Source organism: Vipera berus (assembly GCF_964194415.1).
Source record: "Vipera berus genome assembly, chromosome: 9".
NCBI lineage: Eukaryota > Metazoa > Chordata > Lepidosauria > Squamata > Viperidae > Vipera > Vipera berus.
This window is the reverse complement of record NC_138212.1, coordinates 7,316,020-7,460,198: the sequence shown is the minus strand read 5'-3', so window position 1 is coordinate 7,460,198 and position 144,179 is coordinate 7,316,020. Positions and strand designations below refer to the sequence as shown.

Sequence of the window (144,179 nt, the reverse complement as noted above, 5' to 3'; positions counted from 1 at the left end):
AAACAAATGCCATTTATACTGTTATCTAAATATACATTCTGGAACTCGGACGCAAGATTAATTGGCATGATCTGATTTTATGAAATTTGGCTTGAATTCAAACACTGAACTGTATTGCAGCAGTGGTTTTTGCCAGATTGGTCAAGCTATTAAGGAAACTGTCAAGTATAATTTGAAACTATTAGGAAACCACGGGACACCATATCTGGATTGCAGAACTCCACATTGTCCCTAGATGGCAGCAAAGAAAGAGCTTCCTGTTTTTCTGGGTTGACACGAAGTGGTGGTTTAGATTTTTGCAGTTTAGATTTTTGCAGCTCAGACACGGTAACTTTAATTTGAAATAAAAAATAAACCAGACAAATGAGGAAATTAAACTCCCTTGTATTCTTCCAGGTGTTAGTGTGCCTAAAGAAAGAGATATTCTTTTCATTTATGGTGGTCTTTGAGATTGTTGTTGTCAGTCTTTAAGATTAGCAGAGGGCAGAGGTCTATTAAAACAATTTGCTGCAATTTTCCTAAGTCAGACATGTGGGGATAATGTAAAAAAACAGGAAAGAGATTGTCGTGCCCTCTTGGTAGGATTCTCATTGGTTGCTTTTAGTCAGAAAATTCTGGAATAAACAGCTCGCTATAATAAAGCAAGGATTCCTAACTTGATTACAACCGTAATAAAATTTATGTTTTTTTCTCCAAATTCAATTGTAAAAGCATGACATAATAAGTTCGGTTTGTACTGATGGCTCAAATGCAACCATCTGGCATTGCTCTAATGTGCTTCTGGTGCCCAGCATTTAAATTGCAAATGTTGTATAAGGTTTGCTTTGCTATCATAGCATCAGATCAGGTGCTTCATGCTTTGTGAACCCACACATTTGCTGTCCTTTCTCATATAGATGTCCACATTCTTCATACTTTGTGGCCATTGCAGTCTCTTGTTTTATGTCTGTGGGTGTTGGATCTCATTAGCCACAATCAGGACAGATTGCCAAGGAATAAGTCTCATTTTGAACTCAGTTTATTCTTAAGAAGAAAAAAAAAGTGATGGTCATAACAATTCTAATGAATATTTTAGCTTTCAAACGTAAACACTATATACAGGCTATTCAAAGCTTTTTGCTTGCTTTTTCCTGTAGTTTTGCATTTTGGCAGGAATGCCATCTAGATATTGGTCATGTAATGGCTACTAGCTTTTTTTTTTGGTTGTTGTTAGCTGCAAAGTCGTGTCAGACCCATCGTGACCCTATGGACAACGTTCCTCCAGGCCTTCCTGTCCTCTACCATCTTCTGGAGTCCATTGTTTTTTATTGGTATACAAATACATTAGAACATTGGATTGCTTTTTTAAAAATAATAATAATAATAATAATAATAATAATAATAATAATAATAATAATAATAATAATAATAATAATAATAATCATCATCATCATCATCATCATCATCATCATCATCATCATCTTATGCTGAAGTTTGTATGCACGGAAGTCATTCATTTCTATAATGAATCTCCCCCAGTGCAGGAGAAACTTAAAATAAAAAATTGGAAGGAATGAGTAAGCAAGCAAGACATAAAACAAACATCTAATTTAGATAAGCGGCTTTCTACAACATCAGAGCACAATTTATGGCCCCAGGGACAGCATGCGGGCCCTGAAAGCTGCTGTTTGTTCTGAATTGTCTGTAATGACAGCATGTCCATAAATAGCATCTCTTATTTCACTGTCACTTTCCAATAGTCATGTGCCATTCCACTAATCGCTAGGTTCAATCAAACTTGTTTAATGTTGTCTAAGACCAATTTAGGTCTTGCTTTGTTTTACAAGAACAAATACAGTCCAAGCATTGTTATTAAATATAAGAATGGAAGTAGATGCTATTTTCAAAGAGAAGTTCCCTCAGCAAACACGTCTTTTTAAACATCCTCATAATTGAGGCCTTTGAACTGTGGTGCTGGAGAAGACTCCTGTGAGTCCCTTGGACTGCAAGGCGATCAAACCGGTCAGTCCTAGAGGAGATCAACCCTGACTGCTCTTTAGAAGGCCTGATCCTGAAGCTAAAACTCAGATACTTTGGCCCCCTAATGAGAAGGAAGGACTCACTAGAGAAGAGCCTAATGCTGGGAAAGATTGAGGGCAAGAGAAGAAGGGGACGACAGAGAATGAGGTGGCTGGTTGGAGTCACTGAAGCTTAAATGGACTCCAGAAGATGGTAGAGGACAGGAAGGCCTGGAGGAACATTGTCCATAGGGTCGCGATGGGTCGGACACGACTTCGCAACTAACAACAACATAATTTCATTGGCTTTTGTCTCTTTAGAAGGCACCCAAAATTCCGGTGTCTCGCTGTAAAGACATATGTGACTTAAGCAGCTGCTTTCTAGCACTTTATTATATTTCATAGCATTATAGGCTTTAGGAGTAGTTTCTCTTTGTGTGTGTTTTAAATACACTGCTAATGTTCTTTTTCCTGGTTTTTTTTTTTTAAAAAAACCTACCTGGAACTTGTGGACTCCCAGGGAAAAAGTGGCAAACTGGGAAAAGCTTTATTAAAATTGGAGTCAACAACTACAGCGAATGAGTGGCTGATACATAAATCAGCTCTTCATAATTCCTCTCTGGAAAAAGAAAGTATTAGAGATCATCCACAGGAGCTTCAGACAGTTGCTCCTTCATTTTAATTAGGAGCATTTTTTTAAAAAAAATATTTATTTATTTTATTTTTCTATTTTTATTACATTTATATCCCACCCTTCTCCGAAGACTCAGGGCGGCTTACAAGCTTAGCAGTAGCCTTCATTCTATGTATATGCCTGCTTATTAGGGTTTTCACACACACACCCCAAGCGGCATTATTACAAAGTCAGCTTATTGCCCCCAACAATCTGGGTCCTCATTTTACCTACCTCGGAAGGATGGAAGGCTGAGTCAACCTTGAGCCTGGTGGGATGCGAACCTGCACTAATTGCAGGCAGCTGGTGTTACTTAAGGAGGCATCAGCCCACTGCTCCACCAAATATGACAAGTCTCAGTCCCTGTTCAAGTTTTGTATCCCTGTTTTGAAAGAATGGTACATGGAATATCGCCACTAGCAATACTAAGGCAATTTATAGTCCTATTCCACCATCCACTGGGCCATGTTTAGTGCTTGGTTGTAATTCTCTTATGTAGATTCTGGTTGTTATATTTCAGAGCTGCATCACTTTTTTTTTAAATTGGATCTTGATGGGCCCTTGTATACTTAGTACTGGGCAAAACGTTTGGATTACTCTACTTGCCTAAAATGCTATCCTTGGCAGTTCACAGAAATTATACATATATGGGTGACCATCACGGACCCTTTACACAACAGGTCAAACAGCAAGATGCTGGATGAGGCTGTCATGGTTCCGATAGATGAAACTCTCCAAAAGAACTTCGAGGCATTGTTTACCTTAAATAATCTTTTATTCGAGAAACAAAGTATTGGTACTGCATAGCTGAAGCAAAAAACTGAATTCCCCTCCCCTGGCACAAAGTAGCAAAGCACAATTCCCTCCTCCAATTAACAGTCATAAATCACATTCCCCAATTAGCTTGAAGTGAGGGCTTTCTTCCTATCTCTCCAGCCCACCAAATCTTTATCAACTCTGGACCTCATACCCTTGGGTTCCCACAGCTGACTTATTATTGTTATGATTAGCTGGACTCTCATCCACATTCCCCCTCCCAGCATCAACAACTCTAAAAGAGGAAAAATGGCTACATTTCCATCTGTTGTCAAAGCAAGAACATCCGATGTTAACAGCATTGAAATCGGCTTCCTCAGTGGCTGTTTAGATATGAACATTGCATAATGACTTGGTCTAATGTGATTTTCTAATAAAGATGAAATAAAAAATGAGGAGCGGAAAGCCGATTACAAGTGACAGGAATGACAGGATAACAGCCGTCCTTGAATATCTCTGAGCAGCTGCAAGATTCCCCTCACGATTGGCTTTTTGAGTCTGGAAAAAAATATATACAGAGAAATGATGCAAAAATGCAACTGACACATCTGATTAGGACATTAAAAATCTAGTTTAGCATGTCTTGAGGCCTTAGGCATTATGGGTAGTCCTCAGTCTAGGGCCACAATTGAGCCCAAAATTTCTATTGCTAAGCCAGGCAGTTGTTAAGTGAATTTCCCCCCATTATATGGCCTTTTGGCCATGGTTGTTTAGCAAAGCGCTGCAGTTGTGAAGTGACTCCTGCGGTTGTTAAGCAAATCTAGATTCCCCTATTGGAAGCTGGCTAGGACGATTGTAATACATGCTGATTGACAAGTGCCTGAATTTTGATCACGTGACCTTGGTCATAATGCAAAAGTTGCAAGGTTGAAAAATGATCGCAAGTCCTTTTTTTTTCAGGACCTAAACAAATGGTTGTAAGTTGAGAACTATCTGCATATTCTACCTACTTATACTGTAAGTAGAAAAGCAAAATATAAGTGGAATACTGATACTAATACCAATAGTAATAATAATATAATATTAACGGCATTTATACTGTGTAAAAGGTAAAGGTAAAGGTTCCCCTGCACATGCGTGCTAGTCGTTTCCAACTCTAGGGGCCGGTGCTCATCTCCGTTTCAAAGCCAAAAAGCCAGCGTTTCTCCGTGGTCATGTGGCCGGCATGACTAGATGCCAAAGGCGCATGGAATGCTGTTACCTTCCCACCGTCGTGGTCCCTATTTTTCTACTTGCATTTTTATGTGCTTTCGAACTGCAGGGTTGGCAGAAGCTGGGACGAGTAACAGGTGCTCACTCTGCTACGCGGCACTCGGGATTCGACCTGCCAAACTGCCGACCTTCTGATCGACAAGCTCAGTGTCCTAACCCACTAAGCCACCGTGTCCCTATATACTGTGTAACTAGGACCAAACTGTCTCAGAGGTGCTTTTTCAGGAAGCAACTGGACTTTCTTGTTTTCTTTGAAGATGTTTTGCTTCTCATCCAAGAAGCTTCTTCCGCTCTGACTGGATGATGGGGAATGGAAGGATTGATACACCTTGCAGCTGATCATTTGCATTCTTTTAGAGCAGGGACCTTCAAACTTGGCCCTTTTATGACTTGTGGACTTCAACTCCCAGAATTCCTCAGACAGCGTGCCTGGCTGAGGAATTCTGGGAGTTGAAGTCCACAAGTTTGAAGACCCCTGTTTTAGAGAGTCGTTGAGGCTACCTGGAGACTTATCGGTGTCATCAGGAGAATAAATCCTTCCACTCCCCACCATCCAGTCAGAGCTGAAGAAGCTTCTTGGATGAGAAGCGAAATATCTTCAAAGGAAAAAAAGAAAAACTAGAAAGTCCAGTGGCCCCTTGAAAAAACACCTTTGAGGCAACCCTGACCTGGATGACTGAGAATCTTCATAGACAACTGGGGCCAAACTACCAATTTTGATGCTTACCTACATTTTTCTCCCTAAAGATACAGATGTGACTATAGGTAGCTGTTGACCAGTAGAGACTATTCAAAGTTATAAAAGCATTGAAAAAAAGGTGACTTGTGGCCAGCCCTCACACTTACAGCATCCCACAGTCACATGATCAAAATCCAGGCCCTTGGCCATCAGCATGCATTTACATCCCAGGATCACGAGATCACTTTTTGTGACCTTGCCCGCTGACAACCCAAGTCAACGGGGGAAGCTGGATTTGCTTAATGACCGTGTGGTTCACTTAACAACTGCAATGATTTGCTTAACGACCTCAACAAAAAAAGGTAGCAAAATTGGATGCAGCTGACTTCACAACCATCTTGCTTAGCCATGGAAATGTTGGTTCCAGTTGTAGCCCTAAATCAAGGTCTACCTGTATTAATATTTAGTTGACTCAAGCAGTACAAAATGGGCATCTATAAAATAGTTGGCATTTTTTTTTAAAAAAAGTGGGCTGGGAGTTGTGATCTCCTACCCTAGCTTATCCTACGTTTCCTTTCAAAAGGGAAGAGGTGAGGAAGTTTGGGTGAGAAAGAGAGAGAAATGTGTGGGGGAAAAAACATCACACAGAATGAGGTGGGTTTGGTAAGTCTATGCCAGGGGTGTCAAACTCAATTTCATTGACGGCCGCATCAGCATTGCAGTTGCCCTCAGGGGGCCGGGTGGGTGTGGCCAGCGAGGGTGTGGCCTACTGGGTGGGCGTGGCTAGAGTGTGTATGGCCTACTGGGTGGGCGTGGCCAGCTCTACATTGTTCGCATCAAGGGTGCCTATCGGGGCCTGGGCAGGAGTGGGACAGATCTGAGGGTCTCTGGAAGAAGGAGGGTCTCTGGGCCAGGGCCAAGGCAGTGGGGGCAGTTCCCTCACTGTTTCCAGGATGGCTTCGCGGGCCGCATGAAACCACTTCGCGGGCCGGATCCGGCCCCCGGGCCTTGTGTTTGACATGTCTGGTCTATGCCAAAAGCAATAAAAGGGAAAGAATATAAAAAAGCTGACTTCATGTAGAACGTTGGTGAGAAGATGAGACCTAGGTTTCCAACCCTGTTGTTGTTCTGTTCAAGCTGGGGAATGCAGCCCACAAGTGTGACGTTTTGGTTTGCAGAGAGGGTTGGGCTAGAAGACCTCCAAGGTCCCTTCCAACTCTATTGTTCTTTATTCTGTATTCCCCACATTTATCCACTCTCCTATCAGACATATCAATCATTTTGCTGCTTTGGAAGCTAAATTAGATCCCATTATTCCCGTTGACTCTGCCAAGTAAACAGTGGAGGTCACAGGTACCTTTTATATAGATGTGATGCACATATCTTATCTCCAGTGGAAAAGACATCTATGAAGTGAAAATCATAAATTATCACAATGGAATTTCCCAAAGCAAGATTTAGCCTGCAATTAACAGAAACATCTAAGCTTCACCTGAGGATTCATCTTGCCACAACAGAGTGTTTCTGGAAAAATTGCTAATCTCCAATCATTGTATATGACTTGATTGTTTTTCACTTTTTTGATGGGAAGAACATAGCTCAATGCATCCCATTCTGACAGGGAGAAAATTTAGGGTGACTCATACATCTCTAGTTTCTATATTTCCAGGATCTTTAGAGAGTTGGGATTTTTGAATAGGAGCTATGCAAGTACTCTAGTGTTTAGGGCCCATAAACCCACATTGGGTTATTGGTGCCAGTTCATGCAGCCACATTCAACATTATTTCTCTATCCAGAGGTGTAAAGCTCTATAAGACCTCCAAGGTCCTTCCAACTCTGTTATTCCATTCCATTCCATTCCATTCCATTCCATTCCATTCCATTCCATTCCATTCCATTCCATTCCTATTCCTATTCCTATTCCTATTCCTATTCCTATTCCTATTCCTATTCCTATTCCCTATTCTATTCTAAGGGACGCGGTGGCTCAGTGGGTTAGGACGCTGAGCTTGTTGATCGGAAGGTCGGCAGTTTGGCGGGTCGAATCCCGAGTGCCGCGTAGCAGAGTGAGCGCCTGTTACTCGTCCCAGCTTCTGCCAACCTAGCAGTTCGAAAGCACGTAAAAATGCAAGTAGAAAAATAGGGACCACTACGGTGGGAAGGTAACAACGTTCCGTGCACCTTTGGCGTCTAGTCATGCCGGCCACATGACTACGGAGATGTCCTCGGACAAGCGCTGGCTCTTCGGCTTTGAAACGGAGATGAGCACCGGCCCCTAGAGTCGGAAACGACTAGCACGCATGTGCGGGGGAAACTTTACCTTTACTTTACCTTTATTCTATTCTATTCTATTCTATTCTATTCTATTCTATTCTATTCTATTCTATTCTATTCTATTCTATTCTATTCTATTCTATTCTATTCTATTCTATTCTATTCCTATTCCTATTCCTATTCCTATTCCTTATTCTATTCTATTCTATTCTATTCTATTCTATTCTATTCTATTCTATTCTATTCTATTCTATTCTATTCTATTCTATTCTATTCTATTCTATTCTATTCTATTCTATTCTATTCTATTCTATTCTATTCTGCATCTCATCTTCTAAAGAGGCAAGGAAGTGGTACAATTGAGCTTACTCCATGGCTTATCTTTCCATGGTAGCCAGCATGGCAATACTGAGGAATTAGTTTGATAAATGATAACCCATATCTTTCGGATTTTGATAAAACAAAGCATAAAAGTCCTGGAAAAAGAGGATCAACTGAATTAAAGACTGGATTGCAAAGGATCAGAGGTGATGCAGATTGATCACCAGGGACGTCGAGGAATAAAAATACTTCTATGCTGACATGGAGCCCATGTCATCTGTAGCAGACTACACAAGAACAAACACATACATTCTTAGGCTTACCAGTTTAGAGAAAACAAAGGCAGCTACGCCCAGGGGCAAGAAACAGCACAGCGTAGCAAAGATAGAGAAGCCCATGTAATCAGGTTCTTCAATTAGCCCAGCAGGCACAAAGACAACCGTCTGTGGTTTCTGAAGGACTGGAATGTGTTTGGATGCTGTCCTGTCTGGATCATCTACAGGTCGGTCCTTGGCTGGCACAACAGGAGATTTCTCACAGTCTACACAATCAGCTGATTCAGGAGGAGTTTTTGGAAGACCAGGCTGAATTTCCGAGTAATGGGGTGGACTTCGGGAGATAGGCACATCTTCTTGCATCCTCTGGTATTTTGGGGAGCTCATGGTTTTGGGTATAGCCCTTTCTAAAACTTCACTGGTTTTTTCCGCAAGATGCCCTTGGTCTTTCTTCCCAATTCTCTCCAGTCCTGATTTCTGGCCAACTGTATAATAACAACCAATCTTGTTTTGATTTGCTCTCTACCCTGTCATGGTTCCGACAGACGAAACTCTTCAAAAGAACTGTGAGGCACTGTTTACCTTAAAGGGTCTTTATTTTGAGTGGCATAACATCGGCACTGCGTAAATGAAACCAAAAACGGATTTTCCCTCCCCGAGCACATAGTATCCAAAGCACAATTCCCTCCTCTAACTGACAATCATCAATCACATTTCCCAATTAGCTTGGAGCGGGAACCTCCTCTCCATTTCTCCACCCCACCAATTCCTTATCAGCTCTGGTTACAATAACCTTGATTCTCACAGCTAGGTTTGGTGTCATGTCTAGCTGGATCTCAGTTCACATCCCCTCTCCCAGCATCATCTAATTCTAAAAGCAACAGATAAAAAGATGGCTACAATTCCATGTGTCGTCAATGCAAAAACTTAGGATGTTAGCAGCGTTGACATACCCCTTTGGTGCTTTTTCCTGGGAGTTGCCTTTGTGTTCTGATTCCAGCTGTGAACTGATGCTCTCTCTCTCCCCCACCCTGCTTTTTGCTGGAACATTTGTATTATAAAATGCAGGCATCTCTGCTTTGCTTCTCTTTTGAGAGCTATGACGTATGTTTCAGGCTTTGGATATAACAACGCCTATGTCATGCAGATGAAACTCTTCAAAAGAACTTTTGAGGCATTGTTTACCAATGTTTACCAAAAACTAAATTCCCCTCCCCTGGATACAAAGTAACAAGGCACAATTCTATCCTCCAATAAACAGTCATAAATCACATTCCCCAATTAGCTTGAAGCGTAACCTTTCTCCCCATCCTGCCAAAAAGTCTATGAACTCTGGGCCCACGGCTGAATTATTATTGTTATGACTAGCTAGACTCTCATCCACATTCCCCCTCCCAGCATCAACTAACTCTAAAAGCAATAGAGAAAAATGGCTGCATTTCCATCTGTTGTCAAAGCAAGAATATCCGATGTTAGCAGCGTTGACAGACTATTAGGTAGCCACTGGGAAAATGAAAAGGGGAAGGAAAGAAAAAATAGCAGTCAATAATAGAACAGAATAGAATTCTTTATTGGCCAATTGTGATTGGACACACACAAGGAATTTGTCTCCGGTGCATAAGCTCTGAGTTTACCTACAAACTATAAAGTGGTAAGTTATAGATCATAAAACATAGTTACAATCCTAAATCATGAGATATAAACAACAAGTGATAAATCATAAAATAAAAATAGGAACAGGTAGTAGGAAAGAGGAGAAGAGGAGAAAAGATGAGAAATGGGAAGATGAGAAGGATAATAGCAGTACAGCCTACTACATGGGTAAATATATTTAGACCTAAGATCAGACATGTCAAACTCGCGATGTCGGCAATGGGGTGGGTGTGGTTTCCTGATGATGCATCTGGCCCAGGGGCCAGCAGTTTGACACCCCTGCCTAAGATAGTGCTGTAGGAATTAGGCATTCAACAGAGTGATGGCATGTCTAGTTGTTGTCTAGTTTGTGTCTAGTTGTTTTGGCATGAAATGCCCTATAATGATTTTGAACAGTTTGTGTCCAGGATGTGAGGGGTCTCTAGATGATACTGAACATAGCTACTAGATCAGTGGTTGTTAAATGGGGTAGTTACTACCAAGGGGGTCATCTGGGCATATACTGGGGGTAAGAGACATTTTGTCATGGCTTGTTTGTGAGTCAAGGACGTAGTTTGGGACTGCCACTGCTGAGACACTTGCGTAAAACAACAGAAGGTTCCAATAACTAGTAGCTCAGGGTTGAAATGAGGGGCCCTTGGTGCTCTCCGAGCTTGGTTGTTTCTTGCAGACATTTCATTACTCAAACTAGGTAACACCATCAAGGCTAGTAAGGACTGGGGTTTGCTCTCAATTTATATTCTAATGGCTTGCCCTGTCAGTGTGGGTGGGGATGGTCTTAGAAGTTCCCAGCCAAACCAAAGAACCTTTAAGACCACCTTTACCAACACTGACAGGGCAAGCCACTAGATATAAACTGAGAGTAAATCCCACTTCTTACTAGCACTGATTATGTTACCTGTTTTGGGTAATGCAAGAAAACAACCAAGTTCAGAAAGCACCAAGGACCCTTTAACAGAGGGGTTTTTTTTAATGGGGGTCATGCTATTATTCAAGACCAGGAAAAAGAATAATTAGGTCCAGCAGCTTAAGAACTAGACTAAGATGTTTCCACCCCTGATTATTTTCCTAGGACTTAGACCTACTAGCACACTGTATTTGGCTGCTGAAAACAAACATGTACAGTATTTCATTTTTTTTTCCACTTAATGGCCGTTCGAAGTTACAACTGCACTGGAAAAAGTGACTTATGACCATTTTTTTATCCTTGCAACCATTGCAGCATCCCCATGGTCATGTGATCAAAATTTGCACAACTTGGCAACTGGTACATATTTATGATGCTTGCAGTGTCCCAGGATCTTGTGGTCACCTTTTGTGGCCTTCTGACAAGCAAAGTCAACAGGGAAACACTTAACAGACACTTAACTGTGTTGCTAATTTAACAACTGCAGTGATTCACTTAACAGCTGTGGCAAGAAAGGTTGTAAAATGGGGCAAAACTCACTTAACCATGTTCTCCCTTAGCAACAGACATTTTGGGCTAAATTGCAGTCGTAAATCGAGGACTTCCTGTATATCCTAGAAATTACAAAAACTGTACTGAGAACATTCCAAGAATCTCAGGTGTCTCTCTTTCTACCAGTAGGGAAATGATCAAAAATGGTCTGAAAGGGGTATAATTTTTCCAATACTACTACATCATGCTTGTAGCTAAAGAATATTGCAATAAGAAACATGTCAGAATAATTTACATTTGAGGTGAAAACTGGGTTTTGGAATTACAGTACTCTAACACAAAGCATGGAGTGTTTTTTTTCTTTTGTAAGCTGCACTTCCTACTCTGCTTATTGCCCAATTTCTATAAACTCTATAGACTTCTAGATTTTGCAAGCTTGGAATTTCCCGAACTCAAAAAGCAATCAGTCACAAAGCTTCCAGGAAAAGAGGCAGTGATTTCTCCAAACTGATATTTGCATATCTGATTTAAACTTCCATCTTTGAAGGGGGAAGCTAAAAAGTGCTCTTTTCCTTCAAACCCCAAGCACGACCTAAAAGCTTGTGGCTTGAATTGAGTGTCACTCAATTAAAAAATGTCCCACTGAAAGTAATACAACATAGCGAATGGCTACGTTTCCATCCGTTGCACTGGCTTGAATGTGGACTGAAAGAGGTTCTTGTCATCTATTTGCTCAATGGCATTTCATTTTCTGAACTATGTTCCCCAAGAAAGGTGATTCGGAGTCAGGGCATGATCCGTCCCTGGACGTAGCTGGCAACAAATTCTCAGCTGCCTGAAGGAGCCAGGAAGGGTTTGCATCCACGCCACCGAAGGCAGAACTCACATTAGAGACATCCTATCTGGTTCATCACCCTGCACAAGCTGAATAAATAAGATACGAGAGAGCAGAAAATGGCCAGCATTAAACCCTCATTAAGCAGCCACCCCCCTCTTTCTGTTTGCTTGATTTCAAATATGCCTGCCTCTTCGTGAAAGGGGCAGATTTGAAACCATCTCACAGAGTGCTAATTATTTCCATGCTGGATCACAGAATCTACTTTGAATATGAGACATAGATAGTTCATTGCAGATCTTTCAGTCGTTCTTTCCAGCCTGTAGCTGTCCCCTCAAATACAGTGCTATGTAGCTCAAACATATCTTTGACGTTCACAGAACCAAGAAGACGAAAACCTTTAGGTGCATGGGCACATAAATTTTGTGATACCATTCAAATAACATTGGAAGCCCTAGACGTGTTCTGATGTGTTGAGTCTGATGAAGTTTCTTCAGGGCTTAATGATAGTACCGATCTACTCAACTTAAAAAGACTGCAAGTACAGAGATGTACACGAATGTTAGTAGGATTCCAATCCCCAAGGCTATATGGGCAAAGGACCGTGCTAATACGGAGAGCCGCTGAGCAGCTGTTCGGTCACCAAGTTTGTTAGCTTGCCGAGTCTGCAGGGAAAAAAAAAGGGAACTTATGATGAAATCATACTGAATAATATTTCGCATACTGGACGTGTAATACTGAGTGTGCACCCAGAAGCTTTGGTTGTTTTGCCCACTGAAGAATTCTGTTGTCATGGGTGGCAAGCAACTTATCTGTAGGGACTGACAGAACAAAGTCCACAGTTCACATCATTTTAAAGCTTGCTTTGATAGATAAATAGCCAATATAAAAGTTTCTGGGAAATGATAAGGGTGAATAGAATCTGACGCAGTAGAGATCTAAACATGCATTTCTATAAAAGTTTGCTCTAGTTGTTAAAACTAAGCCTAGAAGAACCTTTGAACTCAATTCAAGCTCAGACCTTTCAGCCTTGGGTCCTCCAGATCCATCATCTAGAGCAGGGCTCTTCAAACCTGGCCCTTTTATGACTTGTGGACTTCAACTCCCAGAATTGGTCAGCCAGCATGCCTGGCTGAGGAATTCTGGGAGTTGAAGTCCACAAGTCATAAAAGGGCCACGTTTGAAGACCTCTGCTCTAGAGTGGTTTATCTCAACCTTAGCAACTCTAAGATGTGTGGACTTCAGTTCCCAGAATTCCTCAGCCAGCTGTGCATTTTTATTAAACGTTTCTTCTTAATGTAGAATACAAACAGAAATAAAGACAGTGGGGAAAAGGGGAAGGAAATGGGATAGATAGAGGAGATAAAGTGAGAGAAGAGGGGATTTTTTTAAAAAACAAAACAACAAAAAGCAGTGTCTTCTAACTTTTTTCGATGTAGAAAGTTGCTGAGCTTAAGAAACCCTGCTTGAGAGACCAGAGGAAGCCACTGAAACGTAGAACCTCCTCTAAAGTCTAACTACTCTTAAAACCACGGCTTTTTTTCTCATAGAACGCTCAGAACGGAGTTCCGGCACCTTTTTTGGATGGAACCTTGTAGGGTAGGCAAGGCAGCTTGTATGACACGTGTGAGTTCCGGCACCTTTTTCTTTTACAAAAAAAGCACTGCTTAAAACCATTGGATTTAAAATGAATGCCAGCTCAACCCCACTGTTTGATGAGCTGCTGTTTTCCACATAATAATTCTCATCAGGAGAAGGCTACCTGTAAATTCATATCAACCTTCCAAAATGAACATTAAGTTGAATTTTGGCTGTGGTTTATTGCAGTCTCTGAGATGCCCTTACTGAAGGAGATCTATAAACATTAGACATCTCTGCAGAACATTTTCCCTAGGACCCCAGTCCCAAGTTCTCCCTCCCTCCCTCCCTCCCTAGCATAAGTTGCCCTTGCTGTGGTCTAAGTTCAATCACAAAAGACAGTGAATGGTAGTCCTTCATTTCTTCCTTGTCTGTTAGCTTAATTTTTTTTTTATCTTGGATCCTATACACCAAAGCTTCTCCTTTGCAAGTAACATTGTGTTCTCCCCAGCCACTCTCTGTCCTCACCCCCAAATTACCCCCATGCTCACCTGTAATGAGAAAACCAAGGCAGTGATACCTAGGGGTAGAAAGCAGCAAAGCATGGTGAAGATGGAGTAGGCCATAAAATCAGGTTCGTTAGTTGGCTGGGATGAGGTGATGATTATAGCTTGCGGAGGTTGAACAAACAGACCTTGATTGGATCCTGCATCGGGGCATATATAAAAAGGTTGGTATGGGGGTGGCATGGCTGAAGGTGCTGTGTGATCCATGGAGTATGGTGGTCCAGCAGGATGGTTCAGAGCAGAAACTGAAAGGGGTTCCTTTCCTGAGTATGGTGGTGGATTCATAGCATCAGCTTTCGGGTTTCTTGGTTCTCCTTCTTCAGTCAACCAATCAATAACATTTACTCAGTCAAGGACCAGCGAAAGTCCTTCCTCAGTTCTCCATCCTTCAGCAACTCTGTTGTTGAAGGAAGACTTTTGCGTTTTCTCTTCCACCGTCCAATGTTTCTAGTGGAACCATTAGAATTTGCTCTGCTTCTTCAATAGAATTATCTTGCTGTGACTTCCAGTTCTAGGTGATAAAGCAGACAGAATGAAGAATTATACAATGATTAACCCAGCTAGATTAATACCAGGTGTGGCACCTAAGAAAGGGGGATGATCTTGCTCAACAGCTGTAATCTTATTTCTTCTGTGTGATATAGAGACTTGTTCCCATTTTTTTCCCATTGACCCTCTTGGCAGTTGTCTAAATCACTTCTCACCACAACATTCATCATTTCATACAGCTCATGATAGGGAGAAATAGCTGTCTAGCGGTTTGCTGGGCAGAAAGAACCTTTCAAAAGTCTCATCAAAATTGTTGGGCAAGCAAGTTTGTGAATTCTTCTCTTTTATCTTCTCCAGGTATAGCTTATCTTCTCCTTCGATGTTTCCCCTTTCCCATATATTGATCATCTCTATTTTTTTTGTTTTAGTGTCTTTGGGACATTGTTGGCTCCTGGTGATTGTCTAGGCTGGTTCCTGAAGTTTTCTTTGCAAAGCTTTTCCAAAGTGGTTTGCCATTGCTCGCTTCCTAGGGCTGGGAGACAGTGACTGGCCCAAAGTCATTTAGCTGCTTTCATGCCTAAGGCAGGACTAGAACTCATGCCTCTTGGTTTCTAGGCCGGTGTGTTTACCACTGTATCACATTGGTTCTTCATTTTCTCCTTTGCTCTCTCTGCTGTTGAGTTCAGATACAAAGCCATATCGCTCCTATAGTTATGGCTTATCAGTTGATTTTTATGGCTTAGTGAGACACGCATACCACCTGCAAAACTGTTTGAGATAACTGATCCATGAATGTACATTGTAACTTCATTAACAGGTAGATTTGCCTTTCATCATTCTCTTTAATGGATTCAGCAAGTGTCTCAAGCGTGTAGGCAAAGAGCAATGGGCAAAGGGCAGTTCTACCATAGCTCTTTGCAAATGAATACAGTTGGAAGGGACCTTGAAGTAGGTTATCTAGTCCAACCCCCTGCTCAAGCAGGAGAGCCTATACCCTTTCTGACAAGTGGCTGCCCAGTCTCTTCTTGAAAGCTTCCAGTGATGAAGCACTCACAACGTCTGAAGACAAGCTGTTCCATTAGTTGATTGTTCTCACTGTCAGAAAATGTCTCCTTATTTCTAGAGTGAATCTCTCCTTGGTCGGTTTCCATCCATAGTTCCTTGTCTGATCTTCAGGTGCTTTGGAAAATAGGTTGACCCCCTCCTCTTTGTGACAGCCCTCAAGTATTGGAACACTGCTATTATGTTACTCCTGGTCCTTCTCTTCACTAGACTAGCCATGCCCAGTTCTTGCAAGAAAGGACATATAGAAGAAACTACATGAAACAGAAAGTGTTTTGTGATTCCTTAGGAGCAAAGAAAAAAGAAATAGCAGGCATTCATTTACTGGAATTCATCTAATTCCCTAGGAAAGTGGAGTTCCTGCGAGCCATTTTCTTATGATGTGAAACTCCAGGCACAATATATCACTCGCTGCTTCGGCCACATGGCTTGTTTATAAAAGTCTTCTTGGAAGAAATATGGAAGCTATTGATATCCTGGTGGAACAATGCTTTGTTTCTGACTACTTGACTGTTTCAAGGTCACAACAGGCCTCATTAAATTAATCCACAGTTCCTCTTTTTCTATCTTTAGAAAGATTTAGAGATGAAAAGCAACTGTCAGAGTGAATTCCAACAAGGGGGAAGGCACGGCTCAAGTGGAGGCCTTTACTGTACTCAAGAATCCAAAACAATATGGGGATGGTGTGTCTCTGTTGCAAAGATCCTGTGATGTGGAACGGAAGAAAGTGTTTTTATGGTCACTTACAGTATAGGGCACAAACATGTGATATACGTTAGAAATAGTTCTCCACTGACGTCATAACGGATTTATCAATCTCCTTCGCTAAATGATATATGTATGTGCTTACTCAAAGTCCTTTGTCTTCTGTTTATTATTAATCTAGCCTATCCTAGCCAACGTGTTTCATTTGAATATGTTTCATATCATTTCAGTCTTTCTTAACAAGTGCATGGGTTTGTTGAAAGAAAAATCTTCATCAGGGTCCAGTCCAAGCCAGGAATAATCAAAATGGAGACTGCTTTAGAAAGAAGGTTGTAGTTTATTGGAGAGGAGAGCCAGACACAAAGATGGCTCTGGCAAAACTGACCACATGAAGTAGGGAGTGGTGGGTTTTTATACCTTTTTGAGCTTTTGTTTGGAGTTGTTCCTGTGGCATGAACTTTGATCTGAGTCTGAGTTTGCCTTTCTGGTATTCTGATGATCAAATCAAATCAAATCAAATCAAATCAAATCAACCTTTATTGTCAGAGTACAACATGTGTACAATGAGATTGGCTGATGGTGGGTTAATCCTATTATGTCCCAAAGGTCGTATCCTGCTTCCCTGGGGCTGTGGCTGATGAATGTTGGATTTTTTGGGGTGTGTGTGAGGGATTGTTGATTCAAGGGATCTTTCTTTCTAACCCCAGCTTCCTGACTCCAATTTTTCTGACAAGATTATCACATCTGCATTTCTGCAGACCTGGTTTCTGTTTGGGGCAGAGAGACGGAGAGGGGGTGGTGGTTTCTGCCTTTAAGATCCTTTGGGGAAATATATTCTGCCTTTGGGGAAATACATATTCTGCCTTTTTAATATTTCCCAAAATATTTCTTTCTCTGGATTCTTCCCACAGGTTAATACTTTCACTGTCGCTTCCAACTCTATGGCTCGATCATGCCATGCCAAGGTTTCTCAACCTTGGCAACTTTAAGATTTGCGGACCTCAACTCCCGGAATTCCCCAGCCAGCATGACCCATGCTGAGGGTTACTCATCACCAAAGAAGTGGCTGCAGCAATCTTTTAGAAGAAGTCAGCAATCTTTGCCGCTATTGCACTATTCGCCTCTCATCTTCGCCACTTTGCCACTATTCACCAATGTTGCAAGACAGTAATCTTTCAGAAAGCCCTCTGGAGGAGGATACTCACAAATAAAACCTTTGGTTAGGTTTGCTTTTTTCTAAGGACAACTCAAAATTTCAGTTCTGGGTTAATGTGATCAGACCATTTCATTTGGTTTCATTTTGAGTTTTGAGGACACAGGAGCAGAACTTGGGCCTCTACAACATGATTGTGAAAAAGGTGTATCATTTACCTCTTTTTAAAAAGGTAAAGGTTCCCCCGCATAGGCGTGCTAGTCGTTTCCGACTCTAGGGGCCAGTGCTCATCTCCGTTTCAAAGGCGAAGAGCCAGCGCTTGTCCAAGGACGTCTCCGTTGTCATGTGGCCGGCATGACTAGACGCCAAAGGCGCATGGAACACTGTTACCTTCCCACCGTAGTGGTCCCTATTTTTCTACTTGCATTTTTACGTGCTTTCGAACTGCTGGGTTGGCAGAAGCTGGGATGTGTAACAGGCGCTCACTCTGTTACGCGGCACTCGGGATTCGACCCACCAAACTGCCAACCATCTGGTCGACAAGCTCAGTGTCCTAACCCACTGAGCCAACACGTCCCTCTTTCTACTACCTGCTTAATAGCCAAGGAGCTGTTCGTAATTTGGCAAAATTTCTCCAGCCGTCTTTATATCTCCAAGTAGGGAAACAGCATAAATTCAGCTGAGTGATAGGTGATAGCAACAAACCTGAGTTTCTTCTATCTGTTGGCTGCTGCTTAGTAGTCATCTGGTTTTTTTGCAAGCCAGATATGGTAGCCCTAAAAGCAAGTGACTGGTACAAGCTGAGCTTTACGAATGGAGTGGGGATTTCAACTGGGTCACCTCACTAGATCCCATGAGTTGGTCTCATCTATTCAGCTTCTGTGTTCCAATCATAGGAACAGTGCCTGGCCTTGTCCATGAGTGGGACCTTGATCACTGGCCTTCATAGATGCTAGGATAAATAGAAAAATAATTGGCCGACTCATGGAAAGTTCATCTTGAAGAATGCAGCTTTATCCCTCCTCCGCATGTTAAAAAGGTAAAGGTTCCCCCGCACATGTGTGCTAGTCGTTTCCGACTCTAGGGGCCGGTGCTCATCTCCGTTTCAAAGCCGAAGAGCCAGCGCTTGTCCGAGGACATCTCCGTGGTCATGTGGCCGGCATGACTAGACACCAAAGGTGCACGGAGCGCTGTTACCTTCCCACCGTAGTGGTCCCTATTTTTCTACTTGCATTTTTACATGCTTTCGAACTGCTAGGTTGGCAGAAGCTGGGACGAGTAACAGGCGCTCACTCTGTTACGCGGCACTCGGGATTCGACCCGCCAAACTGCCGACCTTCTGATCGACAAGCTCAGCGTCCTAACCCACTGAGCCACCGCGTCCCTCCTCCGCATGTTAGAAATGTATAAATACAAACTGAATTGCATTGCAAAATCTAAACAAAGGTAACCTTTAGGGGGAATCTTTGCTAAGACCTCTGATTAATCCCATCTGTCCCTGATCCAAACAAAGTGAATGATCTGGAAAGAGCAATGATTTAGCAGCCTCCTTGTCCTATTTTTCACCCACCCCAGCTTATTTTTATTTTTATTTTAGGAGGAGCTTAAATCACAGAAAGGTTGAGAGGCAAATTAAACAACCTTAGAAAGAATTTCAACCACAGCTTCTCTATCCAAGTCTGGTGTCACGCTGTGGTTGTTTTAACTGATATCAGGAATCAGGAAAAACAAGAATTGTATGCCTACCCAATGGATAACAGGATCTGTCACCCCTTTGAGGTAGACCAGACCAGGAAATTGAAATTATAAATGCTAATATTTATTATAGCAGCAGAATCTTATAGATCTGAATGTGCCTCCCCTCTCTCTCCCTTTATATTCAAAAGAGGTAGGGAAGGTCTTGTCTGAGAAGCTTTCTCAAAGTGTCTCGGGCTCAAATTTCTTTTATCTGACTGTTGTCTTGCTTGAGAATGTTCCTCCTGTTCTTTTGGTCACCATGATGCAAAAAAGTTGTTGAGACTCTAAAAAGAGTGCAGAGAAGAGCAACAAAGATGATTAGGGTTCTGTAGGTTAAAACATGAAAAACGGTTGCTGGAATTGGGTATGTCTAGTTTAATGAAAGGAAGGACTAGGGGTGACATGATAGCAGTGTTCCAATATCTCAGGGGATGCCACAAAGAAGAGGGGGGTCAACCTATTCTCCAAAGCACCTGAAGGAAGGTCAAGAAGCAATGGATCTGGAATGGAAACTAATCAAGGAGACGGCCAGTCTAGAACTAAGGAGGAATTTCTTGACAGTGAGAACAATTAATCAGTGAAAGTTGTGGGTGCTCCAACAGTGGAAGTTTCAAGAAGAGATTGGATAACCATTTATCTGAAATGGTATAGGGTTTCCTGCTTGAGCAGAAGGTTGGACTAGAAGACCTCCAAGGTCCCTTCCAACTTATGTCCCATTACAGAATCTTACAAGTCTGATGTATTATGTGTTCTGCACCTCCTTGTAATTCAGTGAATTAGGGAGGTGTTTGACTCACTTGTGAATGTTATCTGGATTTTGCAACTTGGACAATATTTTGCCCCTTGTCCCCTTGGCAATGGAGCTTGCATATCTCTATCTCTGTCAAGCTCAACTTCCTTATGCTCTACATGTATTCAGCATTCCATTGTTACAGCTACAGTAATAGTAAGCTTACCAGATCTGTCAGGAAAGAGATGTAGCAAAATCTAGTGGCCATCTGGAATATTGCTGGCAGCTTCATGCTTGTTAAGCATATCAGTTGAGTCAGCCTATGTGCAAGATATCTTCCTCCCCTTCTTTTAATCTGCTGAATCCCAAATGGAGCATGAAAGCAGTGTTTCTCAGCCTTAGCAAATTTAAGATGTATGGACTTCCAGAATTCCCCAATCAGCCATGCTGGCTGGGGAATTCTGGGAATTGAAGTCCACAAATCTTAAAGTTCCCAAGGTTGAAAAATACTACACTAGAGCATCACTAAGTGGAAAGTGGCAGTACTGTTCAAACACACCAGCACGGGCAGAATTCATGAGCAGAGCAATAGCAAGTGATTCTTGAAAGCTAGGAAATTGCACAATGGAGTGCTGGCTTTCAGCCAAGGATGGAATAAATCTGTCCTAGAGAAATGTTAGCGAACATTTGCCATTCTCCTCCGTGGCGCCAGAGTCAGAAATAAAAGCTCCTTTCCTGACTCACAGATCACCTGTTCGAACTGCTAGACATCCCAAGGATCTGGCCTCAGTTTTATCTAGCTACCCTTTGCGTACTGTGAAGTACTCCCCACATTGCGACACCTTGTCTCCTTCCATGGGGGATATGAAAGTTAAATAATTTACATCATGTTGAGCTTTGTTTTCTCTTTCCCAGACCTCACCCTTCTTTTAGAGACTCATTCATGGATGCTTGGGGGCCTCTGAGGAGGCCATGCATTGGAACAGGAAATGGGAAGAGTTTTAGAAGTATTATTTTTAGCTGCTGAGTTATGGAATGGAACGGTGGAACGAGACCTTAGACGTTGCCTTATAAACAACACGGTTCTTAATGCCATCCAGGAAAAAAATGGCAATCTTGGTGGGAGAGAATACCAATAGCACTTATAGACTTGTATATCACTTCATGGTGTTTTAAAGCACTCTCTAAATGGTTTATAGAGTCAGCATATTGCCTCCAACCATCTGGGTTCTCATTTTACCAACCTTAGAAGGATGGAAGGCTGAGTCAATCTTGAACCAGTCAGGATCGAACTCCTGGCAGTGGGCAGAGGTAGCCTGCAGTACTGCATTCTAACCACTGTGCCACCATGGCTCAATTCAAGAAAAGTTTGTCTATGGAACTAATGTCATGCAAGGACATGTTTTCCATTCTTGGGACGGTGCTTTCTTTCTGTTCATTACTGACCTGATAGGACTGGGTTATGGTCTAAGGCAGAGGTCTCCAACTTTGGGCATTTTACAACTTGTGGACTTCAACTCCCAGAATTCCTCAGCCAGCCATTCTCAGCAGCCATGGTCTAAGGCATGGACCACCAATCCATCATTGCGGCCAAAGTGGGGAAAAGGAATACAAATGGAATGATAGAGCAGGGTAGCAAAAAGAGGGGATGAAGGGAGAAGACCCTCTCCATTTTGGATAAAGGCTCCATTCATTGGTGGATTTAAAGGTTTACAATTCGGGGGTAGATGATCTCTGCAGGAATAAAATGGGAACAGAGAATAAGGTTGCTTTTCTCTGCCCTAAAATCTATCTTGGCGATACTGTTGAAATTAAGAGCCCCTAGGAAGCTGGGATGAATCTGAATGGATTTTGCTTCATGAAACTATTATAGTTCTTTTATAGTCATTAAACTTCTAGCTTTGGGCAACATAGTGGGCATTTTCTAAAAGATAAGTTGTGTTAATGGTTTACGGTCATAAAATAAGGCCATTATCCCTTTTCCGTACATACAAGCAAAGTCCATGATAGCAGTGTATATTAGACAGTGAATTGTAATTACAGCTAATGCTAAAGTAATATGCGTATACAAGTCACCAAAGGATTATATTTAGAAAGCTGGCATTGCGTGGAAAAAACACATTGTTTTACTACAGATGCTGCATTGTCTAGAGTAGAGAATTGGTCTTGAGCATAATGAAGTTAACTCTGAGTGTTTTGAAGCTATTGTCTCCACTAGGATTTCCTTTTGAATAATTAGTGTTTTTTGGTGTGTTTTTTTTAAAAAAGAGGGAAATGCTGAATGTCTTTTCCCCCCCTGCATGCCAAAAAACAGTGAAGTCCTTAAAGGTTAATTTGACTCTGTATCTGGGGAATTCATTGACTATGAATGGTTGACAAACATGCCACGTACATGGTGTACAATCCAGTAGCACCACAATTATCCCTGACCTATCACTAATCACCCAATTTGACCCTTCACCCCAATGCGGTTGCCTCAGATTGAAGAAAGAGAAAAAATAAACAGAATGGAGGGAGGGTATAAGATTAAGCCCCAAACTGGAGGGCTTAGAGCTTCGAAGAATGTACATTACCCAATGGTTCCAGGTAATTTGTTTCCAGCTCTGAACTGAGATTCTGTGCAGAGTAATCAAGCATTATTTATTTATTTATTAAATTTTTATACCGCCCTTCTCCCGAAGGACTCAGGGCGGTGTACAGGGCAATAAATATCAAAGTGTAAATACAAAAGTTAAAAAGAGATTAAAAAGAATTAAATAAATTATGCCCAAGAATACAATACTAAAAATATGTTAAGAACTTATTTAAATCCAACCCCAAACCCATCAGACCAGGCCAGATTGTTCAAATAGAAAAGTTTTTAAATCACGCCGGAAGGAGCGCAGGTTGGGGGCCATCCGGAGCTCAACCGGAAGGTGGTTCCACAGGTCTGGCGCGCCCACAGAGAACGCCCTCACCCTGGGGGCCACCAATCGACATTCTTTGATCGAAGGCACCCTGAGGAGGCCCTCTCTGTGGGAGCGCACTGGACGGAGGGAGGTTGATGCCGGCAGCAGGTGCTGCCATAGGTAATCCGGACCCATGCCATGTAGGGCTTTGTAGGTCATAACCAGCACCTTGAATCTCACCCGGAGGGCAACCGGCAGCCAATGCAGCTCGCAGAGCAGAGGTGTAACATGGGAGTATCGGGAGACCCCCAACACAACTCGCGCGGCTGCATTCTGCACCAGTTGGAGCCTCCGGGTGGTCCTCAAGGGCAGCCCCATGTAGAGAGCGTTGCAGTAGTCCAAACGAGAGGTCACGAGCGCATGAGTGACTGTACGCAAGGCATCCCGGTCTAGATAGGGCCGCAACTGGTGCACCAGGCGAACCTGGGCGAAGGCCCCTCTAGTCACAGCTCCTATATGATCTTCTAAGGAGAGCCGTGAATCTAGAAGGACCCCCAAGTTGCGAGCCCTATCTACGGGGGGTAATAGCTCACCCCCCATAGAAAGAGATGGAATATTCTGAATATCCTGAGATGCCGACACGTACAGCCACTCAGTCTTGTCAGGGTTGAGTCGAAGCCTGTTCCTCCCCATCCAGACCCGAACCGCCTCCAGGCAGCGGGACATCACGTTGAGGGCATCACTGGGGTGGTTTGGGGTCGAAATAAAAAGCTGGGTATCATCAGCGTACTGATGATAACCAACTCCAAAACCACAAATGATCTCACCCAGAGGCTTCATGTAGATGTTGAACAGGAGAGGCGAGAGGACCGACCCCTGAGGAACTCCACAAACAAGGGGCCTCAAGGTCGACTTCTGCCCTCCTGCCAACACCGACTTATGTCGTTCAGGCTAATGATTAGCAAGCAGGCAGAAATTAAAACCTCTGGAGATGTCAACTCAAGAGTTTGAATAACCAACCAAGCAAAACCTGGCAGATGATCTTCAAGGATCTCTGCAGATTTAACTGACTTCTTGATGATTGATGGTTTGGGGGAGAAAAGAGATCCAGACTAATGTTGGGGGATCTGAAAGACAAGGCTTCTGGCTTCCAATGTGGTTATTGGACACCAAGTGTATTTTGTTTCTTGCGTCACTGAAATCCCTGTTACATTGTCCCTTTACATTGGGGTGTGGTTTCTGAGATGAGACAATAGGGAAAAATACAACAGGATGTTTCTGTCTCTGGACAAAGTCCATTGTGTGCTGGATGCTTTATTTATCTTTGTTGTCCTCTGTTCAATGTTTACCATCCACAGAGATGCAGATAATGGCTTTCCAACCTGACCTGGCTTTCATATCAGAGCAAGTGAGTAAGAGAGAGAGGGACACCCCCCCACACCCATCCACCTGGGAGGGATGAGTCAAGATCCTCGCCCCACAATAAACACTCATTGTTTTCCAAGTGGTTGGCTCTAGTCATTTGCAAGATTTCATAACGAATCATCCTACGTGTCTTCCAGTGAGTAGAACTGGGGTTGTTTCCCCCATCCTGTGTCACTCCTTGGCTCACTTGCATCAGCAGCATATCCTAGCAGACAATTCTTCATCTATAAAATAGACTGATTGTTTTACAAGGAGAGACAAGCGACTTTCTTAACTGAATGCTTGCTACGTGATTTAGCCTGAGTTGTAAAGGGCTCTGTTAGAAGATACGTATGCCTGCCAACAAGATGAATGACTCACTATAGATCAGCTTGGTTAGAGGCATATATTCTCAAGCCATGGTTCAGCAGGATAAGAAAACCCAGTTGAGGAGGAAAAAGTAAACATTGAATATTAAAAGTCACCTTAAGTTAAGGTGAGTAGTAGCCTCACCTTACGTTAAATCCCTATGTGTTCTGGAACATCTTTTGGAAACTGCAATGGAAGTGCAAGTTTATTCAGGGGCATCCATGTGAGTGCAGCCTCACTGCATGCATTGCTTACCACACATGTAAAAAAGGACTTACAATCCCACCAACCATGGTGAGAAACCAGTGAATCAATGAACACATCAGACTTCTCCCTTTTGAGGCAGGTTCAAATTCACATTCATAGTCATTATGTGAAAACCTAGCACCTTTGGAAATTTATAATGCTGGGAAAAGTACAGGTAGTCCTTGACTTACAACAGTTCATTTAGTGACCATTCAAAGTTACAACAGCACTGGAAAAAGTGGCTTAGGACCGTTTTTCACACTTACAACTGTCGCAGCATCTCCATGATCACGTGATCTAATTTCAGACACTTAGCAACTGATTTGTATTTATGATGGTTGCAGCATCCCAGGGTCATGCGATCCCCTTTTGCAACCTTCTGACAAGCAAAGTCAACAGGAAAAGACAGATTCACTTAGCAACCATGTTACTAACTTAAGAACTGCGATGATTCACTTAACAACCGTGGTAAGAAACATCATAAAATGGGGCAAAATTCACTTAACAAATGTCTTGCTTAGCAACAGAAATTTTGGGCTCATCTGTAGAAGGAAAGAGAAGAGAATCACTGGAGGTTTTTAAGAAAAGGCTGAACAGTCTGAAATGATATAGGGTCTCCTGCTTGAGGAGGGGGTTGGACTAGAAGACCTCCAAGATCCCCTCCGGCTCTAGTCTGATTAAACCAATCCATCAACCAAGGGAGTATGGGTGTACTGTTGCTAGACCTGAAACACCAGGCTGGGGGCAGATCCTTCCGGAGAAAATCTATGTAGTTGCTAAACAAATGATCAAATAAGCACATAATTTATCAATATATAAATAAAGTGAGAGGCAGTTGACAAATGTTTAAAACAGCAACTTTCAGTACTATCTTTTGGGATTGTTTTATAGGATTTGAAGGGTTTTTTTTGTGTGGAAATGGAAATAAATTTGCCTCTGACAACCTCCAATTCCAATTTCCATCCTTATTTCAGAAAAAAGAAAATAATAATCAAAGACTGGTTAATTTACCAAGTCTTGAGCCTTCAGTGTCTAGGGAAATGGCCTCATGATGGCTATGGCTTGATTTAGTACCGTGTATGACTCACTCAGGTAGTAAATCCTTGTTCAGACTAAGAGAGGGACAACTGAACCTCTTGCTGTGCTATAATTCAGCTGTTTGCAGGGACATCCAAGTGGAAGGGGATCAGATGGTAATTATGACTGTGTGCTGCCTTTTTTTAAAAAAAAAATGTACGGTATATGATGACTTTTGTTGCTGCTTAATGTATATCACACCTATGTGGCCTCTCTCCTCTGGTGGATCCCGTCATTCTCCATGGTTTATGGAAGAGTTAAGGGAGATGAAATGGGTTAAGCCAGGGGTGTCAAACTGGTGGCCCACGGGGAGGATGCATCACGCACAGGCCACGCCCACCCCGGTTCCACAAAGGCAAAAAAACACCGTGATACGTCACGATACGTCATGTGACGTGATCGAGTTTGACACCTGTGGGTTAAGCAATGCTTGAAGTATTGTTGGAAATCAATGAAGAATGAACTTAACTGAATACAGCTGCTATTGAGGCCTACATTGTGTTGGTAAGGATAGAGAAGCATCAGTACGTCTCTGCCATTACTGCATTTATTAATAGTCAACCAGCTAGGGTGATCCAAGCTCTCTTGGGTGTGTGTGTGTGGAAATGGGCGTACACCTATAAAGTCATTCATAGGAATATGCAGAGCATTGATGCCAGCCCTGGCACAGGTCCTGTGGAGATGCCTGAGCTGTAACCTTGCCGTGTTATCTGGGAGAAGTTTGAATCTATTGAGTGTTGAGGTTCTCATAATTATGAGGTTGGCCACCTGTTTATTTAGTCTATATCCTTCCTTGGTGGCAAAGGCCTCCTGGGAGGTGATGCCTGTTTGGGTTTTGGCAGTGGTAAATTCTTCTTTGAGAGAGGGGATGGTTCCTCTGTCCCTTAAAGAAGTATGTCTCCTCAAAAAGTAATCACAGGAACCTACTGAATTGGACAATTTTCATCCAGCACCCAACCTTTTCCTTTTAGAGATGGTTGTAGACAGTGGTGGGATTCAACCAGCTCGCACCACTTCAGCAGAACCGATAGCTCATTTTTTGTTGCCCAGGCCCAGAATGGACTTCTGGAAGTAGCATCCACACAGAGAATCAGTTGTTCACATATTTGAATCCCACCACTGGTTGTAGAAAAGGTGGCTGCAATGCAATTTGAGAGAATTTTGGATGAAGTGTGTTATCTGGATTGGTTGGTGCTGGATGGGGTGGCACTGCCCCAGATAGGCTGATGCGTAATCTGGAGGTCCTTCAGGAACTTCTGCTCAATGAGAAAGTGATAGATGTGTCTAGGAGGTCCTTTGTGCAACTTTGGACTGTGTGCCAGTTGTACCCATTCCTGGATTGGGAAGTCCAACTCTCAGACATTCATGCCCTGGTCACTTCCCACATGGATTATTGTAATGTGCTTTACATGGGGCTGCCTTTGAAGAGCATCCCGAAGCTTCAGTTGACCAAAAAAGCAGTGGCAATTGCAGTTATGCCCATACCTAGATCAATGATACTTTGTTAGCTGTGACGTCGTGTCTGACCCATCGCGACCCCATGGACAATGTTCCTCCAGGCTTCCTTCACTGATACTACATCTTGGCTAATTGGCTGCATTGGTTGCCAATTTGCTCCTGGGTCCAATTCAGTGATCTATAAATCCCTACATGGCATTGAGCTGCATTATTTATGAGACCACCTCTCCCCTATCACTTCTACCTGTCCTATCAGATCATCAGGAGGGGCAGGCTCCAGGTTCCATCAGCTAGGGAGTGTCATCTGACAAGACCAAGGAAGAGAACCTTTTCTGCCATGGTCCCCATACAGTGGAACCCTGAGATCAGATCAGTTCTGCCCTTGTTGGCCTTCCAGAAGGATCTGAAGACGTGGCTTTTCCATCTAGCCTGGGGATCTGGTAGTGATGGAGTGGAGCCTACAAAGATTGATTATACTGCAGTTTTGTGAAATGGTTTTAATGCTTTTTATTGTTTCAATGGTCTTTTATTGTTATGATTCTGGTTGTTTTGTACTTTAAAAACCACAACAAGTGTGTAAGCTACCTGTGAGATAGGCGGCTATATAAATTGAACAAACGTGTACACTGTCTTTATTAATGGAGATCCTGTATTAATATAAATCATAGAGAAAAGCTGTTGAGCTCTAGGGTGCAGTTACACCCCCCCCCAAAGATTATCAAAAACCTGTGCAAATGCATATGAGAAATAAATAAATGCACGAGTAACGAGTATACAACAGGCACACACCCATGACACAAATACAACCATGGAGAGACACACCTACCTATAGATATACAGATGTATAGACCTTCCTTTCCTTTATCCTTTCCCCCAACCCCTCCCCAGATTAATTTCCTTTTTCCTTTTCCTCCCCTGCAGTCACAGAGATACAGGACAAGGAGGAGGGGAGACAAAAAGGGAGGTCAAAGGGAGGAGGGGTCTCTTTATAAAATTCCCAAGGTCTAGGAGTCCTTTCAGATTGCTGGTGCCAAGAAAGAAGTCCAATTCTGAAGCCTAACCCCCACCCCCCCTGAGATGGGAGCAGAACGTTTTCTGATTTTCATTTTTGTTGCAGGTAAGATGCATAAGACCAGGGATTTTGAAGGAGGGGCAGGGAAGCAGTTCGGTAGGATCATGTCTAAAATCCAGCATCTCAGTGCTTGGGGAAAAAAATTGGTCTGAATCTATTTCGTTCTCAGATGATTAACCCAAGGCACCCTGTCCAGACCAGGTTCCTGGCAGATGTGTTTGAATTATAACTCCTGTGTTCCTCAAGCAACAAACTCCGGGTTGCCTGGAAAGGTGATGGGAGCTATTGTACAACCCGCCCCCCCACCTTCCCTCAAGGGGAAAGAAGACTGATGTAAAGACACAAGGAGGTTGTGGAGGGAAAACAGCAGCTGTGTGGAATATATCTGCAACTTTATCCATCAGCAGTACCATTTCTTCTGTGGTTCCACGTTTCTTATGCTGGCTGTCCTTAAGAGTTTGCTTGAAGGTTGTGGAGGGGGTTGATATATCTCCGAATCTTTGGCTCTTCTTCTCTGGATTCATCCATGATAGCTAGGGCATCCTGGGAAAATCAGATACTTCCAGCCAACTCAACTAATTACTGGAGTAAAATATAACTTTGGAGAACACAAACGTGGGCATCAGAATCTGCTGTATTCAGGAGAGTTCCCAACAGAAAGAAGCCATAGTTAATAGAGGGTATGCTACCTTTAAAGATGCAGTACCTGGATTTGGGGAAAAAAATCTTCTATTTCCTATTGCTTATCAGATCTGTTAGTGAGTCTGTTCCCCATTTTTTGTTTTCGCTTCCCTCCACTAAAGCTTATCGGTTCCAAAAGTGTCATTACTGTGGAATGCAATTTCTGTAGGAGACGTTTCCACATTAAGCCTATAATCTTATAGACATTCACCAAAGCTATTTTTTTATTGGCGTGTAGAGCATTTTGCAATACCTGATGAAATATATTTTGTTTGGTTTCAAAAAAGACACATGTAGGGGCAACCATACACAGAAAGGTTTCCATTTCCATTTCTCATATTTAAAAAATGGCTAATAATAATAGATTTAAAATATGGGTACTATACCTAGGTAAGAAAAACCCAATGATAATCTGGGTTGATTCTGTAATCCTAATTGTATGTATAATCTTAATTGCATCGATAGTATGTTTTTATATTTGTACTAAAACCTTAATTTTTTTTTCTTATACTTATGTAGGTTAGACTCAGGGAGCATAATGGGAAGGCTTTAATAGTAGCACTGAATGCAAATTTTATTGGTCAGTTGAATAATGATGATATCGATGGTCTTCTCGATTTATGCTGCCTTATCATTATATGATATTACAATTATTTTATTTTAAACCTCTCTGACCTTTCTCATTGTTATTCTCCTTTTTGTTTGTTTGATTGCATTCTGACTAGGGAAAATGACAAGGAAAAGATGGAAGAACTATCTAATATATAATGGTTGGTAACTATGAGCCCCAAATTTAGAAGTGTATAACACTCATGCAGTTCATCAGCTAAAGATTCCTAAACCTTCAATTCCTCAATTCTTTTCAAGCAACAGAAGACTTGCACTCACCATCAAATGTGACACAACAAAGGATTAAGGATTACTTAAGACTTCTTGACTTCATAGTTGTGGGGTCCTTGGCTCTTTCCAAACTTAGTTGAGCAACCAAGATCAGATAGCACCCAGAAACCCACAATACAATCCTGAGCTACAAATATTTGTGCCTATCGGTAACATCATAGTTGTAAATGTTATTGTTACCACAAAGGATTCCTTGGTTGTAAAAGTTTGTTTAGTACAGGTTGCAAAGTTAAACCAAGGCTTACAACCAGCTGCAAAACACCAGCTGCCTGCAATTAGTGCAGGTTCGAGTCCCACCAGGCTCAAGGTTGACTCAGCCTTCTATCCTTCCGAGGTAGGTAAAATGAGGACCCAGATTGTTGGGGGGCAATAAGCTGACTTTGTAATAATGCCGCTTGGGGGGGGGCGAAAGCCCTAATAAGCAGGCATATACATAGAATGAAGGCTACTGCTAAGCACATTTGATTTGTGCTTTAGATTGTAAGCCGCCCTGAGTCTTCAGAGAAGGGTGGGATATAAATGGGATTTTTTAAAAAACATACGTCATGCCTCCAGAATACCTGGCTCTCTGAAAGCTTCATATAGTCCTCAAGAGCAGTCGCTGAGGTGCATTTTTGAAAGTGACTGTGCAAAATTACTCCACACTGTGTAATTACCTGAACAGTTTTTCATTTAAGTCCAATTTCTGCTAGGTCCTGGCCTCTATCCATTTCTTTGCATGTCCCCACCTGCTTTATGGAGTGGAGATTCTAGAAGATTGCTTTACTGCCAGGTGTGGTCTTCAGTTGCAAACCTTTGGATATCTTTAGAAGAAAATATTGCCTGTGTTATTGAGATGGTTTTGCTCATTATTATCAGAAAAATATATAAGTTTTTTTATGGAAGTTTTTCACCGATGCAAATTTTTTCTCTCTCCCAAGGGGCTGTACAGGGTGCCAAGGAGTCTCTGGAAATTATTCCTATAAATGGAAATGTGGAATTGAATGCGCAGACATACTTTTTATGCAAAGGTAAGTACAGAAAAATGAAAAACTGTACACATACTGTATATAAAAGTGTCATCAGGATAGTATTTTACCTAGTGGGGGGCAGTGGATGGATTGGGGGAGCTCAATTTATGCATTGCAACCAAGATGCCCAATTCATCCTTTAACGTCTGTACATTAGTCAAATAAAGAGAGGGGAAAAAAAATCTCTGAATAAAACTTAGTCATATTGTCCTACTTAGACCAAGACTATCCAAGGCAAGACTTTTTCCAAGGCTGCCTCTTTCCTCCCCACCCCTCCCACCCGACTTCTAGGTTTAAAATATATTATTTGAATGGCAAATTATTAATGCAAATCTGTGGTTTTTCAAGTGTTGCTGGTTTCCTGCTCTCTTGTTTTCGATATTGGCCACATTGGCTGAAGCTGATATAGGTGGATATTGTACAGCACCAGGAGGCCAGCATTTGTCTAGCACAGATCTGAAGTTTAAAATTCCTATGGAAAGATGGCGAAAGGTACTTAGGATGTCACAATTCCTAGGTAGTTTCCAGTGACTTGGTCCTCTGCAGAGTTTCAAACTGGTGGGGTTTTTTGGAACTTGATTGCCAGGTGAAGATTATACCTACTGTATAATACTATGTTTGTCTAGACTTTCCCAGAAGTGTCCATACATTTACATGTCTATCCAAACATTGACTGTGGCCAACGTTGTTCAAAGTGATTTAGCAAAAGAGACAAAAGAGAATTATATTAAGTTTGTTTTTAGATAGTAACTTACCAAGACAGTAAATTACTTCCTCACCAAGCTGTAAAGAACTTGAGGTTAAAAAAAAAGGATCAAGTGCAATAAAAACAAAACTCTCAGAATTATTAGCTGATCTGAAGGCTAGAAGAGTTTAAGCCAGCAAAATCCAGATCTGATTCCTTGAGTCTCCAAACATCTCTAGGCGAATTGCCTTAGGATTACTTTCTTGTGTTGAGCGGCTTCTTGATTTCAACAATAGGTTTAACATCCTCTTTACAACAAAGCTTTTCCAAAATGATTTGGAAACTATATAGCAGCAGGCTGGCTAGTTCTTCCATAGGGATCCGAGAGCTGTAAAATAGATTGGGAAGTTAAAAAAATATCCCAAAAAAGGCAATGGCAAACTAAGACTATTAAGCTATATGGATATTTCCGCAAGATCTTTATGCCAAGCTAGTGACAGCATGTAGGTGAATTTGTCTGATCTCAGACACCCTAAATAAAGTTGAACTTATTAGTAGTTAGATAAGTGATTGCTAAAGAGTCCCAGGGTCTGTAGTCTAGACTGGGAAATTAAAAAAAAAAACTTTTCTGAATGAAGGCAAGGAAAGACAACTTCTATTTTATCCTGATAAAGCTACTTGAAGGAAGTTCTAGAAATTGACCTTGACTTAAACTTTTAGTTTACCAAAAGGTTAATCTGATATACAGTACATATATATGGATGGTTGGCTTCAAGTGAGATTCAACTAAGTGCCCTTTGATGCAGGTCCACAAAGCAAAAAAAACACCACATATCCTTTTTACTGTCATGTGGACATGTGGAATAATCTTTCTGCTCACTTTTAAGGCATTTCCACAAAGCAGAATAAAAATTTCAGTCTGAGCTGTTGGAGTAGAATAGAATGCCTCTCCACCTTGAAGCAAGGATTCCATGGCACAATGCTTTGCATAATCTCAATTATGTCCATCTGGCTATTTTTTTTTTGCTGCCACCCCATGCCCTCTTCCTCCTTTTATCATCCCAACAGAGTGATTCTTGAAACTGCTTTGGAAAGCAATTGCTTGTCGGGGGGGGGGGGGAACTGCCTTCCTTCTTTTTGTCTTCCTTCTGAGGTCTCCTCTACTTGTAGCACACTGCATATGTGCAGAAGCATCTTCTTTTGGAAGCACAGGGACAAGCTTCCATAGCTTTGAGGGAAGGCCAAGTACCTTCTTAAAGTGAAATGAAGCAATAGGGCTGTGACTTCCCATGCTATGTTAACTGTGCCTTTTGAAACGTTTCCACTTGCCAGTGAGAGGAGGCGGAGAAGCCGCTCTGACCTGGATTGATCCAAAGGGAAATGAAATTGAAGAGGATTCGGAGCCTTATCGGGTGAAGGTGATTGATGAATTGTCCAAGGGGCTGGAGATGACCCTCACTCGCCCAGATCAGGGTGGGATTTTCAAGTGTGATGGAGAATTTGATTCCGGAAAAACTGCTAGTCATCAAATTGAAATCCATGTGATTCGTAAGTAATATTTATTTGAGCATCTGGGAAGGGGTCTCAGTGGAATATAGAATCCACCTGTACAAAGAAACCCCAAATTGATCAGTAGCTAAGACCCAAAACGGGGCAGTGGATAAAATGGCAGAGAGCGCAAAGCTAAAAACAACAACAACAATAAAATGCAGCACAGTCCATTAATTGTGCTTTCAAAATCTACCTCACCTATGGACACCAGTCTCTTAACTTCTCTAGAGACCCAGAATGTATTAGGAGCATTTTTATTTTGATGCATTTCCAGAGCATGCCAAGGAAGAAAACCACACCAGATCTTGCAGATTCAAAATGCAAGGAGATTCAAGGAGAATTTTTAGCTCAACTTTTTCTGTATTTCTCTTTCTACAGCAAGTGTGGACCACCCTCAGTGTCCTCTTCCTAGCTGAATTGTTGGGATCTGCTGCCAACTTTTATTTATTTTCTCTGTTAGTCTATAGAAAAATCTATCACTTTCATAAAGTTATTAAGTTTTGTGTTATTTTCAAAAGTTATAGATTGCTCAGCAGTAAATATAGTTAGTGGGTTGTCCCAAAACCTCCTTCTTCATTCTGAATTCAGTTCGAAAGTTGTATTTAATTTCTTTCATTTTAAGAATTGTTTGAGTCAGGCAGTATATCAAACAAACAAAGGATTGAATATGTGCACATTTTATATTACTTATCTCATGACACTATTGGACCATAAGAAAGGCTGAGCGCCAAAGAATTGAGGTCTTTGAACTAGGGTGCTGGAGAAGACTCCTGCAAGTCCCTTGGACTGCAAGGCTTTCAAACCGGTCAGTCCTAGAGGAGATCAACCTTGATTGCTCTTTAGAAGGCCAGATCCTGAAATTGAAACTCAAATACTTTAGCCACCTAACGAGAAGGAAGGACTCATTGGAGAAGAGCCTAATGCTGGGAAAGATTGAGGGCAAGAGAAGAAGGGGATGACAGAGAATGAGGTGGCTGGATGGAGTCACTGAAGCAGTAGGCATGAGCTTAAAGGGACTCCAGAAGATGGTAGAGGACAGGAAGGCCTGGAGGAACGTTGTCCATGGGGGTCGCGATGGGTTGGACATGACTTTGCAACTAACAACAACCACAACATCTCATAACTGTAATACAATGAAATGAAATATATTGTTCTGGATTAGAGTGTTGTGCAAACACCAGGACATCTTTTTGGGGTAAAGTTGAAAATATGCAAGATGGCTGCTGCAATCACCTGACTGATGTACCCATCCTGACTTGTTTTTCCTAGTAAGAAAGAAAGACACTTCAATGGTTTCTTGTCTACTCAAGGTAGTTGAGTTTTTAATTTCTTATTTACTTCCAAATTTTCATTCACACTGTTCAGAAAAGATACTCACTGACATTTTGAACACTTCCCGAAGACTAGATACCACACAGAACATAAAAAACACTCTCCAAATAGGCTGCCAGTTCATAGTGTCGTAATGATCACTGTTTCATCTAGAAATGACAGACTACGTTAAGGTGAAGCACCCTTGTTTTTCCCACTGCCTTTTGTTTTCTGATCTCTGCTTTTGATCCGTAGAGAGACCTACGTTTGGGAACAATATGGATCTTGTGAAAGAAGTTCGTGAGGGCCAAGATGTAGAATTCAACTGCTTGGTCAAAGGGATACCACTACCAACTATTAGATGGATTTTTAGAAACCAGGACATCAGAAATATTAAGGAAAGTGAGTATGAGATTACTTATGGAGATCTCTATTTAACAGAAGGGACAACCTTTTTTTGTGGTGGGGGACAACAAGCAATATTTTTCAAGAGGTTAAAGACCATACTGAATTTGATCAAGGTAGAAAATGTCCAGGGCCATTCTATAGTATGTGAAAGCAGGATTGTCTACATTTTCCTCATATTTTGCAGGATGAATTTTGTCTCTTCTTCCTCCTCCTAATTTTAAAAAAAAACCTTTTAGCCAATTTTTATTTATTTCATTACTTACCGTATACTTCACTTCTCCCTATCCAGATCCTTTCAGCTGGAGTAGAGACTTTCACTGCATTACATGTTTGGCCCAGGCTGGAGATGTATATTTGGGTATCAACAATAAACTGATGTAGATCAGAAGATCTTCCCCAACATCTCCATGTAAATGCTAAATGAAAGGATTGAGAAAGGATTGAGCTTATGAACTACTGAAACTCTATTATTACAGGGTGTAATAACACAATTTCCTCCCATATATGGAAGACAATCAAAGTGGGGCAGTCTTGAGCTTTTTTTTTCTTCACCCTCTCCTGTCTATTCAGGTTAAATAGATGTTTGCATAATCATCTTGAATTCCTTTTTCAAAGCCACGTCTGTACTTCTCTATATTGAGAGCCTAACTGTGATAGACTGCGCACCTGAAGAAGCAGTGGAGGGAGCCTTGGCAGCACAGATCTTTCCCATGGAGGAGTCAGTGGATTCCATAGAAAAACAAACCATAGAAACTGCACAGTCCTGTGCTGGATAGGGGAAGGGGTTCAGGATAGCCACATCATAGAATCTCTCAGGATATATATGGTCAGTTAAAAAAACTTTAGTTTGGCAAGAGTCTGTCCATTAGGTCTAAGCGAATAAAGAACTGGACTCATCTGTATTTTGCTATATTGTCTCTTGGTTCGGGCCTGACATCAGCTTCTACCTCCTTACATATGCTGATTGAAGCTACCAGCTCAAGAAGGGATTGTGTGTCATTGCAAAATGGTGCCCCCAATACTTCTGAACATCACAGGTGATCCAGAAGAATGCCATGACCAGTAGCTTCACAAGCTTTAGTTGAGCAAGAAAGTAGGGTGGCACACACCCCATTCAAATTCTACCATAGGTCATTCACAAAGGTGAGCAATCCCACCCCATGCTTAAACCAGAAAACTGTCTGAAATGGATCCAGAAAGCACATATGTTACATACCTGTTGCGTATTTTGGGCCTCAAAATGAAGGAAACTTCTTGTTTCTAATTAGTTGGGGTTACATGAAGTTTGATGGGTTTCCACGTAGCCCCAAGACTGCCTGGTGGTACAAATAGAGACTAGAGACAAATTTAATTATCACAGCAATTTCTTTTGGGTTTACAGGGCAAATCTTTGTTGAAAATGGGAGGCTGCTGATACAGAACACCCAATTTTCAGATGCTGGTGTTTACATCTGTGAGGCAACCATTGAAGAACGCAATGAAGTAGCTTTTGCAAACTTCACACTCAACATTAAATGTAAGTTCTCATTTTCTGCCTCATGGCACTGTACCAAGTTAGGAGGTTCTGACTTTTCGTGTGTGTGTGTGTGTGTGTGTGTGTGTGTGTGTGGTTTTTTTGTGGGTTTTTTTTTTTGATGTCTTCAAATCAGTATTGACTTGTGGAGACTGCCTGGACTAATCCTTGCAGCCTTCTTGGCAAGGATTTAAAGAAGTGCTTTTTTTCTAGGGTTCAAAGAGATTGACTGGCTCAAGGTAACCAAGAGATCACAAGTCATAAAAGGGCCAAGTTTGAAGAGCCCTGCAGTAGACTCTTGACAGTATAATTAAAGCAGTATCTTTTCACGTAGAAAACAAAAATATCGGTTTCAACCACGTTCTATTAGATACATGCTGCGGTATGAATATGTGTGCTTAGAATTAGACTTGGATTCCAGCCTGATCTCAAACTGCAGCCTGCAATTTGAATTGACACAGAGAACTGGCCCACTGTAACTCTCACTCTGACAACACTTCCACTTGTTAGGAAACTTGCCAGCATCACCCGGCCCTCCTCATTCTTACAGGCCCAGCTCTTTGAAGATTGCTTACTAAAGAAAGATCTAAGATGGCGGCGCCTGGAATGGCTGCGGCTGCATTGGCTCTTGAAGGCAAATAGTTTTGGGAGGGATAGTAAGGGCTATAGGCCACATGATCAGAAAGATTTTAATGTGTTTGAGCAACATGGTGGAACTAAGGTAACATACGACATACGACCGACAATCTTTGTTGGCATGGCAAGTTTCTAGTTGTTTTGGAACTGTTGGTGAGACCGTTAAAAGTTGTTGGCACTGTTTGAATTTGTTCTACCAGCAGCAAGATCTGACTGCTGGCTCAGTGATGGATTGTATTGCAAATCAGGGCTGTTTCCAGAGGAGGCAGAGGAGGAGAGGACCTGGAGCTTATGGAGTGAAGGAACTGGATGAGGCTGTCGGCAGGCCCAGAGGAAGGGAGTGGGGCTTTTGGAGGAGTTGGTGGCAGCAGCAGCGTGCTCCAGGGGCGAAAAGAAGCAAGGCCTCTTTAAGGAAAAGGTGGAAGAGTCAGGATCAGAAAAAGGAAAGAAGGCGAGGTTGTCAGAATACAAGCGAATTTGAGGGCTAATCCACATGGAGCCCCATTTCCATCTGTCCTGTGTGCCATCGTTCACTCCCTAGAGACTAAAATGGACAATGTGAAATTTGAGCGGGCCACGAACAAGAAGTATATATCGGAGGTGGTGACCCTTTGAGAGCTGTATGCAACGAAATTTCATTTTGATGTATGCCGATTGGTGTACATTCAAAGTGACAATAAAGTTATCATCATCAATACTCTGAAGATTGCAGGCAGATTCTGAAAACCGCAGAGGTGAAAAGTTACACCTGCCTCTGACTTCCCCTACTTTTTAAAAATGGAAAACATGGGTTTTTTTAAAAAAAGGTAATATCTATAGATAATTACCGAAATTATACAGTTGATGCTCAGTAAAACACCCAGAAAAGATTCTGAGCAGAGTACAATACACTGTGTCATTTGCATGATAAGAAGAAGTGTAATTTTTTGAGCTCAATGTCAAAATCTCCACTATATCATTTATCAAGGTTAAAAAAAGACCCCCCCTCAAATAATAAAGATAGATCTTTGGTTTATGACTACTCCGTTCTTTGTACTCCAACCGATTTGCAGTACTTCTTGGTGTAAACTTTAGAAACCATGCTCTAATTGGCTTGCAAACCATAGTTTGTGGGCTAAGGCAATGTGTGAACCCAAGTATAAAATTTGTGATATATTTCAAAGTATATTTCTGTCCCCCCATTCAGTTGCTCCTATGATAGAGCTCCTTACAAGGGTACCTTTGGTCACCCAGAATGGGAATCCCATCCAAGTCAACTTCACCATCATGGCCAACCCCTCACCCTCTGTCTCCATTGCTTGGAAGGAGAAGATTTTTGAAGAGGATACCATCCAAAGGATAGTGCAGGACCAAAACAGTTATTTGTTCCTCTTTGAGGTGAGACATGACATTTGGTGAACTTGCCAAGGCTTGATTCTCCCTTATTTCGCCCTGCTAAATTCTTTGAATAGGGGAAGAAATGAAAACATTGGTTAATGTTCCTTTTTATGATTAGGTTGTTTCTTCCTCTTCCCATGACGACTTTTTCAAGACACTTTATTCCACCACTTCCAAAATTCTCTTCTCTTCTCTTCTCTTCTCTTCTCTTCTCTTCTCTTCTCTTCTCTTCTCTTCTCTTCTCTTCTCTTCTCTTCTCTTCTCTTCTCTTCTCTTCTCCTCTCCTCTCCTCTCCTCTCCTCTCCTCTCCTCTCCTCTCCTCTTCTCTTCCCCTCCCCCTCCCTCCCCTCCCCTCCCCTCCCCTCCCCTTTCCTTTCCTTTCCTTTCCTTTCCTTTCCTTTCCTTTCCTTTCCTTTCCTTTCCTTTCCTTTCCTTTCCTTTCCTTTCCTTTCCTTTCCTTTCCTTTCCTTTCCTTTCCTTTCCTTTCCTTTCCTTTCCTTTCCTTTCCTTTCCTTTCCTTTCCTTTCCTTTTCCTCCTTTTATCACTCTGTTTCTTTGGTCAGCACATCTAATTCTGTAGCCTTCTCTGTTTCCATTTTGCATTCCAAAATGGTTATTCTTTTGTTGCTCTAACTGGATTTGGAAAACCCGTGGTCTTGCCAGCCTGATGCTCTTGTTCGTTAATTATAATCCAATTTTCTCAATTAGCAGAGTTTTCCATATATATAATCAGCCCTTGCTGCCACCAGCGGCAGCTGCCTGTTGGCTGTCTGATCCTGTTGGCTAGATGCCAATGATCAAATCCCCCTTTTTTCAGCATTTGGTTGACCAACATGACCTGTAGCTCCGTACCACCCGGGCTTAAGTAAACAAGCAACAACAGTCAATTAATGTCTACTGAGAAGGTTGTATTCTATAAGGGTAAAACGAAAACTCAGCAGAAAGTCTCTCTAAAGAATCAGTGAACACAGAGTAGAGCATCTATAAGAGATGATGGTTAAAATGAGAAAGCAGTGATTGCTAGAGAACCAATTTTACCCTCACTCCAAGACACATGGCACCATTTGAAGCTTTGGTTCCTGGGAACTTGCTTCTTCTGCCTCTATCTCTTGGTAGGCAACACCTTAAAGGGCTGAGAAACTGAGATATTTGGAGGGTGTGGAACCAGATGTGAGATCTGACATGACAAGTGGCAAAGGACAGATTTAGTTCTGGCCTGCAATCCTAAAGAAGTTTGTTTTGGAAAGGTTTGACTTGTGGGCAGAAGGTTCCCTATCCCTGTTGTATGCAAAATCCTAAATTGGCTTCTCTGAATTTGGTGAAGACTTTTTCTAACAGCAGATTGGGTGGTTTTAAGAAGGGAGATTAATTTTTAAAATTTATTTTGGGATTAGGTTATACCAACATCACAGGAGGATACTTCAGAACTTCTCATAACTGCAGCTAATGAAGTAGGCACGACTAAGGAGAGTGTCCCTTTTGAAAAAGGTGAATGGTCAACATTTAATAACAGTCTTTAGTGCTTAGCAAACAGTGTGTTGTTTGGGTTCATATCTTTAAAAAACAGTCAATAATAATTAATTTCTGTAGTTCTATAATCAATATATTAATTAATGATATATTTCCTTGATCTTCTCTTCTTCCAGTGGTATTCTCCTTTTGTGAACATTAAACAAATCTATTCTTAATACTTTCAATACATACGAAGTTGGATATAAACATTTTTCTTGTGTTTGTACAAGTAACAATAATATCAGCATATAACATCTCTTCTGATCGGCTTATGTTTCAGTTGTATTTGTAAAAATCGTCTTATTAAGTCACTATATGTCCTGTTTTCAAGATTCTTATTTCAGCTTAATTTCCCCTCTGTATCCAAACCATTCTCATCAGCCATAATTTTCTCAAAGTTAATTACCTTTAAATATCCAAACTTTTCATTCACATACACTATCCCAATATTTTTGCATTTCATATATTATAAAAAAATACTACACTATTTGTATATCTTATCCCTCTTACTGTAGGGCTGCTTTATATCCATAATTTATCTATTCTTTTAACCATACTCAAACAACAAGCCGGCCTGGTCTGATGGGTTTGGGGTTTTAATATTGATTTTAATTATCTATTGCATTGGGCATAATTATTTAATTTTCTTTTAACTTTTGTACCTTGTATTTTTGATATACACCGGTGTACACTATACACCGCCCTGAGTCCTTCGGGAGAAGGGCGGTATATAAATCAAATAAATATAAATATATAAATATAAATATATATAGTACTCCATCTGGTATGTTGCACCAAATCTCTTGAGTCTAACTCTTCTTTTGCCAAGTAGTTTTCCACGTCAGTGTGTTCAGATTGCCAGGGGATTCTTCCTGTATTTTTGCGAATGTTGTTGGGAATAGGAAAGACAAGTTAAGTAGGATGTGTGGGTTTTTTGGTGCAAGGTTCATCACAAGTGTCTCTTTAGTGACAGTTTGAGAGTATGTCTCGTTTCAAGACCCACTTAAAAATAGGAGTCATTTAACAGGCTGTTTGCCATTTTTTCCTACTGCTTTTGCATGGATGCTGCTGTCATTTGAATTTACATGGTTTTTCCCCCTACATTTCCAACTCCCCCCCCCAGCACTTGGGCTATGTTTGAAGTATAGAGGATGACTGTTAGATGAGCTTCCGGTGGTGTTCTGTACCAGCCTGCTACCGGCCTTGCAGAAAAGGCAACCCCTTTATAAACGGCAAGAGGCTGGAATATGTCTGCCAAATTTATTACAAAAACAAACAAAACACATACCAAGATACAGGAGCTTTGAAACACTATCGGAACGGTTGCTTTCAGCAAACCAGCCCTCCCCAAACATTCCCTTTATAAAGAGTTCAGGGCGTGGCCTCTCTTTGCCTCCTTCCGAGAAGCCCCACAGCCTTCCTCTGCTTGCTCCTACTTGACTGCCTCCTGCGTCGGGCGTCCTTGAACAGGGCCAGCTGTGGGTCATCTTCATCCACACTGTCAGGCTCACACAGCTGGGTCTCCATGGTGACCAAGTGGGAGGGGCCTGCCTGAGGGCTATCATCAGCAAGATCTTCAACACCCCCCTCCTCCTCTGAGTCGTCGTCCGACCCAACTGCTGAACCCACAGGCTGACCCTGAATCACAACAGGTGGGGAATTATGTCACATCCTGGAGAATATTAATCAAAAACCCCTTTCTTCTAATTTCACTGTCACTGAATTAGCCAAAAAATTATGGGTGACCTATTGTGCATGTGGGGGGAATAACCCAAACTATATATTCAATAAAATCACTAACTTTTTTTAAAACAGGCTCTGTAAATCTTTAAATTTACACAGCAGAGATTGAAAGTTGAAAACTTTCTGAGTCAGTTAAGTAAACTGGTCTTTGTTTCATTTTTGGGGAAAGGAAGAAAAACTCAGAAAATTAGCAAACACACACTGTTATTTCCTCATTAAGCCTCACTTTATTTTATGTCTGCCCCTTAAAATGCATACAACTCAGTATAATTTAGCCAATGAAATTTTTTTTCCAGTGTTTTGAGTTTATGGGTTACAGAGTGCTAGTGGTACTTTTACTGTCCTCTAGCTAGTTTTGGAAGAAAATGTTTGATGCTTCAACCATCTTTCCCACCAATTGGTTTAAGCAGAAATACTTCTTTCCCCCCCCCCCCAGATGGAGGTTTGAGATGGGGCAGCATTTTGGCAATTGTGTTGGCAATTCTGGTGCTCCTGTTGCTGATCGAAGCCTGGTGTTACTACAAGCGCCGGTGTGGCTTGTTGATGTTCTGCAAAAAGAATATTCTCTGCAAAAGGTCTACAGCAGGAGCTGAGAACAATGAGTAAGTTGGTATGTAGGAGCCAAGGATGGGTGTTACAGGACATAAAGCCTAAAGGAAAAGTGCTAAGACAGGAATCCTAGTTTATGTCTCCTCTAAGGCGAGTTTTCTGAAACTCAGTTATGGAAGCTTCATTTGATTTGATTCCATCCCACTAGTTTGGTTCATACATAGATGGTTTTCTGTCATCCCGGTTGAGTTTGATGGTTCTTTTGGGGTGACCATTCACTTTTGTTAGCTCAGGTGTTGCAAGCCATTTTTATTTAACATCATACATGCCTTGCAAGGTTTTCTTGATTGCCACAGTGTTTAGGAATTCCTCAGCAACCACACGTGGAATATTTGTGTGAAGAATTAAATGTCCTGTAGGAAGAGTTCACAGGGTCTTTTTTAAAAAAATACCTTGCTCAGAAACTCATAGCGTTCGTTTCCTTGTTGACAGTAGAGAAATAATTCTGGGGGGATGTGGGTTAGATTCAAAAAACAGGGGTGAGGCAAGGGGTTAAGTGACCCTTCCTGAACAGTAATCAAATCCTGAAGGACTGGTTAAAAAAAAGGGAAATAAAGTTTTGGTTATGGATTCACTTGCCAATTATGTTCGTTGGGCCTTTGAAGTTTCAATTAATAGAACAATAAAGGACAGAATAGAATAATAACTTTAGTGTCACTTTGGATGTACACTAATCAGCATACATTACAATGAAATTTCATTGCGAACTAAGACCTCACTGCTGATCTCATTAACAATGAAAAGGTTGAAAAAAGAGATAATTCAAACCCTGAACTGCAACTGTATAACCTCCTAGATAGAAACTGGAAAAAAAGGAAGTTCAAAGAGATTTTTTTTTGTTTCTTTCCACAGGAAAATCATCTCAAAATCAGGAAAAAGCCCTGTGGTGAACATCTCTGGGTCAGAAGCCTGACTGGTCCATAGCAGTGAGATCAGATGATGAAATGTTGACTTTCTGCAGCAACGTTTGGATAAACTGGGCATGGAAAAAGGAGTTTCTCCTCTTTATTATACCTCCCACTATTCTTCTACTCTTATTATCACCTTTGATGGAGCTGTTGCTCTAAAATTAGTGGCAGGTAACATCAGTGGTGGGATTCAAATAGGTGAACAACTGGCTAAATCTGTGTGGATGCCGCTTCCAGAAGTCCATTCTGGGCTTGGGCAACAAAAAATGAGCTACCAGTTCTGCCAAAGTGTTGCGAACTGGCTGAATCCCACCACTGGGTAACATCCACGATGGGCTGAAATCCTGCACCCCCCCAATTTGGAGTTATCCTTTCTTCTACAGATAGGACCAAAATAGGTCATTACATCAATACAACATTATGTCAATAGATTACATCAGAACATTTTTGCTTTTCAACTACAATTTTTTTTAAAAAAAGTTTACCTTTAACATATAGAGAGGTTGTGATACTTTGTTACCCCACTATGTATTTATTGGTGTAGCCAAGCTTGTGGTCATATTTTTGTGTGCATATGGCGCTAACCCTTTATTGATGCAGCCTTTTTTTTACCAAATCAGAAATTTTGAATGGCATTGAAATAATCCATATCATCATAATGGAGCAAATGAAATAGTTGTTATTTCCAATGAAACATCACTATGGGTTGAGTTGGTGCTTAGTGAAATACCTGGGAATGTACATATATCCACTTTGACATGCAACAGGTTAGGGGCTGATACCAAAGAGCCTCTCAAAATAAGCGAAAGTTAAAACATTTTGCTAAGATAACATCAAACCAAGAAGAGATTCGGGCATTTGGTAGTAGAAAATACTAGTTAAGCTGTGACCATTGGGCCATCATTTCAGAGATATTTCCTTACCTAAACAGAGAAACAGAATGACCACAGGTAGGCAAGACAGCAGTGGGAGTGGAAGCAACTTTCTATTTCCTGCTGGCTTCCCCATTAACTTTTCTTGTGGGAAGCTGCAAGAAAGCATTGAAAATGACAGTCACTGTGGCAATGTGGTGGCATGGTGGCATAGCAACATTGAAGTGGCCACAACTTTGCCAAATTTCAATCCTACAAGAGACATGGATCCTGGATTTTGGATGCGTTCTTTAAATTAGCCCATTTGAGATACATTAATCCAAAAATTGTTGCCTTATGTTGCACCATTTTACCCAATCAAAGGTTACAGACAGACATGAGAGTTTTGCTGGTATATAGATTCCCCACAAAAGCATTCCCTGTAAGTTTATCCCAACCAACTGTTCTCAAATGGTCTGAGCCTCTATGGATTGCATGAGACACACAAGGTTTCTGGTGAAGACTCTTTGTATGCTGTCTTCTGTGTGAGAAAGAATGTTATCAAGATTGGATGTTTCTTTATGGGGACGATAATAACCCTCCATTGCTCCATTGTGACCTCCATAATGAGGGAGAACAATGCTGTGCTGTTCGTCACTGAGCTTCTTCTTAGGGTGTGGCCCATAATGACCCAATTACAATTCCTGTAATTTATTTGTCCATTTATTGATACTATATCTTTGCATCAATTTAAAAAAATGCTGTATTTTGCAACTAGCCAATGGTGATACTACATTTCTAGAGAACCTTGGATAAGTGTTCTTAATAAATCCTCTTCGCTGATTGGTTGCCTTTTGACAAACTCTTAATCTGGTCAGTCATTAAATCCAGGCAAATTTCTTGGCAAATGGTTCTGGCACCCCACAGTTAGATTACATGGATCAATAACCATCATTTTGAAAATGGACACTTTTTTTTTAGAAAGCAAGGAACATTCCATAAGACCCTTGCACTGAGATAATCCTGGCAAAGGTTCATTATCTCACTTACCCCTTCCCCACTCACTTAACAAATTTCTCATTTAGCAACATAAATTTGGGTTCAATAGTGGTCGTAAGTTGAGGACTTCCTGGGTTAGCAGCATGCTGTTTACAGTAGGTTGGGAAGGCCTTTCAGATCCAGGATGAGTCAGCAAGTTAGAAAATTTTTCTTGTGAGTCCCAGGACAATATGCTGAAGAAAAACTTATGGGAATGGAGACTACCAAGCTGCTAAGTGGTAAGCAAGCAAGTGGAGGTAGAAGGAAACTGCTTATGAAGATGAGCAATATCTATTAAACTCTGTATTGTTGTTGTTAGCTGCGAAGTCGTGTCCGACCCATCGCGACCCTATGGACAACATTCCTCCAGGCCTTCCTGTCCTCTACCATCTTCTGGAGTCCCTTTAAGCTCATGCCTACTGCTTCAGTGACTCCATCCAGCCGCCTCATTCTCTGTCGTCCCCTTTTTCTATTGCCCTCGATCTTTCCCAGCATTAGGCTCTTCTCCAGTGAGTCCTTCCTTCTCATTAGGTGGCCAAAGTATTTGAGTTTTAGCTTCAGGATCTGGCCTTCTAAAGAGCAGTCAGGGTTGATCTCCTCTAGGACTGACCGGTTTGATCGCCTTGCAGTCCAAGGGACTCGCAGGAGTCTTCTCCAGCACCAGAGTTCAAAGGCCTCAATTCTTTGGCGCTCAGCCTTTTTTATGGTCCAGCTTTCACTGCCATACATTGCAACTGGGAAGACCATAGCCTTGACTATACACACTTTTGTTGACAGGGTGATGTCTCTGCTTTTTAGTGTGCTGTCTAGATTTGCCATGGCTTTCCTCCCCAGGAGCAAGCGTCTTTTAATTTCTTGGCTGCAGTCCCCATCTGCAGTGATTTTGGAGCCCAGGAAAATAAAACTCTGTATTACACACACTTTATTTTTAAGAAACATTTCAAGGGAGCATAAATTCCAAGGTACAGTTGGGTAAGGATTTAATTGCCAATCTTGAAAAGAACAACATCACTAATACCGTGGCCTAGATAAATAAATCATGATAGGCCAATCTATGAACGGAGCAGTTTTTCCATGGGTGCTACTTGCATTCAGATAGTGCCATCTAGTGCAGAACATTGAGAGCATGAGAACAGCAGCCATGAGTCTTGAGTCTCTGCTGTGCTTTAACAGACTCACTTTTATGCTTGGCCCATGACCAGCACGTTCACTTCCAGCACACACACTTCCTGAGTGCAGAAATATATCATGGTGTCTTTCTCCCACTACAATCCATTGCAAATGCACCCTGTAGCATTTTTTTCAACTTTCATTTGAAGCTGCTGTTTTCCAACGCAACTCATCCAACGCAACTCATGAGGACCCAGATTGTTGGGGGCAATAAGCTGACTTTGTAATAATGCCACTTGGGGGCCCCCCCGAAAGCCCTAATAAGCAGGCATATACATAGAATGAAGGCTATTGCTAAGCACATTTGTTTGTGCTTCTTAGATTGTAAGCCGCCCTGAGTCTTCGGAGAAGGGCGGGATATAAATGGGATTAAAATAAAAAATAAAATTAAAAAAATCTCCAGCCCTCCAGAATGGATGATCTCGAGCACTTTCTCCATTCTAATAGAAGCCCCAATTCTGATTGGCTGCAGTGCCTGGCACAGCCCCCCCCTCCTCTCTAGCAGCTGGTTATTGGCCTGGACAGCTTTTCAACCTGTCTTATAAACTTGCAATTGATCTAAGGATGGCCCGTTCAACCTATGAGCTTTCCTCCCCCTGGGTTTTTCCCCCCACCTCCTCTAGAAGCTGATTTTCAACCTTTTAAGACCCTTTTTTTTCTTTCCGCTAGGCTGCTCCCTTTGCTTTCCCACCTCCTGCCTCAGAAAACCCTCCTTTCCCTTTATTCTTTTAAACTGCAACGAAAGGCTACTGCTCCTTTGTTTCTGCGAAGCTGGGCTGTCCTTGCCAAAAGATCTCCATGGATTTAAAAGGAATGTAGGAACAAGAGAACAAGCTGTTCTCTGTCGCTTTGATTATTGTAGCATCAGAACTATGCAGGTACCATAAGGAGAAAAAACCAAAATAGAAAGGGCCTGGGCTAGTGTCAAAGGAGATGATGCAGGAAGGGATCTCTCTCTCTCTCTCTCTCTCTCTCTCTCTCTCTCTCTCTCTCTCTCTCTCTCTCTCTCTCTCTCTCTCTCTCTCTCTCTGATGAGAGGGCAAGAAGCATGAGAACAATCCATCTGGACTGAAATGATCTAGTTCACTCTGAGCACCAGCCTGAAACCCTGGCAAACCTGCTGCAATGCAAACCACAAGTCCAGAATTTAGCTTAAGAAACAGTTGGGAACTGGATGGGAGAGATAATAATAATAATAATAATAATAATAATAATAATAATAATAATAATAATAATAATAATAATAATAATAATAATAATAATAATAATAATAATAATAATAATAATAATAATAATAATAAAAATAAAGTTGGAAGGGACCTTGGAGGTCATCTAGTCCAACCCCCTGCTCAGGCAGGAAACCTTATACCATTTCAGGCAAATGGCTGTCCAGTCTCTTCTTAAAAACCTCCAGTGTTGGAGCATTCACCACCTCTGGAGGCAGGTTGTTCCACTGGTTAATTGTTCTCACTGTCAGGAAATTTCTCCTTGGTTCCAGGTTGCTTCTCTCCTTGACTAGTTTCCATCCGTTGCTTCTTGTCCTGCCTTCAGGCGCTTTGGAGAATAGCTTGACTCCCTCTTCTTTGTGGCAACCCCTGAGATATTGGAACACTGCTATCATGTCACCCCTCACTCTTCTCTTCGTTAAACTGAGAGTGGCTGAGAATACAAGGTGGAATTGCCTTTAGACAACCTGGGGCATTTCTAATACTGGGGGTTATCTATTGTACGAAAAAGAATACATGATGAAACATGGGGGGGGGGAAGGAAGAAAAAGAAGGGAGGGACTTCATGGGGATATTCCTGATTTGATTTGATTTTTTAAGCGCAGTCTTAATCTGAGAACCTTTTCTGATCTCAAGGCCTGGCCAAATGGCTGCTTTAACATTCAATGGTTTTCATGAGAAGGAGATAATCAGGTTCATTTTAAGCCATGTCAGAACATGGGGGGAAAAAAAACCAAAAACCTTGGGCACTGGTGGCATTTTGCTAATTATGACAATGGAATTTATGAGCTCCTTGGAAATTAGAAAATGTGTGTGTAGGAATGCCAGACTATTGTACAAATCAGGAAAGAATAAACTCATGCTTCAGATTTACACAAGCCATTTTTTTTGGGGGGGGGGGGACAAGACAGCCAGTGAAATGCTTTTAATTTTATATCTTTTAAAAAAGAAACAAGGAAAGCCCCCCAATAAACTCGGAGTAAAATGCGGAAGTCACATATATGCAGTACATCCTGGCAGCAGAAGCAGTAAATCCTTTCAAGAGGGCTTCTGGCTATTTCAGGTCAACTGTGTCCCTTTGATTCTGAGGTGTTTTTTTTTTGTTAATGATCACTCCAACGTTTGTTTTGTCAGGACTCCAAAGAAGTTTGGGTTGGAAGAACAGCTGCAAGCGCTGTTCCATGGAGAAGAGGCAACAGGATGTTCTAGGGTGGAAGATGGATTGACTATAGATGGTCATAAAGAATGGACACAAGGTAGAACAGGATGCATTTTAGGCAAGCAGCATAAATTTGCAAGGTGCACCCCTTGTGCTATTATGGTGTCAGAGCTGGTTGCTTTAAGAGAAACCAGGAGTTGTCCTAAAGAGGCAAAACAGGGTTTTAGAGTAGATTGGTAGTGGTGCCTTCTCTGTCACTGCACCAACCATCTCCAGCCTACAGCTTCTCCATCAGGGCCCCAAACCAACCAGCAGAGGCAGTTTTAAGGCTCTTTCCAAAGGCCTGAAAAATGGGACAAGATCTCATCCCCAGCATCAAAATGTTCCCAAGGGCTGGAAATTCCTTGGCTGGTGCCAACACAGCAGGCACTTCTGCTAAAACAAGTGGGGCAGGCCAGTCTCATTGGAGCAAGACAGTTCCCTGATATCCTGGACTCATATCAGTAGAGTTGAGCTGGACTCTGGTAACTATGTGGACACTCCAGGTACAATGTTCTAATACTATGTGACTTTGTTCTTTTAGAAATTTTAGAACCCCAGTCATGTTCATGCTGATCTGAGCATCTGTGATATGGAGTCTTAAATGTCCGTAGAACTCCACCTTGAAAGAAGCCCTTCCTATCTAGAGAATAGCCAATCAGAAAAGGCAAGGTTGGTTCAGGGTCCAAGAACACTGCTTTTGCCTGGGAGAAATGCCAGGCTACAGTGAGAATGGTAAGATCTTGGTGATTTCTTATTGCACATATTTTAGAAGCAGAATCCAGTATTATGTGTGCAACAGCACATAAATCAAGCTTCTAACTTCTTCCTCCCATATGAAGATATAATGGTCAGATATAATATCAGCTATTTAGTTGCCAATAACCGTCCTTGACTTATTCCATTATCGCTCTTAAATGTTCCCCAGATATACAAACATTTGATTTGGGGAAAAACATGCAGATGTAAACATACGACAGAACTTCCCTCTGCTTTCCTGTCCTATTTGCTAAATCTTTATTTCCAGAAAAGAACATCTGAAATTCCATTTTACTGGTGAGTTAGTCCACCTTTATTTTATTGTGCTTTGCAACCAGAAAATTTAGTGTCCCACTAAATTGTAACAATAATATGACTGGGAGGGCAAAGGTGAATTTGAGTTGTAGATACGTATGTTCTCAATGTTTTCTTTTAGCTAACTTTATTGGATGGGATGGATTAGATAACATCAGGGTATTCAATACTGCCATACACTATAAAATAGTTCATTTGTAGAAAATAATTTGAGAGTGTTTTAGAGCAGATCTAGCGAATAATTCTCAGGCTATGTTGCAGTTGAACTTTTCTAAATCTTCTCTACCTTGTCCAGCAGAGATGGGAAACCTCTAAATCAGTGTGCCTCAACCTTAATAACATTAAAACATGTGGACTTCAATTCCCAAGATTCCCTAGCCTGCCATGCTGGAGAATTCTGGTGGTTGAAGTCCACATGTCTTAAAGTTGCCAAGGTTGAGAATCACTGCTTTAGACCTTGATATATTGGATACCAACTCTCATTATCCCTGACTACTGGCCATAGTAGGGACGTGGTGGCTCAGTGGGTTAGGACGCTGAGCTTGTCGATCAGAAGGTCGGCAGTTTGGTGGGTCGAATCCTGAGTGCCATGTAACAGAGTGAGCGCCTGTTACTTATCCCAGCTTCTGCCAACCTCGCAGTTCGAAAGCACGTAAAAATGCAAGTAGAAAAATAGGGACCACTACTGTATGGTGGGAAGGTAACAGCGTTCCATGCACCTTTGGTGTCTAGTCATGCTGGCCACATGACCATGGAGATGTCCTTGGACAAGTGCTGGCTCTTTGGCTTTGAAACGGAGATGAGCACCGGCCCCTAGAGTCAGAAACTACTAGCACGCATGTGCGGGGGAACCTTTACCTTTACCTTTACCTTACTGACCATAATCAAAAGAGCTTCTGATTGCCAATGCAGTATACCGTACATGCAAAATTTATTTTTTCTTTCACTAAAAATGGGAGTAGGGACAAATGGCAAGATTCCTTGATTTTTGTAGATCAGGAATTCCAGTTGAGCTCATGGATGATTGAAATATGAAGCATTGGTTGAGTTCATAAATCACATTAAGCTGTAATATGATTTCTTTGCTTGGAAGCTGGAACAGTTTCAGAACTCAACTTTGATCATTTGTAAATCATGAAGTAGGGGCTAACTAAGTAGTTAAGTTCATTTTTGTTTTCTTTATAGTGTTTTCTTGAGACACTGTCACATTGAGATATTTTTGGGCCAGGATACTAGCAACGCAGGCAGGTTGTATATCACCCCAGCAAGGGTGAAGTGTTGCTATGCACATATTATAAACCACTAGAAATGGTTCTAATTCTAAGAGCTGTGAAGAATAACATGATATTAAAAGGAACCCAGGGTTGCTTTTCCTCAACTAACCTTTTACGGAAAGCCTGCAGAATTCTTTCCATTTGCATTAGTGAATTGCTCGGTTTACAGCATTCCTTGCAAATATTATTAATACATTGTACAGACCAGTACTAAGTTAATTTCTTTTCCGGACTTATGGAATACATGTGCTTGCTTAATGGCTTTTCTTGTGAAGGTTCCAACAGAATTGCTGCTGTAGCAGGCCACACTTTGTTAAATTGGCTTTCCTTTTTAGCTAAACCTCTGGGTTGAACAAAGTCAGCCTATCAGTGTATTCATTGTGAATGATGAAGGCAAATGCCAACCATCTATTTTTCTTTTCATAGAATTGGGAACTGCATGATCTGATAATGAGGTGTTTCCTTTGGCTACTGTTCTTTCAAGGTACGAAAACAGGTTTGATTTGCCTCATATGGATTAAAATACACCACACTTCATTGCCTTCTGGATCTATGGTGAAACAGAGGGTCTAGAATTTAAGTTGTTAGGGTTAGAGTTAGGATTAGGGTAAATGACATGGAACCAGCTGGGTAGATGATTTTTTTTTCATGTTTGCTCAGAATCTGAAGTATCCTGAACATCTTGAAACTGGGATACTTGAAAATCACCTTGCTATTACAGACTGGGACAGTAGCTCCTGTCTTTGCCAGGACCCATTGATCCCATTATTCATAGATGGTGATAATGTATCAGCCCCTTTATGTAGACCAAACATCAGTTCGATATGAAGGCTGAAAGTACATTTATTAATACTGGCTGTAATAACAGAATCTTGCAAGTCTGATTCTGCCTTCTCCTGCTACCCCTTCATCTTCATGTTTTATTAGGGTGCTATCCAGAGCTTTTTTTCTCATAGAACGCTCAGAACGGAGTTCCGGCACCTTTTTTGGATGGAACTTTGTAGGGTAGGCAAGGCGGGTTGTATGACATGTGTGAGTTCCGGCACCTTTTTCTTTTACAAAAAAAGCACTGGTGCTATCTATTGTTTTGGTAATAGATCCTGCCTTATTTCTGTCACGGTAACCTTCCTTATCATCTACAATAGTGCTTGCATTCTGGAATGCTCCTCACTTTGAACTTCCTGAAGACACCATGACTGATCTTTAAGGTGTTTTTTTTTGAACACTTGGATTTAACTGAGGCCTTTGAGGATGTACATAGTATGTATTGGTTTCTGCATCATTACCAAAAAGCTGACTGTGATCTCTCCTGTCTTTCTCCATTGTAGCCTTTGGATGTTATGAATACCCGCTGAGGATAAGTCCCAATTCCTTGGTGGCCTGGACAGGGTCCTGTGTCTTAATTCCATGTCAGATTGATGAAATATTAAATTCTAAGAAAATTGTTGCCACCTCTGTGGTTTGGTTTTTTCAGCCTATTTTGAATATGACCTTATTTGACTATGTTGGTAGTGTCTTATACAATAATTCCAGAATCCCAAATGAGCATGCAAACCTACCAAGTCTTGATTTTCAGGGGCGAGTGAGGTTTGCTGGGGATTTAACAAAGGGAAATTGCAGCTTGATGATTACTCAGCTCCAGAAAAAAGACCATGGCACATATGGGATAAAAGTGACTGCATCTATGGAAAATCAAGCTAATCCACAGATACTTTATACTTCAGCTACCCTGGAGGTTTCTGGTAAGAACTTTGCAGAATGCTTTTCATTTCTTCTCTGACTTATATAGATATTGCTCCTCAATTTGGATATAATCATCATCTTGAAGTCTTATTTGCAAGGTTCCCATTGTAGGGTTTTCCATTCAGAAATGATGTTGAGTTGCTATTTCCAAGCAGAGAAAGGGCATATACTCATAGAAAGAGAAATGCATTGGTCTACATCTAGCTGCAGACTGGCAGAAGGATGTGACTTATGGAGAGTCAAGTTGTTGATTTTCAAGAGATTTCTTTTTGTCTAGGAGCACTTGAAGTCAACGAAGTTAAGAAAATCCTAAAATGCCTTGTTGCACTGGCTTTGAGTCTTTCCAACACTTTCAACCTGATTACATTATCCTGTCACATCTGACTGAGATGATATAGGACCTCCTGCTTGAGCAGGGGGATGGACTAGAAGACCCACGAGGTCCCTTCCTGTTCTATTCTATTCTATTCTATTCTATTCTATTCTATTCTGTTCTGTTCTGTTCTGTTCTGTTCTGTTCTGTTCTGTTCTGTTCTGTTCTGTTCTGTTCTGTTCTGCTCTGCTCTGCTCTGTTCTGCTCTGCTCTACTCTACTCTACTCTGCTCTACTCTACTCTACTCTACTCTACTCTACTCTACTCTACTCTACTCTACTCCTATTCTATTCTATTCTATTCTACTCTACTCTACTCTACTCTACTCTACTCTACTCTACTCTACTCTACTCTGTTCTGTTCTACTCTACTCTACTCTACTCTACTCTACTCTTCTCTACTCTACTCTACTCTACTCTATTCTATTCTATTCTATTCTATTCTATTCTATTCTATTCTATTCTATTCTATTCTATTCTATTCTATTCTATTCTATTCTATTCTATTCTAATAAACAGGCCATTTGGCATTTTTCCTATATACCACTATTCCAGAGTTTTTCTTCCTATTTTTATCCCTGTTATTTTCTGGATACAGATTTGTTTCCAAGTCCCAAATTGGAAATCTTGAAATGCCAGGAAAGGTGGGCACTACAAGTGGTTTGTTCTGTGCCTTCCCATTGCCCAGAAGATCCAATAACAATGAATTTCAGAGGTCTAGAGAAGTATTCATTGACTGCAGAAAATATGATGATGAATGATGGAGTACTGCAGAAGGTGGTCGCCATTCAACCACCTGCGAGACTTAAGAAGAAAGCAGTAACCTGCCATTTGAGCAACAAGGACATGTCACAGAAATCATCCATCTCTCTGGAGCTAGAGATGAAAAGTGAGTGTGAAGTTGGGAAGAAATGAGCAAACTTGGGTGGGTTTTTCTGACAGGAGTACACAATTCACGTCTCATCTCACCAAGCTTGAGATGAGGTTATGAATACGGCCATGAAGTTATTTTTTTCCCCTAACAGCTGAGATACCATTTGACATGGTCTCCTTTCAGGGACATTAAAAAGTTACAGAAAATATACAGTGTATATTTTTGGAAATATACACTATGATCTGAAATATGATCACTGTTTTATTTTCTGTACAAAATCTCTCACTCTGATCTGTTGGTGATTTTTTTTTCCAGATTGTCCCAATGATGTCCAGGTTTTTGTTGTGAATGATCTGCCCATAAAAGACGGAGATATTGTCACTTTGAACTGCTCTGTGGGTGGTAATATCCCTAGTATTATCTGGTTCAACTGGTGGAAGACTGATCCCCATGTAGCTAATTATAAATACAGCGGTTTAAACCTATTGACCTTCCCTGCAAGTTTTGGACCAGTGACATCTTACAAATGCGAAGCGTGCAATATTTATGGCTGCACTTCATCTCCACTGCTCACTGTGGATATCTTCTGTGAGTATTTGTCAATTAGTTAATTAGTGGAAAGCCCTGAAACATCAGTTACTGCTAAATATATAGAATGCTCAGAAGATGAAGAGCTTATAAGAGGGAGATTGTAGGTATCTCTCAATCAATGTGGGTTAAGTGGCACCCGAGCACAATGGGATTTTCCTCAATTTACTTAGATAGCAGAAAATCACAACATAGCATGAATTAAACAATGAAAGTCTGTTGTCCTCCCTGGAGGGATTCACCTCACTCCTGTACTCTCTCTCTGTGTATGTGTGCTTTTGAGTCATTGTTGACTCATCGTAACCCTTGCACTTTTCTTGACAAAATGTCAGAAGTGTCTTGCCGTTACCTTCATCCTAGGGCTAAGAGAGAGTAACTGGCCTAAGTCACCCAGCTGGCTTTCTACTAAATACAGAACTCACATTCTTCTGGTTTCTAGTCCAATGCCTTAATTGCTATACTAAACTGGCTCTTATTTGCCAGGTATTTCAACCACAGTCTTAGTCTTCTTAAAGCTTCACAGTCTTATTGCTACCTACAGAGGATTTGCACAGCCCCCACATGGAACCATCTTATCTACAGAAACTATCAGTTACAGCCAGTGATATACTGATCAATCTTTAACAACCAGTTCTGTCAGCTCCATTGCTACCATTGTACCATGTTGCCAGCCACTACATAGCTGATCACTGTACTAGGTGTCATGGCTCAGCTCTGTTCTCTTTCTGGCTTGCAAAATTCAGAAAATTTGACAGTTGGTTCTACAAGCCAGTATGAGCCAGGTCCAAACTGTCATTGGTTACAACACGAAGGCAAATATTTTTGCAATTGGTGATGCTAATCTTATGCCTTTTTTTTATCTTGTTGCAGTTGCTCCCAGGAAAGTCAATATTCGGAAAAATCCAGGAGGTCAGATTGATGAAGGCATGAATGTTGTGTTGCATTGTGAAGTGGGTGAAGCAAATCCCACAAATCTCACTTATACGTGGTATAAAGATGGGGAAATGATTTTACTGGATTCTCCCCATGCATACTTGAACCTTATAAACATAGATCCAGCACAATCTGGCAGCTACTGGTGTGAAGCCAGTAACAGTGTGGGCAAGACACTTTCTCCAACAATCACACTTCACGTTATCTGTGAGTAAAAGCATGAGATAGTATGGCAATGGATTTATTATAATACCTGTTCCTGTTAATAACCACCAGTGATGGATGTTTGGATAGCTTTAGGAACTGGAGGTAAACTTTCCCTTTCTTGGCCACTAACACAGTATGTCATGGTTCCAACAGATGAAACTCTTCAAAGAACTTCGAGGCATTGTTTGCCTTAAAGAATCTTTATTCAAGTAGTATAGCATCGGCATGTACATGGTCGAAACCAAAATCTGAATTCCCCTCCCTTGAACACATAGTATCAAAGCACAATTCCCTCCTCTAATTAACAGTCATAAATCACATTCTCCAATTAGTTTGAAATGCAGACTTTCCCTCCAGTTCTGCAACCCACCATTTCTTATCATCTCTTATTTCAAACAACCTTGAATCACACACTACTATGATATTGTTATGTCTAACTAATTCCCATACACATTCTTCCTCCCCCCACCCAGTATCATCTAATTCTAACTCTAAGAGTAATACACAAGTAAAGGAAAATGGCTGCATCTCCATATGTTGTCAAAGCAAGAACAACCGATGTTAGCAGCGTTGACACAGTAATCACAACTTGTTGATTAAAAATTGGCAGCTGGTAAATGGAAGTAACGTTTATCACAAATAAAATGCTTGCATATTCAAATGTATACATGTTGTGATTTGAAAAACCTTTTTCAGTTTGTGATATTTAAGGGCAGTGAAAGCCATGCAAAGAGAAGTTTCAGCACCGGTGCATTGTAGCACCATGAGACAATACTAACATTGGCCCTGTCAGAAGCAATAAGCATGGAACAACATTAGATTGTATCCAGTTTGAGAAATATTTATCTTCTAGAGTTGGGATACATTAATTATGCCATGAAGTTGTTTCTGATTCCTAGCAACTACGCAGATATTCCCCATAAGATATTTCACATCTCATGAATTTTGCTAAAATCTCAGGTTGTTTTTTTTAAAAAAATAAAATTAGGACACTTCATGTTTTCAAAAGTTGCCTGTTCCTATTGTACATCATTTACATGGAGCACATAAATATTTGTAAATCATAGTGGTTTCCCTATTTCAGGTTTCCAATGTGATGAAAATCCGATAAACATCGTTCCCAATTCCCTGGTTGCCTGGGAAAAATCCTGCGTGGTGATTCCCTGCCACGTCAATCAAATGCTCAGTTCTGGAACAGTCAATGCCACAGCCATAGTGTGGAATTTTAAGCCTTTTGGAAACAATTTCTGGAGCGATGGGAAAACTATCCTGTTGTACAACAGTTCTCAAACCTCTGGAACCATCACAACTGTATCTGATCATGCTTTATCGAGCCGGACATGGTTTGTTGGAAATTTAACAAACAGAGATTGCAGCTTGCTGATCACTTCAGTGCGAACACTTGACAGCGGCACGTATAAAGTAAAGGTGACAGTTTCAGCTGACAAATACCCATGGCAATTCAAGCGGTTCCTTACTGCTACACTGAACGTTACCGGTAAGAAATGTTCAGTATGAATATCTCCTGATAGAAAGCCTTGTTTTCTATGTCTGTGTGTTTCTTCCACAAGAAGCATCTTCTAGTTTCTAATTTGTAGCTTCTAGTATACAAATTAATGCAAGATTAAGGCTAGGTGGTGTGTCCTCACTAAGCTTTTATACATCTTGGTTCCCATCAGGCTTTCTATCTCTCGTTGACTTTTTTTAAAAAAAAAAATATCTCCCTTCTCTTTTGTCTACACTTTGGATCATTTTCAGAGCTTCAGGTCACAGGAAGGAGAACAGAAACAGATTTCAATTTATCACAGAACCGTAGGTGCATTCACACCAACAGCTTGGTCATTGACAAAGCTCATACTGCAGCATGGAAAAACATGCTTAAAGTAGTTATTTTAGGACTTAGTATATGGTCATTTTGTCCGTTTGTAAGTCAATCTAATGGGCAAACACAGGAAAAGAATGAATTCACTAACCATGTAGCGAATAAAATAATCAGCTGGGTTTTATAACATGTGTAAACAGATGGTTGAATTAATTCATTTTTCTGGGTTTGAACAATCTATTTTTATTGATTTTACTGGGCTTATAGGCTGCTCCAGTCATCGACAACTCTGTGTGACATATATCCCAACACCCATACATTGGTTTAAAAACAGTACAATAAAAAGAAAGCAAATCAATGACACTATGCAAGCCACATACAACCCCAGGGACAATATTATAACAAACAATTAAAAGAGCTTTCATTATCAGAACAAAGTCATGGCATTTCAGCCATTATTGTACTGTATCACCAGCTAACACAAATGGTTAGCTAAGCTACATAAATGAAACATATAAATAGAATTACCAGTTCTTTAAGAGGCCTGGGTTAAGGATATTGAACAAACCCCATAACTGAAGGGGCTGTTCGTTTTTAGGAAGAGGCTGCACAGCCACCTCTCATGAATGGTTTTATTGAGTTCCCTGTCTATTGTGAAGGAGTAGACCAGATGATCTCTGTGGTCCCTTTCAACCCTACAAATTCATGGTTTACATCACAGAATCCAATCTTCTGCTCCACAGAACTTCTCCAACAGCCCCTGTTTCAGTGTGATTGGCTGGGGAATTTGGGGAGTTGAAGTCCACCAGTCTTAAAGTTGCCAAGATTGAGAAACACTGCTCTGTTTGAATAGATACAGAAAAGGAACATCCATCATGCTGTTTAGTGATAGGTACCATTATTGATCACTGCAGATGGGGACTGTAGCCAAGAAATTAAAAGATGCTTGCTCCTGGGGAGGAAAGCCATGGCAAATCTAGACAGCACACTAAAAAGCAGAGACATCACCCTGCCAACAAAAGTGTGTATAGTCAAGGCCATGGTTTTCCCAGTTGCAATGTATGGCTGTGAAAGTTGGACCATAAGAAAGGCTGAGCGCCAAAGAATTGAGGCCTTTGAACTATGGTGCTGGAGAAGACTCCTGTGAGTCCCTTGGACTGCAAGGGGATCAAACCGGTGAGCCCTAGAGGAGATCAAGCCTGACTGCTCTTTAGAAGCCCAGATCCTGAAGTTGAAACTCAAATACTTTGGCCACCTAATGAGAAGGAAGGACTCACTGGAGAAGAGCCTAATGCTGGGAAAGGTTGAGGGTAAGAGAAGAAGGGGACGACAGAGAATGAGGTGGCTGGATGGAGTCACTGAAGCAGTAGGTGTGAGCTTAAATGGACTCCAGAAGATGGTAGAGGACAGGAAGGCCTGGAGGAACATTGTCCATGGGGTCACGATGGGTCGGACACGACTTCACAGCTAACAACAAGAACAACACAATTATTGAATAGCTTAAGAGGTTTTTTTCTAATCTGGAATACTGGAGATAATATAACTCACAACTTGGCAATAATAGTTTCATTGTTTGGAGATGAGTCTTATAACCTCCCTCTGTGTCTTCTCTTCTTCAGATTCAGATTTCAGCATAGTTTGTGCTCAGTCTAAGAGTGCTATTGATTTTACTTTCTCCTTTTCAGAGTCACCTCCGGAGCCCATCCTAGAAACTACTCCTGTGAACATCCAGGAGAAGAAAATGACCCGAGTGATATGTTCAGTACCTTATCATTGCCCTCGTAAAATAGTAAACTTGACTTTGACTGGTTTAGAAGAAGAACACTTCCCACCTCAAACAACACTTGGAAATGGAGTGATTCAGACTGTGTTGAGTTTTGAACCAACATGGGAGGACAATGGGAAAATGCTGAGCTGTTTGTTCAAGTCAGGAGCACAAGTGTTATCTCAAAGCTCTGTGAAGTTGGATGTGACGTGTAAGTGTACAGTGGAGAAGGAAACTGCCCTTATGAATATAGTGCTATCAGGACAGGTTTTGAGACTAGAAGCTTAGGAATCCACTCACTCTTCTCAGAATGAGTAGAAGGCTTCCAAACATAGCATAGTTAGTTCTGAAATGAATGCAGTCACATGCTTTACAGTGTGAAGAAGAGACAATCAATGTAACTATGAAGGCCATAGTTTTGAACTATGTAACTGACTGATAGGGATGCGGTGGCTCAGTGGTTTAGGACGCTGAGCTTGTCGATCAGAAGGTCGGCAGTTTGGCAGGTCGAATCCCGAGTGCCACGTAACAGAGTGAGTGCCTGTTACTCGTCCCAGCTTCTGTCAACCTAGCAGTTCGAAAGCACGTAAAAATGCAAGTAGAAAAATAGGGACCACTCCGGTGGGAAGGTAACAGCATTCTGTGCGCCTTTGGCATCTAGTCATGTCGGCCACATGACCACGGAGACGTCCTCGGACAAACGCTGGCTCTTCAACTTTGAAACGGAGATGAGCACCAGCCCCTAGAGTTGGAAACGACTAGCACGCATGTGCGGGGGAACCTTTACCTTTATCTAACTGACTGATCTGGGGGACTGAGAAAGCTCTGCTCAATATGAGTAAAATTCTATGGTTTTAATGAACTTAGGAAAGTAGTAAAGTCTCATTTAAGTTGAGTTGGCTCCAGTTGACTTAATGGACATATTCAAGCCATTTTCTAGGCAGCACTATGAAAATAGTTTGTTACTCCATCTAGCATAGAGGGTTTTGGGGTGGGGTGGGGTGGTGATGGTTCTCAGTCTAGTGCACAATCCTGATATTTCAATATGATCTCAAATCAAACTTCTAAACGGGCCTGACATAGCTTAATTTTTCAAGATCTGCTAAGATCAGCTAGGCACTACTCTCTACTAGGACTTCAATGAGTTTACATGAAAGTGAAAGCTATGAAGTTCTGGGAATATATCTTGTGAACCTCAGTGATACTGACATCTCTGTGCATGTATAAAAGAGTCCACATGTGTGCTATTCTGGATGTTCTGTTGCAATTTAGTTCCTTCAAAAAGGGGAAATAGCATGGAAAGTGAGATAGATAGATTTCAACATAGTTATCTTTTCCCATAATTTCAACATAATTCTCTTTTCCAGAGAAAAGAGTCTGATTGCTCAGATTTGTGCTTTGCACTGGGCCATTCTTTTGGTAGATGTAGGTCATAGGAGCTACGGTGAAGAAGGGAATATGGATTAAAGGGAGGAATTAGATCAGAGTTTCTCAATCTGAACAACTGTGAAATAGCTGATCTTCAACAAGTATGCTGGGAAACTCTCAGAGTTAAGATCCACATATTTTAAATATGTGGCTTTAATCAGGGTTTTTTTTCCCCAGCTAGTTTACTTTCGCCAGGCAATGCATATGGCCCTATACATACACTTTCCTTATAATATTTACTCCTGTCTATTTCCTTCACCAAGAGACATATTGATTTGATTTTCCAGATGCTCCCAAGGAGGTCCAGCTTGCTATTTTAAATGATCTGCCCATTAAGGAAGGAGATACCATCATGATGAACTGCTCTTTTGGCAGTAGTAAGCCCAATGATAATTGGTACAACTGGTTTAAGTCAGATCCCTCTATGATTGAATATAAATATAGTGGGCCAAATTTATTGACCTTCCCTGCAACACCTGGACCTTACAACACTTCTTATGAATGTGAAGTATGCAACAGGATTGGCTGCACTTCATCTCCAGTAGTCACACTGGAGGTTTTCTGTGAGTAATACGAATTCATTTACAGGTTTGAAATCTTGACTCACCAAAAGAAGGAAATATAATAATGGTCCCCAGAAGACGTGGGGTTTTGTGGGGAGGAGAGCTAAACCACAATGCCTACTTAGAGTCAGGAAGTGGGATGGGAGGTGGCCTGAAATTTGGTGTTCTTTATAGCAGAGTTTTCAGGCTTAAAGAGGTGTGAACTTGAATTCTGGGAACTGAAGTCCATAATCTTCAAGTGGCCAAGGTTGAGAAACACTGATCTGTGGGGATTCCTTCCTATGGAAATGGCCTCCTATGAAACAGGAGGGATGACACACATCCCCCTCATTCTCATGGATTTTCCAGAGACTCTTTTAAGGTTCACCGATGTAATTTTACTGTATTATAACAATTTGAATTCCTATTTTGTACCATCGGACTTTTCTGCAGTAGAATTAACACGGGTTATAAGGTGGCATCATTTTCCTGTGCTCGGTCCTAGATGAAATTATGGAAGGGGCAGGTCCCCTCCACGTGAATCTTTTTCTTTATTCTGTCTTCTATTTAGTTGCTCCCAAGGAGGTTAAAATTGTGCAAAGGCCAGAAGGGCGGATCCATGAATTTGCCTCTGTTTATCTGAAATGTGAAGTGGAAATAGCAAAGCCCACGGATCTGACTTTCAAATGGTATAAAAATGAAGAACTGCTGGATTTTACAGCCCATGTCCTGACCATCTTAAAAACAAATCCTAACCATTCAGGCATCTATCACTGTGAAGCTGAAAACAGCGTGGGCAGCTCACGCTCCCCAGCTATGACGCTGAGTGTACTTTGTGAGTAATCTTTGCTCATACATCTAGTTGCTATGCTTGAGACATCTTCAGTCATTAATCCATTCCATCTCTCTTTAAAACATACCTTTTATATTTTTCTTCTGGAAAAAGTGAACATTTGCAATGATATTGCATAATAATAATAATAATAATAATAATAATAATAATAATAATAATAATAATAATAATAATAATAATAATAATAATAATAAAAGTTGGAAGGGACCTTGGAGGTCATCTAGTCCAACCCCCTGCTCAGGCAGGAAACCCTATACCAGGGGTGTCAAACTCAATTTCATTGAGGGCCGCATCAGCATTGCGGTTGCCCTCAGGGGGCCAGGCGGGCGTGGCCAGGGTGGGCGTGGCCTGCTGGGTGGGCGTGGCTAGAGTGTGTATGGCCTACTGGGTGGGCGTGGTCAGCTCTACATTGTTTGCATCAAGGGTGCCTATGGGGGCCTGGGCAGGAGTGGGAAGGATCTGAGGGTCTCTGGCAGAAGGAGGGTCTCTGGGCCAGGGCCAAGGCAGTGGGGGCCGTTCCCTCACTGTTTCCAGGATGGCTTTGCAGGCCACATGAAACCACTTCGCGGGCCGGATCCGGCCCCTGGGCCTTGTGTTTGACATGTCTGCCCTATACCATTTCAGACAAATGGCTGTCCAGTCTCTTCTTAAAAACTTCCAGTGTTGGAGCATTCATTGCTTCTGGAGGCAGGTTGTTCCACTGGTTAATTGTTCTAACTGCAAGGAAGTTATTTTTCCCTAAAATATGCATTCTCCTCATAATCTAGATCCTTTTCTGGAGCTGCCCTGAAAAATGCCTCTGGATATAAGTGTTATTTTAGGGGGCCACTGGGAATAGCTTTAATTTAGCTGATGCCTTTTTCAAATGCCTCCCTTTAATTCCTGTTAAGGGACGCGGTGGCTCAGTGGGTTAGGACGCTGAGCTTGTCGATCAGAAGGTCGGCAGTTTGGCGGGTCGAATCCCGAGTGCCGCGTAGCAGAGTGAGCGCCTGTTACTCGTCCCAGCTTCTGCCCACCTAGCAGTTCGAAAGCACGTAAAAATGCAAGTAGAAAAATAGGGACCACTACGGTGGGAAGGTAACAGCGTTCCGTGCGCCTTTGGCGTCTAGTCATGCCGGCCACATGACCACGGAGACGTCCTCGGACAAGCGCTGGCTCTTCGGCTTTGAAACGGAGATGAGCACCGGCCCCTAGAGTCGGAAACGACTAGCACGCATGTGCGGGGGAACCTTTACCTTTTACCTTAATTCCTGATCTTGTTGTAATAACTGATAACCTGTTACTCTTTAAGCTTGTAAAATCTTACTGACGTTTATCTTATTTGCTCACAAGGTAGCATTTACTTCTCTTTCCCCCCCATTATACTTGAAGCTTCAAAGCATTAAACTTTGAGGAACAGAAGAATGGATAAAGACTGACGTGGAGGATGAAGGGGCCCCATTGGAAGGCTTGGACAAAGTGAAATGGAGAAGAGAAGAAAAGAAACAGAATTCATACCATATTTTTTTTTAGAATTTGGATTTATTTCACTTTACTTCCTGTGTTCATTTTAACTGTTACTTGAATATGTTTGTAAAGAAAGAAGACTACAATTTTTTTAATAAAAAGGGCATTCTTAGAATCAGCGTTGGTGTGCTCCTTATGGTGCTAAAAACTAATAACTGGGTTCTTATTTGATGCAAAAGGTTTACATCAAAAAATGTACAGTATTACAGGGTTCCTCAAATTCTTCAGCTCGTCAACCCCGACATGAAGTTTCAGTTTCTTGATTCCCAAACATTTACTGAAATAATTTAATAAATACTACTTGAATAGTATTACAAATAACAACCATATGAACAATAATCAATATAACTGAAGGCTGATCTTAGTGATGTTGGACCATCCAACCCTGGGTAATGCTGTCTCACTAACAGCCATTTCATCTTTAGGACTAGGAGCTGGTGTGGAATTCTACAGAGATAATAATACTATACAGTGCTTTTTTGTAAAAGAAAAAGATGCCGGAACTCACACATGTCATACAACCCACCTTGCCTACCCTACAAGGTTCCATCCAAAAAAGGTGCCGGAACTCCGTTCTGAGCGTTCTATGAGAAAAAAAGCCCTGATACTATAACATCTGCCTATCCTATGTCCGTGGGAAGGACTTGATAGGTGGATAAAAACCCTGAAACCTTTCCAAGGACAGTGCAGCAGCTGTGGAGAAGAAGCAGATGGTTCCCATAACAAAGTGAAATTGTTTACATGGACTACGTGAGAGAGTGGAGGTTTGGCTGGAGAAATTATTGTTTAACGCTATGAACTGGTATCTGGGAACCTCAGAGTTAGTTTTGCTTCAACATTACCATGTAATGTATTCAATAAACAGTAAGATTTTCAGAAACAGGATGAACCTGGAGTTTTATCTGGTTCCTCGAGTTGGACGTTGACATTCTGGCTGGCTATGCGATGAGACATAATAATAAGGGGACTCAAAGGAAGACAAGAAAAGAACAAGAAAAAAGTGCAAGGAAAAGAAAACGAAAGAAATACAGAAATGACTTCCAAACTTTCTTTCATCAGATAATTATAATCTTATTTGTCCCTTTATTTATCAACTGCATGTAGAATCCCATATATTTACTGATCCCCTTTTGATCCTTAACTATTTATCAAACTATTTATCAAACCCACTAGGCCTTGGAGGCTGACAGTGAAAACTTTGGGGAACCTGAATCTAGTCACAGCCTTTCCCCAGCCTGGTCGCTGTTTGTCACAAGGTCTGATCATTTGTCACAATCTAGTTAAGCTATTTGAAAATCTAATCCAACCCAACCCAGCTCAGAAAACTTGCAACTGCAACTGCAGTTGCCAAAGAACAATTTTCCGAAGAGACATTAATCATGCAGTTAATTCAAAGGATCAAACATCAGGTCAGAATGTTTGAACTGCTCCCTTTTTGCAATTTCAGTATTTTCTATCTAAAATAGATATGGGAAGTGGGTACATTTAAATGGAAGAAAACTATTTGTTCACTGAACAGTTAAATCTAACAGTTTATTTCTACATCCACATGAAAAGAAGAACTGCTTCTGAACATCATTTATAGGTCGATAGGTTTATTTTTGTGTTGAAGCAGTTGGATTTTTTTTTGCTACTAACAGCTAGCACAGAAAGTGTTTTTTTTTCTTCCAAATTCCTCATTTTTATTGGTAAATGTGAGCTTTTACAGAAAGCTAAACATGGGTGTAAGGGCCTTTAGGATTATCTTATATTGCTTCTCCGATGGAATGAGAAACGTGTTGACTGAAGCTGGGGAAGAACTCCTTTTTAATATACTTATTATAAATAAAACCTCTATAGATCAGGTTGAAGCAGTCAAGACATGAAGACTGTGTGTATCTTCAGAGGTAAACATACTGTGTTCTGCACAAAAGAAATGCACTGACAAGAAGAACCTATAGGGTACTTTTGTCTGTTGATGTGGTAGAAATTGTGCATCTTGGAATGACGATCCGTAATTCATCCAGAGTCGCCTTATCAGGGAGGTGGGTGGCATAACAATTTAATAAATAATAATAAATAATAATTATGTCAATTACTGGATTATCAGTTTTTTTTAAAAAAACAAACAAACAGGAGTTCCCCCTTTCTTCTATTTTAGAGCTGAATCTGCAATGTTCTTTTCTTTCATTTTCTAATTCGTAATCCAGTACTGTTGGATTTTTTTTAACATTATCCTTTTTTTTTGTTGTTGTCCCTTTGAGTCAGAGTTGGCTCATGGACTATTTCCTGTAGTTTTCTGAGCAAGATTTTTCGGGAGGGTTTTTTTTTTTTTGCCAGTGTCTCTTTTTTTTTTTGCCAGTCCAAGGTCACCCAACTGGCTTTTGTTCCTACGGTCAGACTAGAACTCATGGACTAGAAGTGGCCTGGAGCCCATATTGCCTACAACTATTATAACAAACTGGCGCTTTTTTGGGAGACAGCATCCTGACAATGGACTGTTGAATTTCAATCGCGTCATCCTGTGTTTCAGGAATATGGAAATGTAACCGAATCATAAAACTGAAGGTCATGTGAAGATCATTGAAACTAGCACTCTGTTAGTGGTTGAGCATCGTAGAGAGAGGGTCTTCCAGCTTCTCTTTGAAGACCTCTAGCAAAAGGAGAACTCATCATCTCGTGTGGCAGTCTATGGGGGCAGCCAGATATCCTTAGCTGGCCCGGTCTCTCTTAGGTTTACTCAAAGAAGAATGCTGTTCCCTGATGCTCTGCCCACCTTTTAAATTTCTGGCAACCACTAAACAGGGTGACTAAGTGCTCTTAAACTGCTTGAGTTAACCAAGATGTAGCCGATGAAGCCAAGCTTGACCTTAGCGGATGCAACCAAATCGTGTGTCACCCAAGAAAGGCAAGAAGGAAGTAACAGTAACAGATGTGCAGAGCTTGGTGACACAAGCTGTTTGACCACCACAGAGAAGGGATTGCCGTGGTTCTTTTGTCTTGTGCTGCACTACTGGGAGAATGAGGAGCTAATACTTCAGAAGCAAGTCCAGAACCTCAATCTTGCAAGATCCGGTATGATCTACAAGGCAAGTAATGATCTGTGGATAGGCTTGCCTATTTTATTTTCTAACTTCAATTTAGGGCCATGGGGGAAAAAAATCAGCCTGATAGACACAAATATCACCTCGACTTTTGATTGATGGGATTGCTAGCAAATAGCTTCCAAAAAGAAACAGCTAAGAAATTGAGAACTAAACTGTAACAGAATCACCCACTGAGTGAAAAACCATTCTTATTTCCATAAACATCATTTTTTATATATATAATCCAGTGTTGCAAACTTTAATAATGACCTATCGTGTCAGTTAGTGGTGCCTACAATCTGTTCTCTGCTCTCTTTCCCTAGGCTTAAATTCACAATGAGGTGTTTCTTATGGCTGCTGTTCCTTCCAGGTAATTGTTATAAATTTGTGTAGAGCAAGTGTGTGTGTGTGTGTGTGTCTGTGTGGGAGGGGGGAGGGTCAGTATGTTTTGTCAAGGGAAGAGAAGGGAATCTGGTTTACATTAGATTATAATGGCAGAGAGTTGTCTTGTGAAGCCCTTAGGGATAATTCAAGGTTCAGAACTGAAATCTTTGGAAAGCCAAATTGCCTAGTGGATGGGTAGAAACAAAGCTATCGCTTCTTACCCTGTGATATAACATTCAACATATTTACCAGTTGCATTTTCCAGCTCTGTTTTATTACTCCACTAAGATACTCTTTGCAAAAGATTTTGCTTCTCTGAGTTTTTTTTTAGAACAGAACAGAATAACAGAGTTGGAAGGGAACTTTGAGGTCATCTAGTCCAACCCCCTGCTCAAGCAGGAAACCCTATACCATTCCAGACAAAGGGTTGTCCAATCTCTTCTTAAAAACCTCTAATGTTGGAGTACTCAAAGCTCCTGGAGGCAAGTCGTTCCACTGATTAATTGTTCTCACTCTCAGAAAATTTCTCCTTAGTTCTAGGTTGCTTCTCTCCTTGACTAGTTTCCATCCGTTGCTTCCTATCCTGCCTTCAGGTGTTTTGGAGAATAGATTGACTCCCTCTTCTTTGTGGCAGCCCCTGAGATATTTGAACACTGCTACCAAGTCACCCTAGACTTTCTTTTATTTTCAGCCTCTTCTATAACTAGGAAAGTTGGTGTAGATTTTTAACTTTCTGGGGTTAATTCGTTGCATTCAGATGCTTTGTGGGCAGGAACAATAAATTCAATTTGTTCCATAGGGCTATTTTGTGATATTTTCATAATTTAATTACCGTATTTTCCGGCGTATAAGATGACTTTTTAACCCATGAAAATCACCTCAAAGGTTGGGGGGTCGTCTTATACGCCCAGTCGTCTTATACGCCGGAAAATCAGTGGGTGGCGTCTGGTGGGAGCCGGCAGGGAAGTGCGCGCGTGTGCAGGACTGCCCTGCCGGCTGCTGCCCGACGCTCTTCCCTCTTGAGGCAGCATCGCTCCCCGGCTCCTAAGGAGTCCTCGGGGATGCTGCCTCAAGAGGGAAGAGCGTCGGACGGGAGCCAGCAGGGAAGTCCTGCACACGCGCGCGCACGCAGGACTTCCCTGCCGCCTCCCGTCCGACGCTTTTCCCTCTTGAGGCAGCAGCTGCCTCAAGAGGGAAGAGCGTCAGACGGGAGCCGGCAGGGAAGTCCTGCTCCCGTCCGACGCTGCGCTTCCGCTGGGCAGTGCTGGCCGAGACGAGCCAGCAGGCAGCCGCCGTGAGCGCGGCACTGAGGGGCAGCGGCAGGATGGCCCAGCGCCTGCAGGACGGCCAGCAGCCCCACACGCAGCAGCAGCCGCCGGCTCAGCAACAGGTCTGAGCGCAGGAGCCGCACCGCCAGGCTGCCCAGGAAAAGCAGCCACACCGAGAGGCTGCACGCCCAGTCCAGCTCCATGAGGGGCAGGGCAGGAAGCCGGCCGGGAAGAGGGACTGGGAGCCCGGGCCGAGTGCGCCTCGGCCGACGGTGAGAGGGAAGTGGCACATGAAAAAGAGGCTGCGGGTGGAGCTGCCCCGCCCTGCGCCGAATGGGAGAAGTTCAAGGCCTGGGGGGGGAAGCAGGAGGGGCGCCGGCCGTGGCGGGGTGGCGGCTGCCCTCTGGCGCTGCCTGCCGCCCGGGAAACGCTGCGCCTCGGGGCCCGGCAGAAGTGCGGGAGAAGCGGGAGGGCCGGCGGGGCCAGTCGGGCCTTCGCCTCCTCTGCGACGGACAGGGAGGGCAGGGCATGTAAGTATTTTCCGGCGTATAAGACAAAAAACCTTGAAAAACTTCTTAAAAGTAGGGGGTTGTCTTATACGCCGGGTCGTCTTATACGCCGGAAAATACGGTATAGGATTTTAGGTTGTTGAGATTTTTTTCTTCTTTTCCTAGATAAATAAACAGTCATGAAATTCAGGCAGCTTCTGGACCATGGACAGAAATTTAATAATTTTCAAAATCTTTCTAGCATAGTGTAGGCAAAAACAGTCTCTTTGAGAATGTTATTTATATATCATATGCTTTTGCAACCTTATCCCCTATTCTATTCTATTCTATTCTATTCTATTCTATTCTATTCTATTCTATTCTATTCTATTCTATTCTATTCTATTCTATTCTATTCTATTCTATTCTATTCTATTCTATTCTATTCTATTCCATTCCATTCCATTCCATTCCATTCCATATAAAGATTCTATTCTATTCTATTCTATTCTATTCTATTCTATTCTATTCTATTCTATTCTATTCTATTCTATTCTATTCTATTCTATTCTATTCTATTCTATTCTATTCTATTCTATTCTATTCTATTCTATTCTATTCTATTCTATTTCCTTATTCCTTATTCTCTCTTCTCTTCTCTTCTCTTCTCTTCTCTTCTCTTCTCTTCTCTTCTCTTCTCTTCTCTTCTCTTCTCTTCGTATTCCTTATTCCTTATTCCTTATTCTCTCTTCTCTTCTCTTCTCTTCTCTTCTCTTCTCTTCTCTTCTCTTCTCTTCTCTTCTCTTCTCTTCTCTTCTCTTCTCTTCTCTTCTCTTCTACTCTACTCTACTCTACTCTACTCTACTCTACTCTACTCTACTCTACTCTACTCTATTCTTCTAAATTGATGAGCTTTGGGGTTGTTGCATTTTTCTTTTTGTAATGCAACTCCCATTGAGATTATCAATAGTTTCTTGAAAACTCTTTCCAACTTTGTGATGAAGGAACAGTGACAAGGATGGAAATCCAAGGCCTCCTTGGAGGAACCAAGTATGACCTGATTTTTGCATTTCTTTATGATAGTGTCACATTTTCTCCACTTCCAAACAGTGAGTAGAATCTGGGATGAGGTGGAGTGTTTTCACTGTAGACATAAGGAAACACTACTGACTTGTTACTCTCTCAGTGCGTTTTGTTTTGAGAGGTAAGGAGATAGACCTCCTAACCAAATATTATTTGATTCTCTTTTCAGGTTCTCTAGGTGATCCATTATCTTTGACACCCAAAACCTTAAGTGCTTGGGAGGGATCTTGTGTACTTATTTCATGCAACTTCGAAGAGGAGCATGACAGTCGACCTATCAACCAAGTGTCCTTTGCTTGGTATTTTGAGCCTTCATTTAATGATACCGTAAAAGAATACAGTGGAAAGCTCTTATACAACAGCAACCAGACTACAATTGCAGTCAGTTCTGAGTTTCGTAATCGAGTGAAATTCGTGGGAAATTTAGGAAGGAAAAACTGCAGTTTGAAAATTTCCCAGCTCCGCCCAAGTGACACAGGTGCTTATGGGATCAGATTTTATTGGAAACCTGGAAAATTTCTCACTCAAGAAAAATGGTTTGCTCAAGTTGATATTACTGTTCATGGTAAGTCCTTTTGAGAAAATCGTCTCTTCCCCCTCTTTCTCCATATCTTTATCCATACAAAAACCTTCCTTTTCAAAACACCACCAGAAAACCTTGGACTTGGAACTTCCAATATATAAATGATTGCGGGTTGTTAATTAAGACATAACTTTCAAAGGTTGCAATAAGAAAATAGTGCTTTCCATCTATGGATACTTCACGTACTCAGGTCTCCTAATTCAGCAGAAGGATGTGCTCAATAGATTGGTCATATTTTCTCAAGTGGAGATGAAAGATTGTTCAGAAAAATACCTTCCTCCTTACCGTGACTGCTTGACTGATGCACAATTATAATATTTTGGCTTATTGTCCTTCCATCTTTCCAATCAAGAGGTGCTCAGCCTGAGCCTTACTACCACTGTGTGTCCTTCCCCAAAATGCTTTGGATGCAGAATCCAAAACCCCTTTAGATATTGCTGCTGAATTGTAATTTTTTTTGTCTGTGTTTTATTACACTGAAAAAAGTCTCTTTGCATCTCGTAGTTTCCTAACTTCTACTTTTTCTGTCTTTTTTATTTTACAATGAAATTCAATTAAAAATGTTACAGGTGGCATGTTGTTGTTAAAGGTTAAAGGCTAAATATAATTAGCTTATATTTACATGTTACATAAAATTACATATTACATAAAATTGCATATTCATAATATTGCCATATTGTACAGGTAGTCCTCAGCTTACGACCACAATTAAGCTCGAAAAATATCCTTTGCTAAGTGAGGCAGTTCTGAAGTGAGTTTTGCCCCGTTTTACAATCTTTCTTGTGACCATTGTTAAGTGAATTACGACAGTTGTTCAGTTGTTAAGTGAATCTGGCTTCCCAATTGACTTTGCTTGTCAGACACTTGCAAAACGTGACACTGCAACCGTCATAAATATGAGTCAGTTGCCAAGCGTCAGAATTTGGATCACATGACCCTGAGGATGCTGCAAATATCGTAAGTTTGAGAAAAGGGTCATGTGACTTTTTTCAGTGCTGTTGTAACTCTGGTCACTAAACGAATGGTTGTAAGTCGAGGACTTTTTATTTATTTATTTATTTTCGATTTTTTTTTTAAAAAAAATAATTTTCTATTATTACATTGGATTAGTGCTTGCTAAATATCATGTTGTGTGGGTTAATTTGTTTGCTTAATAATACAGGTTACGTTCTTAGTCTCTACCCCTTTTTTTCCAATGAATTATAATGTTTAATGGGGTAGCTGGGGAGGGAGTAAATTAAATATATATTAAATGTAAAAGGGTTGTTTGGGATTTTCTTTCTCCACTCCAGAGTTCAATCTCAGTACGTGATAAAATACTGGTTTAAACATGGTAGATTTCTAAATTAATAAATGTTCTCTTGAAAGAGCAATTCAACTTTATTCAACACCTACGTAAAATATTTTCTCTCTTCTGTTCTCTGATTTCAGAATCCCCTTCGGGACTGATAGAAACGGTGTCCCCAGAAATGCAAGAATACAGAGAGTATAAAGTGGCATGTTCAATACCTTATAGTTGCTTAGATGAGCCCATAACATTATCTATTCAAGGATTAGAAGATCATTATGTGTGGTCCCCAGACGTGATCCCTAAAATCCAAACAGTACAGACTGAACTAGCTTTCACGGCCAGTTGGAAGGACCATGACAAACAGTTGACATGCTTGCTAAAAACCCCTGATGGGAGAGAAATAACGAAACCATTTGCAAATCTGAAGGTGAAATGTGAGTGCACAATGGGATAAAAACTGATGCAGGGTCAAGTGTAATGCAGGGGTCAAAATAGTCAAGGTGGTGGACACGATGGGCTGATCAAACCTTTGCCCATTTTTAAATGCTTGATGTGTTGACCACACCCTGAGGACATCCATGGAAATGACAACATATGGAAAGAACATTTTGTCTAATATGAACTCTGTTTGAAGGATTTGGGCCAACAATTCAAGTTGTTTGCTTTGGTACACAGGAGAATCTCCATGTGTAAATGGAATACCTTTAATAATCATGACCTTCAAAAAAATCCTGTCTCTGTTTTCTAGAATTTCAGGAGAAGGGCTATAGATTCCATACAGTGGTTGTGTATATACACACACACATCACAACCAATTATGTAAAAAACTAGGAACTGCATTCAGAAAACTAGCAAGCTAGTTTGTTTGGTTTTAATCTCAGTTAGTTATAGTTTGGGCAGGAGAGAGACCTGCTCTGTTGATAAAATGTATTCTAAGTCAGACATATTGTGTGAATCCAGAAAAACGGGTTTAATACAATATCTAAGTTAAGTATGGTGTTTATACCAAACTAATGGCTGTTGAGAAGCCTAAATTGCATGGCTTGATAATCTGATGCTTCATATAATAGTTTCATTTTTTCTGTGGGAGACAATATTCTAAATTAGGTACATGCCTAAAAACATTTTGCAGGCTGAAAGGGAAAGAAGATTACGTATTTTTGCTGAGTAAAAAGTATTATTTTTTAAAAAATTCTTTAATGCCCACTCATCCTTGACTCTGGGAATCTCTATGAAATCGAAATGAGTTGTCTCTATGAGGTAACTATAATTCTAGAAAATTTAATCTTAATCATGCCCATCAGTTTCTCCATCCCTTTTGCTTTGTATTATTTTAATTCTGAGCCTTGTTTGTTTTAGATGGTCCCAAAGGAGTTAAAGTGAATGCTGATCCTGGAGACACAGTCCGAGAAGGAGACAAGCTCACTCTGGAATGTATAGTTAACAGCAGTAATCCGGCTGTTTATTCTTATTGGTGGTTTAAGAATGAAGTACCTTGGAATGATCAGCAGTTCAGCTTCAGAAGGGAGTTTGATAGTTTAAAAGAAACAGATTCTGGCAGTTACCATTGTCAAGCTTCTAATGAGATTCAAAGTGTCTCCTCTGAAAGACTGATGGTCGACGTCCAGTGTGAGTTTATTAATTGGTTCTGCTGACCACCAATCCTCTCTTAAGGCCTCTTCACTGTCCAGTTCCTCTGAAGATATTTTCATCTGCCAATAAGTCAACCCTTGAATTTTTAATTAAAATGCCATGAAAAATGTGTTACCTAGAGATAAGCTGACTTTAGAAATGTTCGTATGTTCTATTTTCACAAGTGGTTTATCTGTGGACAATCCATGGATTATCCATTTTTCATGGTACTTTGGGTGAAAATGTGAGGGCCAGCTTATCCTCGGATGGGCTTGAATGTAAGTAGATACAGAATATATGGGCACTTTAAAACATAATAATAATAATAATAATAATAATAATAATAATAATAATAATAATAATAATAATAATAATAATAATAATAATAATAATAATAATAATAATTTGGAAGGGACCTTGTAGGTCATCTAGTCCAACCCCCTGCTAAGGCAGGAAACCCTATACCATTTCAGACAAATGGCTGTCCAGTCTCTTCTTAAAAACCTCCAGTGTTGGAGCATTCACCACTTCTGGAGGCAGGTTGTTCCACTGGTTAGTTGTTCTAACTGTCAGGAAGTTTCTCCTTAGTTCTAGGTTGCTTCTCTCCTTGACTAGTTTCTATCCGTTGCTTCTTGTCCTGCTCTCAGGTGCTTTGGAGAATAGCTTGGCTCCCTCTTCTTTGTGGTAGCCCCTGAGATATTGGAACACTGCTATCATGTCACCCCTCACCCTTCTCTTCATTAAGCTACACATACCCAATTCCAGCAACCGTTCCCTATATGTTTTAGCCTCCAGTCCCCCAATCATCTTTGTTGCTCTTCTCTGTACCCTTTCTAGAGTCTCAACATCTTTTTTGCATCGTGGTGACCAAAACTGGATGCAGTATTCTAGGTGTGGCCTTACCAAGGCATTGTAAAGTGGTATTAAGACTTCACGTGATCTTGATTCTATCCCTCTGTTAATGCAGCCCAGCACTGTGTTGGCTTTTTTGGCAGCTGCAGCACATGGCTGGCTCATATTTAAGTGATTGTCCACTAGGACTGTATATACTTGTGCACATGCCTATCTGCAGATAAACCAAACACAATTTTTCAGTGCCTTTTGGCACCTAAAAGTCTCAGCTTATTTGGAAATATATATAATACGTTCCTGCATTTTATTCATCCATGACAGAAAAGGAAATGTGGATATGGTTGAATATTTGTCCCTTGTAGGTTTTAAATTTAAATAACTATTCATCTTCCCATAACGATCTGTAAATGGAATCCCTTTTGTATAGTAACAATGATTCCCGAGTAAAATTGCATTGTAAAATGACAAAGTGTTATAAACCTGCTACTTTTTTTTCTCTTTTCTTTTTGAAAAGTATCATTTAATTAAACATTAAAAGCATTAGAAGTAAGATTTCTTTAGTATTGTACAAAAGAGTAAATATTTTTATTTTAAAAAATCTATATATAGTGAGGAAAGAGAGAGGAAAAAAAGTGTATACGTACCTTCATAAATAAATAAATAAAATATTTAAAAATGAAACAAAACTCTTTAAAAATACCAACCCCCCAACAATTAAACAAAACTGAAAACACAATCTTCCAAAAGAAGAAATAAATCTAAACAACCCTCCCCCCAATAATTCTATAGATAAATGTAGAAAAGTCAATTTAAAGAAGGAAAGAATGAGATTGCAGAGTTTGAAATTGTTTAGTGGAATGATATTATTTCTGTAAATCGTAGCATTTTGAACACCTCTCTTTTACAGATTGGGAAGCCCAAGAGAGGTCTTAATAAAAAAGGGGATCTATTTAACTGTCAGGGTTCAAACTTTTAAAGGATAAAATCAACATCTTGAATAAAGTCCAGAACAATACAGGTAGTCCTTGACTTACAACCATTTACAGCATCCTGCAGTCATGTGACTACAATTTACAATGTTAGAAGAGCCGTGGTGGTGCAGTGATTAGAATGCAGTATTGCAAGCAAACTCTGCCCACTGCCAGCAGTTCGATTCTCACCAGCTCAAGGTTGACTCAGCCTTCCATCCTTCCGAGATCAGTGAAATGACGACCCAGATTGTTGAGGGGCAATATTGTGACTCTGTAAACCAGTTAGAGAGGCTGTAAAGCACTGTGAAGTGGTTCATGAATCTGCTATTGCTACTGGTATTTTTCTGGAAACCAACTTTCCGTGTTTCTGGCAAAAAATGCTGATAGCAAACAATGGTTTTGCTTAACAGTCATGAGGTTTGCTTAATGACTACCTCAAAAGAGGGGGGGAGGGTGTTTGTGTGTGTGTATCATATGATGACACAACAAAAATTGCAGGCTCAATTACAATACACAGCTGACCCCATCCCAAATGGTTGGGTTCAGAGCCACAGAGGGCTGAAAATTAAAAACAAAATGAAACAAAACAAAAACCCAGGTGTGACTAGATTAATCAAGCGGGCTGGGCTTTTGACTGAATTTAAATTTAAATATTAAAGTGGATATATTCATGAGCTCAAAACTGTTCTCCTTTTTGTTATCGTCTTCTTGTCCACATCAGATTAATTTATTCCCTTCCCCCTTCAGGAAAAAGAAATTGCCAAATATTTGAGTTACAAAAAAACCTGAGATCAATCTTGTTTTCAATCCCTCAGATCCACCAAAAGTCAACATTATAATGCCACACTCACACATCCAAGAAAAGGACTATGTGATTTTGAGCTGTTCAGCCACTGGCAATCCTTCTATCAGTGCTTATGAATGGTACAAAAGCAGCAAACCTGGTATTATCGCGGCTAAAAAGGATCTGCGATTTGAGCCAATTCAACCCATGGATTCTGATACCTATCACTGTGTGGCCCGCAACAGGATTGGCCAATCAAATGCATCTGTCACACTGAATGTTCATTGTAAGTAGAAACAGATCCTGGCACTGGAAGCTGTTTGTTTGTGTGTGTGTGTGTGTGTGTGTGTGAGTGTGTATGTGTGTAAATTTTTTGGATTGCTAACAAAGAATTAAAGGGAGACTGATATGCATTCCAAACTTATTTGTTCTCATCAGTCAGCCATACCCTTCTGAGATTTGTTAGCAATCCAAAAAAAAATTTACACAAATATGAGCTGTCACTACTGTGACCACTGCCTGTGGATGGCCTTGGGTTAGGCTGAAACAGAAAATAAGATTTGTCCCATGTTTGGGACTTAAGCAAGTGCATTCTAAATACTTAACAAATATATACATAATATATATAACCTTGCTAGGCCCCAAACATGGGACAAATCTTATTTCTTATTTCAGCCTAACCCAAGGCCATCCACAGGCAGTAGCCACAGCAGTGACAGCTCATGTTTGTGTAAATTTTTTGGCTTGCTAACAAAGAATAAAGGGATACAGATATGATCATTTTGAAATTATTTGTTCTCATCAGTCAGCCATACCCTTCTGGGATTCGAACCTGGGCTGACTGCATCTTAAGCAGTTGTTTTAACCCCTAGGCCACAGGCTCTCTGATGGCTGACTGATGAGAACAAATAAGTTCAAGATATATATATATATATATATATATATATATATATATATATATATATATATATATATATATATATATATATATATATATATATATATATATATATATATATATATATATATATATATATATATATATATATATATTCTTTGTTAGTAATTTACACAAATATATGAACTGTCCAGTGTGACTACAGCCTGTTCGATGGCCTAGCAAGGTAATCTAAGAGTTAACATATGACACATATTTCTCCCCTTGCAAAAAGGCTAACAAAGCGAGAGAGAACCTGTGGCTCAAGAAGTAAAAACACTGCCTAACGTGCAAGCAGCCCAGGTTCGAATCTCAGTAGGGTATGACTGACTGATGAGGACTAATGAGTCCGAAATGCATATCAGCCTCCCTAAATTCTTTGTTAGTAATTTACACACACACACACATACACACACACACACACACACACACACACACACACACACACACACACACACACATATATATATATATATATATATATATATATATATATATATATATATATATATATATATATATATATATATATATATATATATATATATATATATATATATATATATATATACACACACACACATGCTTCACTCGCATAAGCATGAAACCAAAGACACCAGCCTGAAGATGACAAGTGGGACCTCGTCGAAACGTTGCCAAGACACCCTCAATCCTACACGGGAAAAGACCCAAATATGCCAAGATCTACATATATATATATGGATCAGCAGGGGATATTTTCCATTGTCTGGTCCCCAATCTGTAACAGCTTAAAGCAACCCTTTCTTTTTGTAAGGTGGTATTGCTGGGGATATTGAGAAAAGACAAAGTTATTTTAAACCACAAAGCTGCTACATTCACAGTCATGTGTGTTCTGTGTTCTCCAAAGAACCACTTGGAGAGTAAGTGCTCCACAGCCCTGGTTGTATATCTCTTCTCCTCCAGTAATGCACTTCAGAGCAGCAGAATTCAACTCCATATAATGTCCTTTAGAGGCCATTATATGGAAGGGTAAAATACAGATTTCCAGTTGTTGCAGTTGAATTGATGGAAAAATTTTCATTCTAAAATTATCAAAGTTATGGAACTCTTTAATACTAATATCCTGAAGATGAAACTCACAGCTTTTGTTCCCTGAAATGATAAAATTTGTCTTCCCTCCCTACCATGACAACAACAACAACAAAAATAACAGTTTGAAGTAGCTCTAATTATGAACTGGCCAGTCTATGAAATCTACGTCTGGAGCTGCTGTTTATATGTACTTTTTATTTGGGATCAAATTGGGATTGACATTTTCATACAATTTGCAGCTCTTCAATATTTTGTGGACTGTAGCCCATTGCACACTGCGCCATCTCAACAAAGAAGTGAATCGGGATTGCTGTACTTCTGCTACCAACCTGCCTCGGGTGCAGTGCTTCTGCTAATTAAAAGTGGGGTACAACTTTGCAGAGACACTTCAGAGGACTCTGAGTCATCTCTGCAAGTCATCACAAACAACCTCTTTCAAAAGCTGGCGAGCTCTAGAGTTTGCCTACTGCATCAGAAACCTATTGATTTTGTTTTGCAGATTGCCCCAAGGATGTCCAACTTTTTCATTTAAATCATTTGCCCATAAAGGAAGGAGACCAAGTCATTTTGAACTGCTCTGTGGGCAGTAGTTACCCCAGCAACAACTGGTACAAATTTTTTGAGTCAGGTGTTAACACACTCGTAAACCGGGACTCAACATGGACGTTCTTCGCAAAACCGGCACCACTCACTTCTTACAGATGCGAAGCATGTAATAGTATTGGCTGCACTTCCTCTCCATCCATCACTTTGGATATCCTCTGTAAGTAAGAATAATTATATGATGAGCTGGAAACCTTTAAGCAGCTAAACTGTTCCCAGGGAAATCCACACGAGCATTGGCCATTCAAGTCTTGGATACAGCAAGTATAAGAAATTGAACTTGGAATAAATTATTTTAGGAAATTCAGGTTATAAACCTTTCAGTTTAGACTGAAAGAGCACACTTTTGGTTGGGTTCATAGCCATACTACATCTTTGGGCAGTACACCAGAGGGCTGAACTCTAAAAAATAATAATAAATGGGTGTGACTAGATCAGGGGCCTTCAAACTTGGCCCTTTTATGACTTGTGGACTTCAACTCCCAGAATTCCTCAGCCAGGCACGCTGGCTGAGGGATTCTGGGAACTGAAGTCCACAAGTCATAAAAGGGCCAGGTTTGAAGACCCCTGGACTAGATTAATGAAGCTGCCTGGGCCATGACATCTCCCATCAACCTTTGACTGAATTTAAATTTAAATATTAAAATGGATATATTCATGTGCTCAAAACCTTTCTCCTTTTTGGACTATTAGAATTAGAATTTCAACTGCTATGGGAGGGGATATAGCAGAAGACCCTGCTATGGGCTTCCTGGCTTTATTTTATTATGAGTTAGTTAGAATTAGATCCTGCCTTACTTCTAGGAGCTAAAGGCACACTCCCACCTCTATTTTTCACCACAATAAAAACCTTGGGAGATAAGACTGAGTACTGAGTGAGAGTGATTGCCCAAAGTCACTCAATTAGCATCCATAGCTGAAGATGTACTTGAACATGCATCTCTTCATCCTAGTTCAATATTTCAACCACAACCTCAGATCAACAAAGCTCTGGGCATAATCAAATCATTGTGGGGCATTACCCCTTATGGTTTGTGCAAGCACACAAACTGAGTAGAGAAATGTTTTAGGTTGGTTTGGGGGGGTATTTCAAAATTTGAGAAGGATTTAATTAAAAAGTATTATAGCTTTGGGTTCAGAAAGGAAAGTGGGTGCTATTCGTTGAGTTGTTCAGTGTAGCTAACATATGCCTTGGATGCTGGTCACTCTGGGCAGTTGTTCATGGTCAAGAGCAATAGGATATCACTCTCTGTGCTTGCATTTCTCCCTTTTCCCCTACAGATGGACCCAAAGATGTCAAACTCAATCGAGAACCATCGGGGTTGGTCTTGGAAGGTAATTCTGTTCAACTAATTTGTAGTGTGAGAATGGCCAACCCCCAGCAACTCAGCTACACCTGGTATAAAAATGGGCAACTGCTGCCACTGAACTCTACAGAAAATGTTCTACTCGTCCAGAATGCCCGTTCAGTGGATTCCGGCATCTACCATTGTGTATCAAAAAACATCATAACAAATGCAAAGTCTCCAACTATTAGGCTGGAAGTGAATTGTGAGTACAGATTCAGTGTATAGTCATGATATTCTTGCTGTGCTCAATGGGTTTTATCTTCTAGGTGAAGTCATTGTTGACTCAAGCTTGATTCTTGGCTACTGCTTTAGGAACAAGGTCATCTTGGTGACTTTGGGCCAATCCCTCTTTTTCAGACTTAGGAAAGAGTTTCAAGAGAAACTACTTCTGAAATTTTGTTAAGAAAACTGCAGGACTTGTCCAGACACTTGGCAGGAGTCAACAACAACAAAACAGAAAACCTACCATAGTGGTCATTGAGCTCTTTTTTCTCCTTTGAAAAATGAAAGCTGTACTTCTCAGAACATGGGGCAGTCTGCTATATTGGGTATGACTTATGTGGCATCTAGTAGAATTTACTGCTGTTGGATGTGATCTTGACCCAATAAGTGATTTTAAAAATGGACAAGATGTATTCAATGGATCTGTTATGTTTGTTGTCTCTTTACTCCCTTCTCAGACTTACACCTGAGATGTAAGCAATAGTGAGAGATCACTTGCTTCTAAGTTCCTCATATGCTTCTAGGTGATTGCTCTATGAAAAAGAATCATGGACTTGACAAAACAATGTTTTGCATGCAACTTTGAGAATTGAGAATTGTGGACTTTGACTCCCAGAATTCCACAACTAACATAACCACTAGTGATAATTCTAAGAGTTGAATTATCAGGAATTTACCAAGGTTGAGAAATAATGGCCATGGAAGCCTATTTCCCCAGGATTCTTCTTGTGTCCTTAAAATTTCCTTTGTCTTGCAGTGATGCTGAGAATCAAATATACAAATGCTGAATTAAATTGAGTGAGTCTTTCTTCTCTGACAGATGGGCCCCGTAATGTTCATCTAACTCTAGATCAGAAAGATGTTACTGAAGGAATGGATATCTATTTGAGATGTGATAATGATGCTTACCCAACGGCGTTTACTTACAAGTGGTACTGGAAAGGAGAAGAAATCTTGATGGAGGATTCAAAAATCCTAGTACTCAGAAAAATTAAGGTTGCACAGTCAGGAGACTATCTTTGCAAAGCATTCAACTCTATCTCAAATGAGGAATCACAACTCATCACCATTAGTGTATCCTGTGAGTATTTCCCTTGAAAAATATTGTTACAGTTCTTAGCTGACCATCCTTTATTATGAAATTCTTGGCAATGGAAAGACAACTAGTCGAACAGAACCAGGCAACTTCTGTTTTGCAAGTATTTTGGAAAATACCTCCAAAATATTTGCATTGGCTTGGACATTCATGGGAATAAAAATCAGGCTGGCTGATCCTAAAGTACATTTTTTTTTTGCATGAGCAACTCATGACTGAAGAATTCTTTATGATGTTTAGTGTGTTTTCAGGAAGGATTTATGTTTTCATACTTGGATTTAGGTGATAAAGCTTGGAAGAAAGCTATAGATTATTTCTTAAAAAGCAAAACAAAAATGAAAACATAAAAAACAAAACTGAATGAAAACCCAGATGTCCCTGTGCAATTCTGTTCATAGATTTTACAAACTGTATTTCTTTCCTTCACTCGCTCTCTCATATTTTTACTAACATTCCCTAATATATGGATTTTCATTTAAACCAGCTTCCATAGTATGATCTATTACTAGTATATATTTTTGAGTACAACTTTCCCAAATATATCCAACTTTCTTTGTGCAGCTTCCCTCAATATATAATTTTGTCTCAATTATATACATTTATTCATATGTGTTTGTGCATGCACATGCGTGAATTTTTAAGCCAAGAGGAGTTGAGAGAACATTGCACATTAAATACCATTAATTTTATGTCTGGTTGAATTGAGAAAATAAGATTTAAGCTTTAAGCCTTTCTTTTTACTATTATCCTTATTTAGAATTGAGTCTGTACAAAGTTATTTCCAGAGTAAAAGCAAATAAACGGCAGTAGTTGAATGTTATTCTACCATTTACCACTTCGGGTCTGCAAGCTACATGAATACAAATATGATGGGGCATTGATTAGCCTAGGTTTGATAAGCAAATAAGGTCATGGACTCAAGTTTACATAAAATCAAATCAAGATCCTGCTAATCTTTATCATTTTTCATTTGTATTGTGCAGATAGCACAGCTACAGTGATGAAACAAAGCTTGATTAGCCTTGGCGTGGTTCTTGCCCTTATTATCTTACTGGGGTTGCTGCTTTATGGCTGCAAGAAATGGTAAGGAAGAGTCAATGGCCTGCAGGCAATGGTCTATAACAGTGTTTTTCAACCTTTTTTGGGCAAAGGCACACTTGTTTCATGAAAAAAATCACGAGGCACTCCACCATTAGAAAATGTTAAAAAATTTAACTCTGTGCCTATATTGACTATATATAAAGTAATTCTCTTGAATAGGAATCAAATAAACACAAAGAAAGTATTTTATAATTACTTTTCAATTTTTCCCACGGCACACCAGGCAACATCTCACGGCACACTAGTGTGCCGCGGAACAGTGGTTGAAAAACACTGGTCTATAATAGTTGATATGACACCAATCCAGCTAATAGGGTAGGGTAGGGTGCCCTGCAGATATGGAGGATGGTGGGGAAGCTCACTTTTTCCGAGGCAGACTTTTGCTTGGTAATATTTTACAAGATTCCTTGCTCCATAAGTGGCTGATGGGGGACACTTCAAAACAAAACCATATGATGAGAAATGAGGTACCATCGGAATCATATCAAACCTTGATTGCAGTCTTTAGGCCAGAGAGATTAAGATCAAATTGAATCAAATCCAGCCATCCAAATGTTCTGGTCAGTCAATGTGTATCCTTAAAAGGACAACGTACTAGTGGTGTTCAGCATGACACTGGGGTACCATGGTCTATATTTGGTGTTTTGCCATTTCTGCAAGAACCACTACAGTTATGAAGTACCAAACCCTCATTTTTGGTAGGACTGGGCCCATCCCACAGGAACAGCAGCATGCTCACAGTGGAATCACAGCATCCATCCCGTGAAACATGCCCTGGAGATGACCTAATTCTGTTTCTCCTCTTGCAGGAAGAAAACAACACGTTCAGACATTGGAAGTACACAGAGGCCAGGCTCATTTTTTGTGAGGAAGGTTAAGACTCATTTTCAATTGTTTTCTATGACACAGTAGAGGTGGAGAGGACATTAAGGAGGATTTGTAGGCCTTTTAGCCCCCTTCCAGTTCTAATACCCTAAATGTTCCTCCTTCTTTTAAATCCAGTGATTGTGTTATTAGCCTATAATACTTCTGGAGGAGGAGGAGGAGGGAGGGAGGGAGGAAGGGAGGGAGGGAAGGAGAGAGAGGGGGGGAACTGGCACTGCTCCTAAACTGGTACTGTTTTGAGGATGTAATGAAGGGAATTGGGGATTTTTCTTATCTAATTTATCTCATAGAGTTCGTGTAGAATTGAAATGTGAGAAAAGATATTAATATACCATTTTGAGCTTTCCAAAGGATCAAAGGGTGACATCATTGCAACAAATAGGTCATAAATGGATACCATTTGGCCAGCATCCAGATTTTCATTTTCTGACAAGCTGCACTGATCAAATTCTTCCTCTTTACTGCAGCTATGAAAATTGGAGGCTCAGTATTATTTCTGGTAAAGTCTTCCCTGACTGGAATATCAAGATTTTTTTTTCTCCCCTTAGGCCAAGCGAGAAGTACCACCGAATAACAACTGCAGACTAAATGAAGGTAGAAGAGGCAGCCTGCAAGACTGCCAGAATGAGGAGCAAGATGGCTCCATTTCATATGCAAGACTCCAGTTCTCCCACAGTGGGTTAAAGGACTCTACTATTTACTCCAGGTAGGATAGTGACGTGAGAAGAGATCTAAGAAATCGTGATGGATACACTGCTGGCTTCAGTTTTTAGGAGGCTCTTGACCTGTTCTGCCCCTTCTCTAACTCTGCCTATTGCTTCCTCTTCACCATGGTTCCCACAGTCCATCTATTTGCCATTCTCTTTGGCTCTCCAGCATCTTCTGGGAGACAGAGAAGTTGAACAAGTTGAGCTTCTGCTTGCTCACTTGGAGAGAGAATGTGAAGAGCCTTATAGCAGGGAGAGGAAAGAGTAGCCATAGGACCAGGAGCTTACAGGGACTGACAATGGACCCCCAATTGATACCACAAGTCTTAACAACTCTTGGTGTTAAATCTGGTTCAATGCAGAGGTCAAGATAAAGTCCTTTAGATTAGGGATCTGCAGATCTTAGAAGAGGCTTCAGTGACGGCTGAAGTGAAGGCTGAAGTACAACTTATCTCCAAAGTACTTTATCAAATGCCCAATACTGAGTAGTGTGTGTTTCCCTTTGTTTAATGGAAGTCATATCTGAGCATTTGCAGATCAAAGTGGTCAACTGAGGCTCACCTTGCAGAGGTGGGGTGACTTAACTTCCACAGGATGCTACATTATATTAGTTTGAAGATGATCAGTTGTGATTCATGCAAGCCTACATCAAACCTCCACGAGGCTGACTAGATGTACAAAACAGCAAATGATTGGCTCCTTGGCTGCTGAAATTCTGTACAGGAGGTCTACCTTTGAAACCATGGCCTTATTTTTCAGTGTATTTGCTCCAAAGCCACTTTAGTTCCAGTCTACAAAGAAGGATAGCAAAGTTCTTGTGGATCCTAAGTAAAAAAGGGAAACATATGTGCTGGTATACAAAACATGCAAAGCAGAAGTCAACTAGAGACACAAATTTGTCTCCTATTAAGAAATCATAGGAGCTTTTCTCTCTCTCTCCCCCCCCCATATTTTATTCTAGTATGTATGTATGTATATATGTAAGGATGTATGTATTTAAAAAGTTATTTTGAAGAGAAGAAACAAATGATAGCAAGGCAACTGCTGCAACACAAACCCAGGTCATCAAATAATCTCACACAGTTAATGTCTTTTTGATTACAGCGTCATGCTTCCAAATGTGGGACTAAATTCCTCAGAGAACAACGTGATCTACAGTGTAGTAAAGAAACCTGCATTGCACCCCAAGGTACATGTCCTGTTTGAGGCGGATCCCTGTGGTTTATGGACAGGGGGCATTCTTGATCCTGTAGCTCAGGTGTTGCTGAGACTGCAGATCTCAGAAAGCTCAACCAGCACATATGGAAGGAATCTTATTCTTTCTTGTTTCATTCCATGGAATGATAGAACGGTTTGAATAGATCATGCAGATGAATAGAGATAGGTCTCCTACGAAGTGATTTTAGTGGTAATACTCAATATTATAGTCTACTGATTTTCTATTCAAAGATCAGGGCCAGATATACAGGAGTCACCAGTTGTGACCCTCACCAGATTTCTTTAGCTACGATTTCTATCACCATCAGGCAATCTGTCAGGAGGCATACTGGCTTGAGATGAGGACATTTGAAATCCAGTTTATGAGAAAGTCATGGTCTTTTGATTCAGCTTCTTCTTTTTAGATTTTTTTTTGTACAATTCATGAGAAGTGATTACCCTTGAAATAGTAATTTATTTCTCTTAAAAAGACAAACATGCGCTTCCCTTTTCTGGGCTGAGTTTATTCACTATAATATGTAGTCCCAAGGGTGTTTGCTGTTAGTACCCTTCTCTCTTGGGCCTGCCAGCTTTTATTTTGATAAAGTCCCTGTACCTTTTTTTTAGCAACATGTAAAGCAGAAATTGAATCATAAACAAGGATGGACAGTTCGGTCTAATTTCCCATTTTTCCACCATGAAATCTTTTTTAGGCTGTTCCTGCATGAGCTTGTAGATTTGTTTGAAAAATGTAAGGTCTGCAAAGATCTTTATTTGCATTGCCATGCACATTTTCCATATGTTTTTGTGCACACTGACTTTATGGACTTTTTGCAAGCAATTTTCCTTTAATTTTAAAGGTGACATGCACATTTTAAAGTGATGACACAGATGATAGAGCTTTGTAAATCTCTGCTTATAACGAGAGTATGGGACTTTTTTCAGTTGAAGTGTAGCTTTCGTGCAGTTTAGGAAGCGAGTCCACCTAAACAGGCTTCAGAAAAACGAAAAGCTGTATGATAGAAAACAGTAGTGTCGGCAGCATTCATTCCCTTCATCAATAAAATAAGCCGACAAACACCCCATCACACAAAGAAGAATGGAAAAGGGTTGTTCACTAAGAATAATCAAGAAAAATATAAGGACATTTGAAAAACCACAAGGCATATGTTGATAGAAGTACTTGGACTTCAAATTGGTTTTGATTAGGTGACATCTGAAAGCTGAATTTCACTTGATCCATTAGGTCAGGTAAAAAAAATGTGATCTGCATTGACAGGTAATGGCTCTCCAGAATTGCAGAGTGGAGTCATTCTCAGATCATTTGAACTTGTCCACATTTAAGTATACCATTCACCCAAATCTAATATCCTTTACCTAAACAAGTTCCTTCTCCTCCTGTTTTAGAATGACACCAAGATGGATTATGAGAATGTGATGAACAAAGAAGAAGAGGAATTGCACTATTCTTCCTTGGTGAACTTGGCGTCACGGTCCCATCCCATCAATGTAGACTTAGAAACAGATTCTCAATCAGAAGACAGTATCCAGTATGCAGCTCTGAGGCACTGATCTAGTCAAGTCTGCAGAGATCAGGACTCTCCAACTGGGGAAGGGATTAGAATTGGGCGCGTCTACAGCTTTCTTTTTACAACCAAGAATAACAGACTTCTGCAGGTAAAAGAAGGAAGTTAAAGTAGAATAAGGGCTAATAAAGCCAGCATTTATGTTTATATTGCTGTATGTTCAAGTCAACAACAGGAGGTATATGGCTGGTATAATGGTCAACTTTTTATTTTCATGACTGATAAAGCTTGCTCTTCTCTTTCTGATATTCAATTTACCCCTTAGAAACTATTATAGAACAGCTCAAGGTTGCTGATATAGTTGGTTCTTTCAATTCTGAGAAATAGGACCTTTTCAAGCTAGAGATCTTCCTCACTAGACAACCCTAATTTACAACTTAGGCCATCAAATGGTCGTGTGTTGTATCTTCTGCCATGGCACACATAAAACAACCATGTCAGATCTATTACCAATCCGTTCTTCAAAATAAATTAAACAATAATCCTAGATACCGTTTTCCTTCTGTCCTTCTCAGAGTACAGTTAGTTTTGTTCAGCCAGGTACATTAAATCCAGCAATCTCAGCTTGATTAGTAGCTTTGTTTTTGTGTATGTGGCTTAATGTGTTAGGCAAACCGAGCCCATTTGGTTAGTGCAGGCGTCTTCAAACTTGGCCCTTTCATGACTTGTGGACTTCAACTCCCAGAATTCCTCAGCCATACAAAGTCATACAAGCCGGTGTGTCTCACTCAACAGCTATCTTGCTTAGCAAAAGAGCTTCTTCTTCTTCTTCTTTTTTTTTTGAAGGACAATGTGTTTGTTTTTATTGCTACCCGAAGCCTTTCTCTGTGAGACTGGCAAACACAGTACCTTCCACAGAGACCGTGAAGAGAGCTTTAAAATCAAGGAGGTCCTTTCAAGAAGGCTATTCCAAGAAGCAGTGCATTTAGAATTAAAACAGAAGATCTTTTAAAGTCTTTTTTGTTTGTTTGTCCCTGTCTCAAAAGTTGTAATTTACACAAACATCATCGCAAGGCAAGGACTACCTGTATCTGTGATGAAGCCATTCCAAAATGTATGATGGTACATCTACTATACTTCATTATAGATTAGGGACAAGCTTATTCTGGGTTGTCCTCCAATGTTCAGATGTTTTGTTGTTCTTCCAGGGAGGCTGTGGGTATAATTACTCATAAAATTCATTTCTGAGTAATAGCAGAATGTGTTTCCCACGACTAAAGGCTCCCTTGCATAAAAATCACTAGACATTTGCCACTTGACATTTAAAACAGACGAAGAATATGCTGGGCTGGAGATCTTCTTGCTGGGTACGGAATTTTTTAAGAAAAAGAATAGTCCACATTACCCATGTGCAGTGCTTTTTTTTGTAAAACAAAAAGGTGCCGGAACTCACACACATCATACAACCCGCCTTGCCTACCCTACAAGGTTCCATCCAAAAAAGGTGCCGGAACTCCGTTCTGAGCGTTCTATGAGAAAAAAAGCCCTGCCCATGTGTAATTCTATAATACAGAGAGCCCAAGTCGGTTTGGAAAGCTGCTCACCCTTCGGCCAATTTATTAAGTACCACAGAAAATTATAATTTGAAGAAGGAAGATAGAGTTGGTAGTTGTTTCCTTGTCAAATGCTAGGCATGCAAATGGGATTAATTTGTAAGTCATTCTTACACCCGCTCCCTGGGAAAGCAGGCGTCCTATTCATCAACAGGTTTTAGTGGCACTTAAAGATGCCAGCCCTCAGCAAATCAACAAACACCATTGGAGGAAGGAGCTGCGGTGAGGAGAGTGAACCATGCCCACCACTTAGAGGAAAGGCAAACAACAGCTGGAGCCAGGGGAGGTCCAACAGCAATTTGGTCAATATTCTTCATTCATTGGCTAGATAACTGTCAGAGAAGTCATTATGGACCCCATTTACTCTCTAACCAATCCTGACCTTTTGGACATTTTATCAGATAACACCACCCTGTTTGCTTTTGTGCCACGCAACTGTGCAACAGCTTGATCTGTTATGGAAGTCTGGCTGATTGACGAGGCTGTTTGTGTTGACAGAATAGAGTCCACACAGTTAAATGTAGTGTAGCAAAGTGCTTAGCTATCTGGGGAAGACACGCCTTAGGGCTGGATGCTTCCAGAAGATGCTGACTCTGATGCCTTCAGAAACTCCAAAGCTTTGTGTACTGTACCAAAAGGAAGAACTTTCCCAGTACCCCACCCCACCCCAAAAAACCCACCACCACCCACAACAGTTTCTTGCATTGCGATGGAAATCAATAGATAGTATTAGTGACTCTTTGGTATAATAAATAGAGGGTTGGGTTTTGGTCCCAGTACGTGGATCATGCATGTAATTAAAATGGCTGCTTCTCCAAGAGTGAAGGAAGCTGGTGATGGGTTTGGAAGACTGCTTTCTTGACTTGTTGCATTGTTATGTAGACCTACAACTCAAGGACTTGGCAGGGGCCCTTGGACACTCTTTCCCAGTCTTCTGAGTGTCTATAGAAGACACTTCTGTTGGAATAGTTGGCCAAGCCTGAATGTACTGCCACCATCGCTGCCTGCAAATCATAAATGGTGATTCTCCAAATCTATTTTGTTTTTTTGTTGTTTTTTTCCTGAAGAAACCAACAACGTATACAGGTAGTCCTTGACTTACACCAGTTCATTTAGTGACTGTTCAAAGTTACAACAGCCCAGAAGCAAGTGATGTATGACCATTTTTCACACTTAAGACCTTTGCAGCATTCCCCATGATCGTGTGATCAGGATTCTGATGCTTGGCAAACGGTTCATATTTATGACCGTCGCCGTGTCCTAAAGTCGTGTGATCCCCTTTTGTGACCTTCTGACAAGTGGGGAAGCCGGATCCACTGAACAGATCCACGAGTTACTAACTGATCAACTGCAGCGCTTCACTTAGCAGCCGAGGCAAGAAAAGTGGTAAAATGGGGGTAAAATTCCCTTAACGAATGTCTCGTTTAACAACAAAAATGTTATGCTCAATTGTGGTCGTAAGTCGAGGACTACCTTTATCTATCTGGCTCACCATCTTCTCAGTTAGGAAGTAAATCTTTGAGATAAATACTACACACACACAACCCAAGACAACCCTCTCAAAAGCTCCCCAGATCACTTCACTTTTGAAAAGAAGAGTTTCTCTCTTTGATAGTGCTTACTTGACAACTAGAACTGATGTGCTATCATCAGGGGTGTGTTACATTAAAGAGACAATTTTGTCCTTCCTGATTGACTCAATTTAGAGAATAAACTTTCCACCCGGTCATCAGAGCATGTTTCCTTCCTGAAGAACTCAATCTATTTTCACCCTCAGGCCAAAATATTATAATACGACATGCAACTTAAATTATGTGTATATATATATGTGTGTCTATGAGTGTACGTATATGAATGTGTGTGTGTGTGATACTTAAAAAAAAGGCATTGGTTAGTACCCAATGGTAATTTACAGAGGCTGGATACGTAATGAATGTATACACATCTATACAGAGGATGAATATATCCGAATCTATTGTATATCATCAATATCTATATTTAACATCAATATCTCTTCCTGCGTCTGTCTCTTTCCCTCAAAGATTCCAGGTCACATAGAAACAGGTTATCCTTTTTTAAACTTGGCTGATTGATATAGATGAGCATTTTTAATATGGTTAATGCAATGTGCTGATAAGAAAACAACATAAAGCCAACAGGGATTGATTAAAGTGTAAGCTTTTTCCACGGGGTGTCGGTGATTTTTTTTTTAAAGTTCAAGTATTGGCCACAATGATGTGTGATGGCTTGTCCCCTTTTCACACATGGCTCAATGTGCATAAAGAGATGTGCAGCTTGCATTTCATACTTCTGGTGTGCCATTATTGCCTTTTTTAACCCTCTCCCTTTTGACAAGAATTAGTCCTTGGGTAACAACTATAATTGGAGTCTGCCCTTTACGATTGTAAGCGATCATGGTCATAAAATGGGTCGGTCATATGACTGACCCAATTTTACCTTTTTTTTTGGGTGACACCCAGTAAGTGAACACTGTGGTTATAAGGGCGAATACCACGGCCATTCAGCAAACCCATTTTTCGCTCTGGCACAGTTTTGCCAAAAATAAAAAAATGCTAGAGTCTTTGTGTTTTTTTTTAAAATCATTGTAAAATGCTGTCAACTAACTGGGACATGGCGAATGCACCTAAAGCGTGGTCACATGATCAGTGTGTGTGTGTGGATCCTGTCAGAATTGGATCCGGGTCATAAGTCCCCCTTTTTCAGTTAAGTTGTAACTTCTCCCTCTAACTATTGTTGCCTGCATATGGTGTGATCCAGTGGTGGGATTCAAATACGTGACCAACCGGTTCTCTGCGTGGATGCTGCTTCCGGAAGTCCATTCTGGGTCTGGGCAACAAAAAATTAGTTACTGGTTCTGCCGAAGTGGTGCGAACTGGCTGAATCCCACACCACCGCTGTGATCTTAAATCATAAGATATAATGGGAAAAAAAACCATTAAAGTTTAAGGTTTTGGATATTAGAAAATTCCAGTATCAGATGACTTATTCCACATTTCCAGACTTGCAGGCCTGCAGCAGTGGCCCAGCTTCTAGGGATTCGGACCCCTTTCTTCATCACTTGTTCCATCTTCCTGTACCTCAGATTAGCCCAGGCATAAGTCCAGTGGGCCATGAGAAACTTCGTATGACTTTCCGGGATTTATGGCTTTATTGCCCTGGCTCATAGTCACTTTCACTGAGCAATTTCTCACGGTCCATTTCACCAAAGGCCTGCCCTGCTCCATGCTTCTTGCATCTGCTCTCTCTCTCTCTCAGTCACTCACTCTCTGTCACACACCCAACTATTTAACAGCTAAACCTGGGACATTCTCGGCACTGCTTCTGCTGTTTGAAAATAGACGGGAGCAATAAGCGGACAAGCCGGCTTTGCTCCTTCCTGCGCACTGAGTCTGATGCAATGGCAATTTGGGAGATCACGTCTTTGGTGGTCTATGGGGCAACCATCCTCTTGGGATTGCCCTCCAATATCCTGGCCCTTTACATCTTCTATTGCCGTGCCAGGGTTCGCTTGACGCCCAACCTCATCTACATGATCAACCTTTGCCTCTCTGACTTGGTCTTCATTCTTTTCTTACCTCTCAAGATGCTGGAAAAAGGAAAGATGGACTGGACGATTCCAGGCTTCCTGTGTCCTCTTTACAATTTGATTCATTTTGGCACAATTTACACCAGTGCCGGTTTCCTAACGGCTGTGAGTGCGGGTCGATTTTTGGGAGCTGTTTATCCCATCCATTATAAAGTTTACAAAAAGCCTTGCTATTCCTGCCTGGTTTCTGTGGGGATCTGGACCTTGGTGGGATTCCACGGCATTCTCCTCTTTGCTCTTGAGACCTCCAGGGACACCAACTCCAGCCTTTTCGCTGGTAACAGCTCTTCCTGCTACCACAACTTCACTGAAGACCAATTGGCTTTATTGGCCCCTGTGCGGCTGGAACTCTCTGTGGTCTTGTTCTTTCTCCCCTTGCTAATCACAGCTTTTTGCTACGCTGGATGTATCCGTGTCCTGGTTGGGTCGCATCTCCATCTGAGGAAGAAACGCCGCGCAATACGGGTAGCCGTGGCCACTTTGTCTGTTTTTGTCCTCTGTTTTGGCCCTTATAACGTATCCCATGTTGTAGGCTTCATCTATGGGGAGGATGTTTGGTGGCGCACCGTGGCTCTGCTTCCAAGTGCATGCAACGCTTTTCTGGATCCCCTCATCTTCTACTTCCTCTCCTCTGCCATGGACGATGGGATTGTTCAAGTTTGGCGCTCGCTGAGAGCGAAATATAGCTCCATCCGGATGAAGATTGTCTTGGCTCATGGAAAATCAAAGACCCAACAGGGAGACAGTGGTATTGCCTGAATTCTTCATTTCCCACAGTATCCTGTAATCCTGTAGTCTCCAATTTATGGGATTAGACCATCATACTTTAACCATTCAGAAAGGGAGTTGGTCTTTTCAGCATCCATGATGAAGAACAAATGTGAGCTGTGCTGTATGTTTGCAGCATATACATAGCCTGTCTGACCAAATAATAATAAGCTCAAGAATTTATACAGGTGAGGGACCAGCTAAAGAAATGTCATCTTAGTTCTGCACCTTTTTAATATATATTTTGGGGTCATTTTACATGGCACTGAGAAGACAGCAGTGGAATTCAATGGCTCAGAGTGTGGGGTCTGCCCCCCACACAAGTGGAAGCTGATGTTGCAAAGCATTCGATGAGATTAACAGCAGAAATTGTGGAGAAGTGAGAACATTCTAGTTGTAATCTGTTCACATTTTTGCAATTAGATTGGAAAGGAGAACTGGACAATAGAAACGGTGTAAACGATCCAGAAGAATTACAACTTCTGAGATCTTTTATTCTCTCTGGAAAACAGACTGCAGAAATCGAACTCACCACTGGGGTGTAGGCATGCATTTCTCAAGGGCTAAGGTGTTCGCAATCCTGAAGGAGATCAAATGTATGTTATCTCTGCCCCGCAGGGCAAAAAACAACAACTGTTTATTTAAAATACATTGAGGAAAAAAAAACTGACAGAGGATCCTTAACACTTATATTTTAGTAAGATGACTTATGACAATGTCCTTTTGGAGTAGGGAAGTTGCGTCTTGTATGTTCTTTTTGTACCTTGGAAATAATATTCGAGGTTCTTCCGTACAGCAAGTGGCTGTTAACGGCAAAAAGAACAGTGGAATAGATGGAAGCTTTCTTTCTCCCTCTTAAACGCCCTCTTCCTAATATTTGGTGCTGGAGGCAACCCTCGCTTTCTGCATAGCTGGATTTATGTATAGGAAAACCAGGGAGATGCTTCAACTCATTTTTTTCTCTCAGTTTAACCTGTCTTAGAATTATGCGGACAATAATTAGAAGGAGGAAACTCTGGGCCCTTCATCTTGAATTCCTGAATGGAAGGAGAGACGGGCAACTAAACTAAATAATAAAAGAATAGCAGGGAGCAGTCAGTGCACTCACACACTGAGAAGAGCTTTCACAGAGAAATGTTTTTTTTTTCCTTTTTGAAAATGGAAGGAAAGGCCAGCTTGCTGTTAATGAGCGAGGTTGCAAAAAGAATTGGAATGAGGTCCAGGGGAGCTAAAGGTTTCCCCACTTATAGCTTCAGTACCACAGGAGAGAGGAAACCGGGTGCCTTCTACTCCCTGATCTGAAAACTGGTTCCACTCTCAAACTGCTCTTGTATTATGAGTTATCCTGAGGTAATATGGGCGGTCTATAAATTTGATAGATAGATAGATAGATAGATAGATAGATAGATAGATAGATAGATAGATAGATAAACATGGATGATAGATGATAGATAGTTCATGGATAGAAAGATGATAGATGATAGACAGATAGAGAAACATAGATGATAGATAGATAGATAGATAGATAGATAGATAGATAGATAGATAGATAGATGATAGAGACATAGATGATATATAGACATAGATGATAGATGGATGATAGATAGATGATAGATAGATGATAGAGACATAGATGATAGATAGATAGATATAGATAGATAGATAGATAGATGGATGATAGATGATAGATACATAGATGATATATAGAGACATAGATGATATATGGATGATAGATACATAAATGATATATAGAGACATAGATGATAGATAAAAAAGAGAGAGAGACATAGATATAGATAAACAAAAGATGGATGATATATATATATATATATATATATATATATATATATATATATATATATATATATATATATATATATATATATATATATATATATATATATATATATATAGAGAGAGAGAGAGAGAGAGAGAGAGAGAGAGAGAGATGTTCCCTGCCCCCCCCATCATTGATCATCCATCATTCATTCATCTTGTGTTTCTCAAGATCATACATTGTAGAATGATCATGGCCTTCTCCTGCATGGCACACCTTCAGTCTTTTGAATAACATGCCCATATCAGCCTACAGTAATTTTCCCCCAAGGATAAATATATAGATTGTCCTTGACTATCCATTCATATAGCGACCATTCAAAGTTACAACAGCACTGAAAAAAAAATAGTATTCATACTTACAACTGTTGTACCATCCCCATGGTCATATCATCAAAATGGGGGGGGGGGTGTTTGGCAACTGGTATATATTTATGACTGTTGCAATAGCAATAGCACTTAGACTTACATACCACTTCATACCACTTCTGAAACGAACAAGGAGTGTATATCGGAAGTGGTGGCCCTTTGAGAGCTGTATGCAACGAAATTTCATTTTGGTGTATACACCGATTGGTGTATATTCAAAGTGACAATAAAGTTGTTGTTATTGTTGTGTTGTTATTATTATTATTATTAGTAGTAGTAGTACTCTGTAAGTGTTTTACAGAGTCAGATTATTGTCCCAACAATCTGGATCCTCATTTTATTGGCCTCGGAAGGATGGAAGGCTGTATCAACCTTGAGCCAGTCAGGATCGAACTGCTGGCTGTGGGCAAAGCCAGCCTGCAATATTGCATTGTAATGGCTCTCGCAGCCCAAGCTCATGTGATTGCCATTTGCAACCTTCCCTGCTAGCTTCTGACAAGGAAACTCAATGGGAGGGGAAAGGATTTGCTTAACGACCACATATTTCACTTAATGACCGCATGTTTCGCTTAACAATTGCGGCAAAAAAGGTCATAAAATTGGGTGTGACTCACTTAACAAACCCTTTGCTTAATCATGGAAATTCTAGTCCTAACAGGGGATTACCTGCATGTAAAACAGATTTTTTTTTTCCCCCCGGACTAGAAAGATTTCTCAAAGTTTTGTTTTCTTGGCCTGTTCTAGTGCAGGGCACTGGTGTGGCTTCACACTTTTATTTAAAACAAATATTTTAGACTTCTTCTTTTGAGTGACAATTTATTTAAATCTGCTGCGACTGTTTCAGTAAGGTAGATGCTTCTATATTTATAATGAAGATCCGTGTCACGGTGTTAGTCCAGATACCCATGAAAGTAAAGGAACTGTAAGGGCCAGTTTGGTTTATTTCACAAAGACCTTCGCTTTATGAATAAGTGCATTTGGGACCAAGGCTAAAATACCTACATACTATATGATTTATGAACTATATGATTTCTTAATGTTACGTTGAAACTTAACATTAAGAAAACCAAGATCATGGCATCTGGCCCTCTCAATTCCTGGCAAATAGATGGGGAAGAAATGGAGGTAGTGACAGATTTTATTTTCCTGGGCTCCAAGATCACCGCAGATGGGGACTGTAGCCAAGAAATTAAAAGACGCTTGCTCCTAGGGAGGAAAGCCATGGCAAATCTAGACAGCACACTAAAAAGCAGAGACATCACCCTGTCAACAAAAGTGCGTATAGTCAAGGCTATGGTCTTCCCAGTTGCAATGTATGGCAGTGAAAGTTGGACCATAAGAAAGGCTGAGCGCCAAAGAATTGAAGCCTTTGAACTATGGTGCTGGAGAAGACTCCTGCGAGTCCCTTGGACCGCAAGGCGATCAAACCGGTCAGTCCTAGAGGAGATCAATCCTGACTGCTCTTTAGAAGGCCAGATCCTGAAGCTAAAACTCAAGTACTTTGGCCACCTAATGAGAAGGAAGGACTCACTGGAGAAGAGCCTAATGCTGGGAAAGATCGAGGGCAATAGAAGAAGGGGACGACAGAGAATGAGGTGGCTGGATGGAGTCACTGAAGCAGTAGGCGTGAGCTTAAATGGACTCCAGAAGATGGTAGAGGACAGGAAGGCCTGGAGGAATGTTGTCCATAGGGTCGCGATGGGTCGGACACGACTTCGCAGCTAACAACAACAACAACAATATGATTTATGTATTTATTAAGAGGGTTGCTTTACAAAAGTCAACATTGAGTAATCTCTTGCCAAGCTCATTTGTTGATTTCATGGACATATTTCTTGGTAACAACATGGAAGCGGTTTGTCATTGTTTCTCTGGGTGTTTTTTTTTCTTCTAAAATTTCTCAATACAGTCTTATTCTCTTCAACTTGAGATATCCTAGCAGCTACCCATACAAGCAGTGGTGGGATTCAGCCAGTTCACATCAGTTCGGCAGAACTGGTAGCTATTTTTTTTTGTTGCCCAGGCCCAGAATGGACTTCTGGAAGTGGCATCCACACAGAGAACTGGTTGTTCACCTATTTGAATCCCACCACTGCATCCAAGTATTAAGCAAATTTCACTCTGCTGATGTAAAGCGTGAAAGATCAAGTCTACATATGAAGGTCCAATTAAACATGGGATTTATTGCGAATCACACTTATGCATAAGAATCAGGAGATTAAACTAGAAAACTAGAAGCAGTGACCATCAATAAATCTTCAGATCAAGCCTAAACTTTTCCCTATTTTTCAGAGGTTTGTTTTTTTTTTAAAAAAAGACAATATTTTAAAAGCTAAGCAGAGTCAGATCTGCTGAATATTTGGATGAGATTTTGCCCCACTTCAATTTTAGGTATCGATTAGAACAGGCATGTCAAACTTGCGACGTCACGTGATGTCGCGCGATGTATCGTGACTTTTTCCCCATTGCTGGCGAGGTTTTAGTATGATGCATCCGGCCCGCGGGCCGGCAGTTTGACATGCCTGGATTAGAAGATTACAATAAAAGTACTTCATGACAATAAGTAATACAGTGAAACAACAGAAGGAAACTTGTATCCTTTTACAATTCAGCTCTTTCTATTAGATAATGATGATGATGATGATGATGATGGTGATAACAATAACAATAATAATAATAATAATAATATCCTGCGATGATATCTGTAATACCATCAAACATCCACATCTGCCTATCCCAGGTCCTTGGTAAGGACTCAATAGGCAGACAAATATGTGATGATCTATTATTATTATTATTATTATTATTATTATTATTATTATTATTATTATTATTATTATTATTATTATTTGCACAGTCAGCCAGATGTTCAGACTGGATTTGGCATTTTTGTCTACCTGTTGAGTCCTTACCGAGGACCTGGGATAGGCAGATGTAGATGTTTGATGGTATTACAGATATCGTTGCAGGATTAGTTCCTAGTAAGGCCGCCTTTTGCAATTGATTGATGGTGAATTATTATTATTATTATTATTATTATTATTATTATTATTATTATTATTAGTAGTAGTAGTAGTAGTAGTAGTAGTAGTAGTAGTATTGTTATTTTTAACTCCCATCATGACCATTAACCATGCGGCTGGTGTGAATTGGAATTCAACAATGTACGGCATTTCTTGGGATACCCTTCCCTTACAATTGGAGCAATAGCAACTTCATCATGTTCCAGTGACTTTCCTGAGAAATATAATTACTTTACTTGGTTACAACTACTTCCTCATTTGGTCAAAATCTAAACTTGTATGAATAGAGATGCCTATTTCTATTTCTCAACTCTGTCTGATAGTAATTCATACTTATGCACATATTTGTTTAGGGGTGGGTGGAAGAAGTATTGGATTGTTTTTTTTAAAGAAAATATTTAATTTACTATATGAAATATGTGGCTTCTTTCTCTTTCTTTTCTTTCTTTCTTTTTTCTTTCTATTTCCTTCCTTCCTTCCTTCCTTCTTTCTTTCTTTCTTTCTTTCTTTCTTTCTTTCTTTCTTTCTTTCTTTCTTTCTTTCTTTCTTTCTTTCTTTCTTTCTTTCTTTCTTTCTTCTTCTTTCTCATCAAATTCCATGGTTTCTTTAAAAGTTCGCAGCTCTATTCTGATTGAGTGATTGAGTTTTAATCTGTTCATTACCCCAAGTTTAACAGTCTCCTTCAATTCTCTGGAAGCTACCCCCCCTGAGTATTATATGAATACAGGGTCAGCAATATCAGGCTGGGTGGAATAGTAATTTGTCATTCACTGTATATAGTCAGATAGTGTTAAAAAGGCCAAAAAAGTAATTCTTTCCTCTGAGTTATGTAGATTGCACTAAGACCACTTTAATTTTCAAGGGAGTTCTAAATTTTTGGCATTTTGTATTTGCCTTACTTTAAACATTGCTCCTTTATATCAGGAACCCCACTATGATAGATTGAGAAATTACAGGAACAGGTTTCACACACAAAAAAACAAAAACAAAACACGTGTTTCCTTTTTGGGATATCTTCCCCATCTTTTGCAGAATATGAGCCACTAAATGCAGTTTCACAATGTTTTATTTGGGTTTCTGAACAGACATAATGAGACCATGGGGACAAGTTTTAGATAGATATCAAAACTCATGGCTATTTCAGAAAAATCCTGCTCTGGAGCATTAAGCAGGATTTGAAAAGAAGACCTTTGAATACATGTCTATGCTATCTCTCATTACCAAAACTCTGGGCTATGGTCATTATCTCTATATTACCGTAGGTGCTAGTGGCCATTCCTACAGAGCTGAAAATGTGGTTTTACCAATTGAGAAAGAGGATATTGTTATGCAAACACCCAGTTGCAAGCTTCCCCATCGTGAATCAAGAAGACTTAGAAAGAAATTCAGTAAGTCTCCAGGGATAAATTGGTTCGAAACCAAAAACAGTTCAGGTGCTGGAATTCTTGCTACAGAGAACTCTTATGAACCATGCTTGGCAAAGAATGATTTTGATTTAAGAAGCTGCCAAAAAGCCAAACATCACCCCTTCTCTCCAGGTTTGGTTTCTATGATCCATCACCAGCACCAAACTAAATGGCATCGTCACCAGGTAAGGATGGGTATCTACTGTGGGTTTCTTTAAAGATCCACCAGTCACAAGACAGCAACACCGCCTTGTTCTTCCTGCTGCCACCACTATGGTCATAGTAATCAGCCTTGATTAAGGTGTCACTTTCAGATTTTCTTCAGGAGGCTGTTGTGTGTGGGAATAGGGGTGGGAAACCTGCTTGAAACCATGATAAATTGGACAGTCAAACGGGGACATGTGGCAGATACATGACGTACAAGATGGGTTTGCCCAAACCCATCCTTGAAAGTAATCTCAGAGTCGACACATTGTCTGGTTTTCAATAAGAATGAACACAGCCTCTAAGAAAAATAACCAAGCCATTTATTTCAGCATAGAAAAATACACACCTGAGGCCTAGAGCTTTTGTATACATGCAGCTACTTCAACAATAATCACTCGAAAAGCATAAAGATATTTTTTTCCCTAGGGTGTCAGGCAGATGGCTTCTTCTGAATCTCTATAGGTTTTATCTACCACAATCTAGTTTCATACAATTTCCCATCAAAACTAACAAGGTGAAATATGGTACGTTGGTTCCAGAATGACATATGTGAATGTTGCATCTGAGGCTTCTCACAAAACTGAAAATTAGATTCAGAAGATTCAAAGTAATCTCACATCAGTGTTCATTTCAGGTCCTGCTAAAAAAAAATCCCTACCAAAAGTAGATCTAGGCCAGTGAATCTTCTAGGAAGATGTGACCTCTTGGAATGTTGTTTTCTGCTGGCAGAATGTTGCCGTTTCTCCATTCCCTCCCTGTCTTACTCTGAGATTTAAAAGTTGGGATAGCTATTTCTAAGGCCAAAGAACTAAACAGCTGAACAGAAATATATTTAAGGCTAAGAAACTTTGTGTTTCGGAGGAGTTCACACAAGCAATTCCTTCAAACAAAGATATCATGTTGGAAAAATATTTTTAAGAGATACTGGTCCATCACAGGCTTTGTGTCTGTCAGAGGAGTGGAACTAGATCAATCAAGTGCTAAAACAAAAGAATGATCTAGATGGTTTTGGGTTTTGAACAGTACCAGCTCATTATTTCACTTAGTGAATTTTTTTCTAAGGAGATAAGCATCATAAAAGCTGCTATGAGAAAATAATTATTATGTTATCAGTGTGTTCCATTGTATCTATTCAGCTGTTGGGGGCAAAGATCTGTGACCCAGCTGGATATTCATATGTATTATTGTTTACCTGTGACAAAGTCTCAAATACTCTTTGTGAAGTTTGGATTCTTTTGCCAAAAAGCAAACATGAAAGTCTGAGATCTATAGGCAGATGTAATCTTATCTTCGACAATAATCAAAATAACTCAACATTGCTACAAGCAAATCAGGAGCAGACAAGTTTTCCAAACATGATTTGATCATTAGTTGTCACTCAAAATGAAATTTTGTTTTCAAGTTTCAGCCTTGCTTGGATATATTTGACATTGTGATCATTTTTAGCTTAGGTGTCCTTTGGAGTTAGAAGTTACTGCTCTGTATGATCACTCGTCTGAGTGATCACCCATCTAATGTCACAGATGGTTCAAGGGTTCCAAAAGGTGTGGGTGTACTAGATCCTGCCAGTATACTGGGGAGGTTTCCAAGAGTTAATTCACCAGTTTCTCTTTTTTTGGCATTGCCCCTACAAGACCTGCAGCAACATGGACAGCAGGCAGATCTATGATTCCGCAGTTTGTTGCAGATGCCAATCCAACATTCTGTAAATGTCCTCCGGATGGTGGAGGAAGAGAAGAAGAAAATAACAGGATCCAACACTGTATTGAGGGAAGTCAGGCAGAATGTCTCTGTTCTCCAGGGAGGGCTACGTTTCTGCACATAGCCTACAACGTGGGAGATATTGTAGGGAGCAAAGGCTAGAGTGAAATTGAGCACAGTAGCCGCGGCTAAGGCCATGGCCCTTTGCTTCTTCTGGGGCTTAATGTTTGGCATGGTGTTCAAGATGCGGATCACATTGGCATAGCAGGAAACAGTGACAAGGAAAGGAATTAAGAAGAGGACAAAGAAGAGCTCCAGGCGGAAAGGCAGGACAATCTTAAGCTGTTCACCGGAGAATTCATGGTAGCAAGTAGTATTATTTGCACGACTCCATGGACTCCCAGGGAGGTAGTGAACAATGAAGACAATGCAACCGCAATGGGAACAAGCCAAAAACCAGAAGAAAAGGCTAGCAATTTTTGCGTAGGTTGGTCTGCGGTTCAGCTTGTGCTTAACAGGGTAGGCAACACACAGATAGCGCTCTATGCTGACTCCCATGAGGAACAGGGTGCTGATATAAATGCTGCTGTAGAAGAAGAAGTTTGCCAGTGGGCAAAGAATGGAAGGAAGAGGCCATCTGAAACCTAGGGCGACTTCTGCCATCTTGAAGGGCAAAAAGATCAGAAGGAAAAGGTCAGAAAAGGTCAGATTGAGCAACAGGATATCTATGGGGACAGCTTTGCGACGTACTTTCCTCAGGAAGGAGTAGCAGGCCAGAAGGTTGCAAGGCAGACCAGCGAGGAAGGCAGTAATATAGATAATAAGGACCACAATTCTCTTTTGCATCTTCTCAGATTCTGTAAAGGAATGTGACATAATCAGATGTTATAAAAGTGTTTCTCAAGGGAAATACCAGGCTGAAGAATAAACCTAGCAGTTCGAAAGCACATAAAAATGCAAGTAGAAAAACAGGGACCACTACGGTGGGAAGGTAACAGCATTCCATGCGCCTTTGGCGTCTAGTTACGCCGGCCACATGACCACGGAGACGTCCTCGGACAAGCGCTGGCTCTTCGGCTTTGAAACGGAGATGAGCACCGGCTCCTAGAGTCAGAAATGACTAGCACGCATGTGCAGGGGAACCTTTACCTTTACCTTTAGGGATACTTTGAAATGACTCTTTGGGGAAGGATGACTCTGTTGCCTCAATGGTCATGAAACAGATTTTCCAACGTGCTAGCGATGCTCAAATCTTGTCCATCATCTTCCCTGTTCTGCTCATTTGACTACATAGATGCAAGTTTAGTTCACCTCTTTCCTCCCTGATTCTCTAACCCAGGGGTAGGCAACCTCGGCTCTTTTATGACTCATGGACCTAAGGTCACCTGATATCAAAAAGAAAAGATTTAACTAGAGATCTGGTGTTGTTGTTTTTTTAAAAAGATATTACATTGGATTCCTGTGATTTTAGACTGTGACTAATTCATCTCAAAATAATGTGATATTGTATTGCAGGCCAAGAGCACATCTAAAAGCATGCTTTGCAAAATGCTCAAAATCCACTCTGTCCTTATAATTCATGGAATAGCAGCATCTTGGAATGATCTACTAGACAATTGAGTCAATTCTGGTTGGAATTGGAAATTCTGGAAGTATTTGGCACCAAACCATCGAGGGCTTTATAAATCAATACCAGCACCTTAAATTATACCTGTAAGTCAGTCACCAATGAATATAGGGCTTGCATAATCGGTATTATAAGTTCCCAACACTGAGAACCAATTCGTACACGGACTGCTGCATTCTAAACCAATTGCATTTCCCAAATAGTCTTCAAGGGCAGTCCCACTTTAAGTGTTTTGCAATAAGTCAACTACATGGTAATGAAGATGTGAGTTATTGTAGCTAAGCTCTCCTTACCTGACAAGATCAAAATTGATACCTAACAAAAGCTAGGCAAAGAATCCTCTAGCTATAATCTCTACATGCAGTGAATACAAAATGCAGAATAACCTAGTTGGAAGGGACCTTGGAGGTCTTCTAGTCCAATCTCCTGCTCAAGCCTGAGACTCTATACTATTCCAGATAAATGTCTGTCCAATCTCTTCTGATAAACCTCCAGTGATGGGGCACTCACAACTCCTGGAGGAAAGCCATCCTGCTGATTAATTGTTATTACTTTCAGAAATTTCTCCTTAGTTCTAGGTTGGTTTTCTACTTGAGTCCAGAAGGACTTTCAAATTGCAAAGCTCCTCTATGTGGATGTGTTAAAGAGTTTAACTTCCATCTATTTCAGAGGTGGGGAACGATGGCCCCTTTATGACTTGTGGACTTCAACTCCCAGAATTCCTGAGACAGCATGGAGTTGGCTCCACCAAGGAGCCAGCAGGACAGCAGGAATTCTGGGAGTTGAAGTCCACAAGTGATAAAGGGACCATCGTTTCCCACCCTTGATCTATTTACTTTCATGCAAACTTTTACGACCTCCATGCATGAGCCAAGCATACTGACAATGTGCCCTTTTTTGGCCAAGGTATTGATTTATAGAATTGGGTCTCATCAGGAAACTGAAAATATTATACAGAAAGTGCCACATGATTCTCCCAGTGATTTCATATAGATTTCAAAGAGCAGGGAGAAAAGGCCATCAGTGCAGCACTCACAATGTGGAGACCACCAGAGTAACCTATTATCCCACCTCTACCACAGCCTGAAATCGCCTACTAAAGAAGGAATAGATAAAATGCACCTCTAATCCACAGCCCCTAGTGAAGGTGGTGAACCAAGGTACTATGGTCAATGAGAACCACTGAAAAATCTAACAAGACCAGGAGGGATATACCAGCCCCATCTAAGTCCTGCCTCAAGTAATGCAAGAAAACACCAATGCAATCTCTGTCATTCTAAATCTTGGTCAATCTTCAGGACTTATTGTCAGATGACAATTAGACAGATGACCTCTAAACATCTTGAAATGTTGTTGTTGCCTGTGGAATCCATAGAGAGCTAACGGTCTAGTATTAAATATTTGGTTAATATCTCTTGGTGTTCTGATTTGTATATTTTGTGGGGGGTCTGACCACTATTAACCTGTGCTACTGCTACTGAAATTTCAATGGAAATAAAATATAATTGAATCACCCCAGCAAAAAAAACAACCTACCGGTATCTGGTTTCTCTGTTCATACCAATACTGTTTATGTGTCAATCAGCCTTTCTTTATTTTCAGAGAATTCCTTTCTACTGAATTTCAAATGTTCCATGAGAGAGTAGAAGAAACTTTATTCTCCAGTTTTTGGCTTTGAGTTCTGACCTCTTCAGAGTACAATTCGAGTCCCTAACATCTCATTGCATGATTCAAAAGGAATACTTTTTGATACCATTGCACAGAAAAGAGGAGAATCTTATTAACAAATTGTGTACAAATATTTATTCTTGCCTCTTTCACACCTTCTCATAATACCAAATAATTCCTACCTGTTTCTAGTAATTTCATTGCCGGCTCTTTTATTGACTACATCTCATTTTATCCATACATTTGCTTTTATATTTAATTCCCACCACATTTTGTTTAAAATCTTACCTGTATTCTAGTGAAATGAGATCACAAACATCTAACACCGATCTGGTGAAGGGATATCGATGCCTATATGAGAAAGTGAAAGCATCTGTCAGCGACAGCAGAGATATGAAGTTGTATCTCACTTTGCAGAAACTGTGGTCGTTTGTAGAAAAAAAGGGAACTTTTCACCGGTAAAACAAGGATAATTTGAAATATCTGGTTTGCTTTGGAGGAAGTTTTAAGTGATGCTGCAAAACTCCTGCATTGCACAATTTACAGCCCTTTATTTATTCCTTATTTAGTTGGGGGCGTATATCTCACCAGCGTTAACTTCCCATCGTCCTGTGTGCTCCCACAGAGGGGGCCTCCTCAGGGTGCCATCGGTCAGGGAATGTCAACTGGCGGCCCCCAGGGGGAGAGCATTCTCTGTGGGCACACCTGCCCTCTGGAATGAGCTTCCTGTTGAGCTCCGGATGGCTCCCAACCTTCGCTCTTTCCGCCGCAACCTGAAGACTTGGCTATTCGAACTTGTCGGCCTGGACTGAGGGACTGGGATTTTAGATTTAAAATTTAAAATTTAAAATTTTAGAATGTGTTTTATTGTTCAGGGCTACCGTACTTGTTTAATTTATTTTAATTTTTATATATTATGTGTTGTATATAGTGTTTTAATTGCCCTGTACACCGCCCCGAGTCCTTCGGGACAGGGGCGGTATACAAATCCAAATAATAATAATAATAATAATAATAATAATAATAATAATAATAATAATAATAATAATAATAATAATAATAATAATTAAAGGGAGAGCATCACCATCATCAGTTTTGCAGTATGAAACATAACAAAATGTGCTGTTGGGTTATACACACAGGGTGGATAGGAAGCTGCAGAATACATTTTTTTTTTAAAAAAAAATCTTCTCATTTCAGATTCTTCCCTCCTGTTTTTTCTTTGAAATCATCAAGGAGATAATTTAATATTTATATATAACGGGAAGTTGAATGAGAACTTTGAAACACATCTATAATTGATGTCACAATGCATGTTTCATTGCTTGCCTCCCTTTGTAGCCCCGAGGGCAGCTATTTGCTTTCAGACAATTTAATACTGGCTTGAGTAATGAAGGATATATGAAGTATATGATATTTCAGAATAAAAGATGCAAAGCCTGGTGGAATCTCAGTATTAAGCAAGCAGGTTGCTTCATGCAGTCTAAACCAGAAATGCATAGAAGAATGTACAATGCAGAGAAGGCTATGGTGAATCAGAGTTGCTTTTTCTGAGTTTTCAAAAGAAGGGAGAAGTGGCTGTGGTTTCTAAACTGTTTTTAACTCTTTTCCAAGAAGGAAATGAGAAGAAATCGGAACCGCTGAGTGAAAAGGCTAAAAGTCTGAAGAACGATCCACTTAGTAGTCCTAGTTTAAATCAGTGAGCTGTGTTACTGTCAATACAGAAATGACTCATACATAACATCCTTCCTTTGTAAGCTACTAGGACCTGTAGATCTGTTTGTAATCCACATCATATGGTTTCTCCGCGAGCTGCATTGGCTTCCAGTTGCCCTCTGGGTGAGATTCAAGGTGCTGGTGATGACCTATAAAGCCCTAAATGGCATGGGTCCGGGTTATTTACAGGAGCACCTTTTGCCGGCGTTAACCTCCCATCGTCCTGTGCGCTCCCACAGGGAGGGCCTCCTCAGGGTACCGCCAGTCAAGGATTGCCGACGGGCGATCCCCAGGGGGAGGGCGTTCTCTGTGGGCGCGCCTGCCCTATGGAATCAACTGCCAACGGAACTCTGGACTGCCCCCGAACTTCGTTCATTTCGCCGGGACCTAAAAACCTGGCTCTTTGAGCTATCTGGTCTGGACTGAGGGTTTTAATGTTTTTAAATTGTGATTAATTTTTGGGGGGCTAGACTTAATTTAATTTAATTTTAATTTTATATTGTATTGTTTTTAAATTTTGCCTTGTAAACCGCCCTGAGTCCTTCGAGAGTAGGGCGGTATATGAACCGAATAAATAAATAAATAAATAAATAAATAAATAAATAAATAAATAAATAAATAAATAAATAAATAAATAAACAAACAAACAGAACAAATAATCTGGAAAACCTGGTAAACAAAGCTACTGATATCCCAAGACTTTCTGCAAACATGCTGTTCATATGTGACATTTGTTTCTGCTAATCACACTTTGCAAAAAAAAATAAAAATCCTGGGGGGTGGTTGCCAGCTTTCTAAAAGGAATAACCTGGGCTGCTCTTGTGCTTTTACCTTGCCTTTATAAAAATGAAAAGAAAAGTAAGACGGGGATGATAATGCCCTTAGATCGTGTGTATCCAAACCACTGTCATATCATAGAGTAGCGGATTTAAGTCAAAAGAACTGAAGATTGGAAAAAGCTTCTAAGAATCGATAGAGAATGGAACCAATTATTCAGAACTGGACTGAGCATCCTTTCCTTAGACAGTGTTGAGACACAAGGGTAGGCAGCCATCAGTCTAGGATGCTTAAATCAAATCAAATCCCATCGAACCTGGGATTAAACTCAGCTTAATCATAAAAAGGAAGCATGAAGAAGATTCAGAATGCAATGAGTTTCAGCTCACGCTCTTCAAGGGAAGCACTCAACATTTCCACATGCTTCTTATCTGTTACCAAAATGCCGAGTTGAAAAGCCACCAGCCTATTTCATCCGATTGCTTTAGCAGCCTTTGATGAGCTAAGAGGAAATATTCAAAGCTCCACAAGCCTCAGATATGATAAGGCCTGGGTAACAGCTAAATTTCAGTTTAGGAATTCTTTAAAACCCATTACATTCCCCCCCCCCCAATTGGTCTGATATTTCTTATTTTAAGGGGCTTAAAAGAGCCCAAAGCAGTTGTAAATTTTGCTGAAGTCTATTGTACCCTTGAGTCAACCTTGAGCCAGTCACGATCAAACTCCTGGCTGTGGGCAGAGGCAGCCTGCAATTCTGCATTCTAACCACTGTCCCACCACGGCTCTTAAAGTTTCTAAGATGGGGTGATTCCATATGCATCGTGCCATTTGATGAGACCTTGCAGGTTCATCTTCTTATCCACCCCAGCCCTTTAGAACAATGTCCCATCTGAGATCAGAGGGAGCCCTACCCTTTAGACCTCCAGAGAGCTGTGAAGACCTGGCCCTTTGCCCAAGCATTGGCCTAGGATGGGATGTGGTCCAGCTATGTGGATGTTTGGTCTGGCACCTGGGGGGGGAAGCAAACCTTGGTTTTTAACCATGTTTAATGGATTGTTGTGAGCCACTTAAGTCATTGTATGAGATAGATAGCCATCCAAACTAGTCACTGTGGGACTGTTTATGGAGGCTGTTTCTCTCCAGTTTGAGTATTGAGTTCCCTGTGCGATGTGAAGATGCAAGGTGACCACAGCAACTACTCTTATTAAATGCAGAGAGGAACAAAGAGGGCAAAACCATCACCACCCCTTTAAACAGAGTGATTATTTGTAGTTTCATAACGGTAGAAAATATAGCATCTTTCAAGGTCTGAATGCAACCAGATACAACCAGTTTCCAAACTCATTAACTCCTTGATTATTTTTTTCTCCTCTACATTGTTAGCTGAATTTCCCAGGGCTCAAATCAATATTACAAGTACAATTGAGAGAATGAGCCGCTGAACATCAAATTGAAAACCTTCCACTTATACATAATTGCATTCAATAAAGTACACACTGGTGATTTGTCCTGCCTGATGCTTGATAAAAGATGAGAAAAAGCTTTGCAATGGTGCGTCGAAGGGAAAGGCTTAAGGACATATTTCAAAGAAGGAGTGAAAAGCATCTCTCAGAACAAAGGAAGGATTCTCCCTGCTCTGGCAAATGAAAGAGATGATAAGCAATAGCAACATGTGAGGAATTGGAAAGTGGAGGACAACAGTCCATCTGTCCGTCCATATGTCTGTTTGTCTGTCTGTCTGTCTATCTATCTACTTCGAAAGAATATGGAAGTGTTGTGACGTTGTTTTCTCCTAGGTTGCCTTTCTAACTTTGCAATTTAGTCTACAATTCTGGGATCCTCTTGTGGTCTCCACCCAAATGCTTATTAGATCCATTCTCAATTAGCTTCCAAATCTGGACAGAATTGGTCAGTGCTCCTACTACCATTGCTATCTGTCACAAAAAGCTTCCATTTTCAGATTAAAATAGTAGTTCTTTGCAAAGACTGTTGATATTCTTAGCAGAAAACTCATGTGGTTGAAAACTTCTAGTTGAAGGACACTTTTGAGTGCATTTTCCTAACATAATATCACATATTTGGTCCTAATTATGGAATTTTTTCAGGCCAGGGGCCACATGGAGCCTTGTGTGGTATGCTAAGGATACCATACAAAGGTAGGAAGAGACAGAACAAAGAAGTGGTAAGGTTTGGACAAAGGTAAATTCAATGGGATTTTATATAAAAAAATTGGTATAGTTCTTATGATTGCATCTTTTTTTTTCATAATTTCACCCTATGCTTCTTTTAGAGGTTTACTTTTTTTTTAGTGAGCAATTTTGGAAGGAGAAAAGATGAATCGTTACCTGACAAGCTTTAAATAATGAATATTTCTTGGTACAAAAGAAAGGAACATTTGTTATCTGGAGAATGGGATTTTAAGGTCGTTATGGAAACTTGTAAGGACAAAGTTTCCCTTCACGCAGCTGCACCTCTGATGCTAGGATTGGGGTTGAAGCATCCCATCCCCTGGGATATTGTCCCTTGTTATTACTATTTTATTTATTAAATTTATCTGCTGCCCATCTCACTGCTAGAATGACTCTGAGCGGATTACAAAAGGATAAAAAGATAAATATAAAAAACAGTTAAAATGAATGACACTTATACAGAGATTTAAAACCAAAGGGATGGATGTCAAAGGTGTGTGTGTTTGTGTGTGTGTCTTCTCTCTTGCCCCATTAACCACCTCCAGCACAGAGTGTCCCCAATAATTATAACTTTGATATTTTTCCCCTCATAGGATCTTCCTGGAAGCTAAATTAAATATTGTAAAATTTATATTGTATAATCCTCCAGTTAACTATAACGCGTAATCTTTAACTTTAACATATGGTTCATACTTTGAAGAATGACAGAACGTTTTTTTTTAAAAAAGAACCCTTAATCCTACTTTATTTTTTTACCCATCTCTATAACAAATAAGATGCCTTGGTGATTTCCATTTTCCTTCAGCTGGTTATTTATTTATTTATTTATTTAATTTGTATACCGCCCTTCTCCCGAAGGACTCAGGGCGGTGAACAGGGCAATACATATTAAAAACAAGATACAAAAATTAAAAGCGATTAAACAAACAATCCCCATGAATAAATTAGTACACATTAAAAAGTTAAAAACAGATTTATAAAACCCAACCCCATCCCATCAGGCCAGGCCAGCTTGTTCAAAAAGGTAGGTTTTAAGATCGCGCCGGAAGGAGCGGAGGTCAGGCGCCATCCGGAGCTCGGCCGGAAGATGGTACCATAAATCTGGCGCGCCCACAGAGAAGGCCCTCCCCCTGGGGGCCACCAGTCGACATTCTTTGACCGGTGGCACCCTGAGGAGGCCCTCTCTGTGGGAGCGTACTGGGCAGAGGGAAGTTGACACCGGCCGCAGGTACTCCCCAAGGTATTCCGGATCCATGCCATGTAGGGCTTTGTAGGTCATTACTAACACCTTGAATCTCACCCGGAAGACAACTGGAAGCCAATGCAGCTCGCGGAGCAGAGGTGTAACATGGGAGTGTCGGGAAACTCCCAACACAACTCTCGCGGCTGCATTCTGTACATTCTGCATTCTGTATATGGATATATACATTACATTCTGTAATGTATATATCCATATACATTAAAGATCTGCATGCATCAGAGATTTTTCTTTTTTATATTAGGAAATATATGAGCCTACTAGAATTAAAGTTTTTAAGAGTCTGGGTGATAAGTGGAAAACCATGAAGTTTATGCCAAGCTTCCTAGTATCTATGTTTTTCATGTGACTGGTGCTGTTTGATTTTTCTAAGCAATGCTAGATATCTAAAGTCAAGAGATGACATTATAAACTGTGGGAAGAGTTAACATTTTCATAAAGAAAATAGGCCCATTCTTGTGTTTTAGCAATTCTACAAAATCTCCAGTTCTCCAGTTCTTCATCTCACCTTACCTAACTGGTAATTTTTGTATTCTTGTTAAGTAAATGTCCCAACATTATCCATCAGACAGTGAGTTCACTAATATCAAAATTTAAAAGAAAAGGCTGACTGATTGATTATCGGCCATCAGGTTGGTGTTGGCTCTTAGCAACCACATGAATAGACTTCTCGAGGGTGAAAGAAAAAAGGATTAAGCAAATTCTATAGAAGAAATTTGTAGAAAGAAATTCGTGTACTTCCTTGTGGTGGATAAAGCTCAGATAATGTTCTTCTTGCAAGTTGCAATATGTCAAGTTGTCATGGTGCTCCAAGTCACCATGATGTGACCCAGGTCAGGTTTTCAGGGTGACCTCATTTCTTGTCATCATTCTCCTTCCAGTGACTATCACAAGACAATTGTCTCCTTCTTGATCTCTTGGTCCATCACCCTCTTTAAGAAACAGCTGGCCTATATTTTTGCGCCATTCTGTTTAACTTGGTAGCATGTGTCTTTCTCACAAATAAATATAGCAAGCCATATAATTAATCCAGTGGGTCCAATGTCTGGTACAAAGTTTGCTGCAAAGACTTCTTTCAACCAACTCCTGAAATGGCACTGCTTAGCATGAGGTGGTCACTGGGCATGACCCACCTGTCTGCCGATTGGATGGAGGGGTCAAAAAAAGCTTCTCCTCTGCTGGAAGTCCAGAAAGGTGGTGAATTCACCTGAGGAGGAAAAAGTCTGATTCTTCAGGAGACAGAGAGAGAGAGAGAGAGAGAGAGAGAGAGAGAGACAGAGACAGAGACAGAGACAGAGACAGAGACAGAGACAGAGACAGAGACAGAGACAGAGACAGAGAATAAGGTTTAGCTGATGAAGGAAGGATCCTGCAGTTATGAATTCTGTAATGTTTTTAAAGAATCTGCACAGGAGATTTGAAATACTTTATAGTCAGATTAGTCAGATGTATACACTGTATGCTAGTATGTGAAAGGCTGGTAGATTTATCATAGGTTTTTGTGGCTTGGAGTACAGTTTTTAAGCTACATGGAGAGCCACTATTGGCCATCTATCAAAATGGAAAGATAATTTAAGCATTTGCATATCTTGTACCGGTTATGTGTCTTGGGGTTAATGTACTTGTTTAAATAGAAGCAAGAATGTATTGGGTAACACAGGTGAAAAAGTGAGTCCCTCACGAGATAATAGGGTATAGGAAGGGGGAGTGTTAAACGTTTCACAACATGACACTGGTTAAAATGTCCTCACTGACCTAATATAGAAAGGCTATCAGACAACAGCAAGCTTGAAATGTAACAAACACTTCGCAGGAGGGATATGATGCCTCTCCCTCTGTCTCTGTCTATCTGTCCAAACACAAAGAGACACGTTTTTTTTGCCTATGCTTTAGAGAAAACAAATTTTGAATGTAAAATGTGAATAAAATGCTCAGAGAGGGAGAAGCAGGTTGGAATGTTTATTCTGCCATTTAGACTACAGAGTAATTAAGTCATTTTTGCTGTTAGGGAGATAAAAATTCCTTGGAGAAACAGTGGGAAAGAAAAAAGGAAATAGAAAACTCACTCACTTGATCCATTAGAGCTGATGTGAATCTCTTCTCTAGAGCGGTTGATCTGTGCATCTGGGGCAGCAGGTGAAAATGAAGGATGGCAGATTTAAAGAGAAGATCTCTGAGCAAAATCTTTTAAAAAATAGGGGCCATGTACTCACGAAGCTTTACAAGCTGGAATGGAAAGTTAAAACTGGGCAAGGATGCTCTGTGAATTGTCTGTTTACATTCAGGCTCCTGGGCTGTTATCTCTCCCACACCTTGTGATTATATTGAATTTCTTTCCCATGATTTATTACTTGGAGATACAAATAAACAATCTCACTAGGATGGTAACCCCACCTCCATCACCTACACTGTTTAAACTTTTGTTTCTGAACCTTGGCAATTTTAAGATATGTGAGCTTCAACTCCCAGCATTCCATGGCCAGCATACTGGTGAGAAATGCTGGGAACTGAAGTCCACAAATCTTAAAAGTTGCTAAAAGTTGAGAAACAGTGGTTTCAGCCAAGAACAAACCGGTTGCAGGGAACCAGAGGATCATTAGGAGATGCTCATGAGGCTGGAGGAGCTCATTTCACTTTGTTCTCAAGTGAAATGAGAACAAAGGCTGATTTATGCTTTGGGATAGTGTTCCAACCCATTCTAAGTGCCTAGCTCACATAGCACCTGTTCCCACTTGGTTGGCTAATTATTCCTTCTATTGCAAAAAGGGAATTTCTTGCTCAAATTGATTTTCATAAAATGTCAACATGCTGCTTTACACAGATAGATGCAAATATAGAAATAATGACTGTTATCAGCCAGTAGCCATGTAACTGCAGTTGGAATTAGGGGTCTCTTGAGAGGGGTTCAGAGTTTAATGGACAATACTGCACACACTTAAAATGCAGTAAGTCAGCTCAGGTGCTTATGAATTGCTTTGGTAGAGGAAGAGTACGCTAACCTGAAGATGGTCAGTCCCACCATAAGGTAGAGTAAGGAGCCTTCTCTAGACAAGGAAATATCTGTGAAATGACCCAAACGTTCAAGGCTTGTCTAATGGGAGTCCAAAATTCCCACCCACATGTTTTTTCTGTGCTTTGTTTTCAATCACCTCCTCTTATTTCTGGACTGGAGTCTGGATATTTAAATTCCTGCATTTTGAAGAATCCACATTAGAGTTTGTCACTATTTTTCATTCCTTCATGCCTTGCTCCCTCACCGCTTTGGTCTTTCACCAAATATGGATTCAGGGAGGTTTAGAAGTTTTAACTGTACAAACACAAAATATCACAGGCAAGGCAAGCTTCAAATTTATGAGATCTGTAGCTTCAAATTTATGAGATTTATGTATGTGTAATTTATGAGATTTATGTATGTGTATATATATATAAGGGACGCGGTGGCTCAGTGGGTTAGGACACTGAGCTTGTCGACCAGATGGTCGGCAGTTTGGCGGGTCAAATCCCGAGTGCCGCGTAACAGAGTGAGCGCCTGTTACTCATCCCAGCTTCTGCCAACCTAGCAGTTTGAAAGCACGTAAAAATGCAAGTAGAAAAATAGGGACCACTACGGTGGGAAGGTAACAGCGTTCCGTGCGCCTTTGGCGTCTAGTCATGCCGGCCACATGACCACGGAGATGTCCTCGGACAAGCGCTGGCTCTTCGGCTTTGAAACGGAGATGAGCACCGGCCCCTAGAGTCGGAAACGACTAGCACGCATGTGCGGGGGAACCTTTACCTTTACCTTTATATATATATAAGGGACGCGGTGGCTCAGTGGGTTAGGACGCTGAGCTTGTCGATCAGATGGTCGGCAGTTTGGCGGGTCAAATCCCGAGTGCTGCGTAGCAGAGTGAGCGCCTGTTACTCGTCCCAGCTTCTGCCAACCTAGCAGTTCGAAAGCACGTAAAAATGCAAGTAGAAAAATAGGGACCACTACAGTGGGAAGGTAACAGCGTTCTGTGTGCCTTTGGCGTCTAGTCCTGTCGGCTACGTGACCACAGAGACGTCCTCGGACAAGCGCTGGCTCTTCGGCTTTGAAACGGAGATGAGCACTGGCCCCTAGAGTTGGAAACGACTAGCACGCATGTGCAGGGGAACCTTTACCTTTACCTTATAAGAAATGTCCCAAATTGTTCCCATGCTCAAAATCTATTTTTCCACATAAATGAACTGAGGGGGGGAGCATAGTTACCACATAGAGCATTGGTGGGATTTAGCCAGTTTGCACCAGTTTGGCAGAACTGGTAGCTAATTTTTTGTTGCCCAGACCCAGAATGGACTTCTGGAAGTGGCATCCACATAGAGAACCAACTGTTTACATATCTGAATCCCACCACTGGGGTAGAGAGCACCAATTTGCCAATAAGAGAACATAATTGAGAATTGTATCCACCTTAATTAGTAGTTTTATGCAAAGCCTAGACTTGATTTAGATATTGAATTCCATGGATTAAGGTTGGTTGCCTGTTATGTGTTGTCTTGATAACTTGGACTATACTTCCCATTAGTTTCAGCTGTGGTTACTATGATAACCTTGGCAGGGAGGGAAAAAGTAGAATACACAGAGGGATGAAAGTTTCCTTATCCTTAGTTGCATGGGGAAGTTTCTCTCTAAAAAGGCATAGATATGGAAGGCATCACTTGCTTAAAATGGGACAAGCCAGTTCTGCTTGGTTTGGGGTACCCTTGTGCTTGTTTTGCTCAATGGGGTCCTGGATCTCTGGCTCCAAGTACAATCCTCCTGGCCCCTCTGTAAATAATGGCTTTTGAGCCACAAAACTGTGGGACACAACATGGCCAGCTCTAAATTACAAAGCAGTTTCCCAGCCTGATAATATTGCTCTAGGCAGATTCCTTGCAATAATATTTATTGCCTGGCATGTTTCTAAATATTTGCATTGGTTAACAGTCTGACAGTATATTGCCACTTCTCTGTCCCTTGTGCCTGTTATCTTCTTCCATGCCAGACCCCTTTTTTCCCCTCTTCAAGTAACTGCCTAGATTTCCAGCCAGTGGAAACCAAAGGTTTGAATACAGAGGTCAGGAAGAGGACAACAGATGTTATCTTAATAAGCTTCTCCCTTCTGCTCAGACTAAGAATGCAAACATGTTGTCAAAATAGGACATTGCTCACTCTCAAGAATCACAGTTTTGCATAGGCATAGACTCCACAGCTGGTTTGTGAGCATTATACTGCAAGAACTAGAACAGCTGACGTAGCTAGACCATAAGATAAAGGTGTTCTCCCCATCCCTTAACATTAAATCACATGATACACATCCTAATCTTGTATGCTCTTTCTAAAGTAAAGAAAGGTACTGGATGAGTTGCCTCTGGCAACAAGAAGGTAATAACTTTTTCATTTCCTTCCCTGTTTTGTGCACTTGGTCTAGACCAGACTTGTCAAACTCGTGACATCACGTGACGTCGTGCAACGTATCGGGACAATTTTGCCATTGCCGGCAATGGGATGGGTGTGGCTTCCAGATGACGCGTCCAGCCCGTGGGCTGGCAGTTTGACACCCCTGGTCTAGACATTCTTCCAGGAATTAAGATATACTTCATGCTTGTCAACTGTAGCAAATGATCAACTTAAAAAAAAATCTTCTGCACTGCATACGTAGGATGATTTGAAAGGCTCGTCTCACCAATGCCTGGGGAATTCTGGGAATTGAAGTCCACACATCTTAAACTTGCCAAGTTGAGAAATATTCCTCTAAAGCAGGGTCATCAAATTGCCGGCCCACAGGCCAGATGCGTCATACCAAAACCATGCCCACCACAGCTCCGGCAATGGGGAAAAAGTTGCGATACGTCACGACACATCATGTGACATGGTGAGTTTGACACCCCTGCTCTAAAGCAATATGACTTTCATGTTTTAAGAATAATGACATAAAGGTGCTAGTTGCTTTTTAGACTAGTCTCTCTCAAACTAAGCCAAACTCATGCAATTGTTACAAGGATAAAACCAGAGTCCCAAAGATGCTTTTTCAAGAGGCAACCGGATTTTCTTGTTTTTCTTGGAAGATGTTTCGCTTCTCATCCAAGAAGCTGAAGAATCTCCAGAGACTCCCATCCCTTTAATATTACTCTACAGTTTTGGCTTCAACAATAGTCATTGCTCTTGTCATCTGATGAACAGTTAGAACAACTAACCAGTGGAACAAGCTTCTTCAGCTCTAACATAAAACCAGAGGGTGCAAAGCCATGCAGAGTAGGGAAAAGGTGAGATATAAAAGCATAACGAAGAAATAAATTTCAAGCCATAAAATATCCATTTGGATGGGAGCAGTGATGATGGAGAACAATGCAACTTCTATCACAGCAAGAGTATAGCTCTGTATGAAACAATTTTTGAGGTGTCCTTGCTGCTTTCTGAGCTTGTTTTCTTGCAAACATTTCATTACCCAAACCAGGTAACATCATCAGTGCTAGTAAGGAGTGGGATTTGCTCTCAGTTTATATTCTAGCGACTTGCCCTGCCCATTCTGGTGGGGATGATCTTGGAAGCTCTTTGGCTGGGCTGATTACTGTTAGCTTGTTTGACAGAACCTTAATTGGGGTATTGTTTATTTATTTATTGTGGGTCTGATGCAGTGGTGAGATTCAAATACCTGAACTACCAGTTCTTTTATTGGATGCAGGCCTGGGCCTCCGAGGCCTAGAACGGACTTCTGGAAGTGTCATCCATGCACTTCCAGCAGGCCGCTCTAGGCCTGGGAGGCCTTCTTCAGGCCTCCGCAGCCTAGAACGGACTTCCGGAAATGGCATCCATGTACTTTTGGTGGGCCATTCTAGGGCTAGAAGACCTCCTCCAGGCCTCCCAGGCCTAGAATGGACTTCCGGAAGCAATGTGCATTCAGCCAGTTCTCTGAACTCAGCAAAATCTAACTACAGGTTCTGCTGAACCAGTGTGAATCGGCTGAATCCCGTCACTGGTCTGATGTTAATCTTGGAGTTAATCTATGCTCATCTGGATGCTGATTGCTGGTGTGGAGGCCCCTTGTTTTTTCTTCTTCCCATTTTGGCTTGTTGACTGTCTCTTTTGCATAGTAGATATCTACAGATAGTCTGTATCTACAGATAGTCTGTAGATATTGTTTGTGTCTCTGCATGCCAGGCGTCTAGAAATTTCCTAGCATTTTTGGATTTGGTTTGGTCAGGATGGTTACATTTCCCAATTGAAACTATGGTCCTTATGTTGTGAAATTAAAGAATTTTCATCATGGCTTCTGACTGCTAGCTGGTGTCCATGGATGTGTTCTGCCAGTCTTCTGCCTGTTTGTACTACATAGTGGTTGTTGTAGTCATTATTTTTCCCCTCTGGGGCTGCTGGGTCTTTTAGTTTACTTAGGATGTTTTGAAGGGCTTAATAACTCTTATTTTTGCCCATGATTAATTCCTTGTTTTCATATTGCAGTACAGATCTTTTCCCCGTCACTCTTCTTTTCCTGTTCCTTTTGCCAATAAGCAATAAGCAGCTGATGAGGAAATAGAGCTAAATAAATAGAGATAAATATACAGGCCAGTTATCTACATTTCAGCCAAGGCTTCATCACTAATGGGTTAGGACACAACTCTCACAAGTGAACTCATTTCAAGACCTGACATTGGTGTTCCTATATTATATCTTTCAGATATAAACTAAATCTCCTGTGTCTTCCCCTTCCATATTAAGTGGTTTGTCCAGAGATTTGATAGCAGGTTAATTAAATTTTTATTTGTTTATACGGTAAATTTATATGAAAGCTGGTGTGATGTAGTGCTTAAGGTACTGGACTAAAAATCTATTAAAACTACTAAAACCCCCATAGTCTTTGGGAGAGCACAATCACACCCTCTTTACATGGGCCAAAGCACTTCCTTTCCCACCAGTTAGATAAAGAACAGGTAAGAAATGCCTTCCATTCTGAAGAAATTTTCAGCCACAACTGCCCATTGGTCTGAAATGGAATATTGCCCTATTTTTTAACATTGGTATCTCAGCATCTTGGCTTTTATTGGATACAGTATTCACGGCAGGGATGTGGTGGCTCAGTGGGTTAGGATGCTGAGCTTGTCAATCAGAAGGTTGGCAGTTTGGCGGGTCGAATCCCGAGTGCCGCGTAGCAGAGTGAGCGCCTGTTACTCTTCCCAGCTTCTGCCAACCTAGCAGTTCGAAAGCACGTAAAAATGCAAGTAGAAAAATAGGGACCACTACGGTGGGAAGGTAACAGCATTCCGTGCGCCTTTGGCGTCTAGTCATGCTGGCCACATGACCACGGAGACGTCCTCGGACAAGCGCTGGCTCTTCGGCTTTGAAACGGAGATGAGCACCGGCCCCTAGAGTTGGAAACGACTAGCACACATGTGCGGGGGAACCTTTACCTTTACCTTTTATTCATGGCAACATAGCTGACAGATCCAAAGAAGCATCTAGGATACTTTAAAGTCCAGCTGATGATGGACTCAGAGGATCAGCAGCATACAGAGAAGGGCTCAAGTCATTTTAATAACAATTCCTGGCTCTTCCCTTTTAGAGGAAAACTCAAATGATTCATTTTCTGAGCCAATGAAGAACATTCTAGAAATGAACGTGGACTCATTATCTTTCAGATATGTCACACAAGCATATGTCTTCCAGCCAATTAATGTGATAATAGATTTTCATAGCAAGAAAAGGCAATACACAGCACACTGTTTTTCCTGCAGATTTAATACAGAAGGCATTTTATTGCAAGGTTTCAATACGTTAACAAACAAATCCATATCATGCGTTTGTGATGACGGATTATCTATTTTAAGCCCAGAAACATTTATAGAGGTTTCTTTATCCTGCCTGCCTTATAATTTGATTAATGGTTTATTTGTCACAAGTAGAATATGATATCCACCTGCTTTATGAACTCCGCATATTTCCGGAGCTTGGTGTATGAAAACAGATATGATACATTTATTGTGGGCTGTTCATCCATATTTTGTAGGCTAGTTCTTGCAGTTACAAATGGTGATTAAAGAATAGTCTACTGCATTTGAATTACATTTGGGTACTACCGTATATTAGCTTCAAGGCTGTCAGGAAAAACTTCACATTTCTAACTCTCTATAAAGCATAATTTTTAGCCATAACTTTAACATTGCTTAGATAAACCTGTTTTCTAGGGTTGTACTTAAAACAATGTGGATGAATATCCATGGTTATAATGTAATTGCTACAGTTTGTATAGTAGTCTAAATCTGCTTTTTGTCAATGTTGCAATGTACCCTCAATTTTCTGTCCATAAACTAAACAGAGAAAGAGAGAGGGAGAGAAGAAAATCCACCTCCACTATCATTTCATAACTCACCCAGAGTTTAACAAGCAATTTTCATAAGTATGCAGAATGTTATAAAAATTCTTCTTTCCTTACTTTGGCCTCTTCCATACAAAAGTGAGCATGTATCTAAGATACCATTGAACATAATTACCCCAAACAGGTGGAGTTTTGTTTTTAAATGTAACATTCCAAAATATATTCTTTTTAATTTTTTGGGATGCCTCTCCTAGGCACCTGCTAAATTGTGAAAAAGCAGTACTGAAGCCAGAAGACCTTGTAGAACCATACAAAGTCCTCTAGAATCTTGATTCCATCGTCATCTTCCCATCAAAAACATCTTCATCCTCAAGACATTTTGCCCTTATTAATCAATCACATTAAATGCAGAGACCAAGTCTGTCAAGAATGCAAAGCAGTTCAGGTTTCTTTAGACTAACTGGTCCTCCATCCTCCCACAAAACCTGAACAAGTCCATCCACAATAAAGCTGCATCTGGAAGTAGGAACAAATGACAACAGTAAGTCCTGTCCTTAGACCACAATGTACTTTTTGGGGCATGGGGGGGGGGACAGACATTGAACATGCAAGATTTTCCTCTGAAATGGTTTGGGAGCCCCTTCCTTACAATACTGAAGGCTAAAACATATTAAAAATGGTTGGAGGAATTGGATACATCCAGTTTAATAAGAAGGACTAGGGGGTGACATGATAGCAGTGTTCCAATATCTAAGGGACTGCCACAAAAGAAGAGGGGGTTGACCTGTTCTCCAAAGCACCTGAAGGCAGGACAACAAACAATGGATGGAAATGGATCAAGGAGAGAAGCAATCTAGAACTAAGGAGAAACTTCCTGACAGTGAGAACAATTAACCAGTGGAACTCCTTGCCTCCAGAAGTTGTGGGTGCTCCAACAGTGGAAGTTTTTAAGAAGAGACTGGACAACCATTTGTCTGAAACGGTATAGGCTTTCCTGCCTGAGCAGGGGGTTGGACTAGATGACCTCCAAGGTCCCTTCCAACTCTGTTATTCTGTTCTGTTACTCCAACAGGGCTTCTTCTATCTAAAGGTAGTCTAATTTTAGTTGCTTAGGGTTGTTGTTCAACAGCTCCTGTATCTAACAGATATCACTGATTGAAAAACTAAATAGTTGGTTTTTTTTTAATATTAGAAAGTTGATTAAAAATCACCATGAAAGCAATGACAGAAATGGAAATATATGAAAATACCCCAAACCGTAGACTATTGGCAAAAAAGGTATTAGCAGTCTTCTAGGTTAGTTGAAATGCCTCCTAATCTCCTAATTAATACTTTCCTTTGCTAAGGTAAACTGAACAACATGGTAAGTTCAAAGAGCATCTCAGAAAGGTTAATTATGGTACAGTTTGTAGAGAACGAACAAATTGTATGTTTGTTTAATGCTAGTCTGATATTACTTGGGAACTATCTTTGAGTTCAAATACACAGAGTGATAAACATTTTAAAGATCAACATTCAACCAAAACAAACATTCTTCTTGGACTAATGGTCAGACCATTACAAAAAAAAGTTGCAAAATATTGTCTTTGTATATGATAACTGCGGTGAGACTATAATATGCACAAAAACAGAAAGACTCTGAAAGATCAACAAGAAATATCCAGCCAGAGGAATGGCTGGTGAAGATGACAGAGGTAGCAAAAATGACTTGATTAGAGTAATCACATTTATTATTGACTGGAAACCCCTTGTGGACTTTTTGCTGTTAAAAGGAAATAAACACGGTTTATGAGTTTGATGATTAGAAAGGGTAGATTACGAAAAGAAGGAAATCATATGGGGTCCTTTCGAAGAAACATGATGCGAACGCATTTATAATTGCTGTTAAGAAAATGCAAAGTCGCTTCTTTATCTTTTCCTGTTTTTTCTATTTTCTTTCTTACCTATTCACTATTTTCTCTATTTTCTTTCTTTAAACGTATTTTTATTTCGTTAAAAATTCTTGAACAAAAACAAAAGCTTCCAATACTAGAAGAGACATCTGTTCTTGCCCTTTTTTTTCAGGATGTAGGATAATTTTTCTTGGAGTTTCTCAACTGACTTCCCTTATTGGGTTAGGAGGAAAGCATTACTTTACTCTACTTTCTCATGACTCCTTTCTTAATGTAAAAAAGCCCAGTGAGAAAAGGTCTCTTCCATTATTTACTGTTGGTCTTCAACAGAAACATGAAAAATCAGGAAGGGTATAGACCACTGCAGAGAGGGATATGCAGAGAAAGACAGAATATTCATGCATTCCATCATCTATTCAGAAGAATTCACCCGGAAGCATATTTGAAATGAACTTGAAAGCATGTTTTGAAAGCAGTTTCCCTTTCTTAAATTGGAAGAATAATAATAATTGCTGAAATTTCTTTCTCCCATTAGTTGTCTCATTCTCTACTGTAACGCCTCCTAGCTGCTAATTATTTCACAGAGCATGGTTTTACTATCCATTAAAATATCAAATTACAGGCATCTTCAAAACCTTCTTAGAGCATTTATTAGGAACACCATCTCCAGGTGAAAACCTAGCAACCTTATTTTTAGTGATGAGGATGGCCTTTTGTAGCCAAATTAGCATCACCTGGAAGACTGCAGAAAATTCATTGCTTTATGCAACTACTTTATATTCATAAATCCTTTCTCCAATTTAGGCATGTCAAACTGCTGGCCCCGTTGCCAGTGTGACGTCGCAAGTCTGACATGCCTGCTCCAATTGAACCAGATTTTTCATCCAAACAGCAGCTCCTTAGTCAATATTTGTGTGTGTGTGTGTGTGTGTGTGTTTACCTCTGCACTCTTCCAATTAAAGGACTTCCTGCAATTAATTAATTAATTAATTAATTAATTAATTAATTAATTAATTAATTAATTGGAGCAGTGGGCTAATGCCTCCTTAAGTAACACCAGCTGCCTGCAATTAGTACAGGTTCGCGTCCCACCAGGCTCAAGGTTGACTCAGCCTTCCATCCTTCCGAGGTAGGTAAAATGAGGACCCAGATTCTTGGGGGCAATTAAGCTGACTTTGTAATAATGCCGCTTGGGGTGTGTGTGAAAGCCCTAATAAGCAGGCATATACATAGAATCAAGGCTACTGCTAAGCTTGTAAGCCGCCCTGAGTCTTCGGAGAAGGGCGGGATATAAATGGGATTAAAATAAATAAAAAATAAATAAAATTAATCCATCCATTCAACTTCCTTGGAACTTGTTGAAGTCACACAACAAATTTAATCAAGTCAGTTGCAATCAGAAACCTATCAGTTTTGTTTTCCTGTCTTTTCATGCTTTGTTAGCTTTGCCCTGTTTTTTTTTCCCCTCATTGCTTTTGTATTTTGGTGTGTTTGTTTTGATTTGGCAGCCTGAACCCAGCCTCTCTTTGCTTGCGATTTGGTTTATGATTCAAGTAATTGTAACAATCCAGAAGTAGGTTAATGGGGTACTTAAGCTATGTTGTATGAACAGAGCCATTCTCTGCATGTTTATCTGAACATTAATGATGTTTCTGACATAGACAAGAAGAGTGTGTAATAAAGAAATCAATTATTTGCAAGATTATCTTGGTTTGATTGCCCAATGCCCATAATGTGTGAAAGCCCTAATAAGCAGGCATATACATAGAATGAAGGCTACTGCTAAGCTTGTAAGCCGCCCTGAGTCTTCGGAGAAGGGCGGGATATAAATGGAATTAAAATAATAAATAAATAAATAATAATGCAGCAAGGATCAACTTCAGGAAGCAGCCAATCATTTATTTATTGGTCCTGAGGAGCTTCAGAGAAAAGCCAAGAAAGTCTAAAAGCATATGAGATGTGATATTTTTCAGAAGCACCGCCACCCCCAATTTGGTGAACCCCGGGTGTGTTCACAGCAACTCCCAGAGTCTCTAGCATACTAGCAAAGAGTATTACAGGAGTTAATGCAATACAGGACATCAGGGCACCAGAATCAAGCAGATTGATTAATGGAATCTTTTACTCAAGAGTTTAGCATGAACAAACACTAGGGTTAGCTGTTATTTAACTTGATGGACTCAGTGACATACTCAAATCAATCCAGGGTTTGGTGGGGGTTTTTTTGGAAGAATGGGGCAAATTTCTATAACATGGTTGAGTAAATTGGCCATTTCTAAAAGAGGCTGAGCATAGTATAACACAAGGAAGCCTTGTGTCACTCAGAAGAGTTCTCTTTTTTCTGACCAGTTCTCATTCAGTTTGATTGCCACTTAGCTCCCCACGTCTGTATCAAGTTGCATCTCCATGCACTAATACACAGGTCTGCAACCCGCGGTTCCGGAGCCGCATGCGGCTCTTTCAGCCGTCTCCTGCGGCTCCCAGTCTTCTGCCATGTGCAATCCAAAAAAAAAAAAAAAGTGGGACTAAAAAAGTTCAGCCAATCAATTCAAATATGCAGGGTAGGTGCATATCTCGCCTTGGCTCCACTCTTCAAACCCTGTTCTGCACATGCGCGCATGTACGCGCATGTGCACACATTTTTTGCGGCTCCCAGTTTTTCCTTTTGTGAGGGAACCGGTTCCAAGTGGCTCTTTCACTGTTTCAGGTTGCTGACCCCTGCACTAATATCTTCAAGGGTCAATGCTCTTCTGATCCATAATCATTTATTGGATTAAATTTATGAGCTGTCCAACTCCAATGGAACTAATTTTCTAGGATGCCCAGTTTTGCCTGGCAGGCAGGATTGTAACAATTAAGAAACTCTCAAGAATCCAAGAACTTGTAATTATTAGTTGAAATAAAGCTAGGTAGCCCTCATGAAAGAATTCTACCAACTGCACCATTTCAAGAGCAAACTCTGTTTCCATATTCCATATTCAACTCCTTTGCCCTCTTTCTCTTTCCCACCCTACGTGAAGGAAGGACCAATTGCCATCTATCCCTGGTTTGTGAAATGGTCAGTTTTGCTCTCCTGGTGTTTTTCATTAGCTAGGTGAGATTAACACTCACACAAAATGAGCACGGATGGGGACATTAGACTGCTGCACACTTTTAGCATGTGGAGGGTGAGTGGACACAATTTTTTTTTAAATCCCAGAATGGTAAATAAGGCTTTGCATCTTTTAACCTCAAAGCATCAGTATGAAGGCAGCATCATTCATTTTTGGCCATCCTAGTGGAGACTGCTGAGGACTATAGTGCAAGAGCCTCTGGAAAGCAATAGGGTCCTTTGTCGGTTGGTAAGTTGCCTGAACCATCTCAACAGACATCAGCTGGGGGGCCCACAGATAAGCAAGGTGGATCTGATTGATCCAGCAAGTGGGAGGGTGGGACACCATTAGGGAACGTCAGGACTGTAAGCTCAATTGGGGAAAGATTAAAAAAAAAACAAAAACTTAAAGCTGTGGTACCTTTAACGTATGGATTTATAAAGCCACCAAACTACTCTTGGCCATGAATTGTTTTGGCTCAATCACATGACAGGCGGAAATTCAACAGGGATCCTTTGTCCCCAAGGCGGCAAGGGGAAAGTCTTCCCATTTGGAATTCTCACATGCTAATCATACCATATTCCTCTGCTTCGTTCATTTTTGCCCTCTCCAGGACCTGAATGCCTGCTGCGCCTCCCCCCCCACACAGATGTTCTCTTTCCATCTGACACTCCACCTTACAACAACCTATCTACGCCTTATTTGTGAACTCGCAGGTAACTCCCGCTTTGCCTTCCAGGAGGGTACCCGGTTCCTAAGAAGCATAAGCACACGTGCACTGGTTACCCCTAGTTCACCCAGGATCACTTGCAAATCTAGGAACAGAATAAAATAGAATACAACAGAACAGAACAAAATAGAATAGAATAGAAATTAGAATAGAAATGAAAATAGAATAGAGTAGAGTAGAGTAGAGTAGAATAGAATAGAATATAGAGTAGAATAGAACAGTGTAGTGTAGAATAGAATAGAATAGAATAGAATAGAATAGAATATAGAGTAGAATACAACAGTGTAGTGTAGAATAGAATAGAATAGAATAGAATAGAATAGAATAGAATAGAATAGAATAGAATAGAATAGAATAGAATAGAATAGAATAGAATAGAATATAGAGTAGAGTAGAGTAGAGTAGAATAGAATAGAATAGAATAGAATAGAATAGAATAGAATAGAATAGAATAGAATAGAATAGAATAGAATAGAATATAGAGTAGAGTAGAGTAGAGTAGAATAGAATATAGAGTAGAATACAACAGTGTAGTTTAGAATAGAATAGAATAGAATATAGAGTAGAGTAGAGTAGAGTAGAGTAGAGTAGAGTAGAGTAGAGTAGAGTAGAATAGAATAGAATAGAATAGAATAGAATAGAATAGAATAGAATAGAATAGAATAGAATAGAATAGAATAGAATAGAACCTTGGAGGTCTTCTAGTCCACCCAACCGCTCAAGAAGGCGAACCTATACTATTTAGAAAAAAAAAACAACAGAAACTACAAGAACATTCATAGACTATAGAAGGGCTGGAAGGGACCTTGGAGGTGTTCTAGTCCAACCCCCTGCTTGAGGAGGAGACCGTATACCATTCCAGACTGGTTGTCCAGTCTCTTTTAGATAAGTGACTGTCTAGTTTCTGCTTAAAAGCCTCCGGTGATGGAGCGCCCAGGGTTTCTGAAGGGCAGCTGTTCCACTGGTTAACCTGACGCTCGAAGGCAGGGCGAGCAGCGTGGGCACCTGGCGGGAAAGAAATGCAGCAAACGGAGCAAACCACCACCCCCCCCCCCATCCTAACCCTAAACTCATCCACTCGGCAAGTCAGCCTGTCTCCCTCCGAGCCCCGCCCTCTCCTTTCCTAAGCCCCTCCCTAGGACTGCGAAGGGACCGCGACTGGAGAGCCCTTTCAGACGGTCGCGCCCATCGACTCTGGCGCTGTCCGTCCGGAGGAAAATGAGATTGCAGGGTCCCCAGAGCCGCGAAAGGACCCCAGGCAGGGCAGAACGGTGAGATCTTCGCCGAAGAACCGGGGCGAAACAGCCTGTGTGCCCCCCACTGGGCTTTCTCCTCCTTTCAAAGCACGCGGGGAGCCCCGTCACTCCAACCTAGCAAGGTAAGCGCCCCGCTAGAGCAGGGGTCTTCAAACTTGGCCCTTTTATGACTTGTGGACTTCAACTCCCAGAATTCCTCAGCCAGCTTTGCTGGCTGAGGAATTCTGGGAGTTGAAGTCCACAAGTCATAAAAGGGCCAAGTTTGAAGACCCCTGCGCTAGAGGATGCTTTGTGGACACGTGTTGGGAACCGTTGACGTCCCCGGACTGGGAATAAAGGTTGGGAACCTAGGACCCGGGCCTCGAGGGGAAAAGTGGGGGGTTTTTGTGTTTTTTTTTTGAGATCGGGCTAAATTGTTTGTGAATTCATTATTTGGGGGGTGGTCTTGACTGAAGAGGCTTTAAACGAAACGGAGTTACCAGCGCCAGGCACTTGCTTTGTCGATGTGTATCTCCATTCGTTCCTTCCTGCTTACAAATAATCTTCCAAGAATTTCTGAGAGGGTGACAAGGCAGAGAAACCATCCTCACAACAGCCCTGCCGGGTAGGTTTAGGCTGAGGTGAAGAGAAGGAAAGGGAGGAAGAGAGAAGTAAAGAGAAAAGGGTATCACGCATTGGAGATTAGAGGGGGGAAAATAAATCAATCACACCGACAGTTCCCAGCTGTGCAAAACAGATCCACATCCAGGGGTACCTTGGGATTCCCCATGAATTTTGGAGGTTTGGGGAAGATGTTGGAAGCTGGGACAGATAATAAGTGGTACCCCTTATTAATGTCAACATTTTGTATTGAAAATGTTCTTCCTTATTAAGGAGAGTCATCAGACCAGAATCTCACTGATCTGGGGTACTCCTGAAATAATCTTCCCACTGGTGGCTTTCCATTTTTGTCAGAGTCCCTCTCCCCTCCCCTAAATTCCACTGTTTTTTTTTTTTTAAAATAGTGTTGAGCGCAAGTTGGAAATATATGTGAGAAGGAATTGCAGGCAGGTGCTAACCAGGTATCTTTGCTGCCAGTATGGATTTATATAGGCATCCATTCTGACGTGTATTAACTGTGTCAGTCTCCTTCCTCACATACTGCTACTCACACTGTCTCCCCACATTTTTCAACCTTGAGAGTAGGAAACGTCTTCTGAATGCACATGATGAACATTCATAGATGCCCTCAAATAGAAACTCATAGGTAAATATTAAACTGAAGTTTTTTCTATACAATTCTTGGGTGGGGCTATCTTACATAGAAAGCAATTGCCTACCTTTGGTATTTATTTTTTGCTGTTGATGCTGCAGTGTAAACACCAATGAAATGTTTCCCCGTTCACATGAATCATATCTTGGATTCATTTGTTTTGTTCCTGCCAAATACTAAGACACGTTTTTTTAATTAATGTCTGTTTGCCATTTTTCCCCATTCTATATCCAGGATCCATCGAATAAGTAAGTGAGCATTCCCTGTCTGAGAGACTGAGAATACAGTTTCCAGAATTTCAAGCCAGATAGTAGCCATGGGGGCTGAGGATTCTGGAAACATTAGTCTCAATACATCAAGCAAGAATGGGGTTGAGGAAAATTGGCTTTTGCTTTGGAAGGCAGCAAAATTGGGAAAGATTGTTTTCCTGGTGTAACATATTTAGTCTTTGCCCAAGGACCGTTGTGGAAATGGATGTGAGTTGGATGCTTTTCATTTCTGTCAGCTCACAGATGCTCCCCATTTGAGGGTAGCAATAATGTTTTGTGGATGTTGGGGGTCTTGACTTTACCTGGTCCTGGTGAGGTGAAGAAAGGGTGAGGGAGGTAACCCTAGATGGCCTGAACAAATGCTATCTTGGGCAATTGCAAGATAGTTAGATAGCGACTTGCCATTCAGAGCTGGCAGAGGATTATGGGTAAGAACCAGTGTAGAACTCTATTTGGCTGATGTGGTCTGAGCAAATACCTCCCATTCTCCTCAAATGATGCAGACCTTCTTCACACTTAGTCCGAAAAATGTATGACATCTTTTTTCCCCCCAGTGCTGGATGGGTTGCTTATAATCCTGGAACATATAAAAGTTTAAATTAACGGACTACTCCAGAGAATCCTCCCACAAAAGGGATTAATTCGGAATGGAAGCTTAGAAAACACAACTAAGCACCTTTTGGCATCTTAAAAACTAACAGACTTACTGTTGCATAAATGTCGAGGCATCACAGGCCACTTCATTTGATGCATGGGGTACAATCCTGAAAGAGCAACTTTATATATACACAGTGGTTGAGGAAAAAAGGAGGGGGGGGGGAGGGAGAGTTTCTAAGTGGCCATTAGGACCTAAGTAGTTTAACACAGGCATTTATTAACTGGGGAGCTGGGATATTATATCAAATACAAATGTAAACAAATGAATGCACTTGCATGATATATTTAACCCGGTACTTTATTAACCCATAGTCTTGGTTTGTCTGATGAAGACAGAAGTCAGCTTCTAGTTTAGTTCATATCCTACTGGCTACATCCTTGTTGTTTTCTTGGCACTATACAATGAACTATAAACAAACCAAAGAGGGCAAAGTATGCTAAACCACAAAGGCTTATAAGAAGTAACCTACATAGTCTGTTTGTGCAAACACAGCCACTAGAAATCGAACAGACCTTACTAAGCATGTGCTTAGTATGAGTTTAGCCATGAAGTTAAATCTCTTTAATGATTTTTAACTTGACTAATTTCCTGGAAGCCTGTTTTGGTAATGCCTTCGTTCAAGGCCCTCCTGAGGATGGGGCTAGCTGAATCTCCCCACCCATTTTTGGATACTGCTGTCTCTGCTGTCAGATTCAGGCCCACTCATCCTTTGCCACAGCTTTGTCCAACTGGAGCCCTTTTCAAAGTGCTGACCTCAGCTCCCAGAATTCCCCAGCCAGCAAGAATCACTGCTGAGAAACTTGGGAGCTGAATTCCATTCACCGGAACAAAGTTTCTCAAACATCTTAAAGTTGTCAAGGTTGAGAAACACTGCAGGGGAAGGTATTGAGTTCATAGGAATTTGGACTATTAATCTACTGTAAAGTGTAGCAAACCTTGTATTAAAGATATCTTTAGGTAAACTGTAAGAAGGGTCTTAAAAGCAGCTCTCTGCAGCTAGGGCAGTCCTATGCCCTATTTTGCAGAGGACACTCCTCTAATTCCACACTCCAAGCTTGATGATGAGATTAAAAAGGATAAAAGAGAATGTCAATCTTCCAAGTTGCCCCTCACCCCCAACAATTGACAACTTGAATAGAATAGAGCTGGAAGGGACCTTGGAGGTCTTCTAGTCCAGCCCTCTGCTCAAGCAGGAGAACCTATACTGGCTCAGACAGGTGAATGTCTAGACTCTTCTTAAAAATCTCCAGTGATGGAGCGCCCACAATTTCTGGAGGGAAGCTGTTCCGCTAGTTGATTGTCCTCACTATCAGGAATTTTTTTCCTTAATTCCAGGTTGCTTCTCTCTTTGATCAGTTTCCAAGCCTTGTTTCTCATCCTTTCCTCTGGTGCTTTGGTGAACAACCTGGCCCCCTCTGCCTTGTGGCAGCCCCTCAGATACTGGACCACTGCTATCAACTGAGCAGATAGCAGGGTTTCTTCACTGAGACTTCCCCATTATGGTGCAAAATATTGCATTTCTGTTCAAAAAGAGGGTAATGGTTAGATACACACATATTTGTTATACAGGTAGTCCTTGACTTACAACAGTTCATTTAGTGACTTCAAAATTATAACAGTCCCGGAAAAAAGTGACTCAAGACAGTTTCTCAGCCGTGCAACCGTTGTAGCATCCCCATGATCACATGATCAAAATTTGAATGCTTGGAAACTGGCTCATATTTATGACGACTGCAGTGTCCCAGGGTCATGTGATCACGTTTTGTGACTTCTGCCAAGCAAAGGCAATGGGGAAGCCAGATTCACTTAACAACCGTGTTACTAACTTAACAACTGCAGTGATTCACTTAACAACTGTGGCAAGTAAGGTTGTAAAAGGGGGCAAAATTCACTTAACAACTGTCTCACTTAGCAACAGAAATTTTGGGCTCCATTGTGGTCCTAAGTCAAAGACTACCTGTACAAATTTGTGTCTTCTAATTGTTTGGATTAGTCCAGGGGTAGGCAACCTTGGGTCTTTTATGACTGGTGGACTTCAACTCCCAGAATTCCTGAGCCAGCCATGCTGAGGGGGAAAGGGAGAGGTTTCCATGCTGCACCATGCTGGCTCAGGAATTCTGGGAGTTGAAGTCCACGAATCATAAAAGAGCCAAGGTTGCCTACCCCTGGATTAGTCCCTTGTTTGCTTTTGAAAGTGCTATGTAGTAGGCTTTGCAATGTATGGCAGTGAAAGTTTGCCAAGCATGTACATTTCCAGGACTACTAAAGCCCCTGCAAATTTACAGTGGCATGGATCTTGGAAAACAAAAAGGGTACAAGTCTGATTTTAATCAGTCTTCACATTGGAACAACTATTTCACATTCTTGCTCCAAGTTCAGTCAAGGCTGCTTCTGGGAGGAAGGAGAATGCCCCAGGGTTGATCTCCTAAAGAGTCACCTGGAAGCCATTCTGAACTAGGATTAGCCAAGGGATAGACAAGGACATTAAGAAAACCAAGATCATGGCATCCGGCCCTCTCAATTCCTGGCAAATAGATGGGGAAGAAATGGAGGTAGTGACAGATTTTATTTTCCTGGGCTCCAAGATCACTGCAGATGGGGACTGTAGCCAAGAAATTAAAAGACGCTTGCTCCTGGGGAGGAAAGCCATGGCAAATCCAGACAGCACACTAAAAAGCAGAGACATCACCCTGCCAACAAAAGTGCTTATAGTCAAGGCTATGGTCTTCCCAGTTGCAATGTGTGGCAGTGAAAGTTGGACCATAAAAAAGGTTGAGCGCCAAAGAATTGAGGCCTTTGAACTATGGTGCTGGAGAAGACTCCTGCGAGTCCCTTGGACTGCAAGGCCATCAAAACGGTCAGTCCTAGAGGAGATCAACCCTGACTCCTCTTTAGAAGGCCAGATCCTGAAGTTGAAACTCAAATACTTTGGCCACCTAATGAGAAGGAAGGAAGGACTCACTGGAGAAGAGCCTCATGCTGGGAAAGATGGAGGGCAAGAGAAGAAGGGGACGACAGAGAATGAGGTGGCTGGATGGAGTCACTGAAGCCGTAGGCGTGAGCTTAAAGGGACTCCAGAAGATGGTAGAGGACAGGAAGGCCTGGAGGAATGTTGTCCATAGGGTCGCGATGGGTTGGACACGACTTCGCAGCTAACAACAACAAGACTAGGAAGAAGAAGACTAGCTGAACATTCACCTTTAGTTATGAAATCTGCAGGGGGGCGGAATTTTGACAGCCACTCTCAGTCCAACTGACCTCACTGAATTGCTTTTGTAAAGGAAGATGAGGAGAAGGTGTATTATACACACTATGGTTAGCTTTTGAAGGAAAGCCAGGAGAGAAGTTGATTGAATGGATGAAAGATCTGGTACAAACCAGATTCCTATGTATGGGCCAATCTAAAGCTTTTTTAAAGATCGGCGGGTGGGTGGGTGGGTGGTAGTATATCTTTTTGACCCCATCTGTGCCTCCTATTGATTGATTTTATCAGTATTGTGAGCTTGTTCTACATACTGGGCAGTCACCTTTTAAACCAACAAATTTGTAGGATTCTACACATTTTTAGGAATCAGTTTTACTGATTCGATCACTTTAAATCCTGAAATATACTTCATATGAAATTCACCTAATTCCATGGATGCAGTTTGGGACAATTGTTTCCGATGGCACTGTCTGATTTAAAAAAACACCCCCTAAGCATATTGCTAATTCTTAGCTTAGTCCAATAAATTCCCACTGGCATCTTTCCAAGAAAAACGTTTGAGTGAATTGCAACTTTCTTTTTAATTAATGTTCCGGGATGGGGGAAGGAACTCATTTGGATTTTTCCAGTCAGTCAATCAAAATAGGAAATAATTCATTATAGGTTCTTCATCTTCTACCTTGCCCTCATCAAATGCATCATAACTGTACTTTTCTCTGATTGATTTATACCCAGTGTCTTTGCATAATTTAGAAAAGAAATTATAAGTCAAGAAATGACATGTTCCAAAGTCATTAGTTCTAATGATTTTCAGTATAGTGTAAGGACTGAGGAGAAAAAAGCAGGCAATCAAAAAAAAATCATGTGGCTTGGTCATCATCCAACAATATGAATTAGTTCTGGGAAATACTCCTATTGAGAGTTAAATGTCATGAGAAGTAGGATAGAATTTCATTTGGATTGTCATTTCTCTAGGAAAAAGTCTTCCTTCAACCCCCAACCTATCCTTTTTTGGCATGATGGGGCTTGTAGTGCAATACAGTTGGAAGACACCAGGTTGAGGAGAAATGTGAGAAAAGAGGCAGGTTTTGGCTCATTCCTCCTTCTATGTAGAGAAGCCGGATGAGTTGGCAAATAAATACTATGGATGTTTTCATTTCATTTCATTTCATTTCATTTCATTTCATTTATTAAATTTGTATACCGCCCTTCTCCCGAGGGACTCAGGGCGGTGAACAGGGCACGTATAAATAGAGAATACAAAAATTAAAAAAAGAATTAAATAATCGCCCAGATAAAACAATAACAATATAAAAACCCATTAAAAACCCTAACATCCCCCATCAGGCCAGGCCAGCTTGTTCAAATAAATGGGTCTTCAGACCGCGTCGGAAGGAGCGAAGGTCCGGTGCCGTCCGCAGCTTGACCGGCAGCTGGTTCCATAAAGCCGGAGCGCCCACAGAGAAGGCCCTCCCCCTGGGGGCCACCAGCCGACATTCTCTGACCGGAGGCACCCTGAGGCGGCCCTCTCTGTGGGAATGCACAGGGCGGAGGGAAGTTGACGCTGGCAGCAGGTGGTCCCCGAGGTACTCCGGACCCATGCCATGTAGTTTTGAAGATAACCTGAACCACAAGCCAAGCAAACACACTTTAACCTACTGCAGTATACAAACCCAGTCAGTGTGGTTAGTTTATGGCTCAGCATATTACACGTAACCAGAAAAGAGGCTCATTTGGTAATCAAATGAAGAAGGTTATTAAATATAACAAAGAAGACAGAAATGTCTTTCTTTCATTCCTTCTCCCTTTAATCAAGTGGCAACCAATGAAGCCCAGAATCTCCAGAAGATCTAAAGAAAAAGGCAAGCAAGGCTGGTTGTAGATTGCAGGAGATCCCATAGGTGAGTTAATCTTAGCAGGCCTCCCTTTTTCCCCACGGCCATTATTTACATGCCCTTCTTTTTTTTTTGTCCCCAGTCTGCACAAAGGCGCTTAATGGGAGCCTCCGCGATGAAATGGGAGATGCTCTAGCATCTCATTGCTGAGAGGAAGATAATGTGCAAGAGGTGATTACAAAGAGGAATGGCCAAAGCCAAGTTCTTATGATTGAATAGAATTAGAATAGAATAAAGCACATTGATTTGTGCTTTAAATTGTAAGCCGCCCTGAGTCTTCGGAGAAGGGCGGGATATAAATGGGATTTTTTTTTAAAAAAAAGGAACCTTAGAGGTCTTCTAGTCCAGCCCCCTTCTCAAGCAGGAGAACCTATACTGTCTCAGACAGGTGACTGTCCAGTCTCTTCTTAAAAACCTCTAGTGATGGAACCCCCACGATTTCTGGAGGTAAGCTGTTCCACTGATTGATTGTCCTCACTGTTAGGAAGTTTCTCCTTAATTCTAAGTTGCTTCTCTCTTTGATCAGTTTCCAGCCATTATTTCTCATCCTTCCCTCTGGTGCTTTGATGAATAACCTGGCTCCCTCTGCTTTGTGGCAGCCCCTCAGATACTGGAACACCGCTATCATGTCTCCCCTATTTCTTCTTTTCCTTAGACTAGCCAAACCCAAGTCCTGCAGCCGTTCTTTGTATGTTTTAGTCTGCAGGCCTTTGATCATCTTAGTTGCTCTTCCCAAATTTTTCCCAAACTCTCAACATCTTTTTTGTGACAAGGTGACCAAAACTGGCTGCGGTATTCCAGGTGTGGTTTTACTAGGGTTTGATAAAGCGGTAATAATACTTCGCGTGATCTTGATTCTATGCCTCTGTTTTTACAACCCAGGACTGTATTAGCTTTTTTGGTTGAGTTGAGGGAGGAAACTATAGGGGCTGACCCATTGGAAAGCTGGATCAAAAGCCATGAAAAATGAAGTTTGTGAAACATGCTTCAGCCAGTAGGTTGTTACTCTATCAGCTGTCTTGCACTATCAAATCGGTTTGGTTAAAGAGGAGTAGGTTTGAGGAGTTTAGCAATCAGGTCCACCCAGGCTGTTGGTTAGTTTGTGGTTCCTACATGCTGGTTTAAGATCATAATAAAGCTCAGTATTTCATGTAAACTCAGGCACCTGGCCTTTGGTTCAGTGTCTTGTGTAAACTCAGAAAATGGATGTCCTTGGCATCCAGGTTGAAACCATCCATCTTTTCTTGCATCTAGTGATAACATTCATAGTCCTGGCTGGTTGGTTTCTCAGAGAGGAGCAGAACACAATAGCTTCAAAGGGCATCCAAGTAGGCCATTAATTTTTCTCTGTCATAGTTAGCATATAATTCCAGTCGTTTTCCAAATATTTAAAAATAACCAGTGAAGGAAGGTTCTCAGCGTCAAGGCATGTGAATACTTTCTTTTATGGAGGTTCCATCTTCTGAAATTGCAGCTAAATGTCAGATTATTATTTTTAATACATCTGTGAAAATTGTTTCTCCTCCTCCTCCTCCCCCCGCTTCCTTCTTCCTCCTCCATGAGCAGGGGTAGGCAACCTTGGCTCTTTTAGGACTCGTGGACTTCAACTCCCAGAATTCCTGAGCCAGCATGGCTCAGCTTGGAAACCTCTCCCTTTCCCCTCAGCATGGCTGGCTCAGGAATTCTGGGAGTTGAAGTCCACGAGTCCTAAAAGAGCCAAGGTTGCCTACCCCTGACTTTGCTTGTCAGAAGGTTGCAAAAGGGGATCAAGTGACCCCCTGGGGATGCTACAATGGTCATTAGTGTGAAAAACAGTCACAAGTCACTTTTCCAAATGAACTGTTGTAAGTCAAGGGCTACCTATAGTAGTAGCGATTCCCCTCATATTCTATTTCACTGCTGCCTGTATAAGAGGGTGAGAGACAGGTACCTTGGCCTACACACTAAACCAGGGGTAGGCAACCTTGGCTTTTTTAGGACTCGTGGACTTCAACTCCCAGAATCCCTGAGCCAGCATGGCTCAGCTTGGAAACCTCTCCCTTTCCCCTCAGCATGGCTGGCTCAGGAATTCTGGGAGTTGAAGTCCCCGAGTCATCAAAGAGCGAAGGTTGCCTACCCCTGATATAGAGCATAGATAGAATGTTGCATTAATGGTGCTCCTCTATATTATAAGGAGAACACTTTCATCCCTTAAATAACCCTGTGTCAAGATTCAAACTCTGAACCTATTCTACGAAAGGCTAGATTCTTTCTTGGAATAAAATATACTTACACCCAGATTGGAACATTTAGTCACATATAACGTATCTTTTATAAAACCTTAGTTGGCACAGTGCAGGCTAGTCTACTTTACCATAGGTGAGAGATATTTAGCTGGGGGCTGTCTCCGCAGTAAGGAGGAACATGCAACACATATTACCCAAAGGGCATTTTTTAAAAAAATAATAATAATATAACCACTCCCTGGCCTCTTAATGAGTTACAGTTTTGATGAAATTCTGATATGTAAAGCTGCCAAACCAGGAAAGCCCATCTAGATACTAATCAGCTCCCTTTCTAGATCTTTGCTTCAGAAAGTTGAGACAGTGTTCAGCTGTACTTCTGGAGCTAAATGTCATCATCCTGCTTGCAGATCATGGAGACGTAGTCCAGGATGCCTTGAGAGCATCAGGTTGAATTACTACATCAATCCCAGGATACGCTGTGCCATCTCTGAAATGAATCAGTTCCACCATGCAACAGTGCCAACCAGAAAGACATTATTAAACTTTATCAGAGACCAATGCAATAGAATTAGATCCAAAGCAATTTCCTCTCCTGAGCTATTGAGAACAGAGGTCAACTGCCATTGCTAGCAGTCATTTGCCATTTGATTAGTCTAATGACATCATTGTCATCAGTTGGATGCATGGCCTTCCGTAATCCATCTCAGAAGGGTTATAATAAGCTCTGAGGCTGGTGTCCAAGGAAATGATTTGTCCAGAATAGCAAATATTATAGTATAACCAGACACCTATATGGCTGTCACCAAATTTTATGATGTCAGACTTCAAGCTGCAGATAGCTACAATATCCCATGCAAAGAAAGAAAATGTAGGAAATAAATTACCATTTCATAACAAGGACAGTACAGGATGGCTTCACATCTCTGCTCCAATCCCTAATTTTTGCTTCCTGCCTCTAATAACTGCTGCTGAAGCTTCTCTTCTGGAGCTGATAGTAACTTCATGGAGTAGAAGTGTAGTGTGTTAATTAATTGCTACCTTTCTGTTCAGTGTAGTCCCAAATATTCTGTCTCCGTTCTTCATCATGTTTGTTTAATCAATTAAAATGTGCAGATGAAGAATGCCATTCTGTGCTTGATACTATAGTGGGGGTTCCACTGCAAAGTTATATAAGAGGAAATCTGACATTTAGCTCAGTGCCTAATTTAGAAATCTGGTAGACTCATTCTCCTGGATGGTTTACCTGGGCCATTAAAGACACTCCTGAGAACTTTAGTGAAGTATGGCAATAATGTTCTTTAATCCATCGGGTGATTTGAAGAAAGAGAAGTTGATTCAGACAAAGAATAACAGATCCAGCAGGGAGAATAACTGGCTATGCCAGGCATGAAACATTCCCTAACATTCTTTAAAGAGATTCCATGTGGGAATAGAACAGAACAGAACAGAACAGAGTAGAGTAGAGTAGAGTAGAGTAGAGTAGAGTAGAGTAGAGTAGAGTAGAGTAGAGTAGAGTAGAGTAGAATAGAATAATAGACTGGACTGGACTGGACTAGAATAGAATAGAGCAGAGTAGAGTAGAATAGAATAGAATAAAATAGAATAAGGAATAGGAATAGGAATAGAATAGAATAGAATAGAATAGAATAGAATAGAATAGAATAGAATAGAATAGAATAGAATAGAATAGAATAGAATAGAATAGAATAGAATAGAATAGAATAGAATAGAATAGAATAGAACTGGAAGGGACCTTGGAGGTCTTCTAGCCCAACCCCCTGCTCAAGCAGGAGAACCTACACCATTGTTGTGATTCAGGGTCAGCCTGTGGGTTCGGCAGTTGGGTCGGATGACTCAGAGGAGGAGGGGGGTGTTGAAGACCTTGCTGAGGGGGTTGAAGATCTTGCTGATGAGAGCCCTCAGCCAGGCCCCTCCCACTTGGTCACCACGGAGACCCAGCTGTGTGAGCCTGACAGCATGGATGAAGATGACCCACAGCTGGCCCTGTTCAAGGACGCCCGACGCAGGAGGCAGTCAATTAGGAGTAAACAGAGGAAGGCAATGGGGCTTCTCGGAAGGAGGCAGAGAGAAGCCACGCCCTGAACTCTATATAAGGGGAATGTGTGGGGAGGGCTGGTTTGCTGAAGGCAACCGCTTGGATAGTTCGTGTTTCTTAAAGCTCCTGTTTCTTGGTTCGTGTCTTGTTTGTTTTTGTAGCTATAAATTTGGCAGGCGTCATTCCAGCCTCTTGCCGTTTGTAAAGGGGTTGTCCCTGCCTTTTCTGCAGGGCCGGTAGCAGGCTGGTACAGAACAACCATCTCAGACAAGTGACTGTTTAGTCTCTTCTTAAAAATCTCCAGTGATGGAGCACCCATGATTTCTGGAGGCAAATTGTTCCAACTGGCTAATTCATTGTCTCAATTGTCTGGTTTTTTTTTAAAAAAAATGTCAATTATTGTCTTCAATAATTGAAGTCTGAGATCATGTTTTGTGATTTTTCTAAACTTTAGGAATAAACACCGCAGCACGTCTAAAATTACACAGGTAGTTCTCAACTTACAACAGTTTATTTAGTGAACGTTCAAGGTGAAAACGGCACTGAAAAAAAGTGACTTATGACCGTTTTTCACACTTAAGACCACTGCAGCATCCCCAAGGTCACACGATCAAAATTTGGATGCTTGGCAATTGTTTCATATTTATGACGGTCGCAGTGTCCCGGGATCATGTGATCACCTTTGGCAACCTTTTGACAAGCAAAATCAATGGGAGAGCCAGATTCACTTAACAACCAGGTTACTCACTTGACAACTCAGTGATTTCACCTCATAAATGTAGCCAGGACGGTTATTAAATGGGACAAAATTCACTTAACAAATGTCTCACTTAGCAACAGAAATGTTGGGCTGAACTGTGGTCGTAAGTTGAGGACTACCTGTAATGTTTAGTTGGAAACAAATGTGTAATAGTTTGTACTAACTGTGTGTAATGAATTCAATTTAATTTCAATAGCCTCCAATTTTCTCCTGTTCTGACCTCATCTGTTGGGGTGACCTTGTCTTACCCATTTTTTTTCAGTGGAGCATAAAGTCTGCTATTCAAAAGTCAAATGCCAATGCTGGTAATCAAACCTCTGGCAAATATTTGCATTTTGGTAATTTGTTTCCTTGCCACTGTCCTGTCCTGGAAGAAAAGGAACGTACTACACAGAAACGCATGATATAAACACATAAAATGGTAACCGCGTCAGCAGCTTCATGAGACTTCTAAGCATGCTCCCTTAAGTATGAATTTATTCCAGGTGAAAAGGCAATACTTGTCCAAAAAGTTGAGAAAAATTCCACGAATTTTAGATATGGGCCAAAATCCTTCTTGCAAATTGCATTTCCCCCTTCTGTCGGCTCCCGTATATTGTGGCTCGCAGAGAATTGAGCAGCTGTTTGCAAAGCTAAGCATTAGTGACAGCTCTCTAAACAACACGTATCCCCGTCATTTCATTAGCTACATTTGATAACATGGGATAGTCCCTATTAGATAATACTGCTCTTTGCTAGGCAGTTATTAAGAGAGTCTGCCTGATATCCTGTATCAATAGATTGCTTTCTTGGACCAGTAACCTAGCTGCAACTCTTCTGGCCCTGATCCAAGTCCCAGAGATGACATTTGAGGGAATTCTACATGGCAATAGCAATGAGGCATAGGATTTTAATAAACTCCTGATATTGAAAGGAGCTAATTTTAAAAAAGCAAAGATTAACAGAAGCAAGAAAAAAGTTAATGGTAGTGGAAAATAAAGAAGTAAAAAAAAATCAGTAGCATGCATTTCCAGTACAATCTGCGATCAAAAATACCCTGTCTTCTTTATGACTGAATTTGGATATAAAAGCATGAGCGGTGGTGGTGTGGTGGTTAGAATGCACTATTGCAGGCTAACTCTGCTTACTGCCAGGAGTTCGATCCTGACCGGCTCAAGGTTGACTCAGCCTTCCATCCTTCCCAGATTGTTAGGGGCAATATGCTGACTCTGTAAACCGCTTAGAGAGTGCTATGAAGTACTGTGAAGCGGTATATAAGTCTAAGGGTTTATATGGTTTACATCATTTACTGTATTTATTACATTTATATGCTGCCCATCTCACTATCCAAAGCGAACGTGGGCAGCTTTTTACCCTCCCAAGTGCTATGTGAACATGTTTCGATGACAATGTAAATTCTGTACCCATTCGTCTGGGAATAAGTCTTACCAGGACTTACGTTTGAGTAATTACGGAGAGTTGTTGTAGGAAAGTGTGGCCTATTCTGAAAAAAAGAGAATTGCTCTATCTTTACCCCTGGTTTTATATGGGGCTGTGTGTCTGGTGCCAAAATAAACACCTGGCTTACTGTTATCACAAGCAGAGCTATAATTTTGGAATCCTTGGGAGGATGTTTGTTTTAGGCTGACTCTAAAACCGATCTAAAGAGAAAGAAGGAACCCTATAGAAATGAGACATCTAGCTTAGGAGAGGCAACATCCTAAATGCAGTTCTTTCCCACTCACTAGAAGCAGCAATTGCCAACTTCCTTGCTGTTATCACAGTGCAAATAGATAAGGACAGGGAGAAATAACACAAGCAAATCAGCAGGGCACTAGGCTTCTATTACCAAAGCAAACAATTGTCAGATGAACAGTTTCCTATGCTCCAAAAGACTTCTTGCCCAGTAATATTCTGTTATGGCAAATGGTTCTTTGTTCCTTTGCCTTGGCCTCAGGCTCTCCTTCTTTTCATAAGGAATATAAGATCAAGCAGAAACATTGGAGGAGGAGCAGCTTCTCTCCCCATATTTTTCCTTGCCTGGTCAATTTTCTCTCCAGTGTCATCAAATACTTGACCAGAACTGATTGGCATAGATTGGTGGTATGAGTCATTCTGATTGAGCAGTTCTACTAGGTGACCAGGTAGGACCTTAGCATTCTGTAGAAGCCGGTCCTGTGTTTATGTCTGGAAAGCTAAGCTCCTGCCAATGCTCTGTAGGAAGACCTATTTGGCTAATGACTATTTCTCTATCTGCCTCATAGGATGGCGATGGCCAAACTGTCTCCAATCTTTCCAGGTGGGGCTACCTGGTGAGGTCCAAACTGAGCTCAAACATTTTTCTCTCGGACGTTTCCTCTTATGCCATGTACAAAAGTCAAATTGGCTGCTGGTTGAATCCCGAAGATGTTTTTTTTCATGAGGCAACTGGACTTTCTTGTCAGGAAAGTCCAGTTCCTCGTGAAAAAGCATCTTAGGGAGAACTATGACAGATGAAACCATGACCGGATGACTGAGCATCTCCATAAACATCTGCTGGTTGAATTTTTTTTCTTCTGGATGCAGGTGGGACATCATGTTGTGATTCAGGGTCAGCCTGTGGGTTCGGCAGTTGGGTCGGACGACTCAGAGGAGGAGGGGGGTGTTGAAGAGCTTGCTGATGATGGCCTTGAGGCTCCGCAGAGCCCTCAGCCAGGCCCCTCCCACCTGGTCACGACGCAGACCCAGCTGTGTGAGCCTGACAGCGTGGATGAAGATGACCCACAGCTGGCCCTGTTCAAGGACACCCGACGCAGGAGGCAGTCAATCAGGAGTAAACAGAGGAAGGCAATGGGGCACCTCAGAAGGAGGCAGAGAGAAGCCACGCCCTGAACTGTATAAAAGGGGAATGCGTGGGAGGGCTGGTTTGCTGAAGGCAACTGCTTGAATAGCTCCTGTTTCATGGTTCGTGTCTTGTTTGCTTTTGTATCCATAAATCTGGTAGGCTTAGTTCCAGCCTCTTGCCTTCTTGTAAAAGGGGTTGTCCCTGCCTTTTCTGCAGGGCCGGTAACAGGCTGGTACAGAACACATCATTCTTCACTTCACTTAGATAGTTTAGAACAGTGATGGCAAACCTTTCAGGCTTGGCATGTGAAAAATTCAAAAAATGCTTAACTTGACTCTGTTGAAGTGTCATCCTCCCATCTCACTCCAAACAGACCAGAGACAATTCTCTACTCTCCTTTTCCCCCCCTCCCCAAATCTCTACAGCAGCACTGAGGCTGATCCTGAAATTGACTCCTGTGCCTTGACATCAGCCCTAGCTCTATCGTTGCCACTCAAAAAGGGTGCCTCATGATGTTCTCCAAGGCACGCAAGCCTTGGGGAACAGCAAGATTGCTCCCACAGCCCAGTGCTCCTCAGGGTCCACCACAACTCACTTACTTTCAAGAAATGTTTCTTTTCTTGACAATCTTTGTGGCCTACCCAGGTTGCTCAGGGTCATATAGTAATAGTAATAGCACTTAGACTTATGTATCGCTTCACAGTCCTCTCTAAGTGGTTTACAGAGTCATTAGTTTGCCCCCAACAATCTGGGTCCTCATTTTACCAACCTTGGAAGGATGGAAGGCTGAGTCTACCTTGAGCTGATGAGAATCGAACTGCCAAACAGCCAGTCAGCAGAAGTAGCCTGCAGTGCTGCATTCTAACCACTGCACCACCACAGCTTCATTGTTGAAACAGCTTTAGAGAATGCTCTTCCTCAACCTCTGCAGCCTCTGAAAACTGCTGGAAAGCAGTCTCTGTTCTTGCATGGTTTTTGAAGGCACTGAAGGCCGTGGAAGAGTGTGTGGCCCTTTTGTGTGACTTTCTGGAGTCTGGGGGCCGTATCAGAGCCTATCCATTCTTTTGTGGCCTGCACAGTCTCCAAATTTTTTATTATTATTATTTATTTTTATTTTATTCAAATACAAATAATACAAATATAACATATAAATCTAAATAAAAACAGTATAAAAATACAAATACTACAGTGAACCCACCCCGCTGGAGACCATTTTTTACCTATATTTCTTCTCATATAACAACTAACAATATATAACAAAATATACAATATATTTCAATTGTGTCCTTATCCCCTCCAAAACAGCATACTGTATATTCTTGAACACGTTTATTCCCTTTGCCTTCCATCAAGACTGTTTTTATAAAATCATCCCATATTTCATTATAATTATTTACTTTAATCATCCCTTTTTAAAATTTAATTTCCATTGTTAATTTATCATTTATTGCCATATTCCATATTTCATTATACCACTCATTTCTTTGAATAATCCAATTCCGTCTGCAATATTTAACCATCACTAATCTAGCTGCCATTATCAAATTTACAATGAATTCCTTTTTTGCTTCATTTATATCTTGCTTTTCCACCAGTAACAGTAATGCAATCCTTGGTGACATATCTAAATTCACTTTCAAAAGTTCTCTAATTTCCCTAAACACCACGTCCCATATCTTTTGTGCGCTATCACAATCCCACCACATATGTTTATATGTTCCAATCTCTTTCTCGCACCTCCAGCAAATATTTGTACATTTAACATCTATTTGATTTAAGTTAACAGTCTCCAAAAATCATGCAAAATTGGGGCATGCTTCTGAGAGTAGCTATTGGGTGTTAGTGAATGCTGCCATGGCATCAAAACAACATGGTGTGTTACCTTTGACACATAACATACATTTGCCATCACTGATTTAAAAGATACAGGGA

The 144,179-nt window shown here is 41.0% G+C and overlaps 4 protein-coding genes across 4 annotated transcripts; 3 read left to right on the top strand and 1 right to left on the bottom strand.

Annotated features, from left to right (window-relative positions):
* Window positions 1-31,145: 31,145 nt before the first annotated feature.
* Window positions 31,146-45,210, top strand: LOC308672433 (neural cell adhesion molecule 1-like; the record flags this gene model as incomplete). The annotated part of the gene is made up of 8 exons (XM_081335386.1): window positions 31,146-31,260; window positions 33,278-33,493; window positions 35,063-35,209; window positions 36,597-36,731; window positions 38,551-38,741; window positions 40,136-40,229; window positions 42,433-42,598; window positions 43,458-45,210. The coding sequence occupies 8 exons, from the start codon at window positions 31,146-31,148 to the stop codon at window positions 43,516-43,518; spliced, it is 1,125 nt and encodes a 374-aa protein (XP_081191512.1). The 3' UTR covers window positions 43,519-45,210.
* A 3,728-nt stretch (window positions 45,211-48,938) lies between these two features.
* Window positions 48,939-88,091, top strand: LOC308671878 (hemicentin-1-like). The gene is made up of 24 exons (XM_081334361.1): window positions 48,939-49,054; window positions 49,541-49,731; window positions 51,771-51,828; window positions 52,673-53,086; window positions 54,058-54,348; window positions 54,649-54,921; window positions 55,792-56,061; window positions 57,146-57,559; window positions 59,569-59,859; window positions 61,364-61,639; window positions 62,190-62,457; window positions 67,366-67,412; window positions 70,435-70,830; window positions 72,280-72,573; window positions 73,499-73,768; window positions 76,410-76,664; window positions 78,889-79,152; window positions 80,274-80,543; window positions 81,384-81,644; window positions 82,643-82,742; window positions 83,570-83,633; window positions 84,194-84,351; window positions 85,457-85,541; window positions 86,957-88,091. The coding sequence occupies exons 2-24, from the start codon at window positions 49,729-49,731 to the stop codon at window positions 87,119-87,121; spliced, it is 5,187 nt and encodes a 1,728-aa protein (XP_081190487.1). The 5' UTR covers window positions 48,939-49,054; window positions 49,541-49,728; the 3' UTR covers window positions 87,122-88,091.
* A 4,015-nt stretch (window positions 88,092-92,106) lies between these two features.
* Window positions 92,107-93,054, top strand: LOC308671877 (G-protein coupled receptor 42-like; the record flags this gene model as incomplete). Its single annotated transcript, XM_081334360.1, has 1 exon — window positions 92,107-93,054. The coding sequence occupies one exon, from the start codon at window positions 92,107-92,109 to the stop codon at window positions 93,052-93,054; it is 948 nt and encodes a 315-aa protein (XP_081190486.1).
* An 8,353-nt stretch (window positions 93,055-101,407) lies between these two features.
* On the bottom strand, window positions 101,408-102,451 carry LOC308671876 (free fatty acid receptor 2-like; the record flags this gene model as incomplete). The annotated part of the gene is made up of 1 exon (XM_081334359.1): window positions 101,408-102,451. The coding sequence occupies one exon, from the start codon at window positions 102,449-102,451 to the stop codon at window positions 101,408-101,410; it is 1,044 nt and encodes a 347-aa protein (XP_081190485.1).
* Between the last annotated feature and the right edge of the window lie 41,728 nt (window positions 102,452-144,179).

Coding starts and splice junctions, on each gene's coding strand:
- LOC308671878 (XM_081334361.1), top strand. Junction 56,062..57,145: donor AATCACACTTCACGTTATCT/GTGAGTAAAAGC, acceptor TCCCTATTTCAG/GTTTCCAATGTGATGAAAAT. Junction 62,458..67,365: donor ACGCTGAGTGTACTTTGTGA/GTAATCTTTGCT, acceptor CTCTTTCCCTAG/GCTTAAATTCACAATGAGGT.